This window comes from Panthera leo, chromosome D1, assembly GCF_018350215.1.
Source record: "Panthera leo isolate Ple1 chromosome D1, P.leo_Ple1_pat1.1, whole genome shotgun sequence".
Taxonomy (NCBI): Eukaryota; Metazoa; Chordata; class Mammalia; order Carnivora; family Felidae; genus Panthera; species Panthera leo.
Genome location: NC_056688.1, coordinates 17,043,671 through 17,183,517, shown reverse-complemented (window position 1 = coordinate 17,183,517; position 139,847 = coordinate 17,043,671). Strand labels below are relative to the sequence as shown.

Sequence of the window (139,847 nt, the reverse complement as noted above, 5' to 3'; positions counted from 1 at the left end):
GACCACGGACCAGCCCACGGCTGGCTTTCAGCTCTGTGAGACCCTGAGCAAAGGACCAAGCTAGGGTGGCTTGGACTCCTGCCTCGCAGAAACCACGAGATGAAATTGCATGTCGTTTTAAGCCGGTCGCGGTCGCAGGTTCGCGGTCATCTGTTACCGAGCGATAGAAAGTGAACAGAAATATCTAACCAGATGGTAAAACATCACACCAGCGTCTCCTAACAGGGTGTTGCCTGGATGCCACTCCAATGCCAAGCACAAGTGGCCTGCCCCCTCGGCTGTTTTGGAATTGCCTAAGAGCCCTCCCTCTGACCCCAGTCACTGAGACTAGGCCGCAAAGACAAAGGGCTACTCTACCCAGGGAGGTGCTGCCTCCTCCCACGTGAAGGCGATGACATCTGTCCAGTCCAGTGCCGACACGGGACGGCAGAGGCCACCCCAGGGGACAAGTGCCCTTCTACTTCTCCCAGCCAATCTGGTAATGGCATGCAAATGACTCCATTAGCTTCCAGGCCAATTGACAGCCAAGCCATGCGTTAGATAAATTGCCTCCAGGAGGGTGCCCACTCCCACCCCCCATAACACAACACCTTGGCACCTAGTGCAGACGCCGGCCCTCTGCCCTTCCTCCTTCCGTGTTCTCCCTCCTGCCCTCCTCGCTACCTGCCCCATGGGGCACCAGCCCCTAGTGCCTCTGCCTGCCACTTCTGCCTTACTGCAGCAGAAGCCTCATCCAATGTGACATCGGAGGGCAAGGGGACAGGGAACTCAGCTGAGGTTTTGGAATGTGCCCTAGGAAGGCATGAGCGTGGAGGACAGGCCCTATCCCCCCTTGTCTCAGCACCCCTCCCAACCCTCTCACATCCCCACGTGTACCCCACTCCTTCCCTGACTCACACAGGTCGATAGTGAGCCAGGAGACCTTCCAGTGATGAGCAAATCCTGTGGCACATTCCTAGGGCCTAGAATCTTTTCATCCATCCCATGCCCCTCCCCTGAATCTGCCAAGAGGACAGCTGTCCCCAAGCCCCTGAGAGAGGCATCTGACACTTAAGTTCTCCCTAGTAAGTAGCCCAGGACTCCTCTGTTTCCCTGTTTCCCCTCCCATCCTGGTCCTCACTTCCCCAAGGGCTAAATGGGCAGTGAGGTTTCTGGGACCTCATCCAAGAAGAGCCTGGAAGACCCCTAGAGTTTATTCTTTTATTAAAAGCAGAGACATAGCACTGGTCCTATCTCTGGGCACTGGAGAAACACACGAGTGGAAAGGAATTGGATCCCAAGCCACCGGCTCTGCAAAAGGACTTGCTGAAGTTGACTTAGCACCTTCGCTGCTTGTATGCAAGCAGCTACAAGTGCCTCGGAGACAGGGATCCCAGACGCTCAGAATTCACAACCCACCCTCCCCACCCCACCCCACCCCCCCTCCAGTGCTTCTAGGACTCCGCACCAAGCATCTCCTCCTTCTCTGAGCAGAGCAGACCTTACACTTCCCCCACATTTGCACGGGCTGAGCCAAAGCGTGGCCTCTTGGTGATGTACACCAGAGTCACGTGGGGAGCCGGTGAGGATACGGATTCCCTGCCCGGTTAGCACGTTCTTCAAGTGACTCTCATGCACGGAAGTTTGAGACCCGCTGTCTAGTTTCTCTGTGGATGTTACTCTCACGCTTTGCTACCAAGGCAATACTTACCCAGAAAGAAAACCATCTAGAAGCAAGATCAGATGTTTGGTCCACTTGTTAGGTGATGCGGTGGCTACAGGACAATTTACTTAACCTCTTTTCAGCCTCAGCTTTCACAGGTGTAGAATGGGAATACCCAGGCTACAGTATTCTTAGGCTAAAATTAACCTCCACTCATTCCACAAGGATTCATTGAGCTTATCCTCTGCCCAGTACAAAAGCAAAATCATAGTCTCTATCCTCCCAGAGCTCAGTTTTATAGGGGAAAAGCAGAAACAACATATAAAAATCAAGGAAATAAACAAGAACGTATCATACAATGTAAAGGGCTGTGCAAAGAATAGAGCAATGGCAAACTACCAAAACTCATTTAAGACGAAGTGAACTGAATTCGCCTGTGTTTATGAAAGAAATTGGAGTTGCAGTTAAAAATCTTCCCACAAAGAAAACTCCAGGCCCAGCAGGCCTCCCTGGTAAATTCTACCAAACATTGGAGAAACGAATATTACCAGATCTATATAAACTCTTCCAGAAAATTACAATGAGGAATCATTCAAAACTCATCTTATAAGGCCAGCATTACTCTGATACCAAAACCAGACAAAGACACTCTAAGAAAACTACGGGGGTACCTGGGTGGCTCAGTCGATTGTGTCCGACTCCAGCTCAGGTCACGATCTTGCAGTCCATGAGGTCGAGCCCCATGTTGGGTTCTGTGCTGACAGCTCAGAGCCTGGAACCTGCTTCCGATTCTGTGTCTCCCTCTCTCTCTGCCCCCCCCCCCCACTAGTGTTCTGTCTCTCTCAAAATAAATAAACATTGAAAAAAATTTTTTTTAAGAAAACTACAGACCAATATGTTTCATGCTGACAGATAGATGCAAAAATTCTGAACCAACTTTCAAGAAATGTATCCCAACAATATAGTAAAAGGACAACACATCACAACTAAGGGGAGCGCATCTCAGGAATACAGAGTGGGTTTAAAATTCAAAAATCAATTGATGTAACTCACCGTGTTAATAGACTCCAAAAGAAAAGCCATAATGCTCCTCTCAAAAGACGCAGAAAAGGCATTGGACACAAATCCAACATCCATTCTTGATAAAAACTCTCCGCAAACCAGAGAAAAGGAAGGAACTTCCTCAAACCGATGAAGGGAACCTACAAAAATGCATAATCACAATAATGCAGCGGACATCATATTTCATGGTGAAAGGCAAAAGAGGGCTCAAGTCCGGGCAGTGGCCACCCAGGCAGGGGGCGGAGGTGGAGAGTGCATGCTCACCGGCCGGGTGTGAGGTCAAGGCCGGCTCCTGCATCCGTGCAAGCAGCTGGCCCTCGGGACATGGTGGCTCTCGGATCTCCACAGACCCTCCCCTGGGCAGCCCAGTGTGTCCAGTACAAACCTTGGTGTCTCTCCAGCTCAACTTACTGTGGTTGGTTATACCTGCCTCCCTTCTCTGCCCGAAGATCTCTTCCTCCTGCCCCAGCACCTAGTACAGTACCTGGCACCAGGCAGGTACAGTAAATGTATGTTGACTAAATAAGTGAAGGAATGAATGGCGAATTCACTAATTAAATCATGAATGCAGAGCAAGGGAAACATTTCAATCTGCCTTGGCCTCCGTGTCGGATCCTCTCCTCCACCCCAGGTCAAGGGCGCCCCCAGCTACCACCCTCCTATTTCAGCAGCATCCCCGCCTGCTCTGTCTACCCAGAAGCTGCAACCACGTGGCCAGACCACTGGGCAGTCAGTGCTGGCCGACTCCTGGTGGCTGGCAGCCGGGCCTGACCTAGTTTGGAGCTGGCCGAGGCTGACATTTGCCACAATACATGCAGCTCATCAGATGGGCTTAGCGTGTTGGGCTCTCAAGCCGGATTCGGCTTTGCATGCCAGAAATTTGGACAGAACACGATGGGCTCGGAGCCCCGTCTCGCCCTGTCCCACGGGGAGGCGTGAGGGACACTGCTAAAGGAACAGGGAGCGGGGAGGACTCCTCGTGGCATGGATTAGTTTACTGATCTAAGCATTTTCCAAACGTTTTTTTGGTGCGTTTTCCGTTTACTAAACATCGGCAACGTAGGTCAAACGCAGAGCGATTGCCGAGGGCCCCAAGGTGATTCAGACACTGTCTCAACCCTCAGTTACTCCCTGTCAAGAGTCAGGGAGAAACATCCGCGAATAACCAAAGTAAAAGCAGATAGTTGTTACAACGGAGATGTGTGCCTCACTGGGTGGCATTTCCGTGGAAGGAGAGGCCAAGGGAAGCCTCACGGTGCAGGTGGATCTTGAGAGGAGATACAAAGGGTGGGGAGCATCTCTCTAGAGGATGAAGTCGGGTCACAGTCCAACCTGGCAGAGTGTCAGCGCGTCCCAGCGTTCAAGATGGGAGCGAGCACGCTGTGTCTAGGGTCGTGCGCGTTCCCAGGGCCGGAGGACAGCCTTGGAGTACGGAGTAGGGAGAAGCAGGCTGCAGGGCAAAGCAGGGCTAAACCACGGATGGACCACAGGCGCCAGGCTCAAAAGTTAGATGTGGTCCTGTCGGCAATGGGAAGTTACTGCAGGATCGAGGGTAGGAAGGCGACAACGGTCAGCATTAGCCTGGTGGATGCAATGGCGGCCGGTTAAGGCTGTAGAGTGGCCTCGAGTCTGGATAAACAGTGACAAGGTCTGGGGTAATGGACCTGGAGAGGGCAGCTCAGGCCAGACCCCGAGGGGGTAGCTAGGAAGGCCTGGGGGGAAGGGGAGGATGCACCCTGCACCCCGGGGCTCAGCTTGTACCAGGCTCAGGCTCTCTACCCCCTCCCCCTTCGCTCCTTATTCTGGGTACCCCACAGAGCCTCGTACCCACCCCCTGAACCACCTTCTTCCTCAGGGGTGTGGTTACGTGCCCTGTCTGCTCTCCCTCTGCTGCCCAGCCCTGCCATCTTCAACCTCAGGCCGTACAGAGGAAAGCGGGGGGGGGGGGGGGGGGGGGGGGGGGGGGGGGGGGGGGGGGAGTTGCAGAGACAAAACTGAAGTTGAGCAAAGCAGAAGGGAAACCACATTGACACATTGATGGCAGGGGCCTGCTGGGCGTCCCTACAGGACTGACAGGGTCTTCTCCTTTCGGGAGGCAAGGCCTGAGTTTCTTCCCCGTGACTTCCAGGCTTGTACCCATCTTCCCCTTGTATCCAGGCTTCGTTGGGCATCGCCTCTGCGCTGAGCTTACAGAGAGGGTCTGATGGGTCCTCGGAGCCTGAACTCTCCCCACCAAACCGTGAAATAGGAGCCTGCCCCCCTGGAGACACCAGAATGATGTGTTAAGGGGTCAAAGCTTCCTTCCCTCAGTCAAACCCTCAGTCCCTAGGAAGTGGCGCCTCCCAAAGGCTGGGCACCCAGGAGGCCCTGACTGTATCCCCAGGGGTCAGGAATGCCACCGACTATGGCATCCAGCAGGAAGAAGGGAGAGAGGGGCAGGCAGCTGATCTCGTGGCTGGAGGGAGTGGGCACTGAGTGCCCACTTAATGCAGTATGACACCCAGGGCCCCATGGCAGCATAAATATTCCACGTCATGGTAACTGAATCTGACATGTCTTCCCTGGCACCCCCAGTGTGCGCCTTCCCTAGCCATCTCTACCCCCCCACCCCGGACCCAGGGGTCAGGACCAGGCAAGGGGAGTTCCAGAACCCCTGCTGTCACACTAGGTTTCCATTGCAGGAGAGGGCCAGCCTCTATACCAACATGGGGGTGAAGGGGACTCTCCCGGGCCTGGGGGTCAGCCGGGACAAAGCCACGCAGGAGTGGGAGAGGGACTGGGAGAAGACAGGTTCATTGGTACAACTGAGGCAGGTGAAGAGAGGCAACTTGGTGTGACAGAAAGAGCCCTAGCATTAAGGGATGCAGATCCTATCCCAGCTGGGACACTCACTGTGGGCAAGTGTCTTAACCTCCCTGAACCTCAGCATCTTCATTTATAAGGGGGGGTAGATAAAATCCCTACCACATGGGATTCTTATGGAAGACAAAATGATGTCTGTGGGAGAGCTCATTGAAAAGAAAATGCTAAACAAAGGCCAGTCAAGGTTATCAAGAGATGAAGCTAGATCCTGTGGCAGGACGATCCGCCGGGTAGGGGGCAGGCAGCCTGGGCGGGAGAGCCCAATCCTCTGTCTCAATGAACAGAGGTGGCTGTGGGGGCAGGACTGAGCCCACTGTGCAGGTCTGGCTCCCTCCCCCGCCCTGGGAATGGTCAGGGACCAAGACTCGGGGGGTCCACCCTCCCCAAGTCTTAATAAACTATCCCTTCCCAGTCCTTCTCTGCCCTCACAACTAAAGGAGCAAGCAGTGATCAGGCAGGGAGTGCCCCAGGGCCACACACATCCCATCACTGAGACCACTCACCTGGGACCTTTAGAATCACCTTGACCCTCAAGAACCCAACCATCCTTAGGGAAACCATCCTATGAGTTAAAGCACGCCAAATGGAACTAGGCAACAAAGCCGAGTACGTGTGACATGCCCAGTAACAGCAGTGACAGTAGCTGCTAGCATTTGGACAGCACCGAAGACTTCCCAAGGCACCTCCCCGGGTACTTATCTCCTTCATTCTCATCGCAACCCTAGCAAGTCAGTGCTAAGTTATTATGCCCATTTTTCAAGTGAGGAAACTGAGGCTCAGAGACTCAAGGTGCTGCCTAAGCTCACGCAGCCGTGCGGCAACAGGGCCGGGCTCTGAGCTCCCTCTCCGGCCACCATAACACCAGTCAGCTGATGCTGCCTGAGCACCTGCTCGGTGCAGGCATCACGGGGCTGCTAGTGACACAAAGATGTGTGCAACCGGGCCCTCAAGGGCAGAGCGAGAACCGTGGAATGCAGAATGACTCCACCACACGCCAGGAAGGAGCTTTCGCGGTACTTAACTCGGAATCCCCATTACACAGACGAGGAGAGCAAGGTGCAGAGCCGGGCTTCTAGACCAGGGATCAGCAAACATTTTCTGTAAAACACCAAAGAGAAAATATTTTACACCTTGTGGCCACACGCATCTCTGCAACATATTATCCTTTGATAATTTTTTTATGGTTTCCAACCCACCCCTTCGAAAATGTGCGCACCGTTCTCGGCTCGAGGGCTCTACGAAATAGGCTGGCTGCAGGGGGCATAGAGCCCGCAGGCTACAGTTTGCCAACCCCTGTTCTGGGAAGGGCGGGGGGTCACACATCCTAAGTTGCTTCCTAAGCTGGGGTTCATTCAGCCAACAAACCAGCCAATTCTTTGAGCGCCTGCTATGTCCCAAGCACTGTGCTGTGAACTGGAGGGACCGAGAATGTCACCTAGGCCATGGCTTAAGATTGCCAACAGTAAGTGGGCAAGATAGTCAGATAAGGAAGTAATGCCACCAGATGGGAGGCTGTGCAGGACAGGGCATCCAGAGCAGGGAGACCCCAGCTCTTCCTGGGTTTCCTGTGTGCTGCCTCCCCACCCCACGGTGGCAGATGTCACATCCTATTTTATTATTTTTTTTAATGTTTATTTATTTTAGAGAGAGAGAGCACAAGTGGGGGAGGAGCAGAGAGAGAGAGAGAGAGGGGACAGAGGATCCAAAGCTGGCTCGGTGCTCAGAGCACAGAGCCCAGTGCGGGGGCTTGAACTCAAGAACCGCGAGATCATGACCTGAACCAAAGTCGACGCTTGACCGACTGGGCCACCCGGGCACCCCTTCCACAACATATTTTAATCTCTATTCCTGCCTGTATGTCACATGGGGGCAATAACCTACGCCCATGATCTTCACTGCATCATACTCAGCACCTACGACAATTAATGGCAGATAGGAAGCAAGCAGTATTTGCTGAATGAACGCATGAATGAATGAATGAATGAATGATAACAACCACAGAGCTCTAGCGAGGGCCAGGTGGCTGGTGAGAGCTACCAGGGGAATCGGAGAGACTGCAGGATTGCTCACCCTGTCCCCCTCACTTGTCGAACTGCGTGGGCTGACTGGGCCTGGAAACACAGCCCCACGCACCAGAAGCTTTCTGCACCCTCCTCTGTCCTCCCCCCGCCCCCCCCCGGCCCGGGCCTCTGCTGACTCACAGCAGCTGCTAATCGCACCCCAGTCAAGCATGCTTAATTAAGCCCCAGTTACCCACAGCTTCCTAGCAAGAGGAAAGATGGGACTCCAGTCGCGTGCCAGACCCAGAGGGGGCTGGGCCGGGTGTGGGATTGCCGGGGAGACGCGTGCAGAAGACCGTAGGTCATTCACTGGGAAGCGGCCGTAGAAATGGTAGTAACAATAATAATCGTGATAATAATGCCGCAGACTAACAGAGCACCTACTCTGTGCCCGGCCTGACTCTTAACACTTCCTGTGTGTTTAAGCTTCCTCATAGTGAGCTCACGACGGGTACTATCATCACGTCCATTTTACAGGTGAAGTAAGTGAGGCTCCGAGAAGCTACGTGACTTGTCCGAGGTCGCACAGCTAGGAAGTCACAGAGGTGGAAGGACTCCCCTTTTCCTGTGGTCCATATTCAGGGAGAGGAAGGGCGATCACGTCCAGAGCGCTGACCCCACTGCCCAGTGGCCTCGGCTCCATCCCGACTCATATACAGGGATGCACCTCTATTTCTAACTCAACTCACATTCGTCGTATGGCTATTACATGCCATCAGGCCTTGGAGAGAGGAGTTGAAGGGACCGAATCCCTCCCACAGGGAGCTCACAGACCAGCGGTTAGTACCCAGTCCACTGTGGGAACAGCACGATAAATACAGCCATAAATGCACATCCTCGTGCCTGGGGCTGAGGCCGGGGAAGAAAAGTAGCCTTTAGGGAACACCTCCCGGTACCAGACACCAAAGCTGTCACACTCCTTCCTTTTCCTTCCTGACCTATAATCGCATACATGTTAGTGTGACCCTCTGTCGCTGGTGTCCCTGGCGTGAGCGATTACTCCACGCTAGACCATATACTTCAAGATACAAACCAAGTATCCCAGCATCTGCCACAGTGCTGGGTGTAAAGTCCGTGCTTGGTAGGCTTTTAAAAAAAATTTTTTTAATGTTTTTTTTTTTAATTTATTTTTGAGACAGAGACAGAGGATGAGGAGGGGAGGGGCAGACACGGAATCCGAAGCGGGCTCCAGGCTCCGAGCTGTCAGCACAGAGCGCGACGTGGGGCTCAAACTCATGGACCACGAGATCACGACCTGAGCTGAAGTCGGGAGCTCGACCTACTGAGCCACCCAGGCGCCCCTCGGTAAGCATTTTTAAATAAGTGAGTCAATGAAACATATCCCCACCCTCAAGGAACTTGCAGCCTCGGAGGGGGAATTGAGGCACGGATAGATGGTTGCAATTCAGTGTGATGAACACAACAGGAACAAGAAGACGCAGGTCATGGGGGAAGGGATCCACCCGGAGCAGGGGAGCTGGGCACGGTGTCCCAGAGAGGGGGATGCCACAGACAGGTCTTGGAGAAAGAGCAGGAGCTTCCCAGGAAGATGGGGGTCCTCGGCGCTGAGAGCGTGGCCCTGGTGTGAACCACCAGCTTTTTTGGAGAAGCTCTAGTAGACCCCAGAGACACAGCTGGAGAGGGGCTGGACCACATCTCAGAGGGCCTTGTTACCACCTGAGGAGATTGGACCTTACTCCTTAAGCAATAAGGAGCTATATAACAGGGTTTAAACAGTGGGGTGCTTAAGGGGGTATTTTTTGTGTTGTAGAAAACGGCCCTGGCAGGGCTATGGAAGTTGCATGGAAGATGGTGAGCTTGGGGCAGGCAGACCAGCTAGGAGGCTGGCAACAGACCCTCAGTGTTTGAGGGGAGCAGAAACAGCAAGGACAGGCAGGTGGGTGAGAAGAGGGACAAAAGTGACCCTGAATGCACAGAACTAAGTGGCCACGCGGTTGTGAAAGAGGAGCGATGCCACATAAGCTCTTAAGAGTCTCGGGCTCTGCCCACCTAAGATGGGGACAAGACGGTCTACCCAGCAGCGTCACTGTGAGCCTCCAAGGAGTCAGAGACTATAAAGGGCTGCACAGGGTCCCACTGGCAGTAGGCAGCTTTTTCCTCTGCACCTTGCTGTCCTTTTACGCCATAGGTTTCCACTAGGGCATCACGCAGCAGAGCCAAGTTCAGAGGGAAAGAACAATGGGGGGGACAGGAGGGAGGCGTCTCCTGGGCTTAGAGCTGCACCTGTGTCCTCAAGACATGTGCCCTGGCAGTGGAGAAAGGCTGCCAGCTCTGTAGGCCAACAGGTCCCAGGCACATCAAACCTGGCTGGTCTCGCAGAGCCTTCTTTCTGAACAGAATAAGCAGCAATTTAGTCATTCATTTCATGAAGCCCACGGAGAAAACAGAAACCACTCTAGGCCTTTCAACCGGAGGGATTTACATCAGGGATTTGGTTGTAAGGTAACGGAAGAGGCGGGACAACCCAGAGATTAGCCACCACCTCCTTGGGGCTGCCAGGGGAAGGCTGTGTTCTAGGGGCCCGGGAGCTCAGGCCACCAGACAGAAGTGGGAACCACTGCAGGCCTGCCAGAGGGAGCTGGGCCGTGCCGGCTGCTCAGCAGGAGCCAAAGAGCAGACACAGACTCTGCAGGGACCTGGCTGGAAACTGAGCGAGGCAAGAAATACCCTGGCCTTGCCCCTCCTCCCACCCTCCACCTTCTTCCACTGCCTCTGATTGTCTGCACCTGCCCATAGGTAAGGGAGCCTGGGAAATGTAGTTCCCTGTGCCACCAAACAAGACCGGGTAAGGCAGGAAATGGACCTGGGAGCAACAAAGGACCAGCACACTCATTCATTCGTCCACTCACTCACTCCTTCGGCCAACACTGACTGAGCACCCAAGTGCTGGGGAGATAAAGACAAACAAAAATTCTGGGTCCTGTCCTCACTGAGCATAAAGTCCAGCAGTACCCCTCAGTGCCCACCGCACCTGCTCAACTAGCCTCGGTAGGGGGGTTGGTGTCGAGCTTTGGGGGGCCCCTGGGAAGCTTCTAGTGTGCAGAGTAGGTGAAGCCAGGCTCTGCTTAGCTTGTGGATTTGGAGGAGCAGGAGCTCAGCCGGCTCGGCCTCCTCCCCAGCTGAAAGCTCACAGCTCAGAATGAAATGTCTCCAAAAAGGGAAGAAAACCCTTAAATCCCACTGTTTGTCTTTGGAGCCTGGGAAGCGAGGATCTAATGAACATGAAACGTGCGGGCTGCTCAGAAGTTGTCTTTGAAACCTCCCCAGGCCGGCTTTGTCAAGGAGCAGCATTGCCTTTCAAAGCTGCCTGGCTCCAACTCCCCTCTCCTCCTTCCTCGGTAGCAGGCGGCAGCTAATTAGCCAGAGATGTTAAACGCTCCCTAATTCCTCGGTGAAGTCCCCAGGCTTCTGGGGGACTGGCAGCAGGGCTGGCAAACTGAGTTCTTCCACTCCTCCTACCCCCTCCATCCGGTGCCAGCCCCTCCCCTGCCAGCACGCTCCCAGCCCGGGGCCGTCCTGGGTCTCATCCTCTGGGCCAACCTTGCCACCCCTCCCACTCCCTCACACTGGCCTGTGCAAAACCACCGCCTCTGGTTCCTAAAGTCTTGTGTGCCTCTTCCAAGAAGACTCCCTAGATGCACCACGTGGGGGATGACCAACCACACGCCCTAAGTCTTTGTCCTCAGCGGGGCCTAATACGCAACACCCCTCATTCATACCGGCCCAGGGGGCTGCCCTCACTGCCCACCACTCAGAGCAGCCTCCCTAAGGAAAAAGTGCTCCAAACTGACCTGTCCCTGAGTATTTCTGCCAGCCCAGGGGAAGGAGAAGCAAGAGGCAGGAACATCATATAGATGTTCACAGACAGGTCACCTAGAGTCATAGCCTGAACCTAATGCCACTTGCTGAGATCTTGGGTAAGACACGCCCCTCTCCGGGCCTCAGTTCCAAATCTGTAAAGCACGGGGGTTGGACCGACCCAGCGCTTCTCAAACTGGCACACGCATCAGAATCAGCTGGAAGGCTTATGCACAGATCACTAGCCCCACCCTCTGATTTCGGATTCAGCCGGACTGGGGAGGGGCCTCCTGAGACTTTGCATCTCCAATAAGTCTGCATGTGGTGCTGCTGCTTCTGGGACCACAGTGGAGAACTCAACGGCTGGCTGGCTGGATTTTAAGCTGTATTTGTCAAAGCTCCAAGGGGTTGCAGCAAGCTTGCTCCCTCAAAGGGCATGCGGGAGTGGTAATGGGGGCTGGGGGATGCTGAGTTGGCTGGCCCCCAGCCCCCAGCCCCCACCCACCCTACCCCCAGCAGTTTGGCATCATCAGTCGGCTGTTTGTTCTCGTGCCCAGGTAAGAGTTGGTCAGAACCGAGGTCCCATGCTTTAGGTGAAGTGTTTGAAAACCTGTCAACCAGATTAGCCCTTCCAGCTCGGACGTTGCAGGGTCCCCTGCTCATCCCGTTTCTCCTTCACAGTCAGGGATGGGGGCAGCAAGAACACGGCTGAGGATTCGGGTCCCGACTCTTAGGAGGGGCTGTGAGACTAGGTGGAAAAGCGGATGAGTTCCTGGGTCATCGCCATCGGGAGGTACATTTCAACTCAGAGATGCACCTCTGGGTGACGTGGGACCTGTGTGCACGCACACACACACACACACACCTGTGCTTGCAGCCCCCACCCTGGAAAAGGGCCTGGGGCCCAGATGAGTTGGAGAAGTTCCTGGAAAACATACAGTAGCAAAGCTTCCTTCGGATGTGTGCATGTGTGTGTGTCTTCATGTGTGCATGTATGATGTCTGTGCATAGAAATGAGTTCAAGAGAAAGAGAGATTGTAATTGAAATGATCAGGGTGCAGACAGGTTCTAAATAGGGCAGAAGTCTCCTAGAATGTCAACGTTTTGGAATAAAACTAAAGGTCATCCGTTCCAAACCCCTCGTCCATCTGATGAGAAAACCGAGGTTCCTCGGGAGCTAGAACCAGGGTTTCCCGACTCCAGTGTCAGGGCTCACCCTCCACCATGTGGGTGTCAAAGCCTCTCCCACGCACCAGAATGACATCAGCTGAAACCCATGAAACATCGTGGCAAATGGACAAAAATGTTCGCAGAAAAGCATCCAAGGCAAATAAATCCCTTCCCGGCCCTGCCTGCCCCCACCCACATAGCCATTCCTTGGCCAGCTGTTCCTGTGGATGCCACTTCGAGGAGGGGGCCCGCCCGGCCCTGCAGTCCTGCTGGAGGAGCCTGCGAAGATAGCAGCGAGAAGAAAAACAAGAGAAAGAGCCCAGACCCATTAAAGATTAATGGGGTTCTCTGGGACCCAGGGATGTGCCCGGATTGGAGAGAAACAAAGATCAGCGGAGAAGCAGGGGGATAGACAGAAGTGTGTGTGTGTGTGTGTGTGTGTGTGTGTGTGTGTGTGTGTGAAGGAGACACAGCAGAGGGATTATGACGCTGTGCATATGTCTGTACAAACCCAAGAGAAGCCACTGCGGATGAACACACACACACACACACACACACACACACACACACACACACCCCGGATGTGGGCGAGGCTGGGAACAGGAGAGCCAAGGTGAGTGCCAGGAAGTGAAGCACCGTCAGAACAAGCCAGGGTGCAGGCCTGTTTGTGTCTGATGGGTGTGTGACAAAGGACAACAGAGCGTGTCAGTGCACGTGTGCAACTGGGGCTTGCCGCAGGGGCCCGGAGGGAGAATGAGGAAGGCAGGCCACGGCGTCCCACAGCCAGCAGCCCCCAGGACCGGATGCCCGCTCGTGGATGTGCGCTCACCCTTCTTGGGGCCAGGCTGCCCCCCAGGGTCCCCTTCCTCGGACAGCCTCCTTCTGCTGCCACTTGGACCCTCTCCTGCCTTCACCTCCCACACTTGCCACCCCGCCCCTCTGCCCAGGAGTCTCCTCCTTCCTCCCCAGGGTTGCATGTCCCTGGCATGTGACAGTCCCCAGAAGCCAGCAAACACCTGCCCGCCCCCACACCCACTTCTGTCTCTGAGCAGAGCACCAAACACAGGCCCTGAGTTGCACAACCCACCTTCAGATTTTGTCTCTCCCTCTTCTATTTGTGTGACCTTGGACAAATTACTCAGGCCTTTCTAAGCCCTAGTTTCTTCCGTTTAAAAAAAAAAAAAAAAGAATAGAGTTCCTATAAGAAATAAATAAGATATTTCTTGAAGCCCCTGGCACTATGCCAACCATAAAGTAGTTACTAGTATTTTCCAGTCTCTCTGCTTCAAGCCCCCATGGGTAGGTTTTTGTCTCAGAGCCCCAGGGGCTTCCCAAGTTGCACCACCTCCTTAAAATCCTAAAGCTGGAAGTGACCTTAGAAGTCAGGAGGTCCAAGCGCCACCGCATGCCCGTGTTGTAGGTGAAGACGTGAGGCTCACAGAGGTGTAACTTGTGTTAATACTGGAGCTGAGACCAGAATACATTTCTCCTCCTTTATTACCATCAGCCTTCAGCTTTCTGCCTTCAGCCAGAGCCAGAGGATTTCACCGTGCCATTCTTGGAAGGTTTGTTCCCACTGGTCTGGAGGTAAGACTGAGTCCTGGGGTGTGGGCCGGGCAGAGGGCAGGGGAGGAGGACGCGGCAGGATAGAGCCATGACTCCTTCCAGAGTTCTGTGCAATTCTGCTCTGGCCCCCGACTTGCATTCCCACTTAGCAAAGCCAAAAGCTCTGCAGAGAACTGGATCCTCCCTGCTCCCCCCCCCCCACCCCACTGTCGCTCGAAGGCAGGTGAGTGCCCATCTGTGGCCCCTCTCATGTGTCCCTAGGGGGGTTAGCCCCTACCGATTGTAAGCGATCAAAGGATTTCCCCCAACCACACGCCGCCCTCTCCCTAAAGGAAAGGATCTCAAGTTATTACAGGCTTCTCCATCCCATGATATTTCTGTGGCACAGACCAGTGCCAAGGAGCCTAGAAATCTGGCCCTTTATTCTGGCTCTGTGTCCTTAATACACCTCTGTCCTGGCCAACAGGATCACCTAGTGCTAGGGCTGGAGGGATTGTACCAAAACAGATCCCCTCCTGGAAGACAGGAACGAAGCAGCCCCCTGACCCCCACTCTGTCCACGGGGCTTCCAGGGACACAGGAGGCCTGGGAGGAGGCAGACACCAGGACAGGGAATTCAGGGGTTCACACATCCGTGCTGGTCTCCCTGCACTTCCGTAATGCTAGGCAGAGGGAACCAGGAACTACGGCAAGTCAGGGGGCCCTGAATGCGCTCAGCACGTGACCGGGGAGGGGGCGGACGATGGGCCCCAAGGCCCCCCCAGGACCTCCTGTCCCTCTTCAGATAAACGGGGGCCGGTTGTGTCCTGCTCCTCAGGACCACATGGCCCAGTCTATAGGAGTCACACCGTTCGCTCCCTCCCCGAAAACCCTCTTGTCCACATGCAGCACGCATGATAAACGTGGAACGTGGCTCCCTCACCCGCGCCTTCTGAAAGGCAGCACAGCGCTGTCCCTAAGAGCGTGGACTCTGGGGCCAAACCGGATGGCTTGAATCCTAGCTCCACCAGCTGATGGCTGTGTGGCCTTGGGCAAGTCACTTAACCTCTCTGTATCTCAGTTTCCTCACCTGTAAAATAGGGATGATGTGAATAACTAGCTCATAAGAGTCTTGTGAAGTTTAAATAGGTTAATATATGGCAAGTGCTTGGGCTAATGGCTGGCACATTTTAAAAAACCGGGTAAGTACTCGCTGTCGTTATTACTTATTCAGTCATCAAAATGTTACTGAGCACTGACTACATTGTAGGTGCTCTTTCAAACCCCAGGCAAGCCGTCCAGACATGGTCTCTACTCTCAGGGAGCTGACATTTTAGTGAGGGAGACAGTCAATAATCACTAAAATTAAAAAAAAAAAAAAAAAAGTCTACTTACAAATTGCAATGAGAGACAATAAAGGCAAAAAATAGAGCATTCGGAGCATACAACAGGGGACCTGACAGATTCTTGGGTCAGGGAAGGCTCTTTCAGGTGTGATGCTTATCTCGCTCCTCCCTGCTGAGTCTGACCACCCCGGGTGTGCCATGCCCGGCAGCCGGCACCCACCGAGGACAAAGCCCATCTGTGCCCTTCACGGGTCTGGTGGCAGCGGAGTATCTGCTCCCTCTCCGTGTGAGAAGCCCAGGCAGGGCCGAGTCCCCCTCGCCTGGCCTGCCACTGCCACCCCACTTCGGGACCTGGGGTGGCCTGGGAATAGAACCAGAAGTCCTGCTCTGATCCCTCATTCCGTCCAACCAAGAGGAGGCACTCTTCCCGCGGAATTTCCCAGCACAATCCGGCCACTCCGAAGGTCACGGCCATTTGTCAGGAGTCCTACCTTCTCCCTTCCAGGCTGTCCTAAATCTGGTCTTCAGCCAGGAAGACAAAGCAACGTACTGTGCTAGGTACTTTACAGTTTATATCGCAGATTTATTCAGCCGTCTCGTTTAATCACCGCGGCAACGCTGTGAAGTCGGTGTCGCTCTCATTGCTCGCACCGGTTTTGTAGATCAAGAAACTGAGGCTCCGAGAGGTTAAGCCACTTTCCCAAAGTCATACGTTAGGAGTAGTGGAACAGCTAGGACTCCAACCTAGGCCTGCTCGACTCCAGGCCTGCAGCGACATCATATGATCTTTTTAATAACACGAGGAACGATAATTCATGTAATGGCTAATATTTACAACACTTTCTATGGGGCAGGTACCACTGTGAATTGAAATCCCTCAACCCCCATAAAAAAAATAACCCTCTGAGGGAGATGCTATTGTTAATCTCGTGGTACGGGTCAGGAAACTGAGGCACAGAGAGGTTAAGTGAAGCCAGGGGCCCAAGGCCAGTTGGATGAGCCCTGAGGGACAGTCGCCAAGATGAGAGTCACAGAACGGCGGGGCTGAGCATGACCTCGGCAGCCCCCAGCTGGAGGCCCAGAGGGAGGGACGGATGTCGTCGTGGAGCCACTCCGCGCCCGGCCACATCCCCTGCCGCTCCCCGTGCTGCCTCTCTCCCCTATCTGTCTCCAGGTATCCAGGGGCTTCCGCTTCCCTTGGGAACTTGCCCTCCACAACCCCCTCTGGCTCGCCGTGCTGGCCACGGCCTGGGCACCGCCTTATCTGCCTTGTCCGGCTCTGTCTCCCTGTTACCCCCAGGCCCTGCGGACCCTCTCGGGAGGCTCCCTCTACAGCTGAGCCAATGAAGGAAGAGGGTCAGCTGATGGCCGGCTCAGAGGCCTTGGGGCAAGGTGGCCCCTCCTTTCCGCTTGGGTTTTCTTCCAGAAGATGGCTTCAACCCAGCACAATGGGCCTATCCTAAAAACCCAGACTCAGGACACCTGGGTGGCTCAGTCAGTTAAGCGTCCGACTTCGGCTCAGGTCACGATCTCACAGTCCGTGAGTTCGAGCCCTGTGTGGGGCTCTGTGCCGACGGCTCAGAGCCTGGAGCCTGCTTCCGGTTCTATCTCCCTCTCTCTCTGCCCCTCCCCACTCGCACCCTGTGTGTCTCTCTCTCTCAAAATTAAATAAACATTAAAAACAAAAATTTTTTTAATAAAACAGACCTCGGGGCAGGGTGGGGACAAGGGGTGCCCCTTGCAGTGTCACCTCTGTACCGGACACCCCTGCCCCCCTTCCTTGGGCCCCTTCAGGGCCGGCCCTCCCCACAGTGCACAGGTCCGTCTCTGCCTTCATCACAGGGCACGGGGTGAGGGGCCAGGGCAAGGGGGCAGGAGTTAAAGCCCAAAAAGGACCTGGGAAGCTGGAGAATTAATTTTGCTTGTGTCTCCGTGCCTATAGCGCCATCCTGCCGCTGCCCCCGGGGACCATGAGGTCCCTGCTACTTCGGTCTGCACACCTGCCAAGAGCTCAGTCTCCTTTTTGCTGGGGAAAAAACCAAGGGGAAGGGTTTGATCGGGAGGGGCCCGTGGCAGGGGAGGGGAAGTCCTTGCCTCTAGCTGGGAGACGTGGGAGCACGGAGGGAGGGGAGGGGGGAGCAGGGGCAGGCCCGGCAGCACACCGCTCGCCCAGCAAGGTGACCTGTCGTTGTCGCTCTCCCTCCTCCGGCTCCCGGGGCTTGATTCTCCAGAGGCCTTGTGTGGAGGACAGAGCCAAGTAGAGAAAGGAGCCTGGTGTGCGGCGAAGAAGGCCCCACAAACTAGACGCCGGCTCTCGCCTCCCTAGGGCTGGCAGAGCACAACCCTCGGGGAGCTGGAGAGGGAGCCACGGACCCTGGCGAGGTGGCGCCCTCCCTCCCAGTTGCTGAGAAGCATCTAGACAAGGCCTTGTGCTGAGCTGGCATGTTTCTGCCTCCCAGCTGGACCACAAAATAGAAGGAAACATCCATAAAGTTCCCGAGCCGCTTCTGAGGCCGGAAGGCCTGCCAAGGGGCTGCTGGTTCCCCCTCTAATTGGTCTTAATTTCCATGATTTGCAGGTCCCAGGCTCACCAAGGGCCCGGTCTCCCTCGTGATGGATGGGCAGGAATAGTGGGCCTGGTGAGCCAGCTCCCGTGATCCAGCAGGGTCCTGTGGGGTGCAGGGCAACCTAGTCCTCCACCGGGGCTCACCCAGAGCCCCCGGGGCCCGAGCCCACTAGAACACAATCCTTTCTCCCAGTTAACCTCTGCAGGACGGGGCCCATCCCTTCACATGGCAATAGGAAGTGGAAAGAGGAGGGGCTTAGAACCAGGGCTCAGGCTAGAGACCTGTGGCATCCTCCTAGGAGCCCCTCCCGGGGCCTGGCCCGTAGTAGATGCTCAATAAACACATGTTGCTCCACGGTTTGGCTGACCTAAGGAGACCTGGCCTTATGCCATCGGAAGCTTGGACATCTTCTGCCTCCTGCTCTCTGGTTCTGCTTTTGTCACAGTAACTAAAGTACAACTCTGGAGTCAGGCTGCCCCGGTTTGAATCCCAAATAGATTAGTACCGGCAAGGTAATCTTGGGCAACTACTGAGCTTCTCTGTGCCTCCGTTTCCTTATCTTTAAAATGGGGGTAACAGCACTACCTACCTCACAGGTCCATTATATGAAAAAACACAAGTACGCCGAGGTAGCAGAATAATGGATCCCAAAGATGCCCACGCCCTAATCCCTGGGACCTGTGAAAATGTCACCTTACACGGCAAAGGGCCTTTGTGGAGGCGTTTAAAGTACGGCCCTTGAGATGGAGAGATGATCCTGGATTATCCAGGTGGGCCCAGCCTAATCACATGCGTCCTTAAGAGCAGAGAATCTCTCCTGGCTGGGTTAGGGAGAGACGTGCGACTGGAGGAAGCACCAGAGAGAGGCAGCATTGCTGGCTTTGAAGACGGAGGAGGGGGCCACAAGCCAAGGAATGCAGGCTTATGGAAGCTATAAGAGGTAAGAAAATGGAAGCAGCCCTAGAATCACCAGAAAGGAACACGACCCTCCCTGCACCTTGACTTTCAGCCCCGTGAGACCTGCGTCAGACCTCTAACCCACAGAGAACCACAAGATTAATCTGCGTTGCCTTAAACCACCACGTTTGTGGTCACTTGTCACAGCTTCAACAGGAAGCTCACACATACTGGTGTGTAAGCACATAGTCAGAACTCGATGTCGGCTCTGTCTGTCATCACCACCACCATTGTTATGGCCCAGGGCAGAGACACCCTGCTGCCTCCACCCCGCCCCCGGCAGCCGCCTGTCCAGTGTGAGCTTCTCCAAGCCGGAATCACACTCAGCTAAGCACTGGAGAGTAAGTACAAGGCAGCCAGGGAGTAGGGAACATCCTCAAAACAATGTCCCTTGGCGCACTCCCTGTGAGCAAGAGGCAGAGGACTGGCCTCCCTGTGATCCCTTTCTTTTAAAGAAGAGCCGTGGGGGGCCCCCTGGGAGAGGGGCGTGGGCCTGCCTGACCCCGACATTGTCACCGGAGAGATGACAGCTCCGGGGCTTAACTGCTCCCCGTTCCAACCACGCACAGCGGGAGAGGCCTGGCCACTCCAGCGGCTTGGCACCCAAAACTTGCACCTGCTGTGCGCGTGGGAATATGGCAGGACCCGCAATAGGAACGACTTCGCCAGACGGAAGGGGGGACTTTCCCCCGTGAAACAACGCCAGGTACCGCAGCATCTGCCGGGAGCCTTCCGAGCAGCTGTGTGATGGCGGCGGGATGGGGGAGGGAGACGGATGGTCTCCAGAGGCCTGGTCTGTGATCAGCAGTGGTCGCCCTCACAGAACAAGCTCCCCTCAGGGCTCACCCCCACACCCCTCATTCGCAGTCACTCCCCCAGCCAAGCGAAAGTGAGGCTTTCCCCCGACAGACACCCCCCCCCAGCCTATGTACCTCCCTTTCCTCCTTCACCCCCAGTTTTCCTCCTCAGTGACACCCCACATTCTCCCCGGATACTGAGAGACCTCAGAGATCTGTCCCCACTAGATCTCCTTCTTCTCAGGAAGTCAGTGAGGCCCTGTGGTCCCTCTCAGAGCCTCCAGCCTCCGACCAGACTAAGCCCAGTGCAGGTACCAGACTGCCCAATGATGTCCACAGGCCTCTCGGGACAAAGGCCATTTCCTCTTAGACTCATGGGCAAATCACCGTTAGACTGGAAGTTCCCTGAGGACAGGGTTCACGCTGTCAATCTGCCACAGGGCCTGGCCCGGAGTGGACCTCCATTTGTTGGGTAAGGGAACACCTCTAAAAATCTACAGCCCTCTCAGAAGGCCCTGGAAAAAAACCTTACCCCTTCCCATCTCACTCACAAGGGGAACTCAGCACAAAGAGCCACCTCAAAGAGACCAGCTGCTTTGGAGGTAACTGGAGACGGGAGTGAGCCAGGCTGAGGGGACAGGGAGAGCCACTGCTCCCAGGGACACCCGTTCCCTTCGCCAAGGAGCCCATCCCATGTGGTCACCTACTGCCGGCTGAGACCTGCTTCCCTACACCCCCAGCCCCTCAAACTCCCTTTCTGTCTAAAGATTAGCTTCCTACAGACACTTGCCCACCCCTTCCTGGCGGGCAGTTCATGGGCCACGGAACCTCTCTTTGTTCCTCTCTCCAGCCCCCCAGCCCACAACCTCACCTTCTGATACAGAAATTCCCTTTACCACCACCGCCCCAACTCTGACCAACCACAGGGGCCCAATCTGCATGGGGACCTTGCAGGGTCACTACCTAGGACCCATGTGGTACCTCTGCGCAAATTAGAAAAAGGGCCTCTTTCCCCAGGTGGACATAGGCCCCGTCCATGCATAGCCTGGTGAGAACAGCCTAGGGCAGATTTCAGCCCCCATCCACCTCTTGGCCAAGTGTCCTTGCACGATGCACAACCTGCCCACCTGTGCACAGCCGCCCCGTTTGAACAGCTGCAGAGTATACCCACTGTAGGGGTCTGATAGACCCACATTTTAGGGGTTGATAGACCCCTCATTTTAGAAATGAGAAAGGGGAGAAGGGCAGGGTAATTTATCCAAGGTCATACACCAAGCTGGGGGCAGACCCAAGGCCAAAGATCCAGGTGTCCTGACTCCCAATCTGGTGCTTATTCCCTCGGCTACTCTACCCATGCCTCACTCTTGGGGACAGATGGCAAAGCCAAGACAGCCAGAGAGCTCCTGAAGGCGGTGCCTGGGGAAGCCTTCCTGCACTAATTAGAAGAAAAGTGATAACCTCATCCCAAACTCTGTCTAGACATAAAATTGAACATAAAACTCTCCGAACTGTGTACCACCTAACCCTTGGCTGGTGTGGAACATAAATACAGATCATCCCCATTTGTTTCCTGCCCACCAACCGCATTTATCCCACACCTCTTCACTGTGAGTATGTCCCCTATGTCCCTCTAGGCCCGTACATCTGTCTTGGCCTGGAGGCTCTCAGACTGTGCTTACTGCCTCAGGAGAACCCCTGGACACACAAGTGCTCAGAAGATGACTTTTAATTTAGACAAAGGGGAGGGTGATGGTGATGAAGAAGGGGGGGGGGAAGGGCGAGAGGGAAGGAGAGGAAAGGAAAGAAGGGCAATTTGCGGCATCTGGGCGGCTCACTCAGTTAAACAGCTGACATCAGCTCAGGTCATGATCTTGCAGCTCGTGGGTTCGAGCCCCACATCGGGCTCTCTGCTCTCAATGTAGAGCCTGTTTCAGATCTTCTGTCTCCCTCTCTCTCTGCCCCTCCCCCTCCCCCTCTGTCTCTCTCTCTCTAAGACGAATAAACATTGAGAGAGAGTGAGAGAGAGAGAGAGAAAGAAAGAAAGAAAGAAAGAAAGAAAGAAAGAAAGAAAGGCAATTCTTGATGCCTTAATTTCTTGTTCAGGATTACCACGAACCTCTAATACTGCTAAACCTGAAATGAAGGTGAAGATACATACACACACACACACAACACACACACACACTCACACACACACACACACACATTCTCTCTCTCTCTCTCTCTCTCTCTCTCTGGGTGGTGCCTACCATTATAATATGGTGATTAAGCTCAGGCAGAACCAGACTTTCTGGTTTTGAGACCTGGTTTTCCCACTTCTTGGCTATGAGATTTCAGGCAAGTGCCTTAACTACTCTGTGCCTCAGGTTCCTCTTCCATACAATTAGGTAACAACAGACATAACTTCATAGATTTTTATGGAGATTAGGAGAGCCGATGTATGTGCAATACTTAGCACAGGGCCTGGCTGATAGCCAGCACTCAGTAAACACTGGCTGTAAATATATTGGGTTGCTGTCTCTTGACACCTTGTCCTGGTCCTGTTTTCCTGCAGTCAGGGGTGGGGGTGGGAAAGGACATTGTCTAGGTTGCCTGGCAGAGTCTCCATCTCAGTATTCCAACTGCCAGAGCAGGGATGGACTGCCTTGGAGAGTAGTGAGCTCCCTGTCACTGGGAGCAATCAAGCAGAATACCGATGAGCACTCCGCATAGTTGGGGCAGAATGGGGCAGGGGGTGGGGCAGAGAGTGAGCTCTTCCAAAGTCCCTTCAAACCCAGATAGACTGTGAATATGTGAAAAAAAACAAAACAAAAAACTACATCTCTAGGCACCTATGTGGGCACAGCCTTGCCAACAAATGGGGACACAGATACAAGGGCACAGCCTCCATATCAGCTTTGAGGACTAGGAAGGAGTGTTTCAAAGCAGGCAAGCCAGCACCCCCAGCCAGCCCCTCCCCCAGCATCCAGCCAATTCCTGTGTGCACACAGGTATCCAGGTGGCAAGCTGAAGCTTTGAGGGAGGCACCAAGTGGGATTTCAAGGAGCCTGTTTCCTGCCACTCCCAGTTCTGTATTTCCGGGCACCAACTGCCAGCATCCCCCCGCCCCCCATCTCCACTGCACCCAGCTCTAAGACAGGATGGGGGCAGGGACCAGGAGCCTCGCAAGGTAGGGAACCTGGGACAGTCCTGGCCTCTAAAGGGTCAAGGTGCCCAGAATGCGGAGGCGGTTTCCTTTTCACAGACGTTGATAAAGCAGGAGTTTGCAGAAGGGTCAGAAGTCCTGCCTCACGCCAAGGCTCAAACGTAGTTCCGCCCTCGAGGAGTAGGATAAGAAGAGAGACTCAGGGAATCCTTGCTCCAGAACTATTCCTGCCCCTGCCCTCTCCGGTCTCCCACCCCACCTGGCATATCCCCCGTCCCCATCCCCCGCCCCCAACACTTCCTCTGGGTGCTGCGTGCCCTCTATTAGCCATTCTACAGAGAGGACCGAGTGCTGATAAACCAGAGCGGCAGCATGGTCAAACCTTCCTATCAGCCCCGGATGCATTACTGCATGTTATTTGTCTTCGCAGCAGCAGCGACAGCGGTTCCTGGTTCCTAACAATACTGGCTTCGCCTGGTATTAAAAAGGGCCCCTAAGTGCCCCGAACATCTTTGCTGGGAGAGGAGACCACACCTGGGGGGCGATGGGGAGGATGGGGAGCTAGGCCAGCCTCTGGGATGAACCATTCGCCGCGGATTCGTCCAGAGGTGGATCGTGGGTGCAGAAATGAGGCGCGACGGGGGGGGGGGAAGGACCGCAGAGGGCAGAGAAGGAGAAGTGGGCGAGGCGCAGAGCTCTCCCCAGGCCCTGTCGTCCAGCCCCGTGCCGCCGCAGCGGCCCCCACCCCCGCCCCCAGCAAGAGTGCTGGGCGCTGCAGGAGGCAGGGCGTGTGTGTGTGTGTGTGTGTGTGTGTGTGTGTGTGTCCGCGCGCGCGTCCCCTCCAGCTTTTCTACCACAACCCGGCTACTCTTCCCAATCAATGGCCTCTTTGTGGCTGCGGAAAGATGGGAACGACGACGCGAAGTGCGGGGGGAGGGGTGGAAGGCCGTGCTGAGGACGGCAGGACGCGCAGGACCCCAACTGCTGCCGTCGGGGCCAGGGCTCCCCGGAACCTGGGACGAGCGCGCTTCCCCGGAGGGCCTGCATTCTCTGGACGTCGAGAAAGGGGTCTAGTGGGGCGGTGGCCCTGGCCTCCCTACTCTGCGCCGGGGGGCGGTCGCTCTCCCGCAGGCCTGGGAAGACCCGGGCGCGCTCTCCCCCGGCCCCGCGCCCGCTAGGTGGCGCCGGGCAGTCGTGCTCCTCCGACCCGCTTCGGAGGCAGCCCCAGCAGCCTCGGAGGCGCCAGGCGGCGTGGGGGCACCTGGACGTGGGCTGGAGTGGCCGGTGTCGAGGCAGGGACCCGCAGGGGTGGGGGAGGGGGGACAGGAGCAGCATCCTTCCTCCGTTGAGACGTGTCTGTGGGATTTCTGCCGCACTCAGTTGCCTGTCCTCTTGAATCTTAAAAACACCCCAGTCCTGGGGAAGCTCGCACAGCCTCCGCGACAGGAGATACCCACGGGAAAAGTTATTACAAAGGCCAAGTGAGAAGTACAGCCGGCGCTTTCAGTCTAGAAACAACCACAGAATAAGGCACCACACACCTCTGAGAGGGGTTACCTTGACATTCTGCTACGAACCAATGGGACGGCTGAGAGTCGCCCATTCCTTCTGGTGCCAGGCACCCACCGAGGCTCTGAGCATTCCCTTGTGACCAGGGGACCATCCCTGCCCTCAGAGAGTTTGTGGACCAGTGAGGGAGAAAGACATCAGGGAGATAACTCAACAAATAATTAACTAACTGCAGCTGTTGTGAAGTACACAGGTATATAAAGATTTAGGGTGGAATGTTCCAGTCACCCCGGGTCACCTGACCAGTCCTAACCAGGGTCAGAGGTGGGGAAGCTGTCCTATGGAAGACGCGGGCCCCCTTCCCCTTGGTCCAAAGTAGACTTAAGAAAAAGTTGCCTGACATCCGAAGCAAACTCAGGGCTGGGGTATCTCTTGTCCTCACTTCTCAATCTTCACTCTGTGGAGTGTAGGTTAAGCCCACTTTACGGAGGAAGAGATTGAGCTTGGGGAAGTTAAGGGACTAGCCCGGGGTGCCAAGAGCCAGCCTGTGGCAGAGCTGGGCTTCGAACCCACAACTGCCTGGGTCCAAATCCCACACCTCTTCTACTATAAAGCACTGCCTCTGGGACCCTGTCTGGATGCCCTGCTGGAAGCCGAGGCAGGGAACACGGAAAGGGAGCGAGAGAACGAGAAAGGGGCAGGGCGGGCTAAAAAGTCACCAGATTGCCGCCCCCCCCCCCCATCACCACCTCCCATTCTTCACAGCCAGCCCTTTCTCAGCATCTCCTGACCAAACCTCCACCCGCTTAACATTCCGCTCAGTTTCCACTCCGCTCCGACTCCCAATGTTTATCAACACATGCTGTAATGTAATCAGCTCCTGGGAAAATACACACCAGGTAACGGATGCTGACAAGAGTGTCAAACAGATGTCCCCTCCCTGCCCCTCCCTCCCTCCCAGCCAGAGCCGGCACACCCAGGAGGCTGGGGGAGCGCCTCTCGCCACACCACCCCTCCAGTCCTGGCCGCGGAGGCCCTCCCCGGGAAACTGACACCATGGAGCCCAGCGGTGCACCAGGCACTGTGCAGGGGGCTTTAAACACCTCATCTCATCTGGCCCTCACCACAGCAGTGTAAGGGTGGTCTTAATATCCCCATTTTGCAGATGCAGAAACTGAGGCACCAGTGATGATGAAACCAGAGTGAAGCAGCAGCGGCAGAAGCAAAGAAGGGATGATCACACTGGCTGTCCTTTTACCATCAGGCCACCTCCCCACAGGGCCCAGGCCTTTGAAGAAAACTGTCTTTGTCACCTTTCCGAGTAATTGGATCTCAAGCCTAAGGGTCTGGCCCCCGTGGCTGTGGCAGGCCAGGTGTAAGGGGACTGGCAGCCTGTTCCGCATTTCTGCCCCAGCCAATAGAAGGCACGGTGCTGGATGCCCTGAAGGCTCAGGACTGAGCAAAAGAGGGAGGCTTCTGCTGTGGCGTGGGGGAGAGGGGCTCTGGGGGAGGGAGAGACCTTTTATTGTCCTTTTGTCCCCTTCTCCAAGAACCAGAGCTCAAGGACCCCCCCAAGGCCAGCCCAGACAGAGGGGAGAGGAAGTGCACAGAGTAGGGGAGCGCCCAGATGGGACGGGCTCCGCCCAGCCCAGGACCTCCGCGCCCTCCCCAGGATCAGCTGTCTGAGGCCACCGTCCTCAAGGAGCTGGGTATTTGCTTTTCCCTCCAACGCAGTCAATTGCTCCTTTCATCTGACTGCAGTTGTAAATGAGACTTTATGGGATTCCTGATGATGGCGGTTTCCCTTTATCAGCCTCCAATTCCCACTTCTCAGCCAGGGTTGACTCGGGGAAATGTTTTGACCAGGAATCCAGAACCCAGCAGCAAGCCAGTGCCCCGCTTGCTGCTTTCCACAGTGCGAGCTGGAAGTTGTCAAACAGGCCTGGGCCCCCCCCCCCCCCCCCCCCCCCCCCCCCCGCCCCGTGGAAGCTCGCTGCGGAGAAGTCAGATCTGGGTTCCAGGCCGCCTCCCAGATGGTGTATTTCACCTCTCCTGGCTTCTGCTTCTTCAACCATAAACCTGGGGTAATAAAGCCTGCTCCACCCACCCGCCTCACCAGGCCACTGTGAGAATCAAATGAGATTATAGGCTTGAAAACCCTTTGAAAAATATAAAGCAATCACCCAAGCCGGTTTTGCTATTATTATTATTATTGCTGTTGTGATTTTGTGTAGGTGCGGCTGGGAGAGCAAATGATAGCAACCTGTACACCTTTGAGAGTAAAGCCCGTTTTTGCACACGGGAGTGTATGTACCTGTGTTGTGGAAGGATGGAGTTCTAGTGTTTGCACCTGCCTTTTTTTTTTTTTTTTAATGTTTATTTATTTTTGAAGGAGAGAGACAGAGCATGAGTGGGAGCGGGGCAGAGAGAGAGGGAGACACAGAGTCTGAAGGGGCCCTAGGCTCTGAGCTGTCAACACAGAGCCAGATGCAGGGGCTCCAACTCACGAACCGCGAGATCATGACCTGAGCCGAAGTGGGACGCTTAACCGACTGAGCCACCCAGGCGCCCCTGCACCTGCATTTAAAGGAGTGTATGGGGCAGGGACGCCTGGGTGGCTCAGTCGGCTAAGCGTCTAACTCTTGGTTGCGGCTCAGGTCATGATCTTGCGGTTTGTGGGTTCGAGCCCCGCATCTGCCTGCTTGGGATTCTCTCTCACCCCTCCCCTGCTCACCATGCTCTGTCTCTGTCTCAAATTAAATAAACAAACTTCAAGAACATTTTTTTAAAAAATACAGGAATGTATGGGGCAATGTATGGGTGTCTATGGGGACATGTGCACACATTCCAGTATCTTCATAGAATACCACGTTGATACATAATAACATAATAATCTTGAGTGCCGGGCATTGTGCTAAGCACTTGATACAGGGGTGTGCGTCCGCATAGGTGTGCAGAGCATTTGCAACATACGCGTCAGTGCTGGAGGAATGCAATGGAACGTGTGACTATTCGTGTCATACCGGCAGCGGGGAATCCCTCCGTGTGCTTGCCCGGGGGTCAGTGATGGTGTGGGCCTAAATGTCAGTGAATCTGAGCGTATGTGCGCATGCACGTGTCTGCACGCGCGTGCACACGGGTGCACACCCACCTCCCTGTTCCCGGACGGATTGGTGTCATTGTTCGTTATTTATCAGCTGCCTGGGCTACGTGAGCCCCCTGCTTGCCCTGAGCTCGCTGCCACGCAGCCATCAAGCCCACACACACATTGTGGTGACAGCAGCATGCTTGGGAGGGGGGGCGCCACTCTGCTCTCTGGAGCCACGCTCTGTGCCAGGCAGCAGGGCCCCTGCCGGGGAACTGCACAGATTGACGACACCAGACTTGGAGCCGCGGGAGTGCTCAGCAGATGGGTCGGGCTCAGGGGCCCTGGGAGCAGGACAGACAGAGCTGGCACCTTTAGGTCCAGACGACCTGGCTCTAACAAGCTGAACCCAGGGCCCGGCCCGAGACTACCACCTTAGCATAATACCGGTCGTGGCTGCCCAGTGGCCAGGAGTGAAACTTCCTTGCTCTGCTGCACCCCCACCGTGGCTCATCGCTGCTCTCGGGATTAAGTCCAAACTCCCTCAGGCAGAGCACAAGGCCCGCACCCGGCACATACCTCCCAGCCCCTTCTCCCCCCACCCCTCCTTGCACCGCACCAGGCAGACTGGACTACTCGCGGTCCTAAGATGCGCTTGGCCCCGTGGGTCTTTTCGCTGCCTTTCCCCTGTCTGATTTCTCCATGCAACATCCCTGGCTGGCCAGTCCTGGCTCCCACGAGGTTCCGCTCACCTCCACGGGAATGCTTCCCTCGTCCTTTCTGACCCCCCGGATTAGGGAGGTGTCCCCACACCCCCGACATTCCTGTAGGCCCCTATATTCCCCTAGTGTCCCGCTTCCTTATTCGCCCTCTCTTCTCCCATCGACTCGGGCCCCGGGAAGGGGCAGAGCATGCCTTAGTGGTTCATGGCTTTATTCCAACGCTTAGCGTGGTACCCGGTCATAGGTGGTCCATAAATACTTGTTAACGAATCGCTGCTAAAGCCTTTGGTGAGAGAGTGGCTCCCTTGAGTTCTCCACGTTGCATCACAGCATGCGTCTGTACGGCTTTGGGTGTCTCGGATCTCCAGGCTGAGGAGAACTGCCCCCTCTCCCCAGTCCCTCTCCTTCATCCCATCTTAACGGCAATAATCCCCATCCCCGACTTCTACAAATGGAAGTCAACGACACGATCTTACGAACGAGCAAACTGAGACGCAGAGAGGTAAAGGGCTCGTGAACAGGATGGCCATCCCCCGGTTTGCCCAGAACTTTCCCCGTGGTAGCACTGAGAGCCCCATGTCCTGGGAAACCCCTTCGGTCCCAGGAAAACTGGGACAGTTCGTCCCCCTTCTTGTCCACGGTCCTCACGTGGCAGATCCAGGACGCAAACCTGGGACTCCTGACTCTGAATCGTACACACACCCCTCCCTGCTCAGCTGCCTCCCAGGCCTCCTCCAAGTTCAGTGACTTCGCGTGGGCATTGTCTTCCCTTCGGATGTCACATCCAGGCCACTTGACACGCTCCTGGAGGAGCTGTGCCCAGAAGCATGTACTCAAGGAATACAGGGCATTAATATTAACCTAAATCAAATATAATTCAGAACCTCATTTCTGGAGGAAAAGCACTGTACCTGATACAGAAGGAAAAAAAAAAAAAAGTAAATCTAGCATAAAATAACTTTATAATGACGTTAAAGTAAATTTTAAAATTTAAAAAAAAAAAACCACTTTACCTGCAGATTGTTTTCATTTCTCCACATGGCCTTCACCGTTCTCTCTTTACCGGTGTTGTTATCTTTTTTACAAAATTGCAACGCGGGACGTGTGTCGTGCTTCTTTTTAGCTCACGCGATAGAAATCTGGTTTCGATTTTCCTCATTCTGGACCCTCCGTGTCATTAACATCCCTCATTAGCCCAGATACCAGGGAGCCTGGGCTCAGGGCTGTCCCCTTCCCGAAGGACTCCTTCCTAACGCAGGGCCCAGCTGGGCTTCTGAGGGGCTGTCGCGTAAATGCTGTCCTGTGCATGTGTGCGGCCAGCAGGGCAGAGGGAGACAGCTTCTGCCGGATCCTGAAGAGGTCTGAGGCCCAAAGAGGTCAAGAGCCACACTCCACAGTGCTCCGGAGAAGAGCAAACAGCCTCATCCCCGGCTCCCAGGGCCAATGTCCACCACGCGCTTTCTCTACAAGGCTTGGGTTGACCCAGGATCTCTGTTCCTCCCTTAAGATCAAGCCCACTTCTTGACTTCCACATGGCTCTCAAAAAAATAAAAAATAAAATAATCTGGTTCCTCTAGACAAGTAGTACATCCTGATCATTATCCTGACCACAACCCCCACCCGCCCCCGATCTGAAGGCACCAGCGAAGAAAAGGGAGTGTGGGTGGGAGGCCTAGGGTCTTCGTCCTCGCTCTCCTCCCTCCGGCCTTCCCCATCACGTATGCTGCAGGTGGAAACCTTCTCAGCCCCTTCCCATGTCTTGGTCGAAGCTCCCTGGCCCATGCAGGTCCTCAGCAGAAGCTTCTTCTTGGTACCACTGTTGAGTTTTAGGTATTCCCAAATCAGAAATGGTGCCTCCACTCACATCTAGAATCCTTTGGGGTCTCTCTCTCTCTCTCTTTCTCTCTCTCTGTCTCTCTCTCTTTCTCTCTCAAAATAAATAGAATCCCCTAGGACTTTGGACATGGTGATTCACAGGAATGCACTGAGGGCCTTCTAACCAGAGCCAGGATGTAGACCGATTTGCCTTCTGGGCCCTTTCCTTCTGGAGAATTGGGTGGTTCGAGGTGCAACTGGGGCCTTCTATCATTGCTCAGAGCTCTCGCTCCCAAAGGCATGGAGATCCCTGGGACAGCATGGCCCACAAGGGAGAGGCTGGCTGGCTGTTAGCCATCTTGGTACCGCTCTGACCTGGTCGTCATTGTACCTGGGGTAGAGCCGTGTTCAGCTGATCTGTCGTCCCCAAGAGCAATGGCAGCCGTGGCGATAGGGAGGCTCTGCAATGATCTCTGTAAGAATAACAATAATTAAACGTCTCTAAGCACTGTGGGATACACAGGCACCATCATAATCACCACAGCTACCAAGGTGGTGATAACAGTAATTAGGTGCTGTGGTTTCCCACTGCCTGGGGTGAGGTTGGCCTGTCAGGTTAGGGAAGGGGGCACCCACACCAGTGGGTCCTCTCTGGGGCTGGCTAGGGCTTAGCCATACTTCCTCTACGGGGTTCCCCTCCTCCTCTCCTCTCCCCTTGCCCTCAGCCTCCATTGACCCTAGACCCGGGACCAGGGTCACAGGAAAGGGTGACCCCCATTCGGCACACCATTCTAATATATGTTCAAGCTTATCTTCTGTCAACAGATTTTGGGGTATTGGGGAATCTTGGGGACTTCTTAAGAGGGCTCCCCGCACATCAAAGTGAGCTTTATTAGCCAATTACTAAATGACACAGAGGGGCCTGGAATATGGCCGGGAGGGGAAGTCCTTATTGTGTTGACTTTGGGTCTTTTCCAAGCCCAACAGCTGCCTCTATGAAAGAGCCTGTGGAAGCTGAGAGGCGGGGGGGGGGGGGGGGGGGGGGGGGGGGGGGACCTTGGGACAGTTTCCTGGTGATGGCACCTTCCTCGGAGCTGATCTCTGTGTGATCACTGGCCCCAGACACGGGGTCGGTGAGACAGGTGAATTCAAGTGCCTGTCCTTTGAGTGTTATTCCTGCGGCCATCAGTCTCAGAGCCAGGAGAGAACATGGAATTCATATGGGCCACTCTCCACCCCGGGGACAAGGATCCCGTATACAGCAAGCAATGCCGGTACACGGACCTGAGGCCTGAGTGGGAAAAGAGACAGGGAATTTATTCCATTTTCAGTTCCCTAAACAGTCTTCCCAGACGAAACCAAAATCTACTTCCCCCCCACATATGCCCACTGGTCCTGATTCTTCTCTACGAAGGCACGCAGACCACGCATGTTCCTTTTCCCTTCGGGTTTTGGAAGATCGCTAACCACACCTCCCTTCCCCCTCCTCTGGCCCTTCTCCTTTGTGAGGTCTGAAGCCACCTCTCTCGTCTCTGGGCAGGTAACTCCATCTCCTACCTCACTGCAACGACCTTATCATTCATTTCCCCGATCGCCACCCCAAAACCTCCGTCTTCACTGCCCTCTTCACATTCCCTCCAGGCTCAGAAGAAGAGAAGTCCCTTCTTTTCTAAGGCTGATCCCTCCTCCACCCAGGTGCCACCACCCGTGCTTCGTCCAGGGCCCGCTCCATGAAGTGCACCCTTTTTCACACCTTACACCTGTTTCCCAGGTCTCACTGTTCACTAGCTCTTTGCTCACTGCCTGCAAGTGGCTCAGAGTAGCTTCTGATTTCCCAGCAAAGAGGGGAACATAAGCCCCCTGATCTCTGTCGCGCCAAGTCTCTCCGAGCTTCTGAGCCATTTCGCTCATTCCGACCACTACCAAACTTCTCAGGAGCGGGGTGGACGCCTGCTGCCTCTGCTGGCTCACCTTCCATTTGCTTCTGCCCCGACTCTGCCATCACCATGACTCCAACGGGCCACTGGTGTTTCTGCCCCTGTTTCCAAAGACCCCCTTCTGATCCCTACCTGCTTTCTGCAACATCAGACACTACTGGCCACCTCCTCCTCCAATAAATCCTCTCCTCGCTTGGCTTCCATGACAACCCTATCTCCACACTCCCCTCCTCCCTCACTGACCAGTCCGCCTCTGACCATCATGCCCATGATATTGCCAGATTCATCTCCTGAACCACAGTCCCGGCAGCCCCCAATAAGTGCTTCTCTGCTCAGAGACCTTCCATGGCTCACTGCTGCCTGCAGAAAAAATAAATCAAGGAGTTCTAAAATAATGCGACTACGGTTAACCCTTGGAAAAAATACATGTTTGAACTACACGGGTCCACTTACACGTGGCTTTTTTTTTTTTTTTTTTTTTTTGCAATAAATACAGTCCAGTGCTACAAATGTATTTCCTCTTCCTTACGATTTTTTTCTTTTTCTTTTTTTCTTTTTGAGAGAGAGAGAGAGACAGAGTGTGAGCAGGGGAGGGGCAGAGAGAGAGGGAGACACAGAATCCGAAGCAGGCTGCAGGCTCTGAGCTGTCAGCACAGATCCCAATGCGGGGCTCAAACCCACGAACCGTGAGATCGTGACCTGAGCCAACCGATTGACGCTTAACCGACGGAGCCACCCAGGCGCCCCATGATTTTCTTAATAACACTCTCATTCCCCTGGTTCACTTTATCGTAAGAATGCAGTATATAATACGTAGAATATACAAAATGTGTTAACCGACTGCTTATGTTATTAATAAGCCTTCCGGTCTTATTAATAAGTAGGCTGTTATTAACAGCCTTATTAACAGTAGGCTGTTAGTAGTTAAGTTTGAGAGAAGTCAAAAGTCATATGCAGATTTGCAACTGTGCGGGAAGCTGGTGCCCCTAACCTCTGTGTTGTTCAAGAGTCAACCGTCTATGTGATACAGAATACATAATGCAATAATATGTCGGGTTGGGGGGGTCAAACGTTTTAAGCAGCAGAATCCATTAAGAGGAAACTTCCTCAAAAAGCCCCATGTTTAAAGAGCGTAAAACAAGGTGCTCTTTAAACATGGCTCCTAATTGAAGCAGGGAGTGGGGAACCCAGGAAAATGTAGGGCTTTCAAAGCGCAATTGGAAAACCACTGAACAAATGCTATTCCTCAGGCTGCAGAGAAGACAACTGAAGCCCAGAAAGGAGAAGCAACTGCTAGCAAGTGGCACAGGGTGTGAGTTAGTCAAGCAACACGTTTTCGCTGAGTGCGGACCAAGCGGCAGGCACATTCCAGATGCTAGGGATAGAGCAGACGAGACCCACAAGGTCTGCCCTGGAGGGGCTGAGAGCCCAGTGGGGAAAGAATCACGTATTATAAACACTTGCTGAAGGGTTACAAGCATGCGAGGGAGCTGTGAGAACATATAGAAGGGGACTCGCCCGGTCTAAAGGGTAGAGTGGACCATTCTGGGGAAACGACACATGTAAACTGAGCCATAAGAGATAAGTGGCTGGCTGGCCGAAAGGAAGACGAAGAGCATTGGTGCAGATGAGTAAAGGCCAAGGAGGCGAACTAGATGGCCTCAAGAAACTTCAGGAAAGCCCAGTGGCTCCTACTCAAAGCCCTGGAGCTGGGTGAGACCGGGCGGAGGAAACATGCAGCCCCACAGGCCCTGAAGAGAATTTGACACAGGCCTCCGAGGCGGGCAGGCCAAGGAAGGGGTCTCTCGTATGGGGTCCTGCTCATTTGCATTAGAACATAATCCGCTGCTAAATGCAATGTAGTATTGGGGCGCCTGGGTGGCTCAGTCGGTTAAGCATCTGACTTTGGCTCAGGTCATGATCTCACGTTTCAAGCCCCACGTGGGTCTCTGCCCTGATGGTGTGGAACTGGCTTGGGATTCTCTCTCTCTCTCTCTCTCTCTCTCTCTCTCTCTCTCTCTCTCTCTCTCCCTCCCTCTCTCTCTGCCCCTCTCCCATTTGCTCTCTCTCAAAATAAATAAACCTAAAAAACAAAAAGAAAAACTAAGCGCAGTGTTAGAATTGTGGATTGGAGCCTGGCACACCGAGCAGACATTAGTAGAAAACTGAGAAATCCAGACAAATTCTGTAGCTAATAGTATTATGCCAATGCTAATTTCCCGGTTTCAACAAATACACCATGGGCGCATCAGGTATCTACATGAAAGGAAGCTGGATGAAGGACACCTGGAAACTCTGTTCCACCTTTGCCACTCTTCTGTAGATTCCAAATCACTTGAAAATCAACGTTTTAACAATTCACGTATCCCTCTAGCACCAGGGCAGAGAAGAGCCAAACTGGTGTGGGGAGAGAGAGATTACGGTTACACTCATGGCTAACACACACCGTTCTTTATGTATCCCAGACACTGTTCCAAGGACTTCATGTTGTCCAACCCATCTGATCCTCACAACAAGTCTGGGAAGTAGGTGCTAGTATCTCCCCCTCATTTTACAGGGGAGGAACCCGGGCCCAGAGAGGTGAAGTCACTTGCCCAAGGGCACACAGCTACTGCATGGCAGGGCAGGGGGTTAAGGATTCAAATCCAGGCAGTCTAACTCCAGAGTCCCACGTGCTGGACCATTTTACTCCCTCCCCTCGGGGTGCACTGTCTATACTGCTGATGAGCACGTGGATAGTGTGCTAACAGTAGAAATGGGGCAAAGTCACTAGACTTAAGATAATGCTGGAGGTAGAATGAACAGTGTTTGCTTTTGGATTAGAATATGCTGGTTGAAGACAAAGCAGCAGCAATGGATGACTCCTGGGCTTCCAGCTTAAGAGGAGGGACCAGAGTCTAGCCTCCTACCACGTGGCCCTGTGCTCCTTCCTGCCACCGAAGGACCCTTTCAGACCTTTTGAAATCTGGCTGCAATTTTCTGTCCCTTTCTCTTACACATCCCCAGAATGCAAAAAAAAAAAAAAGAAAAGAAAAAAGAAAAACATAAAAAGCAAAACAACAAAAAAACAAACAAACAAAAAAAAACCCCAAACAAACAAACTGCTGGTCGTTCCCCCACAGGGTCCCAACCTCTCCCACCTCCATGTGCTCGTACAAGCTGTTCCCTCCACCAAAGTTCTCTCCTCGGTCCCCCTTGGTCCAAATCTGATCAACCTTTCAGAGCCTCAAACAAAGGACACCTCTTCCAGAAGCCTTCCCTGTTCTCCACAATGAGAAGCACTCACTCCTCCCTCTAGGTGGCTGTGTTTGGGGGGCGGTCTTCGGCCACGACCAGCTTCCACGCTATAATATACTTATTTGAGTAAGGCCTTGGCTGTGCACTTTCGTCCCGTCAGTGCCTAGCACAGTAGACACTCAGAAAGACATCTGTCTACTCTCTGAGTAAACAATCTCTATCTTATTTTCCTCTGTGCCTCCCCTGGCTCTCTTATCTGTCCCCTGTAACCCAGTACACACACACACACACACACACACACACACACACACACACAAGGCACCTATTTGGTGCTTTGCATATTTCAGGGTCTGTTTAAAGGTGATGAATGAATGACCATACTCTTTTACTTGTCTTCTTCTTTTCCACCCAACCCCATCCCCAGACAGCCATGCTAACCCCCAGACACACCCTCTCTGGAAGCTCATTTAAGAGCAGATCAGAGAAGCCTTAGCCAAGGATGAAGAGGCGGGAGAACATGCGCAGGGCACTGGTGGGTACTGGTGCATCTGGAATGACCCTCTCGAACCCATCCATTCGTCTCCTGCAATACGCCAGGCAGAGTCTCAGACCACAGCAATGAACCAACTGAGCCCTGGCCCTTAAAGTACTTCCGGGCCAGAGAGGAGGTAGCTACCATCGGACTGGGCCCCACCTCCTGGTGGTCCCCCAGACATTCACAGACCCACAGGCCTTCCCCAAGTCTTAGGCTCAGGCTACAACCAGTTCGTGGGTCCTACTCCCCCAATTATTGCTGGTCTTCGTGCCTTTCCTTACACGGACCTCCCCCAACCTTAAATCCAGTCTCCTCAATGCCTCCCCACTCCAGTACATACCTACCAGATGACTCACCAGCCCGTGTCGCTGCTCCCCAGAAGCCTTTCCTGATCCCCATCCCACCCCAGGCTGAACTCAGCACCCTCTCCAAAACCCACCAAATCCTGGGTGTGCACCCCTGGGACACACTACACACGTTAAATACTTATTTAAATACAATATCTGTTTCTATATCTGTCTTCTCCCTTTGCCCACCCCCCCAACTAGATGTTGTGCCTTTAGGGCAATGACAAGGTCTCTATATCTCCAAGCCTGACACACTGCTTGGCACAAAGACAGCTCGATTACATTTGTTAAACGTAGAAGATATACACACGAGGGCACAAACGTCCACGTGAGTGCCAAACTAGACCACTTCGGCAGGAAAACAAGAGACACTCCAGGGCCAGATCCCAAAAAGTGAGAAAATGGTGCCCTCCTTGCCCATCCTCCTTCTGTTCCTCCTACACCCAGGAACTGGTATTTACACCTTATCAGAAACTGGCGCTTCCTCTGGCTCCTACCCGCTGGGCAAATGGCAGCAACGGGCAAAGGGAACATTATCTGGTCAAACATCTGGGGAGAACTTCTGGTGGGAAACCGTCTGTCTGTCTGTCTGTCTGCCTACTCCCAGGGTGCAGGACGAGGGTAGGACGTCCACAGAGAAGGCACAGAGGGCAGGCTTCTGGCTGCCCAGGGCCCTGAAGGTCCAGCCCCTTGGCAGGAAGCCAAACACACCCCAGTGTGGTGGGTGGTGAACGGACGGACTGGAGAGTCCCTGCCCTGCCGCGGACACTGACTGGATGGGTCACTTTCGCGGGATTTCTGCAAATCACTCAAAACCAAGGTTCTGGCAGAGGAAGCAGAGCTCGGTTTCCCGCTGACTTCAGAAGAGGAGGGGGCTTCAGTCTCGGGAGAGGAGACCCCTGAAAAGCGGCGGAGATTAGAAAAGGCCAGAAACCTCGGTGGCCCCATCTCACCCACGGATGCCCACCACCGACTTGTCTGGCAGCTTCCGGTCGTCCCCGCAGAGCTGCCTCTCCCTTCAGCGTTCAGGAGATGCAGAGGAGGGGTGGGGGGAGCTCTGGCTCTCGGGTTCTAGTCCAAGTTCGTGCCTCTGGGCGAGTCGCCTTCCCTTCCTCTGGGCCTTTGTTTCCGCATCTGTAAAATGGGGCCAAGGCTGGCGTAGAGGGCCTGCAGACGCCCTTTCAGCTGGACTTCGCCGGATCCAGGAGGCTCCATACTGCACGCTCGCTCCTCCACAGCCCCCACCCCCGCCCCATCTTAACTCCACCCCCACCGAGCGGCTTCTCCCCCCCACGCCGGCCGCTAGGGGTCACTGCCTCCCTTTGTCAGCGAGGAGGAGGGCGGCTAGCCCTCCGGCCCTCGCCCGGGCGGGAAGGCGACCGAAGGGGCACCTCCCGAGCCAGTGGGCCGCGGCCGACCCCACGGCCCTCGCCCGGGACCCGCCTCCGCCGGGGGCCGGAAGGTGCGCGCGGCCGGGCCGGGGCCGGGCGGGCGCGGGCCGCGCGTCGGAGCCAGGAGGGAGTTAACGCTAACCCCTCCCCCTCGGTCTGACATCACGGGCAGAGCGGCTGAGAGGCTGGAGCTCGGCGAGTGAGAGAAAGAGCGAGAGCGGCGAGCGCGGCGCGACTCGGCGCCCGGGCAGCTCCACATTGTTGCGGATCGGCCGGGACCCGGCAGCGCGAGCGGCGGCGGCGCGGGGAGGGGGGGACGCGCGGCGCACCCGGCTCGCCCTCCGCGCGCGGAGCCGCACCGCCCGAGCAGCCGAGCCGCGCGCCCGCCCGCCCGCCGCCTGGGCCCCGAGCCCACCGCGCCGCCCGCCCGCCGCCTGGGCTCGTCCCGCCGCCCTCGGAGGACGGCCGGCCATGGACGCCTGCAAGTTGGAGCCGAGCGGGAGGGTGTGAGCGCGCCGGGGGCCGGGAGCCCGCGCCGCGCAGCCGGGCAGCCGGGCGCGCCGGGGGTGGGTCCCTCTCCCCAGCCCGGCTCTGCGTGGAAGAAGAGGGCGGGGACCGGCACGGGGAGGAGAGCGGAGGAGGAGAAGGGGGCATGACTCGTGCAACTTGCGGCGGGCATCCACCGAGCCTCTGAGCCGCCGGCGGCCCGGGGCCCGGATTGCGGCCGCGCGGATCCCACCCAGCCCACCCCGCCCCGGCCGACGGCTGCGGCTGACCTGGATCCTCGGAGCGCCCGGCGGCCGGCAGCGATCGGCCTTCGTCTTCCGGGCTGGTTTCTGGAGCGCGGGGAGCGCTCTCCTCGCGGCCCCTCTCGCCGGACCCCCGGACCCCGATGGCTCGGATGGGGCTTGCGGGCGCCGCTGGACGCTGGTGGGGACTCGCTCTCGGCTTGACCGCATTCTTCCTCCCAGGTAAGCGCGTTCCTCCTCTGCCTTCCACTCTCCCCCCACCCCCCACCCCCTTCCCCGCCACCATCCAATGCCTTCCCGAGGCTGGGAGCTGGACGGCGGGCACGTCTGGGTTACAGGCAGCAGAAGGAGGCAGAAAAGTTGGGTCACGGCTTAGGTAAGGGGGGTGCGGGTGGCACGGCGGAGAAAGAGAGGATGAGAAGCCTCACAGCCTGCCCTGCAGGGAAGCAGTCGGATGCACGTCTCTGTGTAGCAAGAAAGCACTTTCTCCGCTCTGTTTTTCACAAAAATAATAATATGTAATCGCGTTCTATTTATTTAATAACCAGCTCTCAGCTCGGGAAGCAGTTTGGAAACACTGCATGTTACATAAATGCAAAATAATCACCGTAATCGCCGTCTCGGGGTATGAGACAACAGCCCCAGGGGGAGGGCGTCAGTCTCGGAGCTGGTGGGCTGCGGGTTTGGAGGATGGCAGGGGGGCTTCGTCTCTGTCGCCGGCCCCTTCGCCAGACGGCTCCGCGCGCTCGGGCCCCCTCCCGCCCCACGCAGCCACACGCGGGCGCGGAGAGCCGGCTCCTGCGTCAGAGACAGCTTCTCGCTCACCTGCGGTTCCTATCCCGGTGGGTGAGGCCCGGGCCGCGCGGGCTCGCAACCTCCCCGCCTTGCGCGAGCCGGACTTCGCCTCGGAACTCCGCGCCGGGTTTGGGGGCTCTCCCCGGAGGAAGCGCCGCGGGCTCGGTGCCAGCCAGGTGGCTGCATGACCCACTTTCCCGAGGCTGCCCCGCGTGTCCTTCCTCGAGGCGGCCGGCGGCCGAGGGGTTAACCCGATGCCCGACCCTGGGGTGGCCCGCGGTGGCCCATCTGACGGGTGGGGTGGGGGCGGAGGCTGGGACCGGCCCCGGCGTATTGTGCTGGGGAATGAACTGGAAAATGCGTTTAGGAGGCAAATCCGACCGAGTCCCCTCGCCTGGGTTTAACCCTTTGTGTCCCTGGGGAAGCTGCTAGGCTCCCACGGTAGCTGGTGACACCAGCGGGGGTCAGGGTGGGGGTGGGGGTGCCTCCAGCCCTCCGGGAGGAAACCTGAGACGACCTCCCGCCCGGGCTAGATGGGGGGGTTTTGTGGGGGAGGGCGGGGGTTGGCTGGAGCACGTGGTCTGGCCTTAGGATAAGGGGTCGGAGTAGGGAGAGACCAGCTCCGCACGGGGCAACAATGTCACATCTGGAGCGCCGCCGGCAGCGGCCCGTTGGAGACGCCAGCGGTGCCGCAGACTCGCGGGCTAGTTTGTTACCCCGGGGGGCGAGCTTGGCTGCCGCGGTCCGGGGCTGGGGTGTACCCCTGGAAGGCAGGAACCTGGCCTCATTCAATTCTATGCCCCTTCTGCCTCCAGCTCACTGCCAGGGCTCCACCGACCTGGCTGAATGGCCTATGGTAGCAAAAGCACTTTGTGGAGGCCGGCACCACGGTGCCCCCACCCCTGCAGCCTGTGGGGTGCTGCCCTGCTAGGTGGGGGGCGGGAATTCTAGGGCACACAAGCAGCATTATCCATTTCTAGGGGCCTGAGTCGACCCCCCCTTCCCCCGCAGGGTGGTCGTGGTGAGTGAGAGGTCTTTCTCTCACACCGGACCTCCTGGGAAGCCAGCCAGAGCTTAGGCCCTAGGACGTCTCTGACCACGGGAAGGGGGGTGCGGTGAGCTTCTGGGAACCCTTCAGTTGCATAGTGTCCACACCCAGATGCTAGGGAAAGGAGAGCTTTTGGGGAGCTCTAGCTGGTCTGGCACACCAGGGGTTAACCTCATTCCCATCGGACAAAGAGTGGAAAGGCTTGGGGGCAAAGAATGGACTCACCCCCTTTTCCACTCCTTTCGTTGTTCTCTTCCCCCAGCTTTGAGGTACATAGTGGTTAACTCCTCTGGGGGGCTGGAAGCCTGCCCTGCTCCACCCCACTCAGGAAGTGGGGTCAGGGAGATGGCAGTCTCACCTGGCTCAGTGTAGACACTCCCCTCTCCCCAAAACTGCAGATTGAGGGGTGGGATGCAGACAGAGAACTACAACTCAGGCACTTAAGCCCTCCTCGGTCGACTGTCATTGTTATGGCCGGGGTGGCATCAGGGGCAGCCAGAATTCATCCCCCCGCTGGCCAAGCTCCCTCGCACACCCGCCTGTGTGCCCTGTGCCCCTGCAAAGGGAGGTGGGCGGGTGTGGTTGTGCCCCTCTGACACTGGATGGAGGCTGGGGGGCTCAGAAGTTGCCTGCCCACACCCCACTTTCCACCACTCGCCAGCTCCCTCCTGAGTGCTTTCTGTTGCCCCTCTCTGGAGACTTGCCAGCCGGATGCTCTTTTCTGGGTTCTCCTGGGCTGTGTCAGGGAGCATGGAGGGCAAAGAGAGGTCCTCTCTCTGGGGCGAAGCAGGTGGGGGCAGCCCCCAGTGTGTGCGATGGCCCCCTGACTAAAAAAAAAATAAAAACACTCAATCTGGCTATTGACGTGTAAACACAGAAGTATGTTTTCAACAACACAGCCTTTACCAGGCTGGGTGGTAAAGCCCACAAGCTTCGGAGATAACAGTCTGTGGTTCCTACAGGTCAACTCAGAGGAGATGGCCAGTGGAGCATAGGGACGACACCCCCGAAGAGGGACAGGAGGAGCCCTGGGGAGGAGGCAGAGAACCTGCCTTAGAAGCAGGTGCACAGAGCCGGTGTCCCACCTACACCACACCCTCCCTAATTGGCTTCCCCAAACCTTTTGTCTGGAAAGAGAACACACACCCCAGGTGTCGTGCACACCCTCGGAAGACCTGTCGGGCCCGCGGCACATCCCTTCTCTGCAGTCTGTACAGAGCCTGCAGAAGGTGGTTTCCTTCAAAACTCCGAGTGTCGGAGCTGCTGGGCTATTTTCCTCTCTCCCCATTTCTCACAGACAGTGATGTGCTCAGGCTTGCTGGGCAGGACATTATGGCAAAACCAATTCTGCCGGCCTGGGGATTACAGCGTGTGCGAACAGCAATCTCAGTGCCCGCTTTGGAGGCTGCGCTGTAGAGAGTGTCTCAGAATCAGATTCAAGGCCTGACAGTCCAAGCTGGAGGGGAGGAGAAGATCTTGCAGAGCCTGGGCCCCGCAGCCCTGGCTGAGCAGCCCGTAAGGCATCTCTGAGCCTGAATATCTGTGGCTCAGGGGGACAGGTGGTCCCTTGTTGCCCGATGCCGGCCAAGATGATGATACCAGTTCCCGTCTCAGCCACTCAGCTTTGCACAATGAACCCACCTACTCGTTAGCCACTTCCTGACCCAGGACCCCGTTGAATGCTGCCAGGACGGTCATGCCAGCCAGCAGAACCCTGGTGCCGATGGCTCAGCAAGCGAGCAAGTGGGCCAGGCTTGGGGGGGCAGGGGGTGGCACGGGGCCGGGGCACGGGCAGAGGGTCTGCCCCCGTTGCTGCGTCTTACGATACTGCCATTGTTTAGCAGCTGACTTACGTTCATTGTTCGGCACAAACAGAAAACACCCGAGGGAGGTGTGAATATACCTTCGATTTTCCTGATTGTATCTTTTCCTGGTTAACCTGGTAACTTGAGTGGCTCCCACCTGGGGGAGAGACAGACCGAGGGGGTACCTGTGTATTCGCCTGTTTTACCGTCGTTGTCGTTGTTGTTGTTTTGACTCTGACCGTCAGCCCGCGTGCCGGCCTAGACTGGACACCAGCCAGCTGTGGCGCTCCGGCGGTGACATTTCTGACAGCCTGCATATCGTCTCACCATCCGTGTGGACTGGCACACACACGTGCCAGGCTTTGTGTGCTTGCGTCGGTGATCTGCAATCCCCTGTGCACGGGCAGACCCACGGGCGCGAGGGCAAGGAGGTCTTGGGCGCTGGTGGCTGTGGGTCGGCACGGGACTAGGGCTATAACTGTATATCAGGTGTATATTCACATATAACCGATCTCTTCTGTCTTTCCCACTAGGGTTTTGTGAGTGGCTCTGAGCCTTGATAAGACCTGTGTTGATGTCACAGGGTCAGAGAGGTGATTTGGGGAAGAGACCTAGGACTTGCCAGGTGGGCTGCTGGGTCCTTTGAGAGCCGGAAGCCTTTACACTGGTTTCTTTTTCTGTTCTTGCCCTTGGCTTTACACTGGGCCTCTGCATGCTCAGCTGGTGAGGAAGGAGACTTTCCTGTCTTGTCTCCCTGGCCCATGGTATCTGGATCCTGGTGTCGACTGGGGCCCGGCTTGCCCCAGGGCTTCTCCAGATCCCTAGAAGGCTGGGGGGGGCCCCGGGAGATAGGTTTGCAGCTACTCATTGGGCATCTTTACTTTGTGCCTGAACACTTGGGGGAAAGGGGATCATCTGAGGAGAAAGGTGGCCAACTCTGGGCATTTTAAAAGGGGCAGGAGTGCGGGTTTGGGTCCTCCACGAAAATAGCCCCGTGGAACCAACCACAGGCGTACTCAGGTCGGCAACATACACGTGCCTGGAACCACCCTGGGCTCCGTGCAGCAGAATGGGAGAGCCCCCCTGAGAGGGAATGAGGGGCGAGAGGCAGGGAAGAACTTTGCCTGTCCTGGGAACCCAGGACCCCGTGCCCAAGACCGGCTGGCAGGTGTTTCTCCCCCACGATGCCCGCCCCTCTCCATAGAGACCAGGTCCGCCGAGCCAGCAGCAGATGTGCTGGCGGGGGCAGGAGGTAACTTAAGATCTGAGCAGGGATCACTTTGCAGAGGGAATGCCCTGCGTTGGAGATAACACCCCTTAGTCCAGTTAACCCTTGAAACTCTGGATTGTGCTGATCTGGGAGATAGGGAGAGGGAAGAGGTGGGAAGAAAACACATCAAGCCTAGCACCTGAACCCTGACCCGTTCCCGAAGGACAGATGAACACAGTGCAATAGGAGAGACCCGACAAGGACACAAAGGAAGTCTTCCTGGTGGCAGATGACGGGCTCTTTACTTTAGGGCAGTGGATAATCCCAAGGTTTATCCTTGAATGGGGGAGGGGAGCAATGGTATGTATTCCCCCCCACCCCGCCCCGGGCTCATGGGATCTGTGCCTTTCACAGTCTTCTAAGGCAAGGAAACAGCGGTCTCGGGCCCTAGTTCTGAGAGAGCGGCAGACGGCTTGGGTCCTCTCCCTGCAGCCTAGGAAGGACCCCATCGTGGCCACCCAGCATAGTGAGACAGCAGAGTGCAGCCAGGTGGGCTGGGTTTGAATCCCAGCTCTCCTACTTGCTGGCTGAGTGGGCTTGGTTAAGTTACTTTGTAAGCCTCAGTTTTTCCCATCTGTAAAATGGGTTTCTGTTAATACAGTTTCCAGAGGAGGTTGTGAAGTGTAGATGGACAATAAAGTATGAAAAGTGCTTAGCTCGTCGCCCGGCCTGTGATAAACATGCAGTAAAGTGGCAGCTACTCCTATTCTCCACGCCCGTCCTCTGAGTGGTCCCGGTGCCCTCTCAGCTGCCAGCTGGGCAGTGGCCACTTTGTACTCCCTTGAAAAAGAGCCACTCAGCTGCCTGCCCAGTGCTGACCTCTCTTCCCTTGTCGCCAACCGGGAGCTGCTCATTGAGCCCCGCCTGGAAATGAGGGCAGGGGCCGCAGCAGCCCCTGGGGGCTCAGATGGCCTGGTGGGCTCCAGGCACCTGCGCGCCCGACCCCGGTGCTCGTGTACTCACAAGCAGCAGGTGCTGTGTGGTCTTTGCTCTGCAGCCTGTCACCAGGGGCTCTCCCCGGCACCCTCCTCACTCCCTGGCTACATCTGGAGTACTGGCTGTGGTAGAAGCCGGGGCCGGCAGGGAGGGCCTGGGGCTCAGCCCCTGCCTTCCTTCAAAATCCCACGTTTGGGGGAAGGGTGGGCAGCACGACCCTCTCTCCCGCAGCCCACTCATCTGGCAAGACGGTACAGCCAGATAGAGCATCCCTCCTGGCGTCACCCCCTTCTCACTGGCAGGAAGCCCTCCCCCAGTTTCTCCGGTTGCAGATGGAATCCTTTCGCCCCCAATAATAAAAATGTCTGTGGTGCTCTTTACGGCTCGTGGCTCCAGCCGATCCTCCCAGTAGCCCCGGGAGAATGGTATTCCTGGCCCTTCCATTTCACAGATGAGGAAAGTGAGTCAGGCTTAGTCATTTGCTGACCATCTCAAGCCAGGGAGGCCAAATCGGGTGCCAGAACTTGTGACTTCAAATCCAGTAGATGAGGGAGATGACACAGGCTGAGATGCACAGATACAGAAGAGGCTGAGCCGGGCCACCACGGAACGTGTCCGGTGAGACGGTCATTCACTTCACCAGCCACCACCATTCTCCCCCTACAACAAGCCAGAGCTCCCTGGGGAATGGAGGGAAAGGGGGAAGACATAGGTTGGAGGGTGGCCCAGCCGGAGGGAGCTGACCGTGGAGCCCAGGTCGGCACGCCCAGCAAGAACAGCTAGGGGAGCCAGGGAGAACAGTGTCCCTCTGGAAGCTAGAGCATCACCCCCTGGAGATCTAGCCTGAGACATGGGCAGGGCCCTGAGGTATGAGCACAGAGCCCCAGGGCATAGGCAGGCACTGGGGCAGAGAGTGGCGCTCCGAGAGCACGCGGACGCACAGAGCCACAGAGAGGGGAAGGGGTGAGATTTGGCAGGCAGAGCGGACTCCCTCTCCTGGGCCACTCCCCGCCCCGCTCTGGCCTGCACAGACCCCAATGTCATTCCCAGTTTATGAGGAGTCTCATTACCAAGCCACAGACAATAAAACCCGCCCGGCCACTCTGGCCCGGATCTCATTAGAGGACATTAGTTCCACTGGCTGGTAGCTCCACGGGGAGACAGCGGCAGGCGTGGCCCAGGAAGCAAAGCAGGCCAGTGGCCATGGGCATGAGAAGGTCCCATTGGGAGTTGGAGTTCGATCTGTGGGCTTAAATGGAGTTCTTTGCCTCCCCGTTCCCTGTCCTGGAATGTGTGCTCCCCAAAGCTGCAAACACAGGTTCCCTCCTGCCCACTCGAATCCCCAGTTCTGTCCCCTGCCTGAAGGGGAGAAGCACACGCTCCCTCCAGGGCTGTTCGTAGGAGCCCGCCTTGTCTGGCACGAGCTGGCTGAGAAGCTTAGCAAAACACCATCCTGCGGAGGGGGGCCTTGGGGTCAGGGGACGGCTCCCCACGCTCACCCGTAGGTCTGAGGGTCACATCCCAGCAGTAGAGATGAGTTTGGCTTCCTCACGGCCACGCTGGCTTGAGAATCCCGGCCTATCCTCCTGCCCCGTGGGGGTGGAGACCTGGGGACCCCACGGTGGAAACATTTTTCCTCCCTGAAGATGCACTTCTGTCACCTGACAGCTAGGACAGGGTCTCACTGGTCTCACACCGCTCCCTGAGGTGGGGTAACTTGTCCACAGTTGCTGTGACGGAGGCTTGGGTGCCGTCATGGGGTTCTCCCCACCGGAGCCGGGATTATTTCTTGCTCAGCAGAGTCGAGTGCCTGTTGACAGCCCGGCTCCTCTCTGCCTCTGCCTTCCCCTCTCCGCTTTATCTTGATCTCTCTTTTCCTACAATCCTCCGCATATACCTGCTGGTCACCAGAATACCACCGGGGCTCAGTGGTCATCACCATAAAAAACAAGCCCAGAGCAAAGGAAAGCTCGCCCCTTCCTGGTACCTCCGTCTTGTGGAGGAAAAGTAAGCGACAGGCGCAAATAACTTGTTCTTAGCGCACACGAGCTCACTTGGTACGCTTCCATGGAGGGTCACACAGGCCAGCCCACGCTTTGGCGCATGAGCTGGTTTGCCCGCCAAATGAGTCAGCGGAGCTGGGAGGGCCGATCTGTTTGGGCAGACGCGAGTCCGCCTCGCTCTGGAGAAAAGGGGACTAGAGACCTGTACTGGCTCCTGGGGCTCCCCCGTAGGGCCCTAGTCTCGAGCCGGTCTGGAGTGCTGGCCCCAAGGGGGATCGGTGAGGCTGCCTCCGTGCGCTCTGGTTCCTGGGGCCCGAGCCGCGCCCCCAGCACGCCCTCCCTCAGTCCTGGTATCTTGTGGGCAAATGCTGCCAGCCTGCTAGGACAAAGAAAGTTAGAGAAGGTGCCTCAGAGCCAAGCCAGCCTTGCCACCACTTGACATGGGCCCCACCTCGGGAGGGGCTGTTAGTAGCGCCCTTGTTCACGGGACTGTTGCCACAGCCCCTGCCTCCTGGCTCTCTGGCTCCAATCTGCTCACACTGCTTCTTGGATGGATACACCTGAAGTGCACGTGAGGAAGACGCTCACAGGCCCAGAAGCATCCGATGGCTACCCCCTCCCTAGCTCCTCTCTCACTGCCCTCCCCCGCACGCCAGGCCCACCCAGCCACACACCCCTCTATTCATGTCCCACGTTTTCCCGCCTCAGTGCCTTTGCACATGCCAGCACCCCCCCCCCCCGCCCCGCCTAAAGTTCTCCCTTCCTTCCCATATCTAAATACTGAGATCAAGAGCCACTTCTGTCATGAACCTCGTGACCCACCCCCTCTCCCAGCTGGGGATAACCTCTCCCATCTCAAAGCCCCCTGGCACCTCCTCCATGCCCCCCTATGGCATTAACCACTCTGCATCTTGCTGTATAGTTATTTGAGCCTGGGGTTTTTCTTCTCCCCAAGACCAAGAGCTCCAAAAGGACAAGTCCACTGCTGATGGATCTCGGTGTCCCCGGGGCCTAGTACAGGCTTGGCCACCTCGTGGGCCAGGTGGATACATGGTTGGTTGTTTGGGCAGCTGATGACGATGGTGGTGATAACAAACTTTATATTGAGACTTCTTGGGTGCCCGACACTGTTATAAACACCTCACATGTAATCATTGACTTAATCTTCATTACCACTCATGTAGAGGGCCCTTCTCCTCTCCCTTTTTTCACACGTGGAAAGATGAGGCCCAGGCAAAGGTTAGGCCACCCGCCCGTGGTCCCACAGCTACTAGGAGGCAGAGCCGGGATTCAGCTCCAGGAAGTCGGGCCCAGTGTCCGCGATCATACCGCTTAGCTAAGCTGCCTCTCTCCTGGGTGGATGGGTGACGGAGAAAGACGGCTTACCACTCCTGGACTAACACAAGACCCTGCGTCCGGGATGCCCACCACCCTCGTATATCGCTCAGCGCCCCCTGCTCCCTCTGATGGCGCAGGAATAACCTGGTGCGGCCCTGGAGCGGGTGAGGTTATTAGTGCCCATCATCAGAGTCTCGGTGGTCATTACTGTGTCCTTGGATACCTTACAGGTGCTCGAAGTAACAACCATTGCACTGCTGGTAGATTCCACTGCAGTCCCTGTTTTCTCTTGGGAGTGTGAATGTGGCTCTGCTGGAAAGAAATGTCTCAATGTCATCACTGTTCCATCCGCTGAGCTTCTGGGTATCACTGATGCCACCTGCGGGGGGAGGGGGGGCTCCTCCCATGCTTCACTGACGAGACTAGGGCCAGGTGGAACAGCTTCTCCCAAAGAAGCCGCCTGGAACTATCCGCAGCGGGTGTTCCCAGGCAAGCCCCTGGTCCTGGGTGGGTCCGCAGCTCAGCAAGCTGATCCTATGCCAGTGCCTATCCAAAGCTTCTGGAAGGTTCTGGTCTCGCAGGCCCTCACCCAGAGATCCCAAAAGATGGCAAGGGAGGGGCCCCTACCTGGGGAGGTGGGGAGGATTTAGGGTGTTCACTTGTGCTGGCTGCTTTGATCCCCTGGGATGAAAGGGCCGGTGCTTCCTCTGCCCGAGGCAGGTTCAGAGCAGGGAGCTGAGGACAGAGGCCTGGCAGCCACGGAGCCGGCTTAGAGAACTATCCCAGGGAAGAGGGTCGTGGGAGCAGAAAAATCAAAACGCTCTCTGGACGTTGTGGCTGAGGACTCAGCGACCTCCAGATCGCTCACATGCAGATTGTCCTCTGGAGGGTGACCCCGGGCCGATGCTCCGCTCGGCACACCCTGACCCCGCACATCACCACGTGGACTCAGGCCTCACAAACTTGCTTAATTAGGAGGGTAACTGGGCTGCAAAACAGTCATCTGATAGGTTTCGACGCCAAAGAGAAATTCCTCCTAGACCCTCTGCTGTTCTAGATTATCCATGCTCCGTTAGCTTGAATTACGGCGCGGCCTCTGTGGCCCAGACACAGGCCAGCGCTATGCGATTGGTTCCTGGGCCCGGAATCTGCCCGGCGCCCAGGAAGTGCTTGGAAGGAATAGTAGGATGGAGGGCTCCGGACCCACCTGGCCCCCATCCAAACCTAAGGAGGAGCGCCCTTTGTCGGCACCGAGGGACCCGCATGGCCCTGGGCCCGCGGATGCCCAGCCGCACTCTCGAGCCACACCACCTCCGTGCCCCTCTTCTCTACCCTGTGGGCCAGATGTCCTCCGAGAGTTTGGTGTCAGTGGCAGAAGCTTCCTGCGGTGGCTACTGGGTAAAAATTGAAGCAGGGGCAGGGACAGCCTCCTCCTGAGTGTATATAAGATCAGAGCACAGCAGCCACACTGCACCGGATTATTTTATTATGATTGCCCACCTCCCCCGCCCCCCGAACTGTCCTCCATCTCATTGGCCTAGATAGCTACATCTCTCAGAATGATGGATGGGCTGCCTCCCCCTTCCCAGGCAGGGTGGCCAGCCCTGCTACCGAGCCGCCCTCCTACCCAGCCCCTTCCCAGATTTATTCCCTGTGTTTATGGTGCCCGGAGAGTAATCAGTGTCCTGGGCCGGCTGAGCACTCTGATTATCTCCATTCGGCTGATGGATGGGCCTTTGGGGAACTTAGGCAACAGCCCCCCGCTCCCCGTGCCTGCCCCAGCCCGCCCGGCACCCTTCCCAACCTGAGTCACCTCCCCAGAGTCAGATGATGGGCCTCCCTGCCCCTACCAAAGGGGTGGCAATGGGGGAGGGAGGCCGCAACGTCCGTAGGACCCACCTCTTGGCACTGTGGCAGCGATAAGCGGGAAGGGTCTCTGTGGCTCTCCCTTCCTCCCAGAGAGCCTGGAGCAGGGGCAGACAGAGCCACCAGGCCACTTTGCTGGGGACCAGCGCCCCCCGCCCCCCCCCCCCCCCCCCCGACTCAGAAACATCCTGCCCAGGAAATGGCTCGATTCTCCTCTCCCACCTTCTCACTCCATCACTCCTACCCCCTCAGCACTTGTGTATACAGCTCGAGCTGTAATGATAATTTGTGCTGCTTTATGTGTTTCTTTACAAGTGTTTTTATGTCCTCTGTGTGTGTATGAGAGAGGTTTATGGTGTGTGTGTGTGTGTGTGTGTGTGTGTGTGTGTGTGTGCGTACGCGCTCCCGATTAGACTCTGATTGCCATCTTCTCCCCCACGGAGGCAGGGGGCTCTTCCCCGGCTGGGGGAGGGGAATGGGCAGAGCCTGGATACTGGGGGGCAGGGGCAGGAAGTGGGGGGGAGAGGCAGGCAATCAAAGACGATGACCATCAGAGGCAGGGTCTGCACTGCCCCCCAGCCGCCAGTTAGAGAATGCAGAAGGTCAATCTTGGATAATTGTTTTGTCTATAGGATCGCAAACAACTGGTTTGACTGTTTCCTCCCCAGCAAATTGAACCCACCGGCTGCATTGGAACCACGTGGTCCCCGTCTCTTATCACTTACGTGCGCCCTCACGCGTATCTGCGTCTCGTCTCCTCTAAACTTGAGTTCCCTTCCCTGGAAAGCAGGGATGTGATGAGAGGTTTAGAAAAGGTAAATAATGCATGTGGTGTGATGAACACAGTGCCTGCTCCAGAGCGAGCCTGCACACCACTTGGTTATTGTTAGGTGCTGCTGGCCCGGGGAGCCTCCATCAAGGGGAGGGGCAGTTCCCTGGGACCGGGGCAGCCTGGCCCAGCACACCGCAGGGGTCCCTCGGCTGAGTTCCTGTCACTCCTCAACTTGGCCTAACAGGGGACGGCACCTGCCCTCTGACCTGACACACAGCAGGTGACAGCTGAGGGTGCCCTCTCTTAGTGGCCACAGGACAGCGGCCTGGCTGGGAGATGGAGAGAAGGAGCTGGGGCCTTGTAGGGTCGGCCCAAGTAAACCTATCACTCCTCCTAAGCCTTCCCTGCTGGGCTGTGAAGGGGCTAGGGACAGGGAGTGCGTTCTCCTGCCCCCTTGCAGGCGGGTTAAATTTCTGAGCCTATGCGTTCCCCTCCCCTCCCATCCTTGGGTCCAAAAAGAGCCTCCCAGCTATCAGCTGAGGGTACCTCCCTTCCCTGCAGGGGAAAATAACTCCCTTCCCTGTGGGTAAGTCAGGAGAAACCTGGCATTGGAAGGAGAGTCGAATGATCCTTCTTAAAACCCCTCAACTGCAGCCCTACCAGCTGGTTGAACATCCAGCTTCAGCATGAATACCTCCAACGATGGGGAACTCACCACCCTACGTGGATGCCCCTACAGCTCTCACTGCCCCAGATTCTTCCTCGCACGGAGCTGAAGTCTGCATGCCTGAAGCTCCCACCCATTAATCCTGCTTCTGCCCACTTGGGATCGTGTGGAGCGCGTCTGATCTTGCACGTGATATACTTCAGGCATTAAAGAGGGTCTCCAGCTCTCAGTTTTCTCTCCCACGAGTGCTTTTGACCAGGTCTGACACGCTCTCTCGATCCCCGGTGGCCGGCGTGATGCCCCAAATACGGGCTGACCTGCCCGAGGATTTTGGCCTAGGATTCCCCAGCCACTACAACCACCCTAGGATCCGGGAGTTGGCACAGTGGGTCGGCTGCCTTCACGCCTCCCCACCTCCACCTCACCCCTTCCGAACCCTGTTTTCCTTTGGATTAACAATAAATTGCAGTGAAAGATCCGCTTATCTCCAGCGGGAATTAAGGAATTAAGTTGGTGATGGGGAGAGAAGGGCCTGAGAAAGGGAGCATATTGCACAGATTCAGGGCATAGGGAGGACAGCGGGGAGGGCGGTGGGGAGGGGCCGCCTGCCGTCACTGTCACTTCGCCCTGGAGACAGCAGGAGCAGCCCCTAATTCTCCCAGCAGCCTGTGCCCTGATGGGGACGGGTGGGGGCCAGTTGGAATGGGTGTGGTCACCGTGGGAGGCAGTGCACCACAGGGACGCCCACATGGGGTGATCTCCTGGCAGCCTCTCGTGTCGCCCATTAGTGCCTCACGACATGGGGCAGCGGCTCCATGGCATGTCGCGGCACTAAGGGCGAGCTGGGGCATGTGGCCGGGTGAGGCACCGCACCCCGCTGTCTGACACTGTGATACGGAGGCCGTGATATGGTCCACCACCCTGCAGGCAGTTCATCGGTACCATCCAGGCACTACATAGCCCGTAGGCAGACCCTTGTGACCCACTTTGTTTCTCAGTTGAGACTGAATTAACCATGGCTTCCTGTGGCCCGTTGTTAGATGAGGCTCTCGCCCCTGGAGCATCTGGGCTTCCCTGAATCCTGAAGGTAACCCAGCAGCCTCCCTCCTGAACCCCAGCATGCCTCTGCCCTTCTCAGCTCCAGTGCCCCTGCCCAAAGCCAGGGAGGCTCAGCTTGGAACCCCTTCTCCCACGTCCCGAGGCTTCCCGATCCCTGCCACCCTCCCTGTCACCAGACCCCTCCCTAGCAGCACATTTGGGAGCTCCCCTCCCTCCTTTTCCCTACTCCTCCGGCCTCCCCGCCCCCCCCTGCCAAACCCTGAGGCTGAGCAGGGAGAGATAAGGGGCTGAGCTACCCTCCAGAGGGTGAGGGTGGGGGTTGGAGGCCAAGAGGGGATGGATCCCAAGGACCGCTGCCTTCGGGTCCTCCAGACTAAGCATGGGACCTGCCCCAAATAATAGTTTCAATCACTTGTCATCCTAGTCTCTCCCGACACCCTCCCAGGGCTGGGAGTGGGGGTTGATATTCAATAGCAGCCGCCACCTCTGGGAAGGGCACCGGGAGATAAAATGCAAGGCCAGGCCTGGAGATAGTCTCCACGCTAGGAGGAGGGGCGGGGAGATCTAGGGATGCTTGGGATTCAACACCAGTGAAGGGGTGAAGCCAGAAATGGGGCGCTCAAGTCCAAGAGTCTAGCTGGTTAATAATTAGTAGCTCTGGTTAATCATTGGTGTTTTTCCCCCAATTTCAGCTCCCCCACCCCCACCTTCTAGGCTCTGCCCAGGCCTCTGAAAAAGAAGCCCCCACCTCCGCCCCTGCCCCGGGCCGCCACCTCCCCCCTGTCCCCTCCCCCCCAGCTGGTTTCTGGTCCCTGGAGCCAGTGTGGTATTTAATCTTCAAGAGAGATTAGTGGCCTGTTTTAGCCAGCCTCCCCCCACAGGCTCTTTGGATGCCCCTAGATATTTCCTGCTGGGAGGGCGGGCCCCACGACCACCCCAGAAGGCATCTCCTTAGCAGGGCCCCTGGCCTCTGTTGACTCACTTGGCTGACCTTGCCGCTGGCCAGGCAGGGTCCTGGGGTGACCCTGTGGGTAATGCTTCCCTAATCCTTTAGGTGAGGTCAGTTAGTCAACAGATGTTTATCTATAGGTGCCAGGTCCCTTGTGTCAAGACAAAGTGCTTTCAGCAGCTCAAACAGAGGTTCAAGGCTTTATTGAAAGGCTAATGTGCCTCAGGGGGCACTTGAAGACCAGGTGACTCCCCAAGTGGAAACAGGATTGGAGGTTCAGGGTGAGGGGGAGAGGGGGCCACGCGTCCTTGAGCTTGGGCTTTGGGGCGACATTTTCATCTCCAACTGCTAGAAAACTTGCTGTTGGGCCGTGTGGGTTTCCAGGCCTCCTCCTCCATCCGGATCCTTGGTGCTATCCCACCCGATGGGTGCCGGAACAGTTCCTTGAGACCTGTTTTTATAAGGCGTGTGGTCAGGGGATGGGGAGGTGGGAAAGAGGAACCTCTCCCACCTGTTTCAATCCTTTGCGGGAGCTGGTAGGGAGGTCCGGCACTCCAAACAGGTGCCATTCCTGTTCTCTGGGCACAGAGATGCACAGAGCAGTGCAGAGAATTTCCCGAGTGAGTAAACTAGGCACGGGGCTCTGAAGGGGACATGGGGTGGGGGTGGGGCCCTAATCTGGGCCCTAGAGCAGTGACCTTGAGGCTGAGACCTGGAGTCTGAGTAGGAGTGGCTGAAGCGGCCCCTCCCCCGTCCACAACCACCACCCTCTGAGACATCCTGGGGGCCTCTCCCCATTCCTGGGGAGCCCGCACACCCCTGTCAGAGCAAGAAGTGTGATGTGTCACAGCCCTGCTCTGTCTGAAGCTCTCTCAAGCTCCCCAGTGCTAGTGACTTAAGTACAGACCCCATGGTCCACGTCGGGGTTTCTCAGCCCCAACCAGCACTATCTGGACGTTTGGGGCCAGATAATTCCTTTTTATGTGGGACTATCCTGTGCACTGTAGGACGTTCGGTCTCTACCCAGTAGAAGCCAGCAGTGTCCTCCCTCACCCCCCACTGCGTGACACTTAAAAAATGCCTTTAGACATTGCTAAACGTCCCCTGGGAGGCAGAGGCACCCCAGGTGAGAACCACTGGTCCGGGGTCTCACTGTAGCCAGAACCTCCTGCATGGTCTCGTACTTTCTCTCCTCCCCTCGCCCCAGACACTGAGCCCTTTGAAGGAGAGGGCTCAGCCTTAAGATCTCTGCAGGCCTTAGCTCGGTGCCTTGTACACAGTAGATGCTCCCTAAACGTACAGTAAACCGATGGGAGCTGGCTGGCTTCCCTCCTTCTCAGCCCCTAGTAAGCGACGATGAGGTTTCCTTCTTCTGCGCACCTCTCCGTGTTGTTGGCACTTTGCGTAACCCCCGTAGCCAAGATGTGCAAACTTCCGACGCTTCCCGTTCTCCTTCCTGACACCTCCCATACCCACCTCATGTTGTTTGCGGCAAACAAAAGCATCTTTTCTCGTGGCGTTCACATTTGCTAAGTATCTCCTGGGCATCGAGCCCTGGGGGGACCGGAGGGCGCTGTGGCTGCGTGTGTGAAGTCGGGCGTGGCTGTGTGCTTCCGCAGGCAGGTGCGTGCTGGCAGGTGTGTCCATGTGTGGCGTCCAGACCCCACTCACGCTGAGCTCATGCCCTCTGCTCGCTGTTTCTCACCTTTCACCCCACCAGGCCTTTGCTCTTGCTGTCCCTCTGCTTGGCGGGCCTTGCTTCGTGGCCTGGCAAGAATCCCCTGCCCCCAATTCATCATTTCCCCCCCAGTATCGTCATGGCACTTTCGAGCATTCTTGCCATAGCACATTGATCGCGTTAGTGGTTAATATTTCCTGTGTCCTTGGGCCTGGGACCATGTCGTGCATGCACGTGTGTGTGTGTGTGTGTGTGTGTGTGTGTGTGCTTGCAATTCCTACTTTCTTAATACATGTTTATTAAATAAATTGAAATAAATTGCTTACTTTATTTTCCAGAGCATTTTCTTTGTACTATTCTAAGCGTGTCTCTGATTAATGGCTTTGCGTAATCTTTCTGCGCGTGCCCTCATGAGTTTCTGTGCGTGTGCGTGTGCACGGACATGCGCACGTATACGTGTGCAGCACTGTTTCGTTGCACGTGGATGTTTGGGTGTACATGTGCGCGTGCATCTCTGTTCCAGCGTTTCTGTAGATTTAAATGTGTGTCCCCACCCCCACCCCCCGGTAGTGCCCCTCTCCAAGGCGGCATTCCCTCAGCCTTTGCCAAGGGGTGAGGTTAGAGGGGACTGAGTGGGGACCCTCCTCCGGCCAGCTTTCTCCACCCACCTCCCAGAACGTCCTTCTGACCCCAGTCCCTGATCTGCCGGAAGGGATCGGGGGCTTCCTGTCCATCCTCGGGGAGCCCAGGGCGGGCAGGCTGGGTTGGGGGACAGAGCCCTCTGTGGCCTAGTCGCATACACCCCTTTCTCCATCCATCTCTGCCCGGTTTAATTGGAATTTGGCTAGTGGAGACCATCTGTTCTATTCCGCCTGTTTCCATGACAACCAAGTGGCTTGAGACTGAGGTTTGTAGTGAGAGAAGTGGCCTAGGGGATGCTGGGAAAAATCACTGAGGCCCTCCCCCTCACACCTGCTCCGCCTCGCCTTCTCCTCTCTGCCCTGCCCTCTCCCCCAAGCCCAGAGTAAGAATAAAGCTACTGCCCACCAGGGAGTTGGGAGGGCATCACCTTCCTTTCCCAGGCTGCTTTGGGCTTCCTCCGGCTTCCATTCACAAGCACTTGCCCCCGTGCAGACCGGGGTGGGGGGTGGGAGGGGGGCCGGTCCTGCCCTCTGCCCGCCCTGGGACCAGAAGGAAAACCTGGAGACGTGAAAGCCTGCAGGTTTTCCTATAGTTTCAAGCTTCAGCCACCCCTGCCTCCAGACCTCTTCCTCACCCCATCCGAGTGTCAAAATCTTCAACCAAGGACCACACACACACACACACACACACACATGCACCACTGTACAAGCATCAGAAATTTCAACCCACTTGTGATGGCTGATCCGTCTCCCCCCTTCCTCAATGCCGGTGTCCAGGGAACCCGAGTCCCCAGACCTTCTAGGTGACAGGGCTTTGAGAATGGGGTCCTTTGCTTCCCAACCTCGGGGGTGAGTGCTCCCTCACAGCCCTGTTATAGTCGCTCAGGACCACACACAAAGGACTCTGTCAGAGCACCTTGCTCCCCAGGGGTCTCCCTCTACCCCTGGTGCAGAGTGGGCCCCACCAAGTACGTGGCCCATAAAAGAGCTCAGAGCCCAGCAGAGAAACTGGTTGTCCCTGGGCTCCCAGGAGCTCAGACAGGCCCTGACACACTGGGATGTGAGTAAGGCTCCCTCTCTCCTATTTCTGGACAGTTCCGTTTTCACGGTGTTATTTTCTGCCCTAATTTCTCCGTCTATGGCAAAGCCGCTTCCCTGCCTGCTCTATTACCGGGGGACCTGCCTGTCTTCAAAATTAAGTGCTGTGGCTTGTCAGGTGACCTGTCTGTCGCTCAGGTCCCAGGCGAAAGGTGCCAGCCACACCTCTTGAGCATAGGGAGACGGGGAGCCTGCCCCAGATGGGGGGGGTGGTCCCGGGATCTCTCCAGTGGCCTGCACCCTGCAGAAGGTCGTTGCTCGGAGCAGCTGTGCTGAGCGGGGACCTCTACATTTGAGGGTGCTGCAGCCTTGCCGAGGGTCTCCCAGTGGCCAGCCTGGGTCCGTCGGGGCAGTGGTGGTATCCAGCCCCCCACCATCCATTCTTCCAACCCCTGGCAACGCCACTAATCTACTTCTGCGCCTATGGATTTTCCTGTTCTGGACATTTCCTATAAATGGAATCACACCGTGTGGCCTTTTGGTGGCCGATGTCTTTCACTGTACATTCCATGTGCCTGCTTCTGTGTTACCACCCTGCTTAGAGAGTGTCGGCAGCCCCCCAGTTGCTACAGGGTGACGTGCAGACTCTTGTCTCCTACAGAGCCCTCTTTAAACCAGCGCCCATCTCCCGCCCCATTCACCTCTGCACCAGGAGCCAATGCTCAGCGACATTCAGGCTGTAAAAGACGCTGTCCTGTTCCTGCTCCCTCTTCTCTCTCCGAGGGGCTCCTGCTTACCCTGCAAGACCCAGCTAAAAACCTCCCTCTCCTCCGATCCCTGCATCCCCCTCAGAATCGCTTTTCCTCTTGGACTCCCATCGCTTTTGGTTCGTACTTCAAAAAACAAACGAAACATAGCACTTAACTCGAGAATTATTTGTTTGCACGCCTGGGTTCCCTGCTAGACAGAGCCTCTGGAGAAAAAGAAAATGCCTTATCCTTTCTCATCCCTCTATCCATCCTCCCACCTCTTACCATCAGCCACCATGGCTGTCACCTCCACCCAAGGGAAGCTGGCCCGGTGCTTGACTCCGAGTATACACTCGGTAACACTTGAGAGATAAAGGCGAGGGAACTAGGAAAGCCAGAGCCGGTAGAGTTCATCTGGGAGAGGTGACCCCGGAGAAGGACCCAGAAGGAGGGGAGGTTTCGGCATCCTGACGTAGCAAAGACTGGCTGGGTGTGGCTGGGTCTGAGAGCTGCCTTCGTGTGGATGCTCAAGGTGACAGAAGGCGGGGAGGTGTCCTTCCCTGAGTTAGAAAGCCTTTGCGGAGCGGGGCGCCTGGGTCATCACTAGCATGGGAGATGGGGTGGAAAGTTTGGCAAAAGGGTGGAGGCCGAGTGGGGGAGGGGCAGCAAAAGAGAGCAGAGGGCGACCCTTAGCTAGAAAAGGAGAGCGGCGGGTACAGGAGAGGAAGGTACCCCAGCAGACGCAACAGCTTGTGCAAAGGCCCAGAGGCAAGGCAGAGCCTAAAATATCCTGGAGGAGAGAGCCTGGCATGGGGGAGGGGGAGGGCTGGGTGAAGCTCAGGCTGGTGGGATGAACGGGACCCCAGTTGCCCAGGGAGCTTTACGACGAGCTGAGCATGGTGACCTATGCACCTGTCTCTGATGAAAACCTCCCCGTCCTTCAAGGGCCACTTAAGGACGGACGGACTTTCCCTGACCACCCCAGCTGGCAAGGGTGGCTGTCCTCCGCACATGGAAACTACTGGAAGGCGAACGATGGGTTTTAAAACCCTCCCCTTCCTCAGCCAGCCCCACGGGGAGGAGTTGAAGGGCAGGGGCGGACTGGGGTTGCCTGCCACATCCTAGCTTTGTGCCTTGGACATCCTAGTCCGCTTCTCTGACCCTCAGTTTCTGCCCCTCTGAATGTTGACCACCTGAGCACGAAAGCGGGGTAACACCACCGACTCCAAGGATTCGATGAGCTGGGACATAGATGCTCTGAAGGGGCCGTGTGGGCCTTAACCCCCACGTGCGCTTATCAGCACAGCCAACCAAGTGAAGGAGCCGAGGCCCCTTCCCTCCTTGTCTTTTACGTCGTTTCCAAAAGATTGGGAATGCTGACGGGGGCGGGTCCAGGCCGTGTGAAATGGGCTCGAAAGCCATCATATTGGGGGTGCCCGGTGGATCACAAACACAGCCTTCACTCTCCAAGGGCAAGGGTGTGCAGAGAAAAGCTACAGTGGTGCTCCCCCGGGGGGGCCGGTGAGGGGCTGGGGGCCGGGCCAGGGGTAGGACCCAGCCGAGGCCAGCAGCCTTCTCCACGGGGAGTCACCGGAGCCGCTGGCCCTCCCCACGGTGGCATCCAGTTCCCAAGGAGGGTGCCAAGCAGACCTTCTGCCCCTGCAGAAACAAAGCTGCCTAATTGCCTTTTAATCTGGGGATGTCGGTGTGCTCGTGTTGGTGCTGAATTGTAAGGGGAGATAATATCTTTCCCTTTGAGTGAAAAGTTATTTGATCTCTGTGTGTCAGAGGAAAGCCTGTGCCCAGGGAAGAGGTGGGACGGAAGGGAAAGGTGGAAGGGGAGGGTGCTGGCTTTATTTCTCCCAACAACTATCATAAATAAAGGAGAACAAGCATCTCTGTTGTCCTGGCTCAAGGCCATGGTTTTGTGGAGGGCTTTCTCCTCACCCCTGCCCCTCCCACCTCCCTTTCAGGCCCTGGATGGGAGGCCAGCTTGTCTGCAGGTAGGGGTGAGCCGCCAGCTGCCTCACCCGGAGAGGTGGGAGAGGTGGGCCCCTGAGACCCGGGTGCCCGCCCTGCCACACCCCCTGGGGCCTTGGCTGTCCCTCCCCAACTCTGCAGGGGCTGCTGAGCTGTCCCAGGTGATTGCGGTAGCCTCCCTGCCTCCCTCCCTTCCAGCCACCTGGGCCAGATGACTTCCCAGGCGCACTCCCACCTCAGGCCTCTGCACCTGGAATGTTCTCCAAGGCAGACACATGGTTGGTACTTGGCTCTTGGCTCAAATGTCGCCTCTTGCAATGAGGCCTTCCTGGCCACCCTTCATCTTCAGTAGTCCTCTGTGTACACACACACACACACACACACACACACACACACACACACACACACATTCTCCTTGAAAATCCCGCTCTCCACAGCCTGCTCCGGGAGCTGACCCTGACCAGCCATGCCGCCCTGTCCCCTGCCAGGGCCACTCTTCCTACTTTGTAGCATCCACCGAGGGCTCACAACCTCATCCCCTTGCAGCCTCCAGAGGTCAGGGTGGTCATCCCTGTTTTACATTTGCGGAAAGTTCCGGGAGGACCCCACCTTGAGCAGCAGGCTCTTAGACGGTGCTGTCCACATTTGCCACAGAAGCTCCCACCAGGCTGTGAGTGGGAGAAGGTCCGAGCCCGGCCCCAGCCTCGGGTCTGACACCGGGCCAGGGATGCACACTGACCTGTCCTGGGAGTAGCTCTCCGTTCACAGCCAAGGGCAGTCTGGGTCTTGGCCTGGCTCCTGCTGACCGCCAGCTGCCCCTGTCCCGGCTCAGCTGGGTCCCCTCCCGCCCCTCTCCCCTCCCTCCCTGCACACAGTCACAGCTGAATCTTCAGCCCTGTCCCTGCGTCCGTCCACCTGGCTGGGCGTGTGGCAGGGGTATTCTCAGCACCTCCGGGGCCTGCCCTTACCCCAAGGAGGAGAGTCAGACCTTCAGTGAGCCCTCACGGTGCTCAGTAAACCAAATTATAGATGGGGAGGTGGAAGCTGGGAGGGCCCAAGGGACCTATTTTTACACTGAGGACAGCCCTCTTGTCCCCGGAAGCCCTTCTCTTACAGGCCTGGGCCCTCTCCATCTCCAGAAACAACTGGGGTGGTCCCGGGAAAGATCCAGAGGGAGGAGGGAGACAGCCCTGCCCGCCAGTGCGCGTGCAGAAACAAGATGGCAACCAAAAATGCCAGCCGTGTGGCCTTGGGTGAGCCACCAGAGGTGCTCCTTCCACTGGGTGCTAAGGCAGGGTCCCCGAGCCAGGAGCTGGTGGCACTCATAGGGGCAGGCTTCCCGAAGGAGTAGCGTCCGGGGGGGGGTCGGGGGGAGGCAGCGACTGGTCTTGGAGAAGAGGCATGGACGCAGTGGAGTGGACAGTCTGGAAGAGCCAAGTGCACATTTCTTTAACCTGGCATTGTGAACGTCTTGCACCGTACGTGATCGATCCTTTTTGGGACCTCACTTGGAGCACTGGACGGGGAAGTTACTTTCACAGTAATCCAGGGTGACGGGAATCAAATGTGGGAATCAGACAGAAAGCAGGTTTGCTTTCTGTTTGTTTGTGAGCAGGGGCAAGAGCCTCAGAGTTAGGAGTCCTGCCTCAGCCACCTGCCGGCCAGGTCACCCTGGCACTGTCCAGCCCCTGTATCCTTGTCTGTACAGCACGAGGGTCGGATCAGTCGGTCCTGTCCAGGCTCTTCTGGCCCATCCTTGGCGCACAGTGGATGCAAGCAGGGCTCATAGCTGTCCTCCACCACGTGGTCAAGTCCAAGGCCCTCCGAGGCCAGGAAGGGCACAAAAGAATGGGGTGCTGTGACTTCCCAGGGGCCGGCCGGTCTCTGAGGTCTAGAGATGTCTAACTGCCTTTACCGTAAGACATTTCTCTGTCCCTTTGGCCACCAGTGGGAAAGTCCTTCCCAACTACTTTTGGGCCTCCTGCATGTGGGACCCAGAATGGAGCCAGGCAGGAGAGGCTTACGATCCGAGCCGGCCCCCTCTGTCCCTGGCAGGAGCACTTCTCGAAACTGTCTCAGTCCCAGACACCGTGGCCTCCCAGTCACGCCATATATCAATCGACTTCTAGAGACTGAGGGGCTGAGTGCAGGCCCTGGCGGGGCGCTGGGGTCCAGCTTGAGCAGGCGGGCGCCATCAGGGTTCTCCCGGAGCCCCGGCCCAGTGGGGGACGGACAGTGAACAAGGTCTTCCGGGTGTAGCGATGGCCAAAGACGATGATGGCCCGGCGGGAACGCGCCACAAGGGGGTCTTAACAGGTGAGGGCGCTAATCTTCCCAACAACCAAGAGGAAGTTACTACTGCCATTCCGTTTGTACACGTGAGGAAACCGGAACGGAAAGTCTAAAGTCACACAGCAAGCCACCGGCAGAGCCGGGCTTTGAACCCAGGAGCCTGGAGCTGGGACCTCTCTGCTACCCCACCAGAAAACACACCGGTCTGTGTGCCATCCCCGACGGGACCCAGGGAAGCGGACGAGATGACTCTGTGGACCTTGAGGCCCAAGGTCTGGCCTCTCACAGACTCCTCCCTTCCTCCTGCTCAGGAGGAGCAAATGCCACTGACGAGGCAGGACCGGGAGCGTGCAAAAGGCAGGGCCGAGCCCAAGCGAACCCAAATCCAAAGGGAAGACCCGCTTCCTTCCGGCACCAGAGCTGGCCTGCCAATTCACGCACGGCCTCTTTCCCCAACCCCGGACTGGCCTGGTGGTTTCTGGCAGTGGCTGACCCTCTCCCAGATTCCGTATCAAAAGGCATGGGGAAATGCACTTGCCTTTCAGCGAAAGGGATCAAGATTAAACAGCGGGAAGAATTTCCGAGCTGTCATGACCATACGCTATTAAAACAGGCAGCCGGGGGAGGTGGAGGCCCTCGTGGAGAAGGTCAATGCCTTGGCTGCTCAGAGCCGCAGAAGGGGTGAGTGGAGGCAGAGGAACCTAGAGGAATGACCCCTCCCGCTGGTATTTGGCTGGGCGCTGAAAATGACATAATGTCAGGCGGATCGAAGACCCCGCCCCACGGAGAGAGGAGGCTATCCGCCGTCCCCAAGCTAGCGCCACCCTCTTCCTGGGACCCTGTCTGCCCCAGCCCTGCCATCGGACTTCATTAAATTGCATTTTCCCGAAGCAGGGCAGGCCGGTGACAGAATGAGTCAACGCCAGCTTGCTACCACTGTCGCCCCTGGAGCCGGCGGGCATGGAGGGAGATAATTGGGAGTGGCTTGACAGCTTAATGTCCGGGGAGGGGCGGGGTGGCGCGGGGTGGCCAGCGAGGAGGAGGCAGGTTGATTTGGGCCGGACCCGTCTTCAGATGACCCCGCCGCCGCCACCATTTCCCGAGCAGCATCTTGTTGGGCAGGAAAATAAAGCACGGGGAAGGAAATTAGATCCGGAGAATAAATTAGGCTTTCTTTATTAATTTGTCAGAACTAATTAACATCTCCCCCAGATTCGTCTCCTCTCCAGATGCCCCCCTGAGCAGGAGGAAGGGAGGAGTCTGTGAGAGGCCAGACTTTGGGCCTCAAGGTCCACAAAGTCATCTCGTCCGCTTCCCTGGGTCCCGTCGGGGATGGCACCAGTGAGGGCTGGAGCCCCAGAAAGCCCAGCGCCAGGTCTCATTACTTCACCCCTCTGAGCTTCCAGTACCTTATCGGTGAAGCCGAGTCAGGGCCTGCCTCCCCCCCAGCCCCCTGACCCCCGGGTGTCAGGAGAGTGGGAGGCAGTAAGTGCCCGGTGCGGTCAGCCTTCGATGCTGCTTTGAGAGACAGAGCTCGGGCACTGCAAAGGTCTCCGAGTTCCTTCGTATTCAAAGGCCACCTAACGATAATCTCAGGAGGTGTTAAGAGCCGTCACCAGTATTCCTGTTTCACAGGTGACAGAAAGGAAGCACAGAGTGGTTAGGTACCTTATTGAGACCACACAGCAAATCGCTGCGGAGATGGGATCAGAGCCCAGCTGGGCAAGAGCTCCGTTTCCAGGCCTGAGCCACCCACCCCTGTCCCTGGGCTCTGCGGGGACCCGACACCTGACTCACTGCCGGAGTCTCACTTACTAACAGACGCCTCATTTCCTGGGTGTGAGTTCAAGGTCTCCAGCCCAGGGGCCTCCCCAGCTACCAAAGCTCGGGCACTTCTGCAGGCTGCCCCTCGGCTTGGGAAAGAGCCTGCATTCGTTCTGTGGAGTTGGTGGCTTCCCTTAGACACCCACCCCTGTCCCAGAACAGGGCCCAGCCCTGCCATTTCAGCGAGTAACCAGCTCCCAGAAACACCCCTCCACACCAGGCGCATGAGAAGCCCTTGAGGACCAGCCACACCTTGTTTGCAACGCCTCGGAGAATTGCAAAATCCAGTCTGTTCTCTGTCCTGTTGTGCAGCGATAGCGTCCCAAAGGTTCCACTGCTGCCAACCTGCAGCCCCCTCCCTCCCGGGGCCCCTGGGAACACACGGAGGTGAACACCCCCACCCAGCAGCGTCCCCCTGAGGCCCCTGAGCCTGTTGCTTTCTGCACCTGCAGCCCGCTGGGGGCTGGCTACGGAGCAGAGACTCCCAGGCCAGCCACGCCCGAAGGAACCTGCAGGAAGCCTGAACTGACTAGCTCCTACATTTAAATGAGGAAACTGAGGCCCACACGAAGCAAGTCGCACGCTTCACTGGCCCGTGGCAGCACCGGGATTAGAACCCAGGACTCCCGACTCCCAGCCCAGGCGCCTTTCAGGAACTAGGTGTTAGTGCTTGGGCTATGACATCAAAACAAAATGAATTTGTCACATCAGGGACCCTCAGAGCCAAAAACAGGCTGAGGACCTGGCGGTGGCCAGACGGTGCAATGCCCCTGCGGGATAGGACATTCGCCAACGTGGCCGGACCGCAGGGCGCGGGTCTGGGGGCGAGTCACTGCCCCCACCCCCTCCAGGACCCCTGGCAAAAAGCTCTCGGGGGGCGGCCCACCCCCACGGGGGACAGAGTCCCGTCCCGTGTCCCCACATCATGGACCGGTAGTAGCTGGGCACCTCTGGTCTGGCCACTCAGCCCTCTCTGCAGAGTTGGTCTTTTTCGATGTCTTCAACAAGCCTGTAAGAGCAGAGGTGCTAGGGAAGAGCAGGGGTGCTGGGGGTGGCCACTCTGGGTTTGGTCTTGAGGTCTCCTCATTCTGGAAGCCTTGTGGGGGAGGGGCAAGCCAGGGGGCAGACCTGGGTTTTCATCCTGACTCCACCACTCCACCACTGACTGACCGCGCCTGAGTGCCCGAGTGCCCGAGTGCCGCCGAGCCTCCTCTTCCTCAGCTGTCTCCTAGCGCTTGCCCCGGAAGGTCACGCTAAGCAGCTCCTGAGCCGCGCTAGCCAGTGCCCAGTGAGTCCGCCCAGTGTCTCTCAAAAGGCCCTACCCCAGGCTCCTGCCACGTTCCCTCGCACGTTTGTGGGTAATGAGGAAGCAGGGCGAGCTGGCGGAATGGGGCCCTCCCAGCCATCCTGTGACTACTCTAGCCAGGCCCGGAGGGCGGGCAGCTCGGACGGGGGCCTCTGCTCTCCAGGACTCAGCTGGGTGTGGCTGGCTTGGGGTGGTAGGGAGGAGCTGGCAGAGTTGGCATCTGCTGGCCGGATGGGTGAAGGAGTCCCAGAATTCCCGTAAGGACACTCAGAACGCTCTTAGACTCCCAGAACTGGGGGAGGAGGTTGGAGGAAGGCCCTCCACCCACGTCAAACGTCTAGAACCTCTAGTCCTTCTTTCTTCTGCATCCTCAGGGCCCAAGGTGTGAATACGGGTCTGTGCTGGCACCCACTCAGGAGGCCAGCTGGCAGAGGCACAGGGGCACTGCCACTAACCCTCTGCAGGAACATACTGGGGCGCCCTGCAGAGCATTTCTGGGTCCCCCCTTGCCATAGGACCCTAGGACCAGGCCAGGCACGATAGGCCAGAGTAAGGATGCTGATCTGGGGGGGGAAGCAATTGTGCTGAGACTTGGTGTGGAGCTCTGAGGCTGCTCATTCTTCTGCAGGAGGACACAGGTAGCTTCCAGGATCCAGGCATGTGGGGGTAGCCTTGGCCTTTGGGGTGCTGGAAACGGTCTGCTCCAGTCTTCAGGAAGGATCTCAGCTTATGGGCTCTGTCCATGACCTCAAAGTATCTGCATACCAGCTGCCACGTCCTGATCAATTACTCTGTGTCGCACCCACCATGTATATACGTTATTTCATTGACTGCTTATAGTCATTTTTTTAAATATTAAGTCCATTTTACAGATGAGGAAACAGGCTTACTGAGGCTCATTACCAGTGCTTGGGAGAGCCCAGCCCAGGTCTGTCTGCCGCATATGTCCCCTCCCTACTCTTCCTCTTCTCTCCTTAAGAGGAGGGCCTGCTTGATCTCCAGCTCTGGTACCGGGTTCAAGAGGCCCAAGAACACCACAGGACAGAGTCTGCTTCCATTGCAACAAAAGCAATTGAAGACAGACATCAGGAAGAACTTCTCCATCAGTGAAGGGTGTAGAACATTTTAGCAGTTTCCCCAGTAGGAAAGGGTAGGATCTCCTACTATGAAGACCTTAAAAGAAGGGGGAAAGATTTATTTAGTCACCTGGGTGAAGGTTTTTAGGGTAAAACCTTGCCAGGGACAGAGAGTAGTCTATGACAGCCCCTCTCTCTAACCTCTGCTTGGGCAGTTCAGAGGCTCAGGCCCCCAGCTCTGGCTGGACATGCCTCTGCTGCTACCGCCTGGCCCAGGGGGTCAAGCACAGTGTCGCCTTTCCAAGGACACGCTTTCTTGCCCAAGTCCATTTGGTAGCCCTTGCCAGCTGGTGGTGCCTGGGGCAGCATGTTGGGCAGGGTAGGGCAGGGCCTGGGCAGGTGTGGTCCCCAGCTACCTGTCCAGGCACTCGTCGACTCCACCGTGAGAGCTCAGCTACTCCAAAACCCCAGTCTTACTCCCTTTCCCTTCCCTGCTTCCAGAACGGGCTGGGAGGAAACCCAGACCGGGCGGGTCTTCAACCTCTGATGCCCACCCTGTCCTCCGGGGAAACTCACCCTGTTCTCTTAAGCAAGTCCGCAGAGGACCTGTGAATGTCAGCCAGTTTGGGCTCTGAGTTAGGCACTGCATGCCTAGAAAGCTGGAATCTGCTTAGGAGAGGCTGTAACTGAGCAGACAGAAAAACAGAGGGCGTTCTCATTCCGAAAGGAAGTACAGTGCACAGAAGCCAGAAGGCTGCTGCTCAAGTCCGGACGGACCACTTTCTGGCTTTGTGACTTGGCAAAGCTCTCCACCACTGGGCCTCAGTTTTCTCCTCTGTAAAGTGGGAATATCAATACTTGCTCCAAAGGATGGAAGTGAAATACTATGAGACCCTAAGCAGGAAACACTTCCCAATGCCTGGTACATAAGGTGTTCAGTCAACATCGGTGGAAATAATATAACTTGCTGCTAGAATTCTGAGAGGCAGAAAGCACAAATTTTGCCCACCAGTATTTCTTTTTAGGGATGAGGGAACCTACAAGGAGGGGGAGCTGAGCCTTGTAAAAACTTGGGGACGCACTCAGTTGGTCTCATCACTTTGAAGGCCAACGGCGACTGCGGCCTTTCTGAGAGGGCCAGAGCTAGATAGAGCAAAGACGGAGAGACACAGCAAGGCAGGTTGTGTAGAACAAAATGCAGATTTTTAATTGCTTGAGTCCACATCTCATAAAAGAAAAAAAAAAAAAAAAAGGCACAAGCCTGGCCATTCCCGCCCCCCCACTGCCCCCTTTCTCTGCCTTGAGTCAAGAACCAGTTCCCACCAGTCTTTCTTGAGTTCAAAGTGTCTCCCCGCCCTAATCCCGCCCCCACCTCCCACATCCACTGTGGGTGCTGGCCTTCCGGGGGGGCCGCCCCCCCCGCTGCCCACTGCGCACCCAGAGTCGGCAGGCCTGGTGGGAGGCAGGGAGGGAGATAGGAGAGTAGGCAGCCCCCCACCTCTGCCTGCCAGAGGTTGATTGTAGCTCGTTGTCCTGATTCTTCCCCAGACAATGAGACTAGATACTGCTTCCCACCTTGGCCCTCTCTGCAGCCAGCAGCCCTGCCTTCCGGACCTGTCTGAGCCTGCGACCGACCGGGGAGGCAGGGGCCTTGGGCCAAAGACCCGCTGAGCCAACACTCTTCATTTCCCCCACCCACCCCCACCAAGCCCACCCTTTCCCTACCTCCTGCCAGCCTTGGTCCCCGTGTCCCCTGAGGTGGGACAGACCACCCAGTCCCCTGCCTGCCCCTCCCTGTCCTTCCCCCTCACTTTCTCAGCCCCCCAACCCCTTAACTCACTCCCTCACTTCCCAGTCAAGCTGTTCCCTGGGACGTGTCAGGACAGGGTGCCTGAATTCTGGTCCTACAGGCTCCCACTCTGCCCGCCCTCAGTGGGGGTGGGGCATGTGGGGAGGATTTGCTTTGACCTGCTTCTTTAGGCTTCCCTCCCTCCTCCACCCCCTCTGCAAGGGAGCAGGCCGGGGTGAACTCCAGAGCACCTCCTGATTGCACCCAGCCAGGACCCAGCCTGGGGCTGCTGAGGCCTAGTGGGGGGGGGGGGGGCAAGGGGGGGCGCCCATCTCACCTTCACTCAGGCCAACCTGCCTTCCAAAGACTGCTACCCAGAAGCCCTCACTCGGCCAGGGGCAATTCCTCCTGCCTTCCTCATCCCTTTGGGACCAGGAAAGTAAAAGAAGGGGCACGAGACTCAGATTCTGTCCTTGGCTTTTCAGTTAATTGACTGCATAGCCTCAGTAAGTCACCTCACTTGGACATCTGTGAAATGGGTGGCCCCCCCTTCCTTGAATCATTCCAGAAGCTAGGATCATCAGGGTAAAGGGGGCTCGAAGAGCAGAGCGATGGGATTTGGCCTTGGCAGACCAGACTGGAGAGCAGAGGAAGGGGGCCTCCCACCTCCCACTGGGGGAGAAGGAGTTGGATGCTTCTCCCACACGTGGGCCTCTCAGCCCTTCTCTTACAGAGAAGCCTTCCTTTTCACAAATAATCATGGCATTCTCCAGGGAGTCTGCTCCTCCTTTGATCGTGAGCTTCCTAAGAAGTCTTGATTAAAGAATCCCAAGGACTGGAGAAGTCGACCGAGCCCCACGTCCCCCGAGTGTGCTCTCTGAGATTTGACTAGCCTGGCTCAGGTCGTTGAACAAACACAGGTGGAGGCCCCATCCCAAGCAGGGATGCTGGGGCTTCAGAGATGACCCGTCTCTGGCAAAGCCCAGCACTGTGCCCCCAAGAGCTGCTGTGTGGGAACCTGGGCACAGAGCTGGTGGCAGGGTGGGTGCAAGTTTTCTATGGCAGCCAATGTGGAGGGCGGGGACGTGGGAAGGACAGCAGAGAAGCCGGGAGCACAGGCAGAGACAGACTGTGAAGGCTGATCAGTAGCTCCGATCCATCTCAGACGTCCCTCCAGGGCAGCGGAGAGCTAGGACCTGTGCGACAAGGTCAGGTCTGTATTCAGACCCATTTAACAGTGTGGCTGTGGTTGGACCCTTCGCCAGCCTGAGTCTCAAGTTTCCTGGCAGTAACAGGAAGACCTCTCTTGGAGGATTTTCGTGAGGATGAGAGGAGGTTCAGTGCTTCACAATACCACGTAGATAGTGAGTGCTCATTAAAGGTTGGCTCCTTTCAGTGCTATTAGTGCCTGGATTCCAGATAGGAAAAGGTGGGGGCCTGACCTCCCAGCCAAGCCGTAGTAAGGATCGGGAGGTCAAGGACTGTGTTCTGGAAACTCAGAGCACGGGGTCCACGGGATGCAAAGAGGTGACTGGTGTAGTGGGGCCCTGGGAGGGTGAGGTGCCCACTTGGCTGCTGGACAGCTTGGATTCAGGGCCCCCGACATACAGGCGTCCTCCAGGCCGTGGGGCACGTGGGCTCACCCTACAGTGGGGGCCGGGTAGCCACCCCCCAGGCATCCGGTCCTCTCCCACCCGCTTCTCGTCTCCCATTCCAACCCCAGTCCCCTCCCTCCCCAGCAAGGTGCCAAACCTACAGGCCACCGTGAAGTTCAAGGGGCAGATGTCTTCTCTATCTGTCCCTCCTCCCCAACCCTTCGGGATCAGGCTCGTGGGTCCGAGCCAAGCAGGAAAGATACAGGAGATACCTCAAGAGACGTCCCACCCGGTTCTGTCCCTAAGGAACAGAGAGGGGGAAAGATGCACATCTAGAAGTGGTGTAGAGGCGGTGGCCTTCCAGGGCCTTCCAGGGCCTTCCACGACCCGCCCACCACTACTCCTTTCTACGCATGGCTGCCTCCGGGCTTGAGGAGCTCTTTGCTTCCCTACTGACCCAGAGGCAGGGCCTTTGTCACTGCAACCAGACACAACCACAGTATGTTTCCATGGGCCGGCGTCGGGCTGATAGCTGTTCCCCAGGCACGCTCACGTCCATTATCACATTATTGAACCTTCGGAGGCTAAAGTCACACGTTCCCACCCCTGTTCTTCCAGGGCCCAGCTCCGCCAGCTCCTCCTGCCTCCATCCCCACCAACCCCTTGGCGATCTCGGTTGAGTTGCTTTTCTCTGCACCTCTGTTTCCTCATCCACGAACGGGGGAGCTCTTGGGCTAGGTGGTCCCCACCTCCAGCCGAAGGATTCTCCGCCTGGCCTCTCCCATCACCCCCAGTCTCTCCCGGGGGTCTCATTCTGCATCCCTCTGTCCCTTTGACTTTCCTGTCTATTTACACACAGAATTCACCCACGACATTTCAGTTTTCCAATAGAATCATTAATTACCCCAGTAATTAAACCCAATTAGCATTGTAGGGGCCTTTCGGAGCGAGGAGCCATTAGCCAGGGTGAAAACGCACAGGCGCGAGAAAGAAAACCCACCCTTTCCCAGCATTAAAAATGAAAGCAGGAGACAGCACAGCAAAGCAGAGGGCCCCAATTAAAGCTGGGGCCTCGCTCATTAAGCTAATTTGACATGCTATCCCGGCAGCCTCTGGTGGGAAGCCCGCCAGTGGAGCTGGCTGGGAGCTCTCTGTCCGCGCTCTGCGCTCACCTTGGGCACCGAGTGGACCCCACAGTACCCCCTCCAGGCCTCCAGTCCCCTGCTCAGGGAGGGGGGTGAAGAATCTCTGCCGATTTTTCCTGAGCACCTGCTGACCACTTCCTGGGCTTCAGGGTAGTTAACTACCCAGAGTAGGTGGGCAACGCATGCCAGGTAGGAGGAGCAGGGATGAAAAATGAGAAGAGTAGCAGAACCCCACATTTCTGGGGTTTGGGGAAAGGACAGAAGTTGGCAGTCACTCTCCTCTTTGACCCTGGGGCTGAGGGGACTCCTCTTGTGGGCTGGCCATGAAGACCAAGTGAGATTATATATGTAAACGCCTGACACATCATCAGCGGTGGCCATCATTCGAATTTCCAGAGCTTTGGCATCCACACCTGGTCATCCCAAGGCCCCAGAGGCAATGAGGGAGGATGTGACCCTTCCATCTCCCAGGTGGAGAATCCCAGGAACAGAAGGAGGAAGACCCATAGCCAGAGATTGGCAGAGTTTAGACTAGGGGTCAAGTTTTGTAACTCCCGAGCCGGAAGGGAAAGGGAACAAGGGGAGAATGATGGTTTTATGTGTTTCAGGCTTCCAGTAACATCTCATTGGCTAGGAAGGCCCCGGTCCCAGCCAGCCCTGTGGTCCTGACGGGTGGGAATAGAGGGGGTGCCGTCTGCCCTCCCAACAAAGAACCCCATCACCTTGGCTCCCAATCGGCAAGGGTCCCGTGCATCAAGTCCCACCCTTTCCCGTGATTCTGGGGCTTGCGGGTGTGTGCGGGCCACTCGTCTCCCCAGGAAGGGAAGAAAGGAAGGCCAAGGGCAGCCCGTGTCGTGGTGAAGAGCGTAGCCTCTCCCTGAACTGAGCCTCGTGGAGACCGCGTGCGTGGAATCGGCTTCATAGACAGTGTGACCTTAGGCAGGTTACTTGACCTCTCTGTTTCCTCATCTCTGAAAATGGAGACAATAAGGCTACCCAGCTCCGGAGTGGTTATGAGGATTAAGTGAGTTAATATAAGTAAACACTCAGGCCTGGGCCTGGCACAGATAAGTTATATACATGTGTTAACTGTTGTTGCCATCCATTAGCAAGGGCCTGGCAGGGAACATCATCCTTCTGTACTTTCTCTTCTAGGGAGGGACGGGAGCATGTGAGACCCCTGGCTTGTGCTGCTAAGCACCCAATCTTGGGGCAGCTGAAGGTGGCAGGCAGCACCCTTCTCAGACATGGCAGAATGTGAACCCCCTCCCCCCCACCAACACACACACCTCTGCCACCAGCCGCCCCTGGGCTTCCGGGGACCATTCTGAGCAGTGTGGTGGGCATGGCAAAGAGGGCATGAGAATGGGCAGGAGGGGGAAGGAGGGGAGCGAGGGGAAGCGGGTGGCCAGGAGGCTGGGCTGCACCCCTCCAGCTGGGCGCCATGCCCCACTGCCTACGTGCTCACTCTTTCTGCAAGGCAGGACAGGAAACAGGTCTTGGCATGCCGGGCCCCTACCCAGTGACTCCTGAAACCCCAACAAGTCTGAGCTGGAAGCGGGACTGGGCGCGGCTCCTGATAGATTTATGTTGGGCAAAGGGATGGCGGGGTGGCGGGGGGGGGGGGAAGAGCATGGGCGAGACAACCCCCCTCTATTAAAAACTCTGACACTCCCAGTGACAGGGGTGCTGAGGGGAATGGCTGGGTCTTGGGGTTTTCACCTCCTGCCTCATGGGTCCCCTCATCCCCTGTAGCCCTGCCCCGTGGGGCAGGAAGAGGACAGGCCGTGGCAACGGTAGGGACCCGCTCCCCTCAGCATTTTGCCAAGAAGAGGGTGATGATTTCAATGCTGAGGAAGGAGGCAAGGTGACATCCTGAGGCCGGCAGCCCAGGGAGGCCAGGCAGGTGGTGTCCCCGGAGGCCCCAGGACCAAGGAAGTCCTTTTATACAGATGCCCTCCCTCCTTCCTCAGCCAAACAAGGTGGCCTTGCTTTGGGCCTATTTTGTGGGTGAGAAGGCTGGGCTTCGGGGAGGCGTTGGGTCCTACTGCTAGAGTAAGAGCTGAGGCTGAAATGCTCAGGACAAACTAGAAAGTGCGTGCCCACCCACCACCCCTTTCAGCCTCCTGGGCGCTGGGGAAGGGACAGCCCAGGGCAGGCTTTTCTCCAGGGACTGCCCATGTCTACATGGCCCAGCTGCAGGTGGCATGGTGGGAGAGCGAGATGGCATGGGAAGCCCAGTGCCCCCCCCGCCCCCCCGTCAAGCAGACCCACCCACCTAGGGGAGGCCTTCAACCTCAGCCAGCCTCTCCCTTCATTGTGACGTCAGGACCCTTTGAAGACCCCACTTCCTCTGGCTACACCAAAAGGGAAGACTGTCAGATGGGAAAAGAAAACAAAACTGTGAGCCAGACTTCCTTCCTCCTGGGGTGCCCCCAAGCTGAGGCTGAGTCCAGACCAGGGGTGAATTGAGATTAGGGTTGAAATGGCGGCCACACGTCGCGTTCCACTTCTTCCTGTGGTTGAAACCAGTAAGAGCTTACCACCAGGGGTAGGGTGATACGATAACCCAGGTCTCAGGGTCTGGTTTGGTGTTGACTTTGGGATTGGGCCGGGGCTGGTGTTGGGGTTTACGTTGCGGCTGGGGAGGCTGCTTCTCAGGGCTAGCGGCGGGGTGGGTACAGTGTCATCAGAGAGGCTGGAAGGGCTCGAGGGATTCAGCACCTGTGGCTTATATTTGGAAGAGAAATGTTCATTTTCACTTGAGCCTCAGACTGGGGAGAGAACCGGAATTAGAGGCGGTGTCTGAGCCAGAGCAGTAGGGAGGTTGTGAATGTGACAGAAGGGCCATTAAAAGACACTCCCTTCCCTTTTCCCTAAGTTCCGCTCACCCGTGTTGGGATCCAGTCAGCCCCAGGCCCCACTGGGGTGCTACCCAGACGTAGCCTGGGTTTCTGAGACAGCTCCACTGTCCAGACCAGTGAGTCCTGCCCAGAAATGAAACAGGTTCAGGACCTGTAGCAGGCACCTTCTTAGGGCTGCCTCAGAAGCAGGTGAGGAGGTTGTCTTGGGCCCGAATGGCATCACCACCATGCGGTGGCTACGGGCGTCTTCACGGAGGTCCCGCGTTTCAGCACGAGAGACCGCTGAGACCAAGGCCTTGCTGTGGGCTTGGGCTCATTTCCCCACCAGCTGCTGTGCCCCGGCCCGTACCCAGAAGTCTGGAAGGCCCCTGCCAGTCCAGGCCTAGGAGGAGCCCCCAGGGGCAGGAGGCAGAGCTGGCGGCCCACATGGAGGAACCTGGCACGGGACGGAGGTGCTGGGAGCTACAAATGCCAACCCAGGGTGGGACGGGCACAAGGGCTGATGCTGGAGGGTCCGAATGCCCGCGGGGGGGTGGGAAGGATGTGCACATGCGCGTGCATGCCTCCCGAGGCCAAGAAACTAAACAACCTGTAGTCAGGCCGCCTGCATTAAAAGGAAAGACAGAAGAGAGCCAGGCCCGGGGTGAGAAGAGCAAACGGCAAAACTTAATGACTTTAATATGAAAGAATTTGCCACTAATTAAGCACAAACACTCCACTAATGCAGGGAACACATGTTGTGGATTTCACTTAAGCAGGAACCAAATGAGGTGCAAACCTTCCGAAATGATAGCGGTTTACCAGCCGGAGGAAGACGCTGCCTGACCTCGTTTCTGCTCTCAGAAACACACGCCCTGGTCTCCGCAGCCTCCCCGCCTCCCTACCCAAGGCTTCCAGCCACCCTTCCACTGTCTGCGTCTCTCCTGATCTGTCCTCTGAGAACGTGCCATTCTGTAACCCATGTTCTGACAGCACGGGGCAGTCAGCTCCGAGGCTCCCCGGGGCCTCCAGTCCTCTCCACCTGTCTTCCCCAAACACACACCTCACACTCCTCCTCCTACAGAGCTGACGGCAGGCTCTCCACACCGGAAGGCCTGCACCCCTGCTCTGATCCACCTCTGGGCCCTCTGTCCCAGGACGCAGGATACTTCCCCTCCAGAGAGCCCACCCGCCCCTACCCTCCTGCCCTGGCTGGCGTGGGTCTGCCCTGCACATCCCTCACTCACGCCAGCACCCCTGCCCGAGCTCCATGCCCTCTCCTCTAGGACAGTCCTTTTGCCCCGTAGGGAACATTTGGCACCTTCTCGAGATACTTTCGGTTGTCACAACGGAGGAAGGGTGGGCAGAGGCCAGCGGTGGCACCAAACACAGGTCAGCCCTGCAACAAAGAATCATCAGGCCCCAAACGTCAACAGTGCGGAGGTCGAGGACCTCTGCTCGGGGGCAGTGGCCTCGCCATAGCAAGGACTTGCGCAAGATCTCCCGGCGGTTAGCAGAAGCAGAATGGAAGCCAGCCTACCTGATTTCTGGGCAGCTTCTTCCCCTGAGACTGTAATAACAATAATATGGCCCTTTATGCAGCATAACTACGTGCCCAGCGCCGCACTGAGAGCGTGTATGAATTATCTCACTTAATCGTCACGTCAACCCTAGGCAACGGCAGTATTAATTATTCCCACTTCTTGCATGAGAAAACTGAGGCACAGAGAGGTTGACGCTTGCTCAGTCACCCAGCCAGTTAGTCGCATGTACAAGCCTGGGCCCATCTGAACTCCAGCTCGGTGCTCATGGATGACTGACCTTCTACGCCCCCGCCACCATCCTCTTAACCCCTTCCCTGTCAGTCTCCCACCCAACCCTTCCCTCTCAGAATGTACTCGCACAGAGGCAGGTACATTCTCGGTCCCCTCTCGGCACCGGCCGAGCCCCCAGCCTCGGGTGCAGACAGCTGACTGGAGCCGGACGGCACGTGGGCACGGCTGGGCACCTGGGTGGTCAGACAGGTCCCTCCTGGCAAGAGGCACATCTAGAGATTTCCACTTCCAAACAGGTGGTGAACATCGGCACAGAACCCACAGGACTGAGACAATGCATATGTTGATACTGAGATTTTAAGAGGTTCCTCTGGGGAGGCCCAGGGAATTCTCCCTCTGTTTTCAGGCAGCCCCCAGCCTCTCCCACCCCCACACGAGCCTTCTGAAGAGGCTGCCGCCTACGCTCCCCAAAATATGGCATTAAAGACGCACCCTCGCTGAGGGGAGCCCTGGCCGCCGTGGGCGTCTGTTGTGAGACGTGTCGTCTGCGCAGGTGGGGTGGACGCGGTCGGCGTGGGCTGCGGAGATGGGACCCATGGAAACCCCAGACTTAGAGCCAGGCCTTCGAGGCCTCAAAAGGCCAGGCCAGGAGAATCCCAGGCCGTGTGTTGGGAAGGGAATGGCACCGGAGGGGCGGGGGGGTGCGGGGGGCGGGTGGTGTAGGCCTCGCAGGGCGAAGACCTTGGGAGCAGGGCCTCCGGCTGCAGCTTGCTTGGGTGAGAAGAATATTTTTCACCTCTGGTCTAGAGTGAGGAAGGGAGTGGGGCTGGGTGCTAGGAAGTGGGACAGAGGAGAGAGGGAAGGAAGCAAGAAGTGACAACTGGGAAGCCGGCAGAGGATGCGACGCCGTGGGGAGGCAAGAGGTCAGGCGGACCTCTACCTTTTGGGGTGCAGCTTCCCGGCTCCAGTCAGGGAGAAGATTCCGGCCCTGACCTGCTGGCCCTCGGTGCAGCCGGGAGGCCTCACCTCCCAGCTCTTTCCTCCCGCCCTACCTGCCGAGCCTGGTCTGGAGCCCCATCTGGCTTGCAGCCTTCACCAGCTGCTCGGGGCCCCCTTACCCTATTGTATGCCAGGCACTGGCTGAAGCCCCGGCATTTGCCCTCAGCCGGGGAGATGCTGTGATGGATGTGTGTGCAGGTACTGGGCCCTCGGGCTGCTGGACTACCCCACTCGGGGGCAGGGGGTGTGCCCCAGGAAGCCACCTCCTCAAAATCAAGGCTCAGCTCATTGAGTACGGATGAAGAGGACCGAGGCAGGGAAATGGGGTATGTGCTTTCGGCAGAGGGAGTAACAGGGCAGGGAATGGATGGTATTGTTCCATATGGCAGGAGAGAGAGAGGAGGGAGAGGAGGTGGCTGCAGGCTCTGACGCCCAAGATGAGGTCCAGAGCCCAAAAGGGCTTTGGACTTGATCCCGGGGGCTGCAGGAAACCATGGAAGGATTTTAAACAGAAAAGGATTCCAGATTTAGAAAGTGGCCAGCGGGGTCACCTGGGTGGCTCAGTTGGTTAAGCATCCAGCTCTTTCTTGGTTTCCGCTCAGGTCACGATCTCATGGTTGGTGGCTTCAAGCCCCGCCTCGGGCTCCGTGCTGGCAACACAGAGCCCGCTTGGGATTCTCTCTCTCTATTTCTCTCTCTCTGCCCCTCCCCTGCCCAAGCTGTCTCTCGCAAAAATAAATAAAAACATTAAAATTAAAAAAGTGGCCAATGGGTGAGGGGAAGGCCTGGAGGCAGTTACGTAGGCTTGGCGTCATGCTACAGTGGCCCGGTAAGCGGTGAGTGTGGCCTGCACCGGGGCAGGTCTTGGGAAGAAGGAGGGGACAAGGCAGGAGGAGCGAGATGGTGGGTGCTAAGGGGCAAAGGGAAGGGTTTGGGATTTGCTTAGCTGGGCTGCAGTCGTGGCCCGGGAGTGTTGAGGAAATAAGGAAGTGAGACTCTGCTGGAGGTGGGGGGGCAGGGAAGGGGCTGCGCTGGCGGGAGGGGGCTCAGGGGGAGTCTGGATTGGGGCCAGTGGGGATAGAGAACAAAGATGAATTCCCGCTGTGCTCGCGCGGACGCGGAAGAACCCTGTGCGTGTAGCCTGGATTTGCCTGGCATCCCAGTCGATCTGGGAGGCCTTCCTGGAGGAGCTGGGCAGTATACAGAGGTGGAGCAGCCACTTGGTAGAAACAGTCCAGAGTCTGGTCCAGGGAAGGTGCAGAGGTAGGGCAGAGAGAGGGCCAGACAGGTTATGTCCAAAGTATAGTCTGCCGGGGTCATGGGGTCCCAACACTCTCATTTTAAAGAAAGGGACACTGAGGCCAGGGAGGGGAACTGGCCTACCTACCTAAGGCCATCTAGAAAACTGTAACCAAGTAGTGGGGACCAGAGACTTCTCTCCTGATCTCCGATATGTACCCTTCCTCCCCACCGCCTGGCCAGAGGGAGTGTGACAGGTAAAGGGTGAGTGGTACAGAGGGGACCAAAAGGTGGAACCAGAAGGCTAGAGATGGAGAGGGGCAGAGCCAAGAGGTGCTGCTCGGGACTGGCCTTGCCCTGGGCCTTGGGGAGGGGGTAGCCAATGTGAAACTGGCCTGTTGGAGAGATCCAGATGTCCCTGGCCACTTGCTCCTTGGTGGGAAAAGACGAAACACAGTTCCCTGATTCATCCCTGTCCCCCAACCTGTCCTGCTAGGTTTCAGAGAGACGGGACTTGCCAGAGCAGCCCCCAGCGCCGTCACCACAACCCCGGGGCTTCCCGGCTTTCATGCTGCTGGGGATTGGGCTGGCCCAGCCCGTCTGGAAGATCCTGGGCTCCTTCTCCTGCTTTTCCCAGGCTGCCGCGCCCCCTCCTCTCCCACGCACTGCACTCACCCGCCCAAGGCTCCGGCGCCAGCCCCACAGCCCATCATTAACCAACTCTGTGTCGGGGAGTCGGGGGTTGGGGTGGGGGGGGCATCAGCCAAGAAGAAGAAAACATCGGCAATTTCTGTGACCCCAAATGAAGGGGCAGAGGCGCCTGGGTTTGGACAGTAGCAATTAGCCCTGACTGTGGGATCGTGGGATGTTATCACCTCTGCCGGCAAGGTGGATGCAGTGGGGACTCAAGGCCCCAGGACACCTGGAGCCATCCCAGCAGGCATTGCTCCCAGACAGGGTCCCCCAGGGCCCACACCCACCAGGCAGAGCACCTGCGTGCAGGAGGCAGGGGCACTGAGCCCCAGCGAGGGATGGCTAGGGGTGTGGGGACAAGGACCGGGTCAGTTGATGCTTCTGTGCCCTCTGACCTGGGGACACCCTGGACCCCGTCCCCGGCATGGCGGGGGAGTCCGAGGGTAGAGGTGCAGCCTGGGCCCTAGGGGGCTCCTGAATAATGAGGAGACATAGATATGGGACAGGACAAGTTCAGAGGACCTCAGTGAGAAGCCTCTTCGTGTGGGTCCTTGGGGGCAGAGCGATTGGGTCTGGGCAACACTGACTGGCCAAACCTTGCCCAGAGGAGGGGGCCCTAGAAAGGGGATTCCTTCCTGATCACACCGTCTCCTTGCCAGCCTCTCCCCCGGGTGGATCAGCCTTGGCATCCGAAAGTGAGGAGCTGGCCAGCCTGGGAGTTGACATTTGGGGAAGTAGCTGCACTGGGAGGAGGGGCCCTGTAGCCTTCAGGTCGCTGTGCTGACTCAGCAGGGTTTCGGCTGGAGGCCCTCCCCTCCCCCCGCCCCCATAGGTGAGTCATCCCCACTTACCACTTAGCTGGTTTCTGACCGGATGGTCCTCTTCCTTTCTGCCAGTTCTGGGGTGGTGGGAGGGAGGGGGATCCCTGGGAAGCTCTAGAGATGGACCCCAAAGGATTCTGGTCTCAGAGAGGCCCCCCGTGAGGTCCCCAGCGCTCCTCCCCCAGGGCGTCCCCGGTTGCCTCCAGGCCAGGTCTGCCACTGCTGACCGCCCAACTGAGGGTACCCCGGCGGGGATGGGGGACACAAAAAGAGGTGGTCTGTGCCAGAAATCCCAGAACCCCTCCCCCCTTGCCTGTGTCCGTCCCCCTCCCCGCCCCCCCCCCCTCCCCGCCACTTTCACCCACATGGGCCCAGTCCCAGCCTGCCTGGCCAGGGAGAGAAGGGTCTGAAGTTTCAAAGGGCGGGAAGAGAAACTGCTTGAGGTGGGTACGGGGAGCAGAGTGCCCCCCCCATTCCGGGCCACACCCCGCTGCGTGGGAACCCATGGCCCCAGCCTCAGATTAGCTCCATGGCGGGCAGGGCAGGCGGGCAGGGCCCTGGGGAGCAGGTTTGTCGGCCACAACTGAGGAGCCTTTGTGTTTTGTTGCTGAGCTCGGGCTTTTGCACGTCTGTGACGTCTCGGGGGGCCGGCCCGACGCCTGCCTTGTTGGCTCAGCACTTCTGGGCAGCCACGAAGGCAGCCCGAACCGCCCAACTGGAGCTCCAATGGGGAAACTGAGGCACTGGCACACAGGCCCCAGGGGCCTGAGTCCCAGACCGTGGAGCCCATAGGGTGGTCAGGGAGAATACAGGCAGTGCTTGAGATCAAAAAGAAAAACATTCCTTGATATCCCTAGGATGCAAGAACCTCTCTACTGAGGGCAGAGGTTCCCATGGATCGCTCTGCCTTTCACTCCCCACCTCTCTGGCTCCTCCCTCCTCTGTACATAGCCTCCTGGAGGTGCCCCCACCTGGCTTCCACTGCGCTTTACCCCTGGCCCCCAACGCCCCCCCACCACCACCAAGCCCAGTGCAGGGCAGCCCCCGGGCACTGTGGCTACGGTAATGTAACCGGTATTCCTGCCACTTATCAAAGGGAGCAAGAGAGGCTCTGAGCTTTATTCCAGGAGGGACACCGCCCAGAGGGAGGGAGGCCCTGGGGGGTTAGGTTGAGAACGGGAGTCCCTTATAAAAAGGTAGGGTGGGAAGCGCACTGGGTTGGATTTGCCCCTCCATGTCCCCAAGCCCCTCGTGGACTCTGGACTCCTCCTTTGTGAAACCATGGATCACGTGTTCCACTGAGGTCCAGTGTGGTACCATTTTAGTGGTCCTGGTTTCCACATCTGGGACAGCCCCTGCCTCTCATGTAAGAGGGGGCCTGTGAGGAAGGAGAGACGATGCCTTGTGTGGACCACCCTAACTGCCCGGGGAACCACAGAAAGTTAGCAGGGTAGTCTCCAGGCCCTAGACCCTGCCAGGGAGCCGCGATGTGGCCAAACAAAACCCGAGGTCTCGCCGGTGCCTTCCCTCTCACACAGGGAGTCGCGATCTGTTGGGAGCCAGGGGACACACAACAAGAAACACGCTAGACGTGCACACCAGGAAACAGAAAATAAAGGGATACAGATGACGACGAAGGTGGTGGTGAGGAGGAGGAGGATGATGGCAGCCAGCACTTACTGACCGTCCCGTTCTGTGCTAAGTGCCGCTCTCTAGCTTCCCGTGTGGTCATTTGATCCTTAGGACCACTGCATGGGATAGGTGCTGTTGTAATCCCCGTTTCACAGACGAGAAATCTCAGTGCAAACTGAGGCACAGAGCGGTTGAGTCGTTTGCCCAACGTTTCTCGGCTCGTAAGTGACAGAGGGAGTCTGCAAAGCCACACCGTCTGGCTCTTCGCAAGCCCATGCAATACTGGGGGGGGGGGGGGGGGGGGCAGGGGCAGCCCCTCAGAGGGTGGGAGGAGCTCGGGCAGCGAGCTCACCTTCCAGGTCATCTGGGCCTGAGTGGTTGGTGCAGACACTTGGACCAGCCTGCCCTCCTGCTTCTGCCCCTTGGCCCCGGGCCTTCCAGACGAGGCCTATGGTTCTACCTCTTCCTGCACAGAGGAGGGCACTCCTCCTGGGTTCCTGCCCTGATCCAGCCCTTTCTCTGCCTTTTCAGTGGGGATCCCCACTCTCCCGTTCATTGCTGCACCCAGACCCTGGAGGTCTGCCCCCCTTCTCTGAAAGTTTCCCAACCTGACCAGTCTAAAGAATGAGGGACATTCTGCACCCTCGGTCCAAGACTGGCAGCCCCGGGGAACCTGGGTGGCTCAGCCGGTTGAGCGTCCAACTCTTGATTTCGGCTCAGGTCATGATCTGCCGGTTTGTGAGTTCGAGCCCCTAGTTAGACTCTGAGCTGACAGTGTGGAGATCCTCTCTGTCCCTCTCTGTCTGTCCCTCCCCCATTCGTGCTTGTGCTTACACACGCGTAAGCACTCTCTCTCTCTCTCTCTCTCTCTCATTAAAAAAAAAAAAAAAAAAAAGACGGGAAGCCCCAAGCCAGAAGCAAGAGCTTTGGGTCCCTTAGCCCGGAGTGGGGTGGAGGGCTAAGGGAGCGTCTTCAGACCTTGCCAGTGGCCCCAGCCCCTCCCACTTCCTCTGGGGTCAGGGAGTGGCCCCAAACCCTATGCTCCAAAAGCTCCCTCGTGCCCACTAGGCTGTGGATGGAGAGGCGAACACCAGAATAAGTCTGCCTGCACCTTAGAGGTCCTCTCCCACTCTGGCCTGCCCACTCTTCACTAGCGCAAAAGGGGCAAGGGCCAGGAGAACCCACTTTGTGTGCAGTGGGTGGACACCCCAGGCACTCTCCTTACTGCTCCCTGTGGGGTTGCTTCTGGGAGAGCCACACTGGAGAGGAGAAAGGGGCCTTAACCCCAAAACAGACATTAGGGTGGGGAAGGCCTCCTTGGCCTGGTGAGGCACCGATGCATGAGACGGGGCCGCTAGGGTGCCCGGGCCCCTGGCAGCGGCCGCCCCGCCCCCACGCCCAGGCCACTATCAGCGATCTTCGCTCCTGGCATTCACAGCTCTGAAGGGTGAGGTCACTGCTGAAGACGCAGCAAATGAATGGCAGTGTGTGTGCCGGACGCTGAAGCCTGCTTGTCCCCACACCTGCGGGGAGCGGGGGGTGGGGAGGCGGAGGGGGTCGCGGCAGGCTTGGTGGGCTATGTCCGGCTATAGGCCCCCCCATGCCCTGGCACCAATCCCAAGATGGTTCCTGGTGCCCACACGCCAACCCCCCCCCACCACACACACACACACACACACACACACACACAACCTATAGCCCAAGCCCTCCCAACTGGCTTTTCCTGTTTCTGGCTTTGTGTGGTGAAAGTTCCCCAATTATACCCACATTATCTCAGCTGCTGGGCAACCTCCAGCAGGTTGGTGAGTGGAGGCGGGGGGGGGGGGGGGGGGGAGCACCCACTTATCCTCCTGGGAGGGCCTGGGGCTTAGCCGCCTGCCAGCTGGCCAGTCAGCAGGAGTACTGGGCTGTCTGGCCCGCTGACCTCACCATGGGACTCTATCTGGGGTGGGGCCTCAGCGAGGCTGGGCTGCGGTTCAGGGGATCAGACTCAGGCCCAGAAGGGACCACTAAGACTGGGGAGTCCAGCCCGCTCTCTCATAGAGGAGGAAGATAGGGCTTGGGAGGGAGAAGTGACCGGCCAAGGTCTCAGCTCAAAATAGGGCTGAGCAGAACCCAACCCTCCTGCCTCCCTGGTGGGTGCTTCCTCCTGTACTCCCACCAGCCCACGGTGCTCTCTGCCCAAGGACATGTCAGAACCCCACACACCGGCCAGGGGGACAACTGGAGGGGTAGGGGTGGGGGCACTCCCAGGTGGGCCTTGAAGGGCTGCATGGATGTGAATAGGCATAAAGAAGGAGGGAGCACTGGGGAAGCTTTCAGGGCATGACAAGGGGCCAAAGATCTATTTATTCAGCAAATTTTTGAGTATCTGCTGTATGGTACACACAGAGGACACTGCAGTGACCCCGGAGACACAGCCCGTGCCCTCCTTAGGGGAGAGGTGGGGGGGGACAGCTTCCGCTATCATGGGCTTCCAAGCCCTCAGAGGAGTGTGCCCTGCTCTTGTGCCTCCACCATGCAGAGGCTAAGGTGAGCCCCGAGTTTCCACTCCCTTGGGGAGCCACTGAGGCCATCCCCCCGCCTCTAGGTCAGTACAGGACCCGGCATTGATATTATCGATGGTGCTCAATAAACTGAGTGAAGTAAGGATACGACAATATGAAGGGTACAGATGCGTGGCCAATAACAGAGCTCAAGAAAGAGCCTGGGCCAGAGAGACCCGCTGGAGGGTCTCTGCCCTGCGTTCAGGATCAGGGAAAAGCTCAAACAAGCCGTTCTAGCGAAACAAAGCAATCAGTAAGGAGACTGGGGGGAATTTATTCATTCATCCAACGCCACTGATCACTCCCTCCTTCTTGCAAATCTCTATTCCCATGGGTTCCGTTGCAGTCTGCCTGGCCAGACCTATCTACTGAGTACCTACTGTGTGCCAGATGCTGGGCTGGGCGCTGGGGCTGGGGCGACTGGGAAAGACACAGACCCTGTGCTGGCGGAGAAGTCACAGGCATGAACAACCACATCCGGAGGCAGAAAAGATCTGTGACAGAAGTGGCTGGATTCACACGTGCAGGGAAGATCTGGGAAGCTTCCCAAAGGAGGTGGCCCGAGTGGGAGATCCACAGGGGAAGGAGGGGGGAGAGCCTTCTAGGGCTTTCTAGGGAACTGCACGAGCAAGGGTCTAGGAGTGATAGGAGGAGGGAGAGAGAGAGGAAGGGAACATGGAAACATGGCATGTTCTGAGCAGCGGCCCGGGCCCCGTGAGAGGGACGGAGCCAGCGCACCCCAGGGCACAGGCACTCCGCCTTGAGGGAGAAGACCATGGCGGGGAGCATAATGGTGGCCACCGTGAGCCCGCATGGTCAGCGCCTCCTGCCTCCTGACGCTTTCTCGTTAGTCTCATTTGGTTCTCCCAGCAACCCCGTGAGGTAGAGGACTGGTTCCCATTTGCCAGAAGGGAACTGAGGCCCAGGAAGGTGAGGCAGTTGATGGCTCCTAGGGAAAGCAGTGCATTCGACTCCTTATTAAAAATAAGGGTGTAGGTATGTATTTACTGCCCAATGGAGCACTATGGGTAATGCATCGCTAGACGAAAAGGCAGCTATGGAACAATACGTACAGTATCATTCTGATTTCGTCTTAAAAAAAAGATGGTCATGCAGAGAAACCTGGAGATCGAGAAATTAATATAGCGAGAAAAAAATAAAAGAAGGGATTTCCTACAAGACGATCAGTGATCCTTCTGAGTGGTGGGGATCACGGTCTTTTTCAGCATCCTCCAGAGTGCTTTAGTAACAAGCAATTATTTATTCTTATGATCAGAATCAAGAGTAACAAGGGGTAGAAAGAAAAGAGCAGCGCACAGGGAGTCGGGGGCGGGGGGGGGGGGCGGGCGGCTGTGCCTGTCACTGACCAGTCCCGCCGGCTCCTTTGACCAGGCGCCCACGCCCAGGTGGTCCAGGTGAACGACTCCATGTACGGTTTCATCGGCACGGACGTGGTCCTGCACTGCAGCTTCGCCAACCCGCTGCCCGGCGTGAAGATCACCCAGGTCACGTGGCAGAAGGCCACCAACGGCTCCAAGCAGAATGTGGCCATCTACAACCCCGCCATGGGCGTCTCCGTGCTGGCTCCCTACCGTGAGCGTGTAGAATTCCTGCGGCCCTCTTTCACCGACGGCACCATCCGCCTCTCCCGCCTTGAGCTGGAGGACGAGGGCGTCTACATCTGCGAGTTCGCCACCTTCCCTGCTGGCAATCGAGAGAGCCAGCTCAACCTCACTGTAATGGGTAAGCTGGCCTCACCCCCCCCCCTCCCTGCTCGTGCAGAGGCCCGTGGCCTGGGGCTTGGCCACCCTCATCGTGTGCCTCGGTGGCCCCAGTCTTCTTGGTTGGCATGCCCCCAAAGCTTCCGGTCCCTTCCGGCCAGGCTGTCCCACAGCTCACTCGGGATTGGGTGCAAGGCCTTAGCTGTGCACAGAGCTGAGGGGCACGGTTCGGGTTGGAAGCCCCCACCACAGGGTACTTTGTGGGTGACCAGGAAGCAGGCAGAAGCTTCCGACACCACGGTAAGGAAAAGGGCCACGTGAGCCGCCAGCCTTGAGCACGCCAAGACTCCAGGAAGGCCTCCGCTTGACCAAAGGGGGTGCCAGGTAGGGCAGGAAGGACACAGGTTAGACATGAAGCAGTCCCCATGAGAAGGGCTGGGAGGGGCTTTGGGCACAGCTCAGAGGCAGGGATGGCCAGGGTGACCTCCTGGGCCAGCACACTTTGGATGAAGCCGTAGCACTAGCCCCACGGCTCCCTCTGCTTCCCCGCAGCCAAACCCACCAACTGGGTAGAGGGCACCCAGACGGTGCTTCGAGCCAAGAAGGGGCAGGATGACAAGGTCCTGGTGGCCACCTGCACCTCGGCCAACGGGAAGCCTCCCAGCGTGGTGTCCTGGGAAACGCGCCTGAAGGGCGAGGCGGAGTACCAAGAGATCCGGAACCCCAACGGCACGGTGACCGTCATTAGCCGCTACCGCCTGGTGCCCAGCCGGGAAGCCCACCGGCAGACCCTGGCCTGCATCGTCAACTACCACATGGACCGCTTCCGGGAAAGCCTCACCCTCAACGTGCAGTGTGAGCAGGGCGCAGCGCAGGCGGGTTTCGGGGTGGGGGGTGCTGCCGTCCCCTCCTACCGCCCCACTCTTGCCAGCCCTCCCTCCTCCTTTGCTCCGATCTCTCTTCCTTTGCTTCCTTTGCCCCCTTTCTGCTCCTGCCCACCCCCCAGCCTTCCCCTCCCTTTCTCTTTTCAGGGGTGCATTGTCCTCCCCCCTCTCTCTTCCCCATCTCCTTCCTGTGCCCATCTGTCCTCCTCCTTCCTCCATTCCCTTGCTGCTTCTGTTCCGAGGGTCCTCCCCCCTCTCTCCCCGTCTTCCAGCTCTTTCCATGTCACTGCCCCTTCCACCCCAGCCCCATCTGAGGCTCACTCCCTCGCCCCAAGCCCTGCTCTCCTGACCTCACCCTTCTCAAACATCGTCCCTTGCCCCACAGACGAGCCCGAGGTGACCATCGAGGGGTTTGATGGGAACTGGTACCTGCAGCGGACGGATGTGAAGCTCACGTGCAAAGCCGATGCTAACCCCCCTGCCACCGACTACCACTGGACCACGTAAGTGCTCTGGGGCTGGCTGGTCGCCTTGCAGGGTGCCTAGCTGGTCACAGGGAGGCACCCCACCCCACCTCCAGGAGCATTACGTGGGGAGAAAGTTAGGGTCTTGGTTCAGGATTCTCAGTGAGAAGGGGAGGGGCTGCGACAGACCCCAGCCACGACAGCATCAGGGTCAGTGGGACAAACCATTCTGCCAGAGGGGGATCCCCTCATCAACCGCCTGCCTTCTTCCCCCTAATAAAGAATCTAGTCGTTCTCCTTTGGTGATTCAGTCTGAGTCACTCCCACCCCAGCCCCCGGTATTTATTTTTATCGAGGTGTCCCCAGGGAAGCTGGCTTTCTGGAGCATCCCAGATCTTTCTTTGTTCCCGTTCCTTCTCTCCAGCACCCCCAGATTCTCAAGGAGGGGGCAGCCGTCACCCCAGAATGCCTGCGTCCGTGGAGCGCTGGCCCCGTACCCCGCCGTGCCATTCTTGGCTTCACAGTCTTTGAGCCTGGCTCTCGAAGGGTCCTGTCTGCCCCTCCAGCCGGCTCTGATGGCCCGAGCCAAGGTTCTTCCCAGAGAAAAGCTGGATGGGACGCATAGAAAGGCGGATGTGGGGAAGCCAGGAAGCGGGTTGACATGGATGGCCAGGAGATGGCTGCCCACATTGTCTACACTCTGTTTCCTGGAAGTAGAAGGCATTGGCCTGCCCTAGCTAGTTCTCACCCTCCACTTTCTGGAGCCAGAAGGGTTATCTGAAGGTACAGGTGACCAGTTTCGGCTCTGTGTACCAGGGAGCTGCTAGGTCCAACAGAATAATAGCTTTGTGACATGGAAAATCAGGAGGAGGCTCCCCTGTGTCTCCCCCAGGAAAATGGCCTATGATATGCCCAGCAAGAAAATGAGAGAGTGTACCGGAGCACGATTCCTCTACATGGGTCACATCTCATCACCTGAGCAGCTTGTTAAGATACAGATCTCCAAGCCGTGGCTCCAGCGGCTCAACCTCAGTAGATCTGGGGTGAGAACCCGAACGTCTATACTATCAACTAGCACCAGGAACCAGGCGTAGTCGGGAGAGCGCCGTGCCAGGAGCCAAAGACCTGGCTAGAGCCCCAGTTCTGTCACTTACTAGCTGTGTTCTTTGACCCTGAACTCAAAGAGCTTCTCATCTGTTCAGTGGGACCAGTCCCTTTCCGGCCTGTCTACATCTCGGTGCTGGGACATGAGCGTGAGATGCCGAATAACGGGAGTCTGCCAAACGCAAGAGATTATTGTTGTGGTTATTGTTGGTACTCCGTCCAAGACAGACCCTGCCTATCAACTCAGCAAGAGGGCTGGGAGTCTTGGAGGCTGGGTGACACCCGGGGAAGCTTCTGGGCTGGAGGGTCATAACCCACTGCCATGTCTCCCCATCCCTGCAGGCTGAATGGCTCTCTCCCCAAGGGCGTGGAGGCCCAGAACAGAACCCTCTTCTTCAGGGGGCCTATCAACTACAGCCTGGCAGGGACCTACGTGTGTGAGGCCACCAACCCCATCGGCACCCGCTCGGGCCAGGTGGAGGTCAACATCACGGGTAGGAAGCTGTCCCCTGTCCTGCCTCTCCCCACCCACTGCTCTGCCTTTGGGCTAGGTCACTGCAGGAAGTTTCTGTCTCCCCTTCCTCTGGTTCTCCCCTGAGCTCTGGCCACTGGCCTTGCTTTGCTTTTCTCTTTCCTCTGTCGAGGCTGTGTGTGAAATAGGGTGACCCCCGATCGGAGAGGGATCAGAGAGAGGCTCCAGCAGAGAGGAAGTAAGTGCTGTTGCGGGTGGGGGAACGGTGGGGGGGACAGGTGTTAGAGCCTGCCCGGGTCCTGTGATGCCGGCTTGGTGGGGCTGGGCTTGGAGGTGGAGCTCATTTGCTCCTGCAGTTCAGGAAACCCGCACGGGCGGGCGGGAGGGTGAGGCTGTCCTCAAGCAGGGACACTGGAGGAAACACAAGGAGACAGCCCAGAGCCATGGTGGTTGTGTGCCCTGAATTGCTGTCTTCCCTGCATTTTTCCCTGTGTCGGTGCAGATGAAGAGATCCGGCCGCCTGACCCTCTCAGGGCAAAGGGAGCAAAGAGCTAGGATGTCCTGGGAGAGATGGGTTTTAATGTCAGACAGCAGGGACGTGGACAAGCGCTCCTCGGAAAATGGGCATAATTCGAGGTGCCTTGAAAGCTTCTTGTCGGAATGTACGTAATGTGGGCCAAGGACCTAGCGCAGACCAGCCTGTCAATAAATGGCCCCTGCTCTGTGATCATTATCTTCACCCCTGTCATTATCATTATTAATGGGAGGATCAAAACAAGCCAAGAGAGGGGTAAACTTGCCATCACAGCTTCACAGCCAGAAGAGGGAGTGTCCTTAACATTGTGGCTGAGGTAGTTGCAGGAAAAGAAAGTGACAGAAAGAACCACCTGGGACGGGCAGGGGTGTCATGCGGCTGGGGGGATGGACAGGAAGTGACCTCAGGGAGATGTTGGGCCGGGCTCCGGAGTCTGGGAAGTTGGGCAGTGGTTGCTGGACTCCAGGCACAGGACTTGGGCAAGCCCTACAGACGCATCGGCTCCGGGCCCGCGTCCCAGAAGTAGGAGACCTCATGTGTGGGTCCATCCGAGGCACAGCGGCAAAAGGAGCTGTCCAGGGTCTGCACCTACCTGTGCAGTCACACTCGGGGCCGTTCCGTCCCACTCTCACCAGGGGGAGGTGGAGTCGCTTGTCGATTGCTGTTTTCTTCAACTCCCTGCCCGTGGCTCTCACACTGGTCAACTCCCTGCCCGTGAACCAGAAGTAGAAGCGTCCGAGGTGGAGCCTGGGAAAAGCTACGGCAGCCCGTCCTCCAGGCTGGGGTTGGGGGCGGTGGGGAGGGGGAGGGCCAGAAGCACAGACTTCTCCCCTCCTGGAGAGAATTTGGGCAAAGCTCAGTAAGAGCCTCACGGGCGCCCGAGCTCTGGCCGTGGGGCCACGGGACAGACAGGGATGAGGAGTATTCGTAAGGGAGCATAACCACGCCACAGGGAGGCATGTCGTACGGGGGCCATGTCAGACTTGGCCTGAGTGTGGTCACGTAGCGGTTCTTCCCGGCTGTGTCGCTTTCACGTCTCACAGAGTCTCAGCTTCCCAGTCTGTATGGCAGAGATCATCATACTTATCTCAGGCCAGATGCATACTCCGCTGGCTGGAGACACTGTTGACTGGGAAGTCAGGGGAGGGGGCCAAGAAACGGGAGCAGTGATCTCCCGTGATCCTACCCCTGGCATGAGTGGACCAGCCAGAGGCCCTTCTAGGCTGATGGGGCCAGGTGGCGCTACCCAGCTAAGTCGGGGCCTCCCTTCTCCCAAAGCTCGAGAGGAGGCAGGATGACTGTGAATGCACGCTGCTCATCAGGGACTCAATGGCATCCAGGAGCAGGGAGGAAGGGAAGGGGGCACTTCCCAGGCCCAGGCTAAAGGAAAGAGAGGAAAGGGAGGAAGCGAAGCCAGCCGTGGAGGCGGGCCGTCTCCTTGGGGCTGATGGCAGCAGTGGGATGCCCTGCGTGGGATCTGTGGTCAGGCCTAGCTGGCCTGTGGCAGGCGGCCCAAGCTGCCCAGGGCTCCAGCTGGAAGATGCATGCGACATAGCCTCCCGTGCTCCCCGGAGGCACAGAGAGAGACAGGGCTGGTAAGCAAAGTCACACTCAGGTGACTTGCATGAGGACACTCTTGTTGACAGCCCAGTTAGGCAGAAGCCAGGGATGCGTGGTGCCCACTGAATCACTGATGGGCCCGGGAGCCGTTTAGCCGGCCCTCCCGAGGGAGGACCTCTCGGGCCCGCAAGACAGCTCAGCCGGGAAGCCTGAGCCTTTTCACAGCCATGTGTTCTGGCGCTCACGGAAAATCTCCGAGCAGCCGCTGACACCACCGGCCCTTGTCCCACATCAGCCGGTGCCTATCACGTTCTCTGGGGGTCCACTGTGGGGGCACAGCCATGCCCCGTGCTCCAAGCCCCACTGGTCAGGAGGGAATGCATCAGCGAGACGGATAAGTGGAAATTTAATTTTTCATTCTGGCCATCCGTTCGGGTAATAGCTTTGCCCTGGGCGCATCTGGAGAGGAAAATGAAGAGAAGCCGGGGCAGGGGTGGGAGGAGGCGGGCCGCAGGGTGTGTGCCAGAGACACGTGCGTGTGCGGGGCACACGTGTGCGGGGCACTGCACCTGCACAGGCTTCTCAGGGTCCCGGACCCTGGAGAAGGTGGCATTTGAGTTGTTCCTACAAGGATGAGTGGGCAGTGATGGAGGGTGGGGGTCCCCAGGCAGGGGAAGCTCGTGGGAGGAGAACGGTGGGAGCACTGGAAGGAGTGGGGCTTTCTCTGTGTCGCCAAAGGGGAGCCTCTCAAGGGTTCTCAGCAGAGAGGCAGGTGGTTTAGACCAAGCGTTTGGGAGGGGCTGTACAGTGAGGATGTCCCTAGTGGGAAGCAACAGGCCTCGGCTGTGGTCATGAGGACGAAGAGACAGACTCCCCAGAATTGGCGTGGACGTGTCCGTGGGGCCCGGGGCCCTCACACAGGCCCATTTTTGAGATCTGAGTACTGAGAGCAATTTCATGGGGTTAGCCCAACAGTCACAAAACAACCCAGTGAGCTTCCTTCCCTTCTCCCTCCAGGGGTAATGTGAAAGGTGGGGAGGGGCGCTCAGGGTACGGCCTTGACCAGATGAAAGAGGCCAAATGGGGCAGCATCTATCCCTGGGACGGGGACTGTTGGGAGAAGAGTATCCAGGCCGCTCTAGGAGCAGAGCAGGGAGGCCACTGTGGTGCAAGCGTCTGGCCCAGTTCCCATTTCCAGGGAAGCCCCAGGTTCATCCACTGGGGACAACCACTTGAAGGTGAAGGTAACAGGGCTCCTCCCTCTTAGACCGGGTGTTCCCGTGACCGTGTGTTGGTGGGGCTTCGGGGTCCTTTTGGGACGGAGGGCGCATGCCTCTGAGCGTGTAAATGCAAGCAGACGAGTGCCTATGTGCAGGCCGAGCGGGCACACGGGAACCCTGGCTGTGCCATGGGCAGACGTGCCTTTCTGCGGGCGGGCAGATGGCAGGGTGTGTCGGGGAGCCCCCGAACAGACAGCTGTGTCTGCGCGCCTGGGAGGATTCGGTCCTGCTCCAGCATGACGAGGCCCTGCCCCGTGGCCTACACAGCTGCTGCAGCTGTCTGACCCTGGGCCTTCCCACTCTCCCTGCGGCCCCTGCACTGCACACTGGGAGCTGTAGTTCCAGCAGCTTCCCGGCCTCATCCCGTGATGCTAGAGCATTTCCCGCCTGCCTGAGGAAGCACCAGGCGTTGGTTCTAGAAGCAAGCCCAAACATCCTCTTTGACGCTAAAACTCCTCCAGATCCCAGAACCAGACTATAAACCCTAACCTGCCCTCCACCTCAGATCCATCCAAAGCCCCTGTACCAGCCCACCCGTCCCAGTCAGGAAACCTTGGCCCCAAAGGAATGCAGAGCTCCCACTGCCCCCAGGGTCCCGGCCAGCCTGCCATCCCAGAATGGAGGCTGCAGTCCTTCAGGAAAGGGGGCTGAGCTGCCCGCTGTGTAAGACCATGTAAGGGAGGCCCGTGAGACCCCACCACCCAGCTCTTCTCTCCCCGGCCAGCAGAGGCCCTTGAGGCTCTGCTTCTGGTGCCCCAGGAACTACTAGCTGACCGTGACAGCTGGAAGGACGGAGGGGGCGGGCGGGTGCTTCATTCCACACCAAGCAGCCGCCTCTCCTTCCAGATGAATGAGGTCCCCATATGGCATCTTCACACGGAAGTCTGCAATGCTGGACAGTCATCTCAGCCATTTGTCTACCTCTAGGCAGTCCTGGCCCGAAAGCAGATAACCAGGGTTCCCTTTGGTCCCAAAAGAACCCCAGGGAAGAGTAAACTCCCTTAGGACTTGGGGAAGAAAAGTGAAACAGAAGGACCTAGAGGGGGACCCAGAGGCTCAGCTCTAAGACAAGCTTTGCCTTGACACAATTCATTCAACAAATGTTCTTGAACTCCGGCCACATGCCAGGCAGTGGCCTGTCCCTGTCCCTCTGGAGTCTATGTTTTAGCACAGAAGGAGGACAGCAAACAGATAGAATACATTTGAAAAATTACGTAGTCATTTTGAAGGTGACTTGGAGAAAAGAGCAAGGTCAAGGGGTCCCAAGTACAGGGGTGGGGTTTGTGAGCTGTGGTTTTAAACAGGGCAGTCAGGGGAGGCGTTGGTGAGAAGGTGATGTCAATGGGAAGTTTGATCCAGGCCCTGAAGGAGGTGAAGGAGTAACCTGAGACATGGGAGCAGAGTCTTCCGGGGTGGAGAGCAGCCAGTGAGAAGGCCCTGAGGACGTTTGGAGCAGAGTGAGCCAGGAGGAAAGCAAGAGATGGAATCAGAGGTGGAGAGCAGAGGCACAGGTCGTACAGAGCATTTGAAGCTCTTCAGACTTAACGGGATCTCTGTGGCTCCTGTGTTCAAGACCATCTATAGAGGAAAAAGGTAGAATCGGGGAAGCCGGTTAGGCAATTACTGCAATAATCCAGGTGACCGATGATGGTAGCATGGAGTAGAGAGGTGGTGGTGGTGGGAAATGGTCGGATTCTAGATTTACTTTAAATTCACACTTATTCACTAATTTGGGACACAAGCCACTCCCATGAAACGGGTAGTAAACTACCATACTGTGATTAGTGGGGTCCAAAAAATTCAATCTATTCAAATAAAACATAGGAGAGCTTTATTTTCATTGGGTCTCTGCTGGTGCAAAAAGCATAAGAATAAATATAATGGAACTTCTACTGCACACAGCTGTAACACAGCGGATGGAAGCAGTCCCAAATTATCATGAGACCGCCATTTCCCCAGCTCTTCTCCTCGCTCCTTCGGGGGAGAACTTTAGCCATTTGAAAACTGGCGGAAGGACCAGAGCCAGTTGTGGTGGATCCTGATTTGCATTTACTACAGGGTGTTTCATCAGAGGCTTTACCATCATATATCAGTATCTGACAAATGGAATGGAATTGGGTATTGTTTCTACTAGAATGAGATGTGTAGACCGTTAATACCTAAAAGTTCAAAAGAGAACAGGGAAGTGTGAGCTGGAGAAGGCCAGGCTGCACAAAGACAGGACTGAAGAACGGAAATGGGCACGAGGGGATGAGGAAGGGCATTCCCGGCAGAGCGAACGGCATGAGCAAAGGCTTGAAGGGAAGAGTCAACTTGGATTCAGCAAGGACGGTGAGTTAGCCAAGGCCAAGATCGAGTGGCATGATGAAAGCTCTGAAGCCCAGGCTGGCGTGGTCCAGCAGGCAGCGGGGAGGGACGTTATTGCTAGTCTTTGAGAAAGGGAGTGGCAGTGTGTACGCAATGGAAATTAACCCGGTGACTGTGGATGGTGACTGAAAGAGAACAGAGACCAAATGAAGGTGGGAGATTCAGGAATCTACAGTAAAACCTGGCATGAAGTGGTAAGAAATTGAATAGGAGAAGCCAACAAGATTTGATGGAAAGACTTGAAAGGAAATGTAGCTCCCTCCATTTGGATACCTTTCTTATTCTCTGGGCCTCTCCAAGTCCTTGCCATCCTTCAAGGCTTGGCTTAAGTCTTTCTGAGAAACATCTTCTAACTCCAGGCCACAGTGCCCTCTTTCCCCTGCATTCCTGAGGCACTTCTCTGCCACTGTCCTTGATTGTCTGCGGGCGGTTTTATCCCTAAGGGTGTCATTTGGTTCCCCAGATAGGCTGTGAGTTTTTTGTATCCTGTGACTAGCAAATTGATTGGATAGGTGGGTCGATGAGTGGATTGGTAGATGGGTACATGGGTGGATAGGTGGATGGATGGACAGATGGGTAGATGGGTGGGGGGATGGGTGGGGGGATAGATGTATGGGTAGGTGTGTGGGTGGATGGGTGGATGTATGTATGTATGGATGGGTGGATGGATGGGTGGATGGATGGATGGATGGATCAGTGGATGGTTGGGTAGATGGATGGGTGGATGGATAGATGGGTGGGTGGGTGGGTGGATGGATGGATGGATGGATAGATGGGTGGGTGGGTGGATGGATGGATGGATGGATAGATAGATAGATGAGTGAGTGGATGGATGGATGGATGGATGGATGAATGGATGGATGCATGGATAAGTGGATGGGTGGGCGGGTAGGTGCGTGGATGGATAGATGGATGGACAGATTAGTGGATGGGTGGGTATATGGGTGAAGCAATGAGGCAGATGTACAGAGGAGAGAGCACTCAGATATGGGGTGAGAACTGAAGAGGGAGCAGACAGGTAGAAAGTATGGAAGAGGCCAGGTTCCTATTAGCTGCCTTTCGGGTGTGCCTTGTGGAGGCAGCTCCCACTTCCTGGGGAGCAGGTGTGCAGCCCTTTTAAAGGCAGTAAACAGACCTGGTGAAGCAAGAGAAGCTTGAGGTTCCACGGAAACCGTTCTGGAAGTGAGCGGTGAGGACAGATATTCAATAAATATTTATTGGGCAGCCACTCGGTGACCTACACTGAGGACACAGTGGTGACAAGTGGTTGTGTTTCTCTGCCAACTCCTGCATGTGGAGAGGCCGGGAACGGGAGCATCTGGGTGGTCCCTGCTCAGCCATGTGACTGCAGGCAAATCGCCTCCCCTTGTCGGGGCCCCCGTGATTTCATCAGCCCTTCCAGCCTGGACTCCCGGAAGTCCTTTCCTCTTCTCTTCTAGGGCCTCTGCCCTGCTCTTGCCTGCTGCTGCCAGCACCCCACCCACTCACACACATGGCCGGAGTGGGCCGGCTTTACCTCTGGGAGGAGGGAGTGGGCCCATAGGAGGAGCAGGATTCCCTTGGAATGAGTGATGCTCAATCAGGGAGTGAGCTGGCAGAAACCGATTCCCAGGGACCGGAACAAATGCCCAAACCATACACCTTTACCCTGGCCTAAAGAGAGGAGGGCCTAGAATAGCCCAGCAGCCCTCCCAGGTTCCCTGGAAAACCTGCCCACCTGTGCCTCCTGACCGGGGCCAACCGTGGTGACCGGGGCCAACCGTGGTCTCCGGTGCCACCCTGTGGCGGTGCTGGGAACCGCCTCCCTCAGTCTCCCCTCCGGGCAGCATTGACCACAGCGCGGGCAGTCACCCGCCCAGCCTTCCCTCCCTCCCACCTACTTCCTTTCCCTCCTTTCCACCTTTCCTGCTTTCTTGTTTCCACCCTGTCCTCAGCGCGCACATGTTCGTACACATATGTTCATCGCATCAGCACCGGTATGCAGGCTCGCCGTGACGGGCCAGGGTGTGCCCGGGCACGCGCTCCCTTGTGACGCCACTCGTCATCGTGGCCGTGAACTCACGTGCGCTCGTGCCCCGTCTCTGCACAGCCATGCTGAGTGTCTTTTGCTCACAGCCCAGGCTGGCAGCACCCCTGGCACCCACCTTGCCCTTCAGGGCCAGACCGCAGCCGAGAGCCACAGCCCCGGTTTCTGGCACTCACGGGGCATCTATGGGGCCAGCCTGGGAACCCGCCCTCTTCCCTGTGCCCTGGGAGCAGGTGAAATCAGGCGTGGGGTACCCAGTGACCAGCAGGCGTCGGACACTTTTGGGGACGTTTGCACAGGGTTTCCGTGCAAGAGAACCAATGTCAATCACTGGCTGGTGGCCACAGGCAAGCTATTTAACCTAAGACGTGTTGCCTGGTGCATTGGCTAGAAATTAACAGCACACTTGTTTCTCAAGGTGCTGTGATGGTGACTGGCAGCTAGGGGACACTGGGTCCACGGTGGGCTCCACTAATGGGGGTGATCCAGGCTGGCACCACAGCCAAGGAGAAAGCCAGCATGGAGCCTCCGGGGGTCCGGGACTCGCTGCCTCTTCGCCCGCTTCAGCCACAATACTGCGGCGCACTGGAGGGCTGGGGCACCGAGGGGCCTGTGGAACTGGAGCCGCCCTTGGGCCTTGGGCCCACTTCCCGGCCTTTCCATCCCCTGCCTCGCTCCCTCCCTGCCATCCCTGCTGACGCCCCCACCCCCAGGAGCAGTCACTGACACTGTCCCCCTCCGTGTCTTTTCCTCACCCAGAATTCCCCTACACCCCGTCTCCTCCCGAGCACGGGCGGCGCGCCGGGCCGGTGCCCACGGCCATCATTGGGGGCGTGGCGGGGAGCATCCTGCTGGTGGTGATCGTGGTCGGCGGGATCGTGGTCGCCCTGCGCCGGCGCAGGCACACCTTCAAGGGCGACTACAGCACCAAGAAACACGTGTATGGCAACGGCTACAGCAAGGCGGGCATCCCCCAGCACCACCCGCCCATGGCCCAGAACCTGCAGTACCCTGATGACTCGGACGATGAGAAGAAGGCCGGCCCCCTGGGCGGGAGCAGCTACGAGGAAGAAGAGGAGGAGGAGGGCGGCGGAGGGGGCGAGCGCAAGGTGGGCGGCCCCCACCCCAAATACGACGAGGACGCCAAGCGGCCCTACTTCACGGTGGATGAGGCAGAGGCCCGTCAGGACGGCTACGGGGACCGGACTCTGGGCTACCAGTATGACCCTGAGCAGCTGGACTTGGCCGAGAACATGGTTTCTCAGAACGACGGGTCTTTCATTTCCAAGAAGGAGTGGTACGTGTAGCCTCCCTCTCCGGAGCCTCTGTCGGCTCCCCTTTCTCCCCGGCCCCCACCCGCACGCCCCCTGCCCTCCCCCACTCGCCCACTCCTCCAGGAGCTCGACAGAGACTCGCCCGGCTGCCCAAAGCCAGCCCCACACTGCCGGGGAGCGGGGAGCCCGGGGCAGACACGACCCGGCTTTGTTTTGATTTCCTCCCTGTCCCCCGCCCTCCCCGTGGTGTTGTGTTCACTGTGGCTTTGGTGTCGCTGTACCTTCCCTCCCCTGACCACCGCCACCACCCGCCCCCCGCCCCCCGCCCCCGCCTGCCCTCTCTGTGGGGAGCCCTGTTCTCGTCTTGTGTACCTGGGCATCCCTCCAGGGTTTGGGGAGCCAGCCCTCCCCGGCCCCCCAACACTGGAATTTGTTTGTGTTCTTTCCACTGGGGGTGGAGGGCTGAGAGGCTCCGAGAGGAAAAGCCCCAAGCCACCCCCGGATGCCGCTCTTCTTTTCCCAGGGAGGGGGAACCCACACCCCTTGCCCCGAGCAGCCAGGAGCTGGGGACCCCGCTCTAGACAGTCGTTGCACCCAAGAGACAGGGAGAGGCTTCTCCAAAGCACCCAGGGTTGTCTTGTTTGTTAAGCGAATCGAATCGAGGTCCCTACCGGGGGGAGCCTTGGGCAGTACGTTCTCCTGGTGAGGTTGGTTTTACACTTTTTGTCCCCATTGGCCAGCAGAGAGTGAAGTTGGCCCAGCTCTGGTGTGTCTGTCCTCTTGACCCCTCTCTGCTCCCCACATAGTGGGACTTTAGGTGGCCCGTACGCCTCCCGTACGCCTCCGCCAACGCATACACGCACCCACATGCACACTCGCCACTCGTGTCTGCCCCTCGTTCCCCTGGGGTCACAGGCCCTCCCCGGCCGGACACTGCCCGAGGCCCACCCCTCCCTGCCCCACCTCTTCCCTCCCAGCTGAGGATGGGGACAGCCTTCGGAAGCCTCCAGGGACGGCAGAGACCAGGGCCCCCTGGAGCCTCCACCCTAGGAGCTCAGGCTGGCCCTAAATTGCTTCTTTCAGCACGGGAGGTCCTCAGATTTCTCCCTTCTCTATCACGTGCTAGCAACTCTGTCTGGATTCTCCCGGGGAGTCAGGGCGGGGGGGTCCCTAGGCTGTCCGGGAGTCACAGGTGACTGAGCACCACCATGGAGGGCGCGGGGAAGGGAGTCCACCGCGTAGAAGCTTTGCAGACACAGATGCTGAAGAGTGTAGGTGGTGGCTCACCCGCCAAGGCCAATGCAGATGTTCTGGGCCTGCCAGAAAGTGCAAGGGGCATGGGGGAGCCAGGAATCCCGATTCTGCAGCTCCTGCTCCCTGCTCTCCACTCCCCGCTCAGCTATCCCTGGTCTCCCTTCTGGGATGGGGCGGGAGGGACCCTGGGGAAGCTTTCCCTTTGAGTTACAGATTCCCTCCTTGAATGGGGCTCCGGGGCCCATCCGTCACCCAAGACGAGGGTTTCCTGTCTGTACAGTGGGGGACAGGCCCCTCCCAGCTCTCTCAGTTCCCCCGGCTCAAAGTGCCTCAGTTCCTTCATCTGCCCACCCCGGTCCCCCCCGGGCACTCTAGATAGGAAAGACCCTGGGATGGGAGAGCAGGCTCATGCCTGCCCATTAGGGTTCCGGTTAACCCAGGCCATCAGGGGCTCTGTGGGATGGCAAGTGTTGCGGGGGGAGGGAAGCAGACCACTCTGTGCCCCACGGGCACTGACCTACCCTGCCATAGGCTTCCCAAGGGAGCCCCAGGCCCCAGGCCTCTCCCTCCCCTCCCCTCCCTGGTGCTGCTATTAACCACCCCCCCCCCCCCCACCACCAGCCCCGTCTCTGCCCTGGTGACCCTGGGCCCACCAGCTGGGCCACCCTCACCCGGCCCCCACTGCCCCAGCCCCAGCCCTGGCTGCCCAGTAGCCACGTAGCAGAAGTCTGAAGCCATGCCAGCCCTGGGGCAGCTCTCCCCTCTTGGCATTGGGTGGAGATGGGGGAGAAAATTCTGGGGTCTTTCAAGCCACAGGGCAGAGAGGGGTGGAGGAGCCGGGCTGCCTCTCCCAGCAGTATTAGTGTCGCCCCAGGGCAGAGGACCTTTTCCATATCACATCACTGCCCCATTCCACCTCACGGCACTCTGGCCCCTCTGCTTGGTCTCCTGCCCCCCCCCCCCTCACCCCTGGCAGGAGGAAATCCCAGGGGCCTCCCTGATAGAGGCATTCTCTGACCCCTTGAAACCATGAAACCGAAAGTCTCCCTCCTGCCACCCCCTATTCCTCATTATGTGATGTACTTAGGAGGGTCCCTGGGCCCAGCCAAAGCCCTGAGTCCCCGTTAAGACGCCTCCATGCCCTCACCCCAAGCAAAGCACAAAGTATGGGATCCATGCCACACGCATGGGCCGCGTGGGAGGCTCCTGCCTACCTTGTCCAGCAGCAGCACACCCAGCGGGGCGGTCGCTCCTCAGGGGCCCAGGGTAGGCCAGGGGCAGGCAGGGGTCGGCGCTCGGGCCTGGGGAGATGGGGCTTTCTGCGCCCCGAGTCTGCGGGAAGGTGGGCACTGCCGCCAGGCCCACAGACACAGCCAGCGGGCAAAGGGGAGGTGTGGCCCGACAGAGAGATGAGGATCTTCTGCTTCTCCTTTGTGCCCCCAGCGTGAGCTGAGCCTTCTGCCTTTGCTGGAGATGAAATAAACTCGATATTCATTGTGCCAAGGCCTCCCCCGTTGTCACCCTGCCTCTTGTTACCCTCCCTCTTCTTGCCCCCGACCCTGCTCCCCCTATTTCTTTAAGATTTTGATATTGTTCTAACGTGTAAGCGAACCACCCCGAGTCCCCTTTCATCAGAAGGAGCCGAAAAGCAGCAGCAGGGAATCGGTGACCACGAGCAGGCAGGCGCGGCCCCCTCGGGCCCAGTCTGCGCGCACACGGGGCACGCTCCCCTCCGACAGGTGCACACGCACAGACGCGCAGACACGGCAGAGGAACGGGCTGGTCCTGCCGAAAGCCCCGCAGCAGAGACGTGATTTCCCAGTGCTCAGGCCGCAAGAGAGACTCACAGGGGCCTCGTTTCCCGGGCGTACAGCCCCCCCCCCCCCATCAGCCCCCTCCATGTGCCCGTCACTGGTGCAATAATTTTTCTGCCACCCTCCAAGCAGAGGAATCGGGAACTGTGTTAGGTGGATGTGGGTGGCCCGCCTGGGAGGACAGGGGCCCAGACAGAGACCTCTGAAGCCACCAGGAGCCCTCTCCTGCTAAGGAGCATGTGGGCCCCTCCCAGGCCACAAAGAGACCTGCTGTGGCTACGGGTGCCGTGAGGGGCTCCCGAGGCCTTGCCTCTGCTGCTGCCGCTGCTGCCCCGACCCTAAGGCCCAGCCGAACCCCCTGCCTGCCGGTGCTGTTCTCCTAACTCCTGCTGTGAGGAACAGGATTCTTGGCCGGAAAAAAGGAAAAAAAAAAAAAACGGTTTTCTCTTTTTGTACAAATGGAAGCAAAATCCAGGAGAAGCTGCCACCCCTCACCTCCGAGTGCGATGCGCTACCTTGGCATCAGTTTCTTCGTCACCGTGTTCGTCTTTGGTCCCGGGACGACCCAGCAGATTCTCCTGGTTCTGACCCATGGGGTGTTTGCATCACCCCCTTTTACTTGTATAAAAAAAAAAAAATGATGAGTTGAAAAATGTACTGAGGGAAAAAAAAATGTACTTTTTTATAAATAAAGTGTTTAAAACAACGTTGGTTGCCTGTGTCGCTCGTCTCCCTGCGGTGGCCGTGCTGGGGGCACGGGGACAGGGGAGAGCTAGAGATGGGCCAGCACGGTAGTGAAGGGGAGGGAGCCTCTGGCCGGTGCCCAGGTCCCATGGTTCTGGGACAGTGACACCGACCCCTGCAGGAGCCTGCCTCCCGGGGTGGGGGGCGGTCAGGGTCCTGCCTGAAATGTCACCCCAGCTCCCAGGCTGCCAGGAAGTAGCACCCACACCCGGGAAGACTGGTGGGCAGCAGAGGCGGGAAGGCTGGGCCTCTACAGGCACAGGCAGGGAGGAGGCAGGACCCTCCCTGTGCTGGCCGGAGTCCCTGCCTTCCTGAGTTTAGGCCTCTGCTGCCCTCCAGCAGCCGAGCACAGCTCAGGCTTCTTCCCTTCCCCCTTCTCGCCCACTCCCTGCTGCCCTGCTCCTTCCTGCCAGTTCGCCTCCTGTGGTCTTTTGGAGAGGAAAGCCAACAGTTATCGCCTGCCTGCCGTGTCAGACAGAGAAGAGATGGGGAGCTTTATCTTCTGTCCCCTGCCAGGTCTCTCCAAGAGACCCAGCCCTTCATCTCCAGGGGTGGGGGGAGCAGGGCTGGGTGCAGGGAGGGTGTCCTCATTCCTTGCTTACCTCCCCTCCCCGCTCCACCACCATCTGCTTCCCATCTCCAGGGCTGGAATGCAGGACAAATCGATCCTAGGTGGGAGTGGCAGGGGCTTCACCTCCCCCAGTCACCCCCGGTAGCCTCTTTTCCCTGAAATCCACACCATACACCTCTGAGAAAAGGGGGTAGGGATGCTGAGAGCCAAGGTGGCCACTTAGCGGAAAGCCCTCCTGCACGTGGGGGGAAGCCCTGTCCTCCTTTCCTAGGATCGGGGTGGGGAGGCCAGGGCCAGCAGGAATCAGGCGGAATCGGGCCAAGAGAAGCAGCCGGCAGCTGTTGGCAGCTGGCTGGGCCCCTCACTGGAAGGCCAAGCCCAGCACCCTAGACTGTGTTTAGATGCGGATTCGCGAACGAGATGCAAATTGGTTGTTTAAGTGGTCACTTCCTCAGTTTTCCAGGCTGTCCGTTCAAGTTAATTTTTAATTTGCGCAGGCAATAAATGCTTAATTACATTATTAATATATTGGAAGAGAGCAGTGGACAGAACGTCCTAATTGGCATTTAACTAGAGTGTTCCGGCAAATTAGCCAAGACTTTCTCCGGCATCGGAAGGAGGGCAAGCCAATTAGTCCCCGGCACAGCCTCTCCTGGCGGGAGGAGCCCAATCTGGCCCCTTCCCCCAGGGTCCCGGGAGTCCAGGGAACACCTAGCTTTCTAGGTGCTAGCTGAGCTGGGTGCGGGAAGAACTTGGCTCATTAGGGTCCTTCTGCCCCAACCTCAACCCTCGGCCCTGTCGCCGCATCCCCACCCTCAGCACAGCAGAGGACCAAACGCTGGGGACAGGGCTCCTGGGGTCCTGGGGACAGGACCTGTCTGGGTAGCTAAGGTCCCCCTGGGTGTGCCCACCATTGCCCTACCTCAGCTGTGGAACAGGACTAAGATAGCTGGGCACCCAGAGCTGCTTTCTGGATACCGTGGAGGCCTCTTTCCCTTCCTCTTTACCTTGAGCACTCTGCTTGCCAACGGTTAAGAGAATGAACTTGAAGAACTTGAGGGTTGCATCCTTCACTCACCCGTGCATTCATTCGTTTGGCCACTCTGGGCCAGGCCCTGTGAGATACTGTGATAGTGCCACCCAGAGTCCCTGCTTTGAAAGAATTCGGAGGCTCCAGGGGTCCCAAATTCCAAAACAGCCAGTGCCTGCTGGCCACAGGTTGGAGCAGGGCTGTGTGCGAAGCCCTACGATAGCACAGAACGGGAATGGCTCATTTTGCTTGGGAAGGTCTGAAAGGTTTGATGGAAGATGTGACGATTTCCCCCTGGGCCTGAAGGATGTGCAGGAGTTCTCCAGACCAGAGGTGTGTTAAGAGCATCCCAGGCTAACTTGAGACTTTAGCATCTTATATCAGTTGTTCTAAAAGAGATCATTCTAGTCCAACACACTTAGCACGGTGAGAACAGAAGCCTAGAGGAGGAAACTAAGGCTTGGCGACCAGACCAGCAGAGAACACATGCTGAACATGCTCTGGGCCAGAACCAGAGCCAGGTGTTGAGAGCAGTGGGGGGTGGGGGGGAGGAAGCCAGGGAAGGGGGTGGCACCCGCCTGACTGGAGAATGCTAGAGCTGACACCACTTTCGATTCACCCACGGAGCAGAGCGAACCCCCGCGGGTTATCAGCTGGGCTCGTGGGCGCCACATTTGGTGTGTTCAGTGGAAAAGACGGTACAATTCTGGCTCCAGTGCCCGTGTGCCTTTTCTTCCACGCCACCAAGCAATAAACTCAGTTCTGACGCTACGGACCCGGAGGGAGCATCGGATCCCACAGGCCAGGGGCTCAGTCCCATAAGACTGACTGTCCCCGACTCCAAACGCCAGGGTCAACTGCAGGATGCCACCTGTGCCTCTGACCGACTGGCTATAAATCAGAGAGGTTCCTCGGGTTCGGATAATTTGCGAGTGGCTCACAGAACGTAGGAAGCCAGTTAACTCAGTAGATCACCTGTTTATTATAAACGGCTGTAACTCATGGAAGAGCCGCCTAGGGCAAGGTGCATGGGAAGGGGCTGGGAGCTTCTCTTCCCGCACCTGCAGGTGTTCACCAACCCGGAAAGCTCTCGAATCCCGTCCCTTTGGGTATTTATGGAGGCCTCGTTACACAGGCCTGATTGACTGACTTATCGGCCACTGGCAACCGAACTCAGTCTCCAGCCCCTCCCTTCTCCCTGGAGGTCAGAGGTGGGGCGGAAAGTTCCAAACTTCTAATCACATGGTTGGCTCCCCTGGCAGCCAGCCCCCATTCTTAGGTGTTTTCCAAACTTCATTAACTTAAACCCAGGTGTGGCTGAAAGGATTTCTTCTGAGCGTGAAGACACCTTTTATGGCTCTTATCGCTTAGGAAATTCCAAGGGTTGTAGGAGCTTTGTGCCAGGAACCAGGACAAAGACCAAATGCGTGCTTCTTATTATAAATCACAATATAGGGTGGTATCTGCCATGCTTTTTGAAGAATGGGAGGTAGGTGGGTCAGGGGCAAGGCCTCCTGTGCAAGCTGGAGGGGAGCCCCGGCTCCTGGAGGCACCTCTGCCCTGCCCCCAGGGCCAGATACTTTTGGGGAGCAATCCTTGGGCACCACCTTGGTACTGGCTTCTGTGGGCCCCCACGCCCTATTTTCTCCCCTGGTCTGCAGGCTTGATGGGAGAGCCAGGCCAATCCTCACTCTAGCTCCACACTCAACCTCCAGATGAGAAGCTACGGGCCCTGCCCTCTTCCCTCCCCTCCGCACACACACTCCACTGCCTGGGGCCTCATCCAAGCTGGCCCCTCCGGCCTGGTGCATCCAAGCTCATCTTGAACTCCGCTAGGAAGGGCACAGGAATAGCCTTGTTTGGCTCGAGAACCAGCTCCAGGGCACCATCCGCACACATCACTGGCTCCATCGGGCCGGGGAACAGACCCAAATCACTCGGGCGTTAAAAACGCAAATATCCAGGCCCCACCCCAGATGAAGAGGGTCAGAGCCTCTGGGGGTTGGACCCAGACAGGTGTATTCTCAACAAGCTACCCAGGAGATTCTAATGGTGTGGAGGCAGAGGCCACCCCAGGTGTCAATCATGAGGAAGAAGCAGGTCCTGAGATAGGAGACTGGATCCAGGGGTGGCTAGGTGGGCGATGCAGTGGATAAGCACGTAAGAGCTTGGGGCGCCAATATGCTATTTATTGTCATGACAAGATCATCGCCATCATCATCACCTCTGAGACCTGGGACCCTGGATGCTAGTGACTGTAGTGGAGGCCAGTACCTGGAGGCAAGTACAGAGCCATACGAGCTGCCTTGCCCATAGGCTGGAAGCCCCTTGAAGGCTAGAATCAGGGCTTATTCATCCGCAGCGCCTGGCCCGGGGCAGGCACACAGTAAGTGCTCAATAAAGCTTGAACACAACTAAACGTTATCAAAGCGAGAATCGAAAAGGCCTTGTAGGTGGAATGACCCAACCTCCCTTAAGGCAGGGTTTTGCTTCAAGCATCCCAGGTACCTCTGGGGACGGGCAGCTCACTACCTCTCGAATTAAGCCCCACCATCATATGGCAACTCCTCTACTCAGACAAAATCCCCCTCCACTAAGTTTTACCCACGGGTCCAAGTATTTCCCTGAGAAGCTGGCCTGGCCTTCTTAGGACAGTCCTTCAAATATTTGGAGATGGTTAGTCCTGGCCAAACTTCTTCCGCATGTGTTTATCCCTCTGCTCGAAACATCAGGCCACTTAGCAACACATCTGTTAGAAGCCTGGACTTGAGTCAGGCAAACCTGGGTCCAAGTCTCGGCTCAGGTGACCAGTAGCTGTAGAAAAGCATTATCGCAATGCTCAGCATAGAGCAAGCTCTCAAAGCCACATCAAAAATCCCAGGTACCAGGGCGCCTGGATGGCTCAGTCAATTAAGCATCCAAGTTCATCTCAGGTCATAATCTCATGGTTCGTGAGTTCAAGACCCGCATCCGGCTCTGTGCCGACAGCTCAGAGCCTGGAGCCTGCTTCAGATTCTGTGTGTGTGTGTCTCTCTCTGCCCCTCCCCTGCTCACGCTCTCTCTCTCTCTCTCTCTCTCTCTCAAAGATAAAATAAATGTTTAAAAAAATAATAAAAATACATAAATTTAAAAAATCCCAGTTACCTATGGACTTTGGACTCTATGGACTTTTGTCCTCATCACAAGTGCGCTCCTTAATCCCCATCACCTATTTAACCCATCCCCCCACCTGCCTCTACCTATGGACTTTGGGTGGTCATAATGTATCAGAAGTTTATTGATTGTAACAAAATGGATTATAACAAATGTACCACTCTTGTGCGGGATTTTGGTAGTAGGGGAGGCTGTGCATAATGGGGTCACAGGGTATATGGGAAATATCTATATCTTCCACTCAATTTTGCTGTGAACCTGAAACTGCTCCTAAAAAATTGTCTTTAAAAAAAAAACACAATCTGATACTCCAGCTCTTTGGAAAAACAACACATAACCAGCTCCCTCTCATTCTAAGGACCAGGGATAAAATAGTCTTCCCTGGAACTGATCTGACCAGCAGGGAATGGGAGATGGAGGGGTGGAAGGATTGTCTGAGTGTCCTCCCTGAACCTGGCCTATTCCTCTTACACCGTGGATATACCCAACCCAGCTGACCTCAATAATAGTGGTGACATGAAACACCTGGTGGCGTGGGCTCCATCCTGGTGGTTAGGCTTCTGGGTGGGTGGGTGGGTGGATGGATGGATGGACAGATGGACGGGTGAGTGGATGGATGGATGGATGGATGGATGGATGGATGGATGGATGGGTGAGAGGGTGGGTGGATGGGTGGGTAGATGGGTGAGTGGATGGATGGATGGTTTGGATGAACGGACAGATGGATGAATGGGTGGATGGATGGATGGATGGTTTGGATGGACAGACGGATGGATGAATGGGTGGATGGATGGATGGGTGAGTGGATGGATAGGTGAGTGGATGGATGGATGGATGGATGGATGGATGGATGGTTTGGATGTATGGATGGATGGATGAATGGGTGGATGGATGGATGGGTGAGTAGGTGGGTAGATGGGTGGGTAGATGAGTGAGTGGATGGATAGGTGAGTGGATGGATGGGTGGATGGATGAGTAAACCTTTGAGTCTTTTTCATGTGTGCTATTTCTAAGCAGATCTCTCTTATTCAGTACTTGTACTGTCTACTTTTCCCTCTAAATGTGGTGATTTCTCTGCTATCCATTTATCTTAATGACCTGGGTCAGTATTTCAGCCCATTGTGGTCCTTTTAGACGATTCTATCATCAGTTCAGTTCACAGCAGACATTTGTTGAAACCTGGTGAAAGGAAAGAGGAAGGCTTCAGGGTCCAACTGACCTTGATTCCATCCCTAGTTGTACCATTTATCAGCTGTGTGGACCTAAGGCAAGTTGCTTGCCTTCCCTGAGCTTTATAACTCAAGCTACATGAATTGACTGCTGAGATGAATAAAAACAGTTGTATATAGAGGAAGTTATTTGTAAAGCAGATAATAGTGGCACCTACCACAGAAGGCTGCTGCAGGGATTAAAGGAGAATCATCCCTTTGTAAAGCACTTGACACAATGCCTGGAACAGAGTGAGTGCTCAGCCAAGTTAAGTGGGGATAGAATTATCTCTTACTATTCTTTCCACCCCTGCCTATCTGCCCTAAGCAGCAAACTACAGCAGGCAAATGGAACCTGTCATGGAAATGACATCAGGTTTTAGGACACTTGCCAAGTCCCAGCTAGTTGCCCAGCTCTGGGCCTTCCTGGCTCGGTGGTGACCACCATTATTTGCATCGTCCCATAATACCTGCCATCTTGTGGAAGGGACAAGGGCATGGAGAAGCTAGGATGTGTCCCTCAGAGGCAGGACCCTGACTGAGGCCCCTGAGGCCATGTTTACTCCGGGGTAAAAGCTTCCAGCGTGTCCTCCAGAGTGGTATCTGCAGAAATGCCCAGGAGGCTCCCGATGTGGGAAGCAAGAGGATGGGTATTGGCTTCCACCTGTTTTACCCACCAAGGCTCCATGTAAGGTTTCGTTCTTTGTTGTTTTTAACTTTTTGTATTTTTTTTAAGGTGAGGGATACCATACAAACAATAGAGTATACCAATCTTAAAATTTTTTTATTTTGAGAGAGACAGAGACAGCACGAGTGGGAGAGGGACAGAGAGAGAGGGAGAGAATCCCAAACAGGTTCCACACTGTCGGCGGGGAGCCCGATATAGGGCTCGAACTCAGGAAACCGTGAGATCGTGAGCTGAACTGAAACCAACAGTCAGACACTTAACTGACTGAGCCACCCAGGTGACCCTAGAGCGTACCAATCTTAAGGGTACAGCTGCACACGTATACACCCACGTCACTACCCCCTCAGACAAGACACAGACGGTCACTCAAGCTCCCTCCCAGACAATACCCCTATTTTGGAAATTTGCATGGATGGAATCGTACAAAGTATACAATTACTTGTCTGCCTGGCTTCTCTCACTCCATATGATATCTGTGAGATATATCCACGTGGAGTGTTTTTGCGTGCTGTGTAATATCGCATTGTGTGAATGTGTTGCAATGTATTACTTCTATGCTGTCATCAACAGATACGTGTGTGTTGTTTCCGGTTTGGGCCAGTTATGAATAAGGTTGCTACAGCATTCTTATATGTAACTTTTGGGTACACGACGTTCATTCCTGTTTTGGTATATACTTGGGAGTAGAATGAGGATTAGCAGATACAACCAAACAGTCTTCCAAAGTGGTTGTGCCAAGATATGCCCCCATCAGGAGAATATGAGGGGGTCTAGTTACTCAACTTCCTTGCCTAGGCATGATAGCATCTGGTCTTTCTGTTGGAGCAATTCTGGCAAGGGCGTAGTGGCATCCCATTGTGATTTTTATTTGCCTTTCTCTGATGACTAAGAATGTCAAGCACATTTTCGTATGACTATCTGATAGTTGGGGTTTTGAAAGGACTTTAAAAAAAAAAAAAAAGCTTGAAGATGCATTGTCATGCATTCCCAGGAGGAGGGGTTGGTGTCCATCCAGCTACGCTGTGATCCTCCTCAGGTCCCTGTTCTGGGGGGCCCAGGAGGCACTGGGGAGGCAGGACAGGATGGGGAGAGCCAGAAGTGGAGGGAGGATGGTGTGTCTCTGGAGGACCCCCCGAGTAGCGGGAAGGAAGGGCCAGCGATCAGGAAATGCCAATCCTGACACAAAACAGGGTGATGCCCTGTGGCCACGATGAGGTGTTGAGGTGCCATAATGGCCATGCTGGGTGGGGCCAGCTGGGAAACCTTCCTCTGCTGCCTGGATTGACTCCTAAGCAATGCGGGCTTCCTGGGGTTTCACAAGGAGGGCAGGGGACGGTGAGCCACACCCGGATGCAGTTTTCACTGATGGCTGTGATGGGTTGGAGGGATGTCAGAGCCCGAGGACGGGCAAGAGGCAGGTAGACACTGGGAAGAGCCTTGGACTGGGACTGAGGCTCTCCTTCCATCATGGCCACTTCTCCAGCGAGGCTCTTCACCTGAGTCCATGCCTATCTGCATGGAGAACCAAGAGCCTGGAGGACGGGAGCTTGGCAGCCTCTCCCAGACACCAAGTAGGGCTGGGGTAGCAGGTCCCCCAGAGCTCCCCGGCAGGTCCCCCAGAGCTCCCCGGCAGGACAGTGATGAGTCACCACAGCCCATCCATCACCTCTATCTACTACAAGTGATCCTGAGACCAGGTGTCCAGGGTGATAGTGGCCAGGGAAGCTTCCAGAAGAGTCCGGCCTGCTGCAGCAGTGGGAGCGTGTGGGAGGGTGGACAGCAGCCCGTTGGGCTGTTCTCACCCCGCTTGCTGCTGAGCCTCCCTGCTCTGCCCTCCTCTGCACAGAAGTGAAGAATCTGCCTTGCTAACAGAGCAAAGACCTACCTGAGCAGAGCAGAGAAGGGGTCCCCAACAGAGAAGATCACAATGAGAATGGGTGAGAATGTCTCTTCTGACAACCCACTTAGGGAGTACCAGGGTCGGGGGAAGGCCAGAACCCCAAGAAAGACTGTGGCCGCTATCTGTCTGTCTCCAGGGTTTTCCTCCACAGAAGGAAAAAGTTGGGGGGTTTGGTCAGTGAGAAGTGCTGGTCCCTTACAAACAGCTCTTTCAGGAGGCATCCCAGCCCCCCATTGGGAACTGGGGCCCCCAACTGGCTGGTCCTGGCCTTCCTACAGGCTCCAGATAAAGACAGCACACAGGGCCGCCCTGGTTGGGAAGGCTCACCATCTAACGTCTGCCCCTCCTCCTGCGTGTTTTCTGCCATCACCTTCCAGCTACCGGATTCTCTGTCCCAAAGTCTGGGCGTTTGGGTGTCACCCCCGTGCCCTGTGCTTCGGTCCCTACAGCGCAACACATGTGGGTCCCAAGCAAGACATTCACCTATCTGTTTTAGAATTATAAGTCACTAAAACCAGAGGAACCTCAAAGATCATTTGCCCCAACCCTCAAATGGGGAAGTTGAGTCCTAGAAGGCTAATAACCGTAAGAATTCCTTACCGTTACGTAATGTTTGGAAATTACAGAATGACCCAAGGGCTTCTACTGATAGTTAAGACTTACAATATGGCTCACTAAGTGCCTGGCACTGTTCAAAGGACTTTATGATAAGAAGCCCTTACCTCAGCCTTGGGAGGTAAGGTGGTATTCGTGCCATCATCCCAAGACACAGAAACGAAGACATGAAGGGAGCTGCTGAGTGACAGAGTCGGCTGACACGGGAAGGGGGCGGCCTGGCCGCAGAAGCTGTGTCTCTAACCGCTTTACAGCGTGCGCACTGCCTGCCACCATCAAGACCCTGAAGATCAGAGCCACGTCCTGACGACAGGGTAGGAGGAGGGCCAGGAGAAGGGGCCACACCAGCCTAACGCACGGGGGGGTGTCCTGGGCCTGACACAAGTTTCAGTACGCCCACAAAGCAGCAAGTGCCCCAGGCGGGTACAACCGGGCTTGTGGGAACGATGTTTGCTATCGGATGGAGTCATCCGAGGCAGGCGGGGCTCCCGGGAAAAGGTTTCCTGGAAAAAGGTCGTACCAAAGATGACGTGGCAAAGCGGAAATGATCTGCAAAAGCCGTCAAACACCCAGCACCGGGAGGACCTCCGTGCAAACGTTTGCAGCAGGAATCGACCAGACGAGGCCAGGCCCCTTGGGCTGCAGGAAGGGAAGCTCTGTGCCCCAGGATTCTCACGGCCAGCTGGGGAGGCAAGCAGGAGGCAGGTCCTCCCGGCCCCATTTAGCTGATGATTAACCAGAGGCTCAGGAAGTTCAGTGTCGTGCCCAAAGTCACACAGGTGTTGAGGAGGCGACTCATAACTTGGACCCAGGCCTTCTGACTCCAAGCCAAGTGCTCTTTGCAAGGTACCGAACTTCACATTAAAAAGAACCAAAATGCCACCGTGCCTCACGATTTCACAATGGTTTGTAACTTGCAAAACACATTGAACACACACACAGTCCCATCCGAGGTCGTGCTCCAGGGCCTTAAAGCACAGCGCAGACACCTGCGAACACTGGCGGGCAGGCCTGCTTCTGGGGTTACACAGGCCCGGGTGCAGCCACCAAACCTGTGTCGTGTTAGCTTGGCGATTTGAGACCAGGAGTATAAAACGGAGATGAGAACCCCTATTTCAAGGGCCACCGTGAGGGGTATGTAGGGAAAAACTGAGGAACCTATGCACAGGAAATACCCTCTCTGTGCCACCCCCACCCAGCCCCACGCCCCCACCCAAGTCTCACAGCCCAGTCCCCATCAGATGTCCTCCAGCGTCTCTTCCAGGAAGGACCTGAAGCCCAGGTGTCCCCACTTCTCTCTTTGAGATTGTTTTCCCCTGGGGAAAACAGATGACTCAAATCATCTCTCTGAGGCGTCCCATGGTGTCGCTCATAGAACTTGCTGGAACTAAGCTGGCCTGCTCCTCCTCGCCTTCCTAGATGTGTCCAGGTCTTGAGACCTCCAGAATTCTGGAGTCTTCTGCGCCCCCTAGGGTTTCGAAGCTCATGGCCAACCTGCCCCAACACACCCCCTCTAAGAACCAGAGCCCCTCCTGAGTGGAGGGGTTCTGCGCCTGCCACCTTGGCAAGGCCCAGAGAAAAGCCATTAAGGGTCATTACATTTTAGCATGAGCATTTTCATATCTAAATCCCCTCTCGTTTCAATAACGCCACATGGTGCGTGGTTACTCTCATTCTACATTTGATGTGGGAGATTTTCTACAAGGAGAGGCCGTGGTGTGGGGTCCTGAGATGATGGAGGGCCCCCTGCCTGGGATGGACAGACTGCTAGACCATCAACACTCATCACCCCCAGGGAGACTGCCCCTCGGCTTCCTGCCTTTGTTTTGGGAGTTCTACCCTTTCTGGTCCCCTGCCCTCCTAGCCCCTCCCAGAAGCCTTGAGACCCCCATCCCCACCCCAGTCTGTCATGCTAATATGCCCTTTGGGGGAAGTGATGCCTCCACTGTCCCTGCTGAAGGCCATTAATTCCAGAATCACCTCTGGCCACCTCCTAAGTACCTTGCAAATGTGGGCCACCCTTACCTCCAGTTTGATGGGGGCAGAACAAGAGTGGGGGGGGGCCCGAAGCTGAAGCAGCTCGGGGTACCCCAGGGGCCTCCCCATGTGAATCCCAGCCAGGGTGGTCACTACCTCGAGGCACCTTTGAAAAAGCCACTTTTCTCTTATGCCTCAGTTTTCTTACCTGTAAAACAGTGACAGTGATCCATATTCTATTTTCTAGGATTATACCAAAGACATCAGAAAACAGCTGAAAGCCCTACGTAAACCCTGAAGTTCAGAGTAGATGTAAAGAATCCTCCTTATGTACTGACCTTTCAAAATCACCTCCCACCAAGGAGCCATCAGGGCCCTGCTAGAACACCTCCAATGACAGGGACCTCACTTCCTTCCAGGGAAGCCCAAGCTTTCTGCCAGCAGCACTTGACCTTCGGAGATTCCTAGTGAGTCTGTGGCTGGATGACAAATTACATTAGGAGAAGAAATAGCTTCTCGGTGAACTTGGCCACTTCTGTGTTCTTATATTGCCTGTTCTTTTTTTTTTTAATGTTTATTTATTTTTGAGAAAGAGAGACAGAGTGACAGAGTGCAAGCGGGGGAGGGGCGCAGAGAGGGAGGGAGACAGAATCTGAAGCAGGCTCCAGGCTCTGAGTTGTCAGCACAGAGCCCGACGCGGGCTCCAACTCTCGAGAAGGGTGAGATCATGACCTGAGCCGCCGTCAGAAGTCAGGCGCCTAACCGACTGAGCCACCCAGGGGCCCCTATTGCCTGCCTGTTCTTATTTTCCTAGTAACGTTCCTTTTGAAAAATGCTCAGCTTGTCCCAGTGGAATAAAGTGACAGAATGACCTGGCCCTACGGGTAGTAATTGGCATGGCAAGAAGTTCAGGCTGGCAGGGCCACGTGGCGTGGGGGGAGGGGGTCGAGGACCCCCACCCCAGAGTCAGAGCCCGTTGAGAGGGCCATCAGGAAGAGAAGAGTCTGTGAGAGGTACAGCCCTTCACAGGCCATCCTCAATCCACATGGGGGAAGCCCTGGGCCTCGTGGGGTGGGTGAGGGATTCCTTGGGTACCACCAAGACTGGGAGGGAGTGATGCGCCCCCTTGAACGGGCAGCAGGGGGCTCAGAGGACGGGCTGTTTCTGAGACCTGGGGTAGTGTGTATTTTGGAGTGGGGGAGGGGCAGTCAGACTGTTTCTTACCCCCGCCCTCCCCACCACCACTTACACCGCAGACCGACCGTGCCCTGTGGGGTGGAGGCAGATAAATGGTTTCCCTGTGCCCCCAGCCCTACCCCCTGGCTGCATATCCCTCACTCATCCCCTCCCTCAGAGAGGGATGGGGGTCAGGTCCCTGCCTGGCAGGATCCCCATCAGAGAGATAGTCCTCCTCCCCCTAGGAATGTGCGTGAAATCTCAGTAACTCTCTCCAGCTGGTCCTGACCTTGGAGGCGGCTCTGACAAACCCTGTGATGGGGGTGAGCTTCTGGGAAAGTGAGCCTCTTCGGGATCCTTTTTTCTCCTAATGACAACTCAAGGTGTGAAGAGCCGGTTGGGAGGGGCTGGGAGGCCTGGTGACACGGGGGAGAACATTCCAGATGGCCGAACATGGTGTGCCGAGTGCCATAGTCTCTCACACTGCACATGCTCACCCGGAGTGGGAGGCCCTGACCCCTTGTCCTAGAGCCCGCGCACGGCCCTACGCAAGTTGGGGTCTGTGGGTCACGACTGGAAAGTATAGGGAAAGCTGAGGGCAAGGCTAAGAGGCCAACAGACAGGATTAGAGCAGAGGTCCGAGCCCCGGCTGCCTGGGATTTGCCCAAGGAGCAGACATGTCCCTGCCCTCCTAGAAACAAAGCTTCCTAGCAGTAAGTAGGCACAGACACCGTGCTAAGGGCCTGAACATCCATTACCTCACTTACACCTGACAGCAACCCTGTTATTCCCATTTTACAGGTGAAGACACTGAGGCTCAGAAGGTTTCCTAACTGCCCAAGATTATACAGCTACGTAAGTGGCAAACTCAAGACAGCTGGCCTGTCTTCCTCCGCAGATATACCTAGAAATGGAGGCATCAGAGGGCAGGAAAAAGGCCCCAGTCAGGGTCCTCGAGGGGGCGGGTCAGAGCACTGCCCTGAGGAAGGGGATGCCTAGGTTCCTGTCCCATATCCATCACCAGTGAGCTGCGTGACCCTGAGCATTTTCCTAAATTTCTCTGAGCCTCCACTTACCCACCTGACACCAGAGGCAAAGGGGTGGAGGCTCAAATGAGATCATTGAAGTAAAAGTGCATGCGTACGATAAAAGTGATATCCCAGTGTGGCCTCGGGGGTAACGGGGCCCATGGGCTTTGGGTAAAGACGCCAAGCTTCCAGGGACCAACATCATCACTGTCATTATCAGCACCGACATCACCGTCAGCAACAACGTCATCACCATCAATTTACATTTATTGAATAGTAACAACCAAACTACTGACCACGTATTACATGCCGACTATGTGCCAATCACTGTGCCGAGCACCTTCCATAATCCGCGTCTGCTCGAGACAGGCGGAACGGAAGTCAGGAGCGAGGGAGACGAGAGGGAGGGCTACAGCAACCTGGAGCCTCCAGGCTCCAACTAGGAGGTCTGAAGAAGGTGACCGCAAAGGGACCGCCACCTGGGTTCAGAACCTAGCAAATTCTGTGGCCGAAGAGAAGAGGCTATTTGCGCTAATCCTGATATACACCAGGGCAGATACAGGGCTGAAGTGCAACGCAGTCCAAGGCAGAGGGAGCGACCCGGAGCCCACCCCAGGGAAGAGGCAGGCGGGGGACTCCCCCAGCTTCAACCCCAGCGCCAGCCCAGGGCCACCTCAGGCTATAAGCTAACGGGCCAGGCCTCCTGCCTCTATAGCCCAAGGGAAGGCCAAGGCAGAGGCCTGGCTGAGTCCAAGGTAACCACTGCCTGGCTACATCAGTTCCAGCCCTCTGGGTGGGTTCCCTCACCTCCCTGGGTCAGAGGAAAGTGCCTCCCGTAGGGGCCGAACTGGAGAAGAGAGGGATACGTCTGCTCCCGGGCAAAGGGGAGGAGATTTCCACAATCTCCAAGTGGGGCACTACAGCAACCACCCAGGAGTCCCGGGAAGGAAGAGTTGAAAAGAGAGAGAGACGCAGAGATCTGGAGCAAGCCGGAACGCACAACCAGGCTGTGCGGAAGGGATGTGCGGCCCAGCAGGGAGTTCATGCGGGGCCCTGGAGGGCAGGCTGGGAGCTTGGTCTCGATGCTAAGGCCACAGGGCTACAGGGATACCAGCGCTGGTTCCCTAGTGCAGAGGGCTGTGCCAGAAGCTCCCTGCCCCTCACTGTCCCAGGCTCAGTGGTGCCCTGGCCTGTGCGGTCAGAAGCCCCCTATCGCCTGTGGATCAGGACCTGTATTCTCACAGTTGACATTCTGTACGGCGACAAGGTTAAAACGGATCTTGGGAGCCCTGCCTCCGTCTGGCACTTAGAAATGCGGGGTACCCATGAGACTGCTGGGGGGCCTTCAGACCTTCCCGAGAGGGGAGAGTGGTCCAGAGCACCCTCGCTCAAGCCCTTGCCACCTGCCTCTGGCCATCAGGAAGGAGCCACTCCTGCACACCTGGGCTGGGGAAATAGCCAGATGGACTCTGACCCACCAGGCAGGCCCTAGGCAGTATAAACAGCCCCTCCTCCACCGGCCTGTCCTACCTTGGGGCACTGGGGCCAAATCCAGACACCCAGCCTCCTCTAAACCCCTGGTCCCCCAGAAACACCTGTTGTGCCTGCGTCACAGGATGCTGAGGGTGGCCCCCGCCCCCAGGACAGCTCTGTGAGCAGAACGGCCGGGTGCTGCCCCGAGGGGCTCATTAAGAGGCAACCACAAGGGAGCCCTGGTCAGTCCAGCTCCTGAGAAGGCAGTGTTTCTGTCCCCAGGCAGGGGGAGCAGGAGAGAAGGTGCTACATCACTTCCGGGTAAAATCTAAACCTCTGAGTGGGGTCTGCCTCCTCCCCTGCCCCAGATTCCTGTCCTGCCCGTCTCCCCTCGCATCCCATTTCCCAGCAGATCCAGTCCTTGGAATTTCCCTCATACAGCCCACGTTTCACACACGTGTCCCTGCACCACTCCTCGCGCTGCCTTCAATGCCCGTCTCCTTTTCTCCTGGTAAACTCCTCGTACGCTTTCAAAACCCTGCTCAAAAGGCCCCTCCTGTGTGAAGCCATGAACTCCCGGAGCTAATCTTCTCTACACCTGTCCTGGGCCTTGGACAGACTTGTTTTGAGGAATCACAAAAGACGGTGCTTATTTGTGTACATTTCTGACTCCCCGCACCCCCCCCCGCCCCACCGAGCCAGGGGCAAGCCCCCCAGCACCTGTCACAGCGCTTGGCACCATAGAAGATACTCGGGACAAGTTTATCGAACTGAAGGAGGGGCAGGGGGCGGAGCAAGCGAGCACGCTGTGAAGTCACTGACCTAGGGCGGGTGTTCAGGACCGCCGAGATCTGGCTGAGAGTCAGCGCGGTGGGGAGAAGCAGGCTGGGATTATTGAACATTGGGTGGGATCCGAGCTCCTCACACTCCCCACCCTGGGGCCTCAGGGGGGAGGGCAGATCTGGTTTGAAGAAGAGCCAAGAAGCCCCTGACCGTCCCTGGCCTGCAGCCCCCCAGACTGGAACCTAGGTCTGTGTTTATGTCCTACCTGGGGATTTCACTTGCTCAGTCAGAGGGCAGGAAAGCCAGGTGTGACGTCACCATGTGACAGGTGAGAACACCGAGGCTTGGAGATGTCACTGGTGTGGCCCTAGATACAGGCCAGAGGCAGGTGGTCCTTGGGGCCTGAGCCAGGGCGAGGGCAGGCACTGCCTGGGGAGGGGCTCCTGGGTCACAGAGACACCAGCCCCTGCGGACAAAAGGAGAAAGAGGGATTTCAGAAGTCGACCTTGTCCGGGGCGCCTGGGTGGCGCAGTCGGTTAAGCGTCCGACTTCAGCCAGGTCACGATCTCGCGGTCTGTGAGTTCGAGCCCCGCATCAGGCTCTGGGCTGATGGCTCGGAGCCTGGAGCCTGTTTCCGATTCTGTGTCTCCCTCTCTCTCTGCCCCTCCCCTGTTCATGCTCTGTCTCTCTCTGTCCCAAAAATAAATAAAAAACGTTGAAAAAAAAAAAAAAAAAAAAAAAGTCGACCTTGTCCGATTCCAGCTGTGGCGTTCCTGGCTGTGGGACTCTGGACGACCAACTTGACCTCTGTGAGCTTTCTCAGTAGGATAAGGCCAACACAACGAGCCTCAGCCCAGCACCCAGCCCGCCTCCCAGGAGATGCTCTCCGGATCCTCCTCCCTTGCACACTGATCCCCCCTCTCCCAGGCCCTGCACTCCAGCCCCAGCCAGGCCCAGCTGCCTGTAGGTGACCAGCCCTGCCCTCAAGCCTGTGGAGCTGGGGCTGGGGGAGCGGATTCGTCCCGGTGTAACCAGAGAATGTCTGAGGGCTCAGTGCCAGGGCTCCAGCTGGGGCCAGCGCTGGGCCCCCACCTCACAGCTGTCAAGGGGAGGCTCAGACACAAAGCAACCCAAGGCGAGGGGGTCGGTAGGGATGTGTCTGTCAAGGGGGGTGGGGGAACTGCTTCTTGCCATACGAGGGACCAGGATTACTAAGAAAACCCGCAGCCTCATCAGAGAATGTCAGACAGATGCAGGTTCCGGTGCCCACCCTGCCACTGACTGGCTGGGTGACCTTGAGCAAATTACTTAACCTCTCTGAGTCTTGTTTTCCTCCTTGAGAGTAACATTTATCTAATTTTACAGGCTTGATGTGAGGATCAAACCAACCCCACATCAGCCCAGGTGCCTGGCCCAGACTTCAGGCCAATCTCTTCTCCTTGTCTTTCCTTAGTCTCCATTTCTCATTCTTCCTCTGCTATTATTTCTTCCACCAGGGGGGCACCCTCCAGGGGGATCAGGCAGGGCCCAGGGGCTCTTGGGATCTTGCACTCCTATTTTGTGAGGGTGGGACATGCAGAGAGGGCAGCTGGGAGGGAACAAAACCAGAGTTATCCACTCTGGTCCTGGCACCTTTGAGGCCTTGCCCACAGCATCCCACCCATTATGATCCTCTCCCCGATGCCCACACTGGCGCATTCACAATCTCACTTACCATGTTATTGTGTGTACTGTAAGCATGACAGAAGGCCCCTTAGAAGGACAGCTGCCTCCCTCTTCTGCTGAAGTGGCTCCAGAGTTCCAGGGGGAGGTCACCTGGAAGCAGGGAGCCGAGGCAGGGCCGATGTGAAACTGTCTCTCCCTCCTGCCCGGATTCCCCCATGGGGTTGCCCCCAAGCCCCATGGTGAGCTGGCTGTGGGAGGAGAGAAACCTGAACTGTGTGAGCCAGACCCGGTACCTGTGCTAATGCCTCTTTGTTCATTTCCCCCACTGCTCTGCCCACCCAGTCCTTTGAAGCGCCAGCCTGCCTCCGCTGTGCGGAGAGGAAACGGGGAGATAGGTTTGGGTTGTGCCCCCAGAAACAGAATTCCCAGGTCCAGTGCAGAGGGGCTGAAGACTCTGTACCCCCTGGTGGGAGCGGAGATTCCAAGGGACAGGCGGGCTCAGGAACCGCCAGCTGCCTTTGTTCAAGCGAGCATTGACTGATTCGTCAACCCTTCCGGAGAACTTCCCACATACTAGGTGCTGTGCAGAGGACTAGGGGGACAGAGACTAACCAGACACGCATTCACGGTCATATCAGAAAAGGAAGACGCCCATTCCAGCCAAGGAGAAGGGAGGGTTCCCCCAGAGGACTGGTTGGCCTGGTGAGGAGGGTGCATGAGAGAAAGAGCCTGGTGGAGAGAGGGAGCAGGGGACGCGCCCCCCGCCACCCCCCCGCCTCACCACCGCCACTGGAAACTGCAAGTAGCCTGGGTGGGCTGCACAAGCCGAGCCATGGGAAGCACTGAGTCACCTCCTCCAGAATGAGCAGGGTCCAGGTCAAAGCCTTCAAGCTCAGACACTTTGCTGGGGCCACGAGGGCCTCTTGGAAAGTTTTAAGCAGGGATGTAGCCTGATGAGTTTTGATTTTAGAAAGGTCACTCAGGCTCAGGGTGGAGAAGGGCTCAGAGGGGACAAGACTAGGAGCAGGGAGGCTAGGTCCGGATGCTGGCGGTGTGGACCGGCGTGGAGGCACCGGAGTCAGGGAGGCGCAGCCGTACTTGCGAACTGTCCACGAGGCAGAAGGAAGATGAATGGGACCCAGCGGCATTCAGAGGCAGGGCCTGTGCCCTTCTGTTGCCCGGCACCAGAACAGTGCCTGGAACGCAGCAGAGGAGCAAAGAAGTGCCTGCAAAACCAAAGGAGAAGCAGAGTTGGAAGACGGCAGGGGAGGAAGCAGGAAGGTTTGAGGATAAGGAAGAAAGGCCAGGAAGGAGGGTGGGGTGGTAAGATGCTACGGTTTGGAGAAAAGGGGGCAGGTTTGTTTAACCGATGGCAGTTATCCCCACCCAGGGGGCTGTGACAGTCAAGAAGAGACGGTGCTGGCACAGAGTCCAGGGTGTCTGGGGCTCCTGAGTCCCCATGATACACACAGACACTGCCCTCCCAATGGGGCCGCAGCCCACCGGCTGGGGATGGACAGCAGCCCAGCCAGAGAGGGGCTGCGGATTCGCTGGGAGCCAGGCTGGTGCTGAGGTCTCCCCCGGGCACCGCCTCAGTCAGGGCACTGGGATGGAGCAGAGAGAGGCGGGTGCTTGTCAATCCCGCTTCAGGAAAATTGGCTCCATGATGTTTATTGCAAACTGCAATTTAGCATCCCTATTCAGGTGCTCTTGTGTTTAATTATATGTAATACGGTGCGGGGAGGAAAGAGGGGAGGAAGCATTTATGATTTTCCCACCAGTCCCTCCCTCCCTGCATGATGTAAGGGTCAGAGGTGAGAAATGGAGCCCAGCAGAGGGAGGGAAAAGAAAGCCTGGCGTGGCCGTGGCCTTACATGCCAACCTGGGGCAGCAGGGCCGGGCCAGAAAGCAGCGTGTGCTCCCCACTTTCCTGCCATAGACGCCTTTCCAGCAGCCCCGTGGCGTCTTCGCCCTCAGGGACAGCCAGTGGCTCTGGCTCAGGCTGAGAAATCAGTCAACAAACCTTCACAAACCCCCAGGACGCCTTGCTTTCCCAGGCCCAGAGAGATTGAGTGATTTGCCCCACCCACCACAGAGCAGGTGGCGAGGAGCTCCTGCACCCCAGCCCCACTCCTGACCGTGGGGCTAATGCTCCTGGGAGAACAGCCAGGTATGTCCAGACAGCCCCCGGGGCTTAGACGGAGGCCCTCCGAGTTCTTCAGCTTCCACGCTGGACAAACTTGGTTTGCCACCAACCCAGGGTCCCCCTGCAATCTCGGCGTGTCTGCCTTCCCTCCGGTCCTCCCTCCCTCTCCAGAGCTGGGAGGGCAAAGCACCAATTAGTTCATTTGCTTGTTTAATTGGGTAGGGAGGGGAAGAAAATTAAACTCCTCAACAGGAATCTTCCCTGCAGGGCCAGAGATAGAATTAGGGGGTGGGGACCCCCATCTCTGAGCACCCCTCTGCCTGCCCTGGCTCCCCACACCCCCCACCCCCATCTCCATGCCCCAGATCCCCAGATCAGAGTCTGAGATTATGGGGCCCTGGGGAGCCAGAGTAGGAGGTCTACCCCACCCTAACTGGGCCAGCCCCTCCCAGAACTGGAGCGGGATGGAGGACGGGCACGACAGGGGAGGGGGAGGGGGACCAGGCTGGGGCATTGCCTCAGGGTCTGGTTCTCTTGCTTTGTGCCCACCTCTCTGACTCCGAGAGTCCTCTCCCTCTCTTTCTCTCTCTCTCTCTCAACCTCTCTCTCTCTCCACCTTCCTCTCTCGGCTCTAGAAAAGCCCCTCCCCCAGGAAGACCCTGGAAATGTGGCCAGGTTTCTAGGGGGTACCGTGGCCATTGTCCTCATCCTTGGCGTGGCTCTTGCTATCTTCATACTGCATCACCGACAGCAGAAGAACCAAATGGAGCCGGACTGTGGCGGGTGAGTGTTGGCAAGCCCACCCATCGGCCCACCCAGACGCCCCCTTTCAGCTGCCGCTGCCCTTTCTGAGAAGCAGGTGTGCGATTATAATCCACGGTTTACAGATGAGGAAACGAGGCACACAGGTTAAATGCTCTACACACGTTTACCCCAGCCGCTGACAAAGGGTGAAGGCAAAAGTCCATGATGAACGGAATGTCAACATGTTAAGTCAAGACAGGATCAGAAATAGTATCATGCAAGCTATTTTGGAGCATGAGGTGAAAGGAAAAATCAGTAATACTAATCCTACTTTTTAAACTTTTATGTTATTTTTTTTTAAGTATTTTTATTTTTGAGAGAGAGAGCGTGCACGCACATGAGCGGGGGAAGGGCAGCGAGAAGTGGGGGACAGAGGATCCAAAGCAGGTTCTGTGCTGACAGCACAGAGTCCAAGGTGGGGCTTGAACTCACCAACCATGAGATGGTGACCTGAGCCGAAAGCAGACACTTAACCAGCTAAACCACCCAGGCGCCCTTCTCCTACCTTATTTTAAAATGCTGATACTTTGTTCATCTTGGACTTTTTTGCATTAATTTTAGTTTTAAATATATTTTATTTAGTTTTAAATATATTGTATTCAAATATATTGTATTCAACTATTCTTTATCGTGAGGACCGAGACTTCTGGGGCCCCCATAAGCTTTGCACTTGAGGTCTTGCTCCCGTCACCCTGGTCGTAGCCCGAATGCATCCTCGGGATTTCCCACTGTCCTCCAGGCCAAGACACCAGAGTCTCACACGGTTCCCATACCCGGGCTGGAGGGAGGGACAGGCTGGGCTGGGAGCAGAGATGCCCAGAGAGATAGGAGGGGCACTCTCAGCCTCTACCCAGCTATGCTGAGTAACCACACCCCAAGCTCAGACCATCTGGGAAGCTGCCTAGGAGCAGAGCACTGGGGGGCCGTCAGGGACCAGGACTGTCAGATGGCCTGCCTGGAACAGAACCCCCATGTGAGACTTATTCTGTTCCCCCAGGACTTCAATGCCCTCCTCCCAGAAGCTGGAGCCTCCCCACCACAGGCAGAGCCACCTTGCACCTGAGGACATCCAGGTGGGCCTGAGGCCCTGGAATGGGGGGCTGGGGAGGAAAACTGGGAGATGGCCACCTGAAGGCAGAGCCCTCCCACATGCATGGGCCTCTAACCAGTCCCCAGCACGATGCTAGCCCTGGCCAGTTCCCAAAAGGCCAGGCCTGGGTGAGAGGCCATGGCCCAGGCTTTCCCCTCCCCCTACAGAAATGACAAACTAGGATCCTCCCTCCCTGCCCAGGGCCCACAGGGGAAGCTCTTCCTCCACTGCTCGGTGCATTCATTCATTAAAAAAAAAAAAATCAAGTACCCAGCAGATGCCTGACCCTGTGCTGATCACTTGTGCCTCCCAGACAGCCACGAGCGTGGTGAGTGCCAGGATGGGGATGCATGGGAACCAGACTGGGGGCGGTCCAAGACGGCTGCAGGGAGCAGGGTGCAGGGAATAGGCCGGGTAGCCAGCCGCTGGCCTCCTTCTCTTCCAGATTCTCCACCTGGAGCCAGGGAAGCAGCGGGTGCAGCCAGAAGAAAAAGAAATGCAACAGCTGGTCCTGCAGACCCCCTACTATGACCTGGGAACCTCCCCCTCCTACTGCCCCTCGGTAAGGACCACCGAACCTCCGGGAGGGTTCCCCAAACCCAGCTCCATTCAGCCTGTCCACGAGCCCAGCTGCCTAGAGGGAAAGAGGGCAGAGGAAGCCCAGGAGATGGGGCAGGGAGGGCACAGGTCAGCCCACTAGGGAGGGGAGGGGTGGCCCTTCATGGTGGCAGCGGGTTCCCTGGGCAAAGCGGGGTCTCGGATGCTGACAGACCAGGGCAGGAGAGTGGGGCTTCCAGTGGGGTGGAACCCCAACCTGAAGCCCAACTCTCTCTCCCCCAAGCCCCGCCCTCCATCTCTGCGTCCTGCACCCCAGTCCTCAGTCCTGCCAACGACCACCCAAAAGCCAGCAGCGGCCCCTCCTCCTGGCCCCACTCCCAGCCGCTCAGAGGGCCAGCGTCCACTCGAATGGCTGCCATCTCTGCCCACAGCTTCTGCCTTTCAGCAGACATGGGGGCTGGGGCGGCACCTAGACGGCACCAGCCCAGAGACCCAGGCCAGACCACCTGGGCCCAAAGATAACACATTCTCTCCTGGCACTGGTGGGAGAACCAGGCCTTTGTCTTCAGGGCACAGCCATCCTCCCTCTCTGCTGGGAGAGCCAAAGTGAGCCCATCTTGAGATGCCAAATCCAGCCCCTGGTGGGGGTAGCGTTCCCAGGATGCCAAGCCCAGAGGACCAACCTAGCCCCTACCCTCTGATTCTATGCAGGGGGTAAGGAGACCCCCAGCCATTTATTGTTCCTCAACCAGCCTAGAGATTTGGAAGCGAGCTAGGACACGCTGGGGACACAAAGTCCGCTCCTTAGACAGCAGCTAGACAGCCCCTTCCCAAGTGAGGGTGCACGCCCAACCCTGTGTCCCAGGCTGCACTGCGTGGTCCTGTCAGTTCCAACAGAAGGGATCATAATGGCGGCGTGAGCAGTTGCTATGTGGGGAGGTTCCAAACACTGTTCTGTTCAACCCTCACAACCACCTACGTTGTTAAGTCCTGTTATCGCCCCCATTTTCTAGAGGAGGAAACTGAGGCTCAGTGGAGTTGCGAGGTTTGTCCAACATCACCCAGAGAGCACTGGGAAAAGCGTTATTCAAACCCCTGGTCCCCTGGCTCCCAAGTCCAGGCCCTAACCACGCAGCAGCCACTAGGATGAGCAGACCGGTGGGGAGTTCACCTAAAAACAGGAGCCTCGAGACTTGCAGAGCCTCCGGGTGGGAACCAGCTGATGCACAGCGTCCTTCAGCCCCAGGCATCCTGTCTGAAACAGAATGCCCAGCTCCGCTGCCGGGCTGTCCCTCAGCTCCAGGGACCCAGAGACCACACAAGCCAGCCCCTGAGAGCTCGGGTCTGGGGTTCTGAGTTCATTGCTGGGTGTCACTTTGGGCCACACAAACACAGAGATTCGGCTCACCCACCCCTTCCTCCAGACGGTGAGAAAGGACATTCTTCCCAGGCCTGAGCATGGTTAAGGTAGGAGGGAGTGCAGGGACCCTGATATTTCCAGAAAGGAGAAAGCCATGCCCTGTTTAGGATTCTCCAAATCAGCCTCGCTCCTCAGCTCAGGCCCTAGCCAAGAATCCGTAAACTTGTCAGAGCCCTGGGTGGACAGAGAAGGGGGGAGGGAGGGAAAGAAGCAGAAATGGGGGCGGGGGGAGGGCTGAGGCACAGGGGGGAGAGGCTGGTGATTTAGAAAGTCACGGAAGCCTCCAACGGGATCCCCTGAAGAGGGGCCCAGGCTCGGCATAAAAATCGCTGTGATGTAACGGGACAGCTGCAGCTGGCTGGCCCCAGTCCCCACTAACGACTTCCCAGTCCTGCGCTCTGACTGCTGCCCCCTCAGCCTGGCACGCAGAGCCCTCCCTGGGGGCACAGGAGGGGCCGGACAGCTCAAGGACAGCCCCACCATCTCAGCCCCCCACAAAGCACATGTTCACACTTAACACACACACATGCCCTCTCTCGTACAAGCCCCTCACCCCAGGACAGCCCGCCTCGGCCCCGCACCCCCAATCACACTCCCCCTGCAACCTCTCTCCTATAAGCCCCAGACCTCGGCACGTGGCTCCGACCCTGTCCCCTCCCTCCTAGCCCTCCCTCCCCGGCCTCTGCTCATATCGGATTGAAGGAAACCCCGACTGAGCTTGTGCATTCAAGAAACACAACAAGACCACTTGGGACACAGAACAGAGCGAGCCAACCTCTACCCATCAGCCACGGCGCAGACGGGGCCAGATGATGGGGACATCTACGGTCCCGAACCCAGAGGCCACACGACTAGGGCACTGGGGCGGATGCGTGCGCATGAGAATGGCCTGTAGGGTGGTGTAGGGAGGTCAACTCTGGTGTCCTGGGGAGGCAGTGGTGTTGTCGCCAAAAGAAGTGTAATTCCTTTTGGCTCACAGAGCAATTACTGGGCCGGGAGAGGATTTATCCCCGGCGCTCTGGTCTGTTGGCAGTGCAGCTTGTATACAAGTCACATTATTGATGTCGTCATCAATTCTCCTTCCCAACAAGTGGTGAGAGGGAGCCAGGCAGAGAGCATGCACTGTTCGCAGAAGCAGGGCTGGGGAGGAGAGTGAGAGGGCTGCAGGGGGTCCAGGGGCCCAGCAACTAGAGCCTGGGCGGCCCAGTGCCCGTGCTTGGTGGCTCCGGAGGCTGGAACTCAGGAAGGACTCCCAGAGGCTCCAGAGCGGAGCCATGAACTCTAGGAGACCAACAGGAGGAGACATTGCCTTGTCTCGAAGGAGAGACAAAGCCCAGGCTCGGAGCAGAAGACTAGACACCACGACCTTTGGAGGGACGGAGTTCTGAAACTACTGTGTCTCTCAAGAAGGAGCCACCCAGATGGGATTAGATGCAGTGGGGGGAGGGGGGGGGCAGCTGTGAGGGACCAAGGAGGGAGCAGTCAGGGAGAGTTGTCAGCCCCTGCTTCAGGCCTGACACCTGGGAAGGGGGTGGGGAAGGAAGGAGGGTTGGGTGGGAAGAGTCTCGGGTTGCCTCACGTTCTACAAAAGTTTGGGGCAGGCCGCAGGGTCCTGGAGCCACAGTCACTCATTCACTGCTAGCAAAGTCCTGCCCCCGCAGGAACGGTCCCGCACGGGATCCCCGCCATGCTCAGTCCTTGGTGGGAGCAGCCGGAGGGCTGTGACCTCAGCACAGACACGGCGAGGGATCCAGCTCCGGCTGCATCAGCCACACTGCCCACAGCAGCCCTGAGTGGCGCATGTCCACGGCTGCCATGGTCCACCCTGGCACCACGGAGGTCTGCTCCGTGCCACGCGGGCCCCTCTTCCTGAGGGACGTATCCCCTGTCGCTCCAGAAGATCTCAGGGTCACAGCTGGTACGCATCTGTCCTTTCCACCCCCCTTCTAGATTCCTCTCCCTCAGCTACCGCCTCAGCAGGTCTCGGTGGCTTTCCCAGTGCCACGACCCAAATCTTCATTCCTGAGGGGTCTGAGCCCTTGACCAGCACACCCTGCTCAGCCGGGGGCCGTTGCATGTGCCCATTCACCATTAAAGTAGAAGCCCCAGTAGTCACCTGTGCCCTGCACATATCCCTCCCTGTGTGACAGCAGCCCCGCCTCCTCCTGCCGATCAGAGCCAATTAGCTCCACCAAGAAGGGCTCCACCAAGAAGGGTGCCTGAACACCAGCAGGCAAGTGCCCCGGTAGTAGCCTGAGCTCAGTGTGCAGTGGGGCCCTCTGCCCTCCAGGGCCCACGGTTGTGAGGCTGGGAAACACAGCTTCCCCCGCTGGGCCACTGGGAGTGATGGTCAGTGGGGCCACCCCTGTTTTCCCTTGGGTCTTCGGACCCATGTATTTCCCTGCTGGGGACACAGCACCCTATGGAGGCTTTCAAAGTATTGCCACCGAGCTAGTACTTCTGCTGGCATTTGGATGGTCCAGCAGCTACAAATGGGGCTGCCATTCAATTAAGCCTCTGGTAGCCAACAATCCTTCTCTGGGCTCCATCCAGTTTCTGCAGGGCAGAGACTATGGGTTAAACGGAACTAAGACAGAGACCACCCCTGTATCCTTCTGGGCTGTAATGACAGCATTAGTCTCTCCCCGACCTCAGCAATGACATCACTTTTGACTTGCCCTCTTGGCTGGTGGGGGCATTTCCAGAGGTTTCCACCTGGCTCTTGTCCCACAGACCAAGGGTCCAATGCGGTATGAGCACGTCAAATGCCATGCCGCCTAGCAATGAATTTGCCCTGTTCTCTGAGGTCCTTGCCAGGGTGTTGAATCCCATGTCCCGTGAAGACACCCCCAAGTAAAAGCATTCTTGCCTATCCAGCCTTGGTTCTGGCCCCTTTGATCCAGAACCTTCCAACTCCAACCCAGGAGCGCTAGCCTGGTTTTTGCCGGGACATGCCAGTTAATTCCTACCACCGCATTCTCCCTGGGTGGCATCTCTCCTCTTTCATCAGGCCAGCTGTCCCCAGCTGGGTCACTCCAGACTTTATCTTCAGTTATCAGCCTGGCAGCCCAGAACAGAAGTGGGGCAGCTCCCAAGGGAGGCACCTGTTGCCTTGCAGGGGGAAGATCCCCGCAGCGTCTTCCGGCCTGGAATGGTGCTCACTCTTGCCGGGGATGGGTGGGCCACCTGCGTGCTCTGAGGGGACACATCCATTTACTGTCACCTCAGTTCCCGAGTTCCAGATTTTCCCAGCCGGAGCCCTAGCACAACACACCTGGCTTGGCCAAGCATCTCTGGAGCTCTGTGATGCTTATTCTCAAATCCTGGATCTGCCCCGCTGCTGGGTCGGCTGCAGGTGGAGGTGGGGCCTCTCTGTCACCCCCTACAAGGGCCTCCGGCTCTCACATCGAGCCCCTCGCTGTCGGTGACTCCCAGCTTCTCATTATCCCTAAGTGCCAGCATCACCAAATAACCAGCCAAGTCCGTCACTTCCCTGACACTGCTTCCTGCACGTCTCCAGCGGCTGAATCACCGAGCCTGACAGAGCATCCCCTCCGCCAGGGCGCTTCTCCCAGGTCCTCCTTGCTGCCAGGCCCAAATGCCCAGGTTACCTGTTGCCACCTATCCTTCTCGGGCCGTTCCCGGTGTCACCGGTGCTAGTTCGAGGCCTCCTGGAAGAGACGACAAGATGTGATGGACGGGAGCTTCCCTGGGAGGGAAGGCCTGTGGAGGCCAAAGCAGAGGGGACAGAAGGCAGGTCTGGCCTCAACACAGGTCCGGCCCTGAGGAAGGAGTGGGGAAGAAGGGCAGAGCACGTGGGACAAATCTCAGGCTGCGGCACAGCTCTGTGAAAGCTGCCGCTGGGCCCGTGGCGAACCCTCCAGCCGGAGTCGGAGAAGTCCTGCCAGAACGGCCTACGCCAGCACCTGGCCCTGCTGCTCAGGGACGGGAACAGCAGGGGAAGCAGGCTCACCACAAATGCCACGGTGGATCCGGCATGTGAGAGCTGTCACCCAGCAGTGTTCCGCACGGCGGACCCGAGTAGTGTATTTCCAGGGCTGCTACAGTTTCAGACAAAACGGAGTATGGGACGTCCCGGGCATGGATGACCTTGGGGTGACCTCGGGATGGAGCCGGTGGTCGGGTTTCCCAGGGGCCATCTCAGGGTGTGACAGCTACCAGTTCTCCGAACTCATCCCGGGAGGCGTGTGCCTTCCGGGACGGGCTGGTGGCCAGGGCCAGGCCTACAAGGTGCTCGTGCCAAGCAGGGCTCAGGTCACTGCTCTTTGCATCTTTGAGAAAGTTCTATCAAGGCAGAAGGTGAAGCATCCAGGGTTTCTGGGGGACCTCTCCCCGCCCCCCGGAACCCAGAGAATGAACTGGAGAGCTCCCCTCCACCCCCCTGAGTGAGACAGCCCGGAACCACCTCTCACCATCACCCCCAATCTCCCAGGCCTCGGTGGGGATCAGAGCCAAGGCTGCCCCCAAACGGACGGCACTCGGTCGGGAAGGGTCCACACAGAGAAGTTTTGTGGACATACTGGTCTCTGAGCAGACAGCCTCGGTGGGAATGCGCCCGGGCTCCCACCCACCTGAAGCACCCATCCCTAGGCATCTTCATGATGACGGGAAGGACAGGAGGCAGGGTCCATTCATCCCGTGGCACCGCTGGCGTGTGGAATGAGGACAACCATCGATGTGCCCATCGCCTGCCTCCGCAGGATGGTGTTCACACCATCCGGGGAGGCGGCCACCCCTCCCACCTGGGGGAGTCCCCTCTTGTGGAGTCCCAGCTCCTCTGGCCTCAGGGGCTCTCGGGGATGAGGCGAGTCTGCGCTGCCTCCAGGAGACCCCTTCCTCTCAGCACCTGCTGCTCACACACTGCCCTGCTTGCCTCGAGCCCACCTTCCCGGCCCTCCAGCTCAGGGCTTGGGAGCCAGACCTCCTGTCTCTTCAGCCTCGCCCCCCCTTCCTTCTGCCTCTCGCCTCCTGTGCCCTCAACCTCCTCCCTCACCTCCAGGCAGGCTCTGGAAACACTGGGGGCTGCAGAAGGAAAGGCGCTAGGGTGTCAGTTTCACTTCTGGGAAATCAGGAGCTAATTGCTCTAATCTTAGCCCTGCCATGTGTCCCTGACGATGGTCACTGATGGGCACGGGATGGGCGTTGCTGAAAGGCAGATGAAATCAGGACACTCAGCCTTCCTGCCATGCAAGCAGCCCAGCCAAGGAAAAGAAAACGGGCACCAGCCTAGGTCACAGGGGGTTGGCCTCCCATGGCGCGGAGCCCTCCACCTTGCCCCCAGGCTCCTGCCCTGCAGGCCCTGGGAAAGTCACCTCTTCCTCCACCCCTCTTCCGCTGACGGGACCATCTGTCTGTCTGCTTGAACACTGGCACTGAGCTTAGGAGGAGGCGCTGGTGAGGCAAGCTCCAGGGCTAAGAGCTGGCAGGGCCTCAGAAGTCACTGAGAGACCCTTTGATCTTGCTGAAGGGGAAACCAAGGCCAGGTGAGAGAGAGGGGGAGGGGCTCGGCCCAGCCACAGCGGGAGTAGACAGTAGAGCAGGAGCCCCTGCCCTCAGGTGACTCTTGTTCTAATAACCCCCCAATCCAAGTAAGAGTCAGAAGTAATGCAGTGGCCCCTTGCAGAGCTCAGGTACGAGCTGGAGCCCCAGGTTTCCATGATAGTGCTAGTTCACGTAAAATTTTCGTCCCCCGTTTTACAAATGAAAAACTAGGCTCAGTTGGCTCGCCTGCTTGACCGGCCGCGGCAAGCAGCCCAGCTGAAGTTCAAAGCCAGGTCTTCTGACTTCAGGTTTCATTTGATGCCCCCACAGCTCTGCCAGCATCCTCCCTGTAACCTCAGGCACATCGCTTCCCCTCGGTGGGCCTCGGTCTCTGCCCTCTGCAAAATGAGAGGGTTGGCCAAACTAATCTCCCGGAGCCAAGCACAGGGGGGCTGGGGGCAGGACCCACTCTGCCTCCACTCACCCCAGAGCCCTCCAGTGATCTACAGGTGGTAGAGACAGCTTCGCAGAGCAGCACATAAATGCTTTGTGACCAATTTTGTAAACGCTTTTGCCGACCCGTTTTCTCTCTTGCCACTGATAGATTGCTTTTCTGGTTCTCTCTCTCCCTCCATACCTCACAATTTTCCACGGCCCCCCCTTCTCCCCCATGCACCCACCTCACCCCCACACCTCCCCATCTTATCCCGATGCCTGGCCCTGAGGCACTCTGTCCCTGTCCTTACCCACCTTGCCCCCTCCTGCACTTCTGCCTCATCTCTAGGGCTCTGGCCTAAAGGACCCTGATGTCCGCTATGCAGAACTGGACACCTCAGCCCTGGAACTGGTGCCAGGGTCATGGACGACCGTGCCAGGGCCTGGAGAGGTTGTGGAATATGCCACCATCCAGCTGACCCCACCCTAGCACATGACCCCTAGCCACCCAGCCCTGCCTCTGGACAACAGGTACATTCGGCCCTCCTCACTCTTCCCAGTGAGACAAACGCACGGAGGGCTGGAGAGAAACTGTGACAAAAAGGGTAGGGGAGGTGGGCCAGACAGGTGCAGAAGGCACCTGCACCAGGGGCTGGGAGGTCTGCAATGTAGTCTCATTTCTGCCGTGAGTTTACTGTGTTACCTCGTGCATATAATTTCCCCCCTTGGAGACTCAGTTTCCCCCATCTGTGAAACAAGGAGGTTGGAACCAAGAATCGTTAGGGCTCCTTCCTGCCCCAACGGTCCCCAATTATCCTTCTGTGGCTCCAATAGGGATACACTTCTCCCAGCGGCTGCCTCACTGCCAACATCACGGGTGACCTCTTAGCCCTCACCGGGCACCTGGGTGCTCCACTTTATTTTCTAATCACGGGGCCCCCAAGGTCAAGGCTGCATGCTCACATCTCCTCTTGACCTCTCTTGGCTCGGTTGAGCAGCTGGATTCAACCAACCTTTACTGAACATCTGCTCTGTGCCAGGCACTGTGCTAAGGGCTCAGGGTTCAGAGATTCCCGCCCGAAGCAAGGTCCTGCCAGGGCGCTCCCGGCAGAGGGGAGGGTCCTGAGCTCCTGGACTGAAAGAGGAACTGCTGGGCTCTGCAGGGGGTGGTGAGCAGGGCTCTCTCTGCAGCCTGGATCCTGGAGTTACATGGAGGTCACAGAGCAGAGAATCAGAGAGACAATAAGGAAAGTCACCAAACACGTGAGCCTCCCTGAGAGGTTAAAGGAAGCTCAGGACCCCTCAAACTAAGAAGCTAGAATCCCAGGGCTGGAGACTCAGGTCCAAGGGTTCACCGCTCCAGCAGCAGGTGAGGAAACCTGAGCTCGAGGCCCCGCGCTACGGGCTGGTGTGGGGATGCACAGGGTCGGGGAGGACAGAGAAAGAGACATGATGGAGAAGGTCAGGATTAGCCGGCAGAGAGATGGCAGTGCTGAGTGTGAGAAAAGTCCCACGAGGCCGCTGAGGGCTGACACTGGAGGGGGTAGGACCCAGGAGGGACTCACTGGTGGCCCCCGCGGCACATTTACTCCACCGCGTCTCGGGACCCAGAAGGGCCAGGACTCTGCTCCCTAGCCAACCCCGTTGTCCTCCACCCCCCTGCCTCTCAACACCCCCGTGCACTCCTGCAAGACATCAGCCATCCCCAGCCACCTCTACAGACAGAATTTCGCCTAGCCCCAAACCCCGCATTAGTGTGGGAAGGACGAGGACCCAAAGGGACGCAGTCTTCCCAAAGGCCCCCGCACAGCCGTCCTTGGAGATCCTGGCATTGTAATCGGTCATCTCCCTCCTCTGGCTTGTCCACCCCACCGAGGAAGGGGTGCTGCGGGCATAATGAGAGGGCTACTTCAGAGCCTTCCTGTGAGGTCTGGGCCCTGGGAGACCCACAGGGAGGAGGGCGTAGTGAGAGAGAGAGACCGGCTTGGGTGGGAGGGGGCAGGAAAAAAAAAAAAAGGCATTAATCCCATAAATCCTAATTTGGAAGCCGTCCCAGCCCCTCTGAAGCACAGGGAATTGGGGCGGTTATAATCCTGGGTGCTCCTGGCAGAAACCCAGGACAGGGAGAGGTTGTGCCACCTCCCTCATCAGCTCTCACTTGCCCCCCCTCCACCCCCCACCCCCACCCCGCCAACATTCCCACTGCCAGCAGAGCTAAGGGGTGTTGCCTGGATCCCCCTGTGGGAGGGGACCCTGTTTGGGTCTGAAAGGTGCCGGGCCAGGTTCTGGGAAACAGAAGGCACAGGGCAGGGCCAGGCTCTAAGCTGCGGGTCTGGGGGGAGAAGGAGGCTGTTCAGCTGGGGAATTAGCCGGCTCCCAACCCCCAGCCCCCGGCGCCTGGCCCCTTCCCACCACGTGTTCTCACTTGCCAGCTTGAGCAGCCCCGAAGGAGGAACTGGGATGTCAGACAGGAACAGGTGCACAGCCACGCGGGCAGACCCTCCCCCTCACAGCGGGCCTGGGCCATGAACCCCAGAAGCCCAGGGGTGAGCACCTCACCTCCCCCTCACCCCATCCCCTTGGACCATTTGATGCCCTCCACGAGGCCAGAAACGTGTTAGAACCTCTGGATCATTAAACCAACAATCAGCCAGTGACAGAAGTACCCAGAGAGAGGTGCCTCCCCTGGGAGAAGGGGGCACGGCGGGTGAGGGGCAGTGGGCAGAAGAGGCCAAAACCTGGGGCCTCACGGCCCGCACCCCCTTCCCAGGCCTCCCTCCCCGGTCCTCAGGCAAACTCAGCCTTTTTGCCCTTTCTCCGGCCCCGGGCCTGGCCAGTCTCTGTCTGCCCCCAGCGTCTCTGGTTTGGGCTCCCCCCCAGTGTCTCTTCCCCACCAGCCTTTCACTGTCCCGTCCACCAGCTCCTCTCTTCCCGGCTCTCATTCACACATCTGTTCCTCACTGCCCCCTCCCCCAACCTTCCCTTCTCTCTCCCACCCCAGCTTCTCCTGCCCTTTCATCTCCCCCTTCCTGGAGCTCACCCCACTAAAGCTGCCGGCTCCAGAGGCCAGGACTTCAAAAGGAGATCAAAGCTGGGTTCCCCCATCAAAGACCAGGCTCTGCCAGGAGCACCCCCCCTTAGACCATAACTCTCCCTGACAGGCCAGAGTCCCACATCCCAGCACCCCAGGAAGCACATTCTCGTCCAGAGCCCCATGCTGGAAAGGCTGCTGTGTTTGTTGGAAAGTTCCCAGCACTTGGGATTCAAAAAACCAGTGGAAACCCAATATAGTGAGCCCCTTACTGGCTGTGTGACCTTGGGCGGGTCACCGAACCTCTCTGACACACAGCTACATTGTCTAAATGGGCTATCGTAGGGGCGCCTGGGTGGCTCAGTCGGTTGAGCGTCCAACTTCGGCTCAGGTCATGATCTCACAGTTTGTGGGTTCGAGCCCCGCGTCGGGCTCTGTGCTGACAGCTCAGAGCCTGGAGCCTGTTTCGGAGTCTGTGTCTCCCTCTCTCTCTGCCCCTCCCCTGTTCACGCTCTGTCTCTGTCTCAAAAATAAATAAACAGTAAAAAACAATTTTTTTTAAATGGGCTATCGTTCATCTTACAGGACTATCAAATGGATTGAAGGAGGAAATTCAGGTAAAATATCTAGCACTAGGCCTGTCTTATAATAGTAGGTGCTCAATAAATTGTTGCTTTGACTATTGCTGCTATTACAAAATCCTCCAGAGATGAGAAAATGTAGAAATGAGAACAGAGGTGTCCAGGGAGTGAGGCCTGCTGCTACCCCCAAAGACAGGGGTCCAAGCATCTCAGTTTTGGGCCCCAAAGGAACCACTCTATCTGGATCCTGCTCACCGGCCGGTCAGGGCCTCAAGAGCATGAGGCGGCCACTTGGAAGCCGCCTCGGCTTTGTCTCCGGCCTGGGCTCTCCTGCCCAGGCAGCCCCTTCTCCCCAGCCTCCGGCCCGCGTCCTTGCGCTCAGCCTGGGCCCAGCCCCACATCCCTCAAGGGGATGATGGCGTCTAGATGGGGTGGGAGGTGGGGCTAAGAGGCCAGGGCTGCATTTATGAAACTTTTCTTGGCTCTGAACATCAGAGAACTCCAAGAAGGACGTGACTTGAGTAAGTCCCTAAACCTCCTGAAGCTTGTTTTCTCATTTGTAAAATAAGGGGTGAGCTGCTTCAAATCCCCCTTTGGCTGCAGACTGTGCATACATTATAATTTTAAAGAACCGAGGAGGTAGAACTCAAGGCTTTCTGAGCCCCTCAGGACCAGGAGACTAGAAGCCGATCTTCAGCCCACACTGCTTCGACAGCTGGCAGCTGTGGCCACTCAGCATCCCTGCCGGAGCCTCTGCCGGTCCGGTTTCACCAGGAAGCAACCGAGGCTCGGGAGAGGAATGGGCCTGCCCCCTGCTTCCCGTGTACCATCTGATGGGGACGATTCTCCCCAGGTTGGAAACGGGCACATGGGAGCTCAGAGCCAAGGAACACAGGTCAGGCTCTGTGCCGCCGGCCTGCCCCACAGCCCGGGACTCTTCCGCCCCCTCCCCACTGCCCAGCACTGGCCCCACCCTACACGTCTGCCCCCACTTATACCCCCGGTCCCAGGGCTCCCCAAGGCAGCATCCCACCCTCCGGATCACCGGCCCCCCGACACACTGAGAAAAGCGACCTCCTCCTTCCCAGCTTCCTGGCTCGGCAAGCCCTCCCTTGCCTGCCCCCATGCACACACCAGGGTCCCCTAGGTGTCGAGGGCTGGGCCAGAGGTGCCCAGCAGCCTGTGCTAAGGGATGAGTTCCACACCTGTGCTTTCCAGTACACAGCCACTGGCTGCGTACTGTTCCTCACTGTGGCATTACTCCCTCTTCGTTCCAACCTTAACAGACACGCGGCCAGGGGCCGCCGCACCGATCTACACACACAGCGGCACCACCAAAGGGCCTGGCCTCTGCCCCTCTCCTCAGCGGGCACATTCAGCAACGGACACTTCTGAAGCGGGCCCACGGGATGTTCAGGGTGGTGAGGCGGGCAAGAAAAGTTCCTGCTCCCCGAATTCCAGGCCCCAGGGCAGCCTCATCAGTTGAGCCCCGAGTGGTCACTACCCAAATGTGGCCAGATGCAGGGCGGGGTGGGCAAGTGGAGGGTAGAGCGCTGCCCTGAGGGGCACAGATTGGGAGCCCCCAGGCCTGAGCCCCACCCTCCCCCCCAGGCTGCCTTTTTTTTTTTTTAATGTTTATTTTTGAGAGAAACAGCATGAGCAGGGGAGGGGCAGAGAAAGGGGGGGACAGAGGATCTAAAGCGGGCTCTGTGCTGACAGCAGAGAGCCCAATGCGGGGCTCGAACTCATGAACCGTGAGATCACGATCTGACTTGCTTAACTGATTGAGCCACCCAGGTGCCCCCTCCCAGGCCTTCTGATTTGAGTCTTCCCTTCCCTTCCCAAGGACAGCCTTTGCTCCCGGGACACCTCACCACCTCAGGTGTTCTTTCCTTCTCTCTAGACCTGGAAGAGTAGGAGACCCAGGTCCACACCTGGAAGGGTCTTGGGAGCCAAATGGCCTGAGTCTTATGTTTAACATCACGGGAGGCCAGGAGCCACACAGGCCAGACAGGGCAAGCAGGCCAGGGGCAGAGAGGGAGGGGAAGCCTTCCCCAGAGCCTGCCAGGCTCCTCCACTCATTAGGCAGAAGCACTCTGGCCTCAGCTGTCTTGGCTGCCCTGGCTCTCACTGCCAGACCCTACGAAACCGGGTTGGTGGGATGGAGCTCCCCCTGCTGGATAGCCCAGGAAATGTGCCCCAGTCTCACCCGGGTGAGCTGCGCCCGGGAAAGTGACAGTAGGATATGGGTGTCGGGTACCTGGGGTCCCTGAGACATCCCCGCCAGGCTCAGGGACATGGATGGAGCCGACAGAGGGAAGAAGATGGACTGTGAGGTGCCATATGGTAGCCATCATTCTACCGGTTCCCTTCCTCCGCACCCCCTCCGCCTCTCCCCGCTTTCCCTAGATACCCCAGGATCAGACCTGCCAGGCCCCTAGCCCTCCAGAGCCACCGTTACATCTGGGAAGACCACCTCCTGTTGCTAGCTGCCCACCTGTCACACCTGCGGCCACTTCCTCCAGCCTCTTCACTGGCCTCCCTGGGCTCAGCACCTGCCTCTAATGGCCATCCACATAGAGGACACGGTCCCCTCTCCATACACACCCTGGCCCACAGCTGCTGCTTTAGGACAGCCCAGGACAGAAGCCTCACCTTGCATCTCAGTCCTCTCCGCCCAGACCCACAGAGCCCTGAGATTCCACTTCCCTCCAGCCCCACACATGAGGGAACAGGGGTGAACTGGAGAGTGAACGATTATAAACCGCCCCCCATCATGGATGTGCATGGATCTGGCTAAGAGTGAGTGGGTGTGCATGCCTCCCCACTAACACATATCCTGTGGTACCCCAGGATGAGGTACCCCACTACCTCATCCTGTCACTGAAGCTTCCGGAGCTCCAGCCCCACGAGGAAGCTCCCCCAGCTTTCCAGAACCCCTCAAATCACCTCCACACTCAAATACCAAGCTCCTGCTTCCCGCTGCCCATCATCTCAGGTATCACAGGCTGATCCCCTAAAAGGGCCAAACAACTCAGACCGGACCATGGCTTCCGCTGGCCACTCAGAGCCTCAGTCACCTCTGTCTGGTCAGGTCCCCTTGCCCACCTTCAGGAATTGAGAGGTCCAAGAGGCCTGGGGGTTCCCAGATCATGAGGTCTTCCGGCGGGAAACTTACACAGCTTCTAGGCCAGTCCTGTGCCAACTGGTTCTCCTTAGACTGGGGAAGAGACAACCCAGGAAGTGACAGGGAGAAGTTCCCACCTTCCAGACTCTTGGGCCTGGCCAGAGCAAGCCATGAACCATTGACGGAGAGGGCCCTGGGGACATCTGGGCAGGGCCCCCACAAGGTTGCCATCTGTCCTCACTACTCGCAACTGCCCACAGGTAGGGCCCTGGGCGAGCAGGGGGAGGAAGGAAGCCGCGTGGCCTGGTAGCCACAGTCCCCAGGGCACCGGACCAAGAGGCAGCCATCTGCGATCTCCGGGTCTGCCTTTTCCTTGCTCCTGGGCCAACGAGGCCCAGAGGATGCCAGATCGGTCCAGCTTGCGTGAACAGTGATGGGGTGGGGGGCAGGAACGGGTCAGCCCCAGGGCAGCTTAGGAAAGCCTCCACCTTCTAGCTAGGAGAAACTCCTCTCCCAGATTCCCCATCTCATCCCCAGTCCATGGGCTGAAGAGGCTTGAGGGGGCCTTCATCTTCCCCACCAATACTTTCCCTCTCAAGACCCGCGTGCCACCCAAGATTTGTTGTGGGGATCACTAAAGGATGGAGCCAGCCCTGCCAGAGGCTCAGGAAGCTCTGGAGGAGAAAGGCCCTGCAGAAGGTCAGGGCAGCAGAAGGGAGTATATAGGTAAAAAGGCCTAAGAAGGAGCTGGGGCCGATACAACCTTTCTGGCCGTTGACAAGAAAAGCAGTTCATGCCATCATCCACATTTCCAGCCGGCTTCCCCTGGCCCGACCCCCTCACCCCCCACCAGCCAGAACCCAGTCCTCATGCCCAAACTAGAACCCAGCGACAAGAGGTGTGCAAAAGGGCCACAGACTTGTACAGAGAAGCTCATAACCCCGGCCCCAGCCTACGTCCTGCTAACCTTCGTGCCATTTTTTTATTACAAGGCAGGGTGGATCACTGTACCGTAATCCCTCCACTCTGATTTCAACAGGGCGTTTGTCCAAACATGTACGGGACAGAGAGGAATGGGCTGCGTGGCACGGCTAGGTGGGCTCCCAGGTCAGTACCGCGGTGCCCTAAGGAGCGCAGTGTCGTTTTACAGAACCCTCTCGTTGGCCCAGTTCCAACTTCCTCGTGGTTTCTTTGAATGCAGAAATTGTGCGCATCGAAAGAAACAGAGCTGAAAGGAATGAGAAATTATTCTGTAGTTACATTGGTAATCCAAAAGGTCTGTGAAAGATGTAAGGTTAAAACAAAACCCCTGAGGGGCGCCTGGGTGGCTCAGTCGGTTAAGCAGCCGACTTCGGCTCAGGTCATGATCTCACGGCCCGTGAGTTCGAGCCCCGCGTCAGGCTCTGTGCTGACAGCTCAGAGCCTGGAGCCTGTTTCGGATTCTGTGTCTCCCTCTCTCTGACCCTCCCCTGTTCATGCTCTGTCTCTCCCTGTCTCAAAAATAAATAAAACGTTAAAAAAAATTAAATTAAAAAAAAAACCCTGAATTACATTTAACAGAGATGAATGTGTCGTACTTTATGTAGGTTCAAACCTCAGTCACACACATTTGGGATTAGCAATTCCCGGCTCGGTGGCCGTTCATGTAAACTGTTGCATCGACAGCACGTTTCAAATGAGGTTAACTGGGGCGCCTGGGTGGCTCAGTCCGTGAAGCATCTGACTCTTGGTTTTGACTCAGGTCATGATCACCGTTCGTGGGTTCAAGCCCCACATCAGGTTCTGTCCTGACAGCAGGGAGGTTGCTTGGGATTCTCTGTCTCTCTGCCTCTCTCTTTCTCTCTTAAAATAAATAAATCAACTTCCAAAAAAAAAATGAGGTTAACAACTTTGGGGATTTGCTGAAGTTGGTTGACCCGGCCCCACAGCTGGTTAACTTAGCTATTCGGTAACGACATCAATGCGCCCAGCTTGTTTCCTTGCCTGCTTGGGTGTTTATTGGTTTTATTTTGTTTTTATATATTTCTGCCCCAGTTAGCCTCAGTCTACGTACTTGCCTTCAAGTCAGGTCCACTCACAGTCACAAGATAGCTGCCCCAGCTCTAAGCATCACATCCAGGCTCAAACTTCTAAGAGAAAAAGAGGCCAGCTCTTCCTCTTTTTAAAAGGGAGGGAATCTTTCCCAGAAGCCCCTGGGCTTCTCCTCCACCTCCGTGGCTACAATTGTGTCAGGTGGCCGGGTCCTTGCCTAAATCATTCATTGGAAAGGGAAATGGGCTCACTACGACTCCTTAGCCAGTTCTGATTCTCCCTTTGGTGCATGGGGGCTTGCTTAAAATCAGGTTTTGAGTTAGGAAGGAGGGAAAGGGGTGATGGAGAGAAGAGAGATGATCAGTCTCCTTCACCACTGCATCTGGGCAGTTCAGACTGTCTCGAGAGACTGGATTAAAAACATAGGCAGGGTGCCCGGGTGGTTCAATCGGTTATGCATCTGACTTCGGCTCAGGTCCCGATCTCACAGCTCGTGAGTTCGAGCCCCACGTCGGGCTCTGTGCTGATGGCTCGGAGCCTGGAGCCTGCTTCAGATTCTGTGTCTCCCTCTCTCTCTCTGCCTCTCCCCCCCACACACTCTGTTTCTCAAAAAATAAATAAATGTTTCAAAAAAAATTTTTTTTTTAAAAGCACAGGCAGGGGCACCTGGGTGGCTCAGTGGGTTGAGCGTCCGACTTCAGCTCAGGTCATGATCTCACAGCTTGTGAGTTCCAGCCCGCGTTGGGCTCTGTGCTGATGGCTCAGAGCCTGGAGGCTGCTTCGGATTCTGTGTCTCCCTCTCTTCCTCTCTACCCCTCCCGCACTCATGCTCTGTCTCTGTCTCTCAAAAATGAATAAACATTAAAAAAAATTTTTTTAGGGGCGCCTGGGTGGCTCAGTCGGTTAAGCACCACTTCAGCTCAGGTCATGATCTCACGATCTGTGAGTTTGAGCCCCGTGTCGGGCTCTGCGCTGACAGCTCAGAGCCTGGAGCCTGCTTCAGATGCTGTGTCTCCCTCTCTCTCCCTGCCTCCCCTCCCCCCCCCACACACACACTCTCTCTCTGTCTCTCAAAAAATAAATAAATGTTACAAAAAAATTTGTTTTTTTTTAAAAAGCACAGGCAGGGGCGCCTGGGTGGGTCAGTGGGTTGAGCATCCGACTTTGGCTCAGGTCATGATCTCACAGCTCGTGAGTTCGAGCCCCACATCGGGCTCTGTGCTGACAGCTCGGAGCCTGGAGCCTGCTTCGGATTTCTGTGTCTCCCCCTCTCTCTGCCCCTAACCCACTCATATTCTGTCTCTGTCTCTCTCAAAAATAAATAAACATTTAAAAAATAAATAAATAAATAAATAAATAAATAAATAAATATTTTTTAAAATAATAAAAAATAAATAAAAAGCACAGGCAAAGCCAAAGCAGGGGCTTCTGGGCCAATCCCAGTCCTCTTCTGCCCAAGCGTGGGCTCTCGGCCCAGCCGGGGCTGGAATTAACACCCACTGTAGCAACAGACATCTATGGAGCCCCTATTGTGCCCAAAACAAAAGGAACCAAAGAGAACTGTCCATTCGATTTCTGATTCAAAGAGTTTATGACATAATTGGAGGAAGGAGACAGAATGTATGACGGAACCAAAAAATAGTAATTCCGTTTGCATAAACCCCACGTGAAAATCAGCCAGCTTTCCTATGCCTAAGTAGAAAAATAGTAATTTAAGATTGGCACCCAGCAGCAGAGGAGTGGCGACAGACACTCCATGCTCTTGGGAACACAGAGGAAGAAGAGTGGTGTTACTAAAAATAATAGCAGCTTTAACTATAGTCAGTTAATAGTTATAGTTAATAGTAACAACAAAAATGGACATTTCCAGATACAGTGAGACCATCCC

At 57.0% G+C, this 139,847-nt stretch overlaps 1 protein-coding gene and 4 long non-coding RNA genes across 9 annotated transcripts; 2 read left to right on the top strand and 3 right to left on the bottom strand.

Annotated features, from left to right (window-relative positions):
- The first annotated feature begins 38,116 nt into the window (after positions 1–38,116).
- NECTIN1 (nectin cell adhesion molecule 1) lies at positions 38,117–96,465 on the top strand. 2 transcript variants are annotated; one of them, XM_042905122.1, is made up of 6 exons: positions 38,117–38,521; positions 83,861–84,211; positions 84,742–85,044; positions 85,459–85,576; positions 86,984–87,135; positions 95,641–96,465. In XM_042905122.1, the coding sequence occupies exons 1-6, from the start codon at positions 38,443–38,445 to the stop codon at positions 96,186–96,188; spliced, it is 1,551 nt and encodes a 516-aa protein (XP_042761056.1). In that variant the 5' UTR covers positions 38,117–38,442; the 3' UTR covers positions 96,189–96,465. The 2 variants fall into 2 exon arrangements, with proteins under 2 accessions (XP_042761056.1, XP_042761057.1); XM_042905123.1 differs by lacking the exon at positions 38,117–38,521 and adding an exon at positions 82,834–83,023.
- LOC122199785 lies at positions 52,989–55,351 on the bottom strand. The gene is made up of 2 exons (XR_006193626.1): positions 55,154–55,351; positions 52,989–53,258 (listed from the first exon to the last, which is right to left on the bottom strand). It is a non-coding gene; the product is annotated as an uncharacterized LOC122199785 (long non-coding RNA).
- On the top strand, positions 72,283–75,056 carry LOC122199784. 2 transcript variants are annotated; one of them, XR_006193625.1, is made up of 2 exons: positions 72,283–72,451; positions 74,835–75,056. It is a non-coding gene; the product is annotated as an uncharacterized LOC122199784 (long non-coding RNA). The 2 variants fall into 2 exon arrangements; XR_006193624.1 differs by having other exon boundaries at positions 74,071–75,056.
- Positions 84,087–88,389, bottom strand: LOC122199786. The gene is made up of 3 exons (XR_006193627.1): positions 88,241–88,389; positions 86,692–86,813; positions 84,087–84,172 (listed from the first exon to the last, which is right to left on the bottom strand). It is a non-coding gene; the product is annotated as an uncharacterized LOC122199786 (long non-coding RNA).
- A 1,949-nt stretch (positions 96,466–98,414) lies between the features above and the next one.
- Positions 98,415–126,932, bottom strand: LOC122199782. 3 transcript variants are annotated; one of them, XR_006193621.1, is made up of 6 exons: positions 126,864–126,932; positions 118,333–118,460; positions 117,284–117,384; positions 115,835–116,035; positions 99,719–99,841; positions 98,415–98,876 (listed from the first exon to the last, which is right to left on the bottom strand). It is a non-coding gene; the product is annotated as an uncharacterized LOC122199782 (long non-coding RNA). The 3 variants fall into 3 exon arrangements; XR_006193623.1 differs by having other exon boundaries at positions 99,739–99,841; XR_006193622.1 differs by lacking the exons at positions 117,284–117,384; positions 118,333–118,460; positions 126,864–126,932 and adding an exon at positions 116,317–116,479 and having other exon boundaries at positions 115,835–116,074.
- Between the last annotated feature and the right edge of the window lie 12,915 nt (positions 126,933–139,847).

Bases quoted from the DNA above. Each gene is read 5' to 3' on its own strand.
- NECTIN1 (XM_042905122.1), top strand. From the start codon at position 38,443: ATGGCTCGGATGGGGCTTGCGGGCGCCGCTGGACGCTGGTGGGGACTC. The intron at 84,212-84,741 runs GTAAGCTGGCCT...GCTTCCCCGCAG, and splicing joins GCTCAACCTCACTGTAATGG to CCAAACCCACCAACTGGGTA. The intron at 85,045-85,458 runs GTGAGCAGGGCG...CTTGCCCCACAG, and splicing joins CCTCACCCTCAACGTGCAGT to ACGAGCCCGAGGTGACCATC.